At 41.3% G+C, this 144,179-nt stretch overlaps 3 protein-coding genes, 1 long non-coding RNA gene and 4 other non-coding genes across 9 annotated transcripts in view; 2 read left to right on the top strand and 6 right to left on the bottom strand.

Moving 5' to 3' along the window:
• ssh2b (slingshot protein phosphatase 2b) overlaps window positions 1–53,693 on the bottom strand; it is a 71,612-nt gene extending 17,919 nt beyond the window's left edge. The window contains 7 exon segments of the mRNA XM_034178195.1: window positions 4,495–4,560; window positions 4,662–4,727; window positions 4,810–4,931; window positions 5,009–5,073; window positions 6,475–6,587; window positions 30,617–30,660; window positions 53,328–53,693. Of these exon segments, the coding sequence (XP_034034086.1) occupies window positions 4,495–4,560; window positions 4,662–4,727; window positions 4,810–4,931; window positions 5,009–5,073; window positions 6,475–6,587; window positions 30,617–30,660; window positions 53,328–53,390 (539 nt within the window). The 5' untranslated portion in view covers window positions 53,391–53,693.
• A 13,667-nt stretch (window positions 53,694–67,360) lies between these two features.
• Window positions 67,361–106,662, top strand: nsrp1 (nuclear speckle splicing regulatory protein 1). Of its 2 annotated transcripts, none has more exons than XM_034178194.1 (7): window positions 67,361–67,378; window positions 100,269–100,359; window positions 101,717–101,773; window positions 101,892–102,020; window positions 102,391–102,598; window positions 105,002–105,104; window positions 105,572–106,662. In XM_034178194.1, exons 3-7 carry the CDS (start codon window positions 101,765–101,767, stop codon window positions 106,281–106,283), a joined length of 1,161 nt encoding a protein of 386 aa, XP_034034085.1. In that variant the 5' UTR covers window positions 67,361–67,378; window positions 100,269–100,359; window positions 101,717–101,764; the 3' UTR covers window positions 106,284–106,662. The 2 variants fall into 2 exon arrangements, with proteins under 2 accessions (XP_034034085.1, XP_034034084.1); XM_034178193.1 differs by lacking the exon at window positions 67,361–67,378 and adding an exon at window positions 98,818–98,852.
• Window positions 106,663–107,249: 587 nt separating this feature from the next.
• On the bottom strand, window positions 107,250–116,829 carry LOC117517249. The gene is made up of 6 exons (XR_004562685.1): window positions 116,596–116,829; window positions 114,719–115,035; window positions 114,480–114,528; window positions 114,203–114,285; window positions 112,809–112,862; window positions 107,250–110,011 (listed from the first exon to the last, which is right to left on the bottom strand). It is a non-coding gene; the product is annotated as an uncharacterized LOC117517249 (long non-coding RNA).
• Window positions 110,087–110,160, bottom strand: LOC117518025. Its single transcript, XR_004562896.1, has one exon. It is a non-coding gene; the product is annotated as a small nucleolar RNA SNORD65 (small nucleolar RNA).
• Window positions 114,363–114,436, bottom strand: LOC117518027. The gene has a single exon (XR_004562897.1). It is a non-coding gene; the product is annotated as a small nucleolar RNA SNORD65 (small nucleolar RNA).
• Window positions 114,602–114,676, bottom strand: LOC117518023. Its single transcript, XR_004562894.1, has one exon. It is a non-coding gene; the product is annotated as a small nucleolar RNA SNORD49 (small nucleolar RNA).
• On the bottom strand, window positions 115,227–115,298 carry LOC117518022. Its single transcript, XR_004562893.1, has one exon. It is a non-coding gene; the product is annotated as a small nucleolar RNA SNORD49 (small nucleolar RNA).
• A 4,405-nt stretch (window positions 116,830–121,234) lies between the features above and the next one.
• On the top strand, window positions 121,235–142,456 carry LOC117516552 (ras-related protein Rab-34-like). Its single transcript, XM_034177425.1, has 10 exons — window positions 121,235–121,369; window positions 124,458–124,549; window positions 135,989–136,054; window positions 136,512–136,613; window positions 136,744–136,808; window positions 136,930–136,981; window positions 137,569–137,650; window positions 140,192–140,282; window positions 140,363–140,470; window positions 142,383–142,456. The coding sequence occupies exons 1-10, from the start codon at window positions 121,322–121,324 to the stop codon at window positions 142,436–142,438; spliced, it is 762 nt and encodes a 253-aa protein (XP_034033316.1). The 5' UTR covers window positions 121,235–121,321; the 3' UTR covers window positions 142,439–142,456.
• The last annotated feature ends 1,723 nt before the right edge of the window (window positions 142,457–144,179 follow it).

Raw genomic sequence — 144,179 nt, 5'->3', positions numbered from 1 at the left:
TTGGTTCAACACTAACAAAATTAATGCCTCGCAGATGTGAAGAAATCATGAAAAACTGGTTATACAACTAATACTAGTTCAGTGATTCACAGGATTGCTAAAAAAAGCAGTTTGAACATAATAGTTTTGAGTTTGTAGCGTCAACAGCAGATGCTACTGCTATTGTGAACACCCCCTTTTCTACTTTTTTTACTAATAGCCCAATTTCATAGCCTTAAGAGTGTGCATATCATGAATGCTTGGTCTTGCTGGATTTGTGAGAATCTACTGGTACCTTGTTTCCCATGTAACAATAAGAAATATACTCAAAACCTGGATTAATCTTTTTAGTCACATAGCACTACTATTATTCTGAACACTACTGTACAGCACTTCCGTTAAGCCTTTTTGTGCACACAACACTGCTCAGTATAGCAGTGACACCCAGAGGCTAATGTGAAAACTGTCACAAACGCATCATGATAGTCATCTGCTACAACCATGGCCAAAAGCGAAGGAAGCTCTCCTTTTGGAGGAATACGAGCTATGTAGGGGTGCTCTTGAGTGTTCCATCAAGTGGTGCTACATGATAGCAGCCACTGAGGTAAGACACTGAAGTTTTGTCGACTATAATAAGATTAGCCTCCTCTGTGCCAGGCTAAAAACTTTATTCGGGGAACACAAAACTTTATCCGACTAAGCACTTAGTGCAACAATTAACATAAAAAAATCAGCTAAGTGAGTTTTTTTTCGACTAAACAAGATTGGACTGCTTTATGAAACGGGCCCTGATGGCAGTCATTTGGCAAAAATAATTTGTGGGCTGACAGACAAGCTATTTTGAACAGACTATTTTGGCTCCGCCCTCTCGTGCACTTTGTCATGACAATCCCACCTGCTTTGTGCACCAGACGCTGTATATAAAATAATTATTTTGTAGTGGATTAATCATTTTCTGGTAGAGTTTGGATGTTGAAAACACCTAGAGCTCGAGCTTTTTTTTCTTTTCTTTTTTCCTCTCTCTCCCGCTCCATGAGCTGGAGGACGGATTTGGAACAGCCTAAAAGGTAATTATTTGTAATAGTTATACTGTAATTGCTTGGTAAAACAGTTACATGTTCATTCCTTCTTTATAAGCAGCTGTAAAAGTATGTTTATGACAGATTTAACATCTTGTTATAATGGATCAGATGAGCTCTGCTGTGTGCGCACTGACACTATCACTCGCACTCAAGACGAGCATTTACGCAGAATGCCAGCGCGCAAAGAGTGATTTTGCAGACAATGTACAAGCACAAAGTTAAAAGTTGGATCACGGTGTCAAAATGAAGATAAGCATTTACGCAGAACGTGAGCACGCAAAATGGTGATTTTGCAGACAATAACGGACAAACACAGTTAAAAGTTGGATCAACGGTGTCTAAATGATGAAGCCGCGGAAGAAATAAAGCCAGGGTTGGGCCAAACCCAATGCATAAACGTGCACCAACGTCGCATCACATGGCGCTACATGGATCATATGTGGCTTGACGTGGATCATATGCAGCAACACGACCCATTCAATGCTGGACGGAGTGGCTGATTAGAGGCTGATACCTGGCACATGCGAGGTGCTTAGAGGCACATAGAAGCTTCCTCATAGCAGATATGTGATGGACTTATACAACCCCTGGCAAAAATTATGGAATCACCGGCCTCGGAGGATGTTCATTCTGTTTAATTTTGTAGAAAAAAAGCAGATCACAGACATGACACAAAACTGAAGTCATTTCAAATGGCAACTTTCTGGCTTTAAGAAACACTATAAGAAATCAAGAAAAAAAAGATTGTGGCAGTCAGTAACGGTTACTTTTTTAGACCAAGCAGAGGAAAAAAAAATATGGACTCACTCAATTCTGAGGAATAAATTATGGAATCACCCTGTAAATTTCCATCCCCAAAACTAACACCTGCATCAAATCACATCTGCTCGTTGACATTGACCCTATGTCATGAAATTGACCCTATGTGTCTTTTTGCAAGGAATGTTTTCACAGTTTTTGCTCTATGGCAAGATGCATTATCTTGAAAAATTATTTCATCATCCTTAAACATCAGAAAAGTGTCCAAAATATCAACGTAAACTTGTGCATTTATTGATGATGTAATGACAGCCATCTCCCCAGTGCCTTTACATGACATGCAGCCCCATATCAATGACTGTGGAAATTTACATGTTGTCTTCAGGCAGTCATCTTTATAAATCTTATTGGAACGGCACCAAACAAAAGTTCCAGCATCATCACCTTGCCCAATGCAGATTCATCACTGAATATGACTTTCATCCAGTTATCCACAGTCCACGATTGCTTTTCTTTAGCCCATTGTAACCTTGTTTTTTTCTGTTTAGGTGTTAATGATGGCTTTCGTTTAGCTTTTCTGTATGTAAATCCCATTTCCTTTAGGCGGTTTCTTACAGTTCGGTCACAGACGTTGACTCCAGTTTCCTCCCATTCGTTCCTCATTTGTTTTGTTGTGCATTTTCGATTTTTGAGACATATTGCTTTAAGTTTTCTGTCTTGACGCTTTGATGTCTTCCTTGGTCTACCAGTATGTTTGCCTTTAACAACCTTCCCATGTTATTTGTATTTGGTCCAGAGTTTAGACACAGCTGACTGTGAACAACCAACATCTTTTGCAACATTGCGTGATGATTTACCCTCTTAAGAGTTTGATAATCCTCTCCTTTGTTTCAACTGACATTTCTCCTGTTGGAGCCATGATTCATGTCAGTCCACTTGGTGCAACAGCTCTCCAAGGTGTGATCACTCCTTTTTAGATGCAGATTAACAAGCAGATGTGATTTGATGCAGGTGTTAGTTTTGGGGATGAAAATTTACAGGGTGATTCCATAATTTATTCCTCAGAATTGAGTGAGTCCATATTTTTTTCCTCTGCTTGGTCTAAAAAAGTAACCATTACTGACTGCCACAATCTTTTTTTTCTTGATTTCTTATAGTGTTTCTTAAAGCCAGAAAGTTGCCATTTGAAATTACCTTAGTTTTGTGTCATGTCTGTGATCTGCTTTTTTTCTACAAAATTAAACAACTGAATGAACATCCTCCGAGGCCGGTGATTCCATAATTTTTACCAGGGGTTGTACGTTGCTCATTATTCAAATAATCACTGAAATTTCTGACAAATACATATGTGGCTCATTATTCATGGCTTTATTATTTTGTGGAACCAAGGATTTAGTTTATAATTAAAGTTGTACACTGTCACCGTATCTTTCTTCTGCATTACACTGTCTGTGATACAGCAGTATTGCATGTTATCACTGTATCATGTATAGCCCGTTTAACTATTCTTCCTCGCATAAGGTCTGAACTTCATCTTCTGCCATGCTTTTTCTATATGAAAGCTGCCTACCTGTGGCACATATGGAAACACATCAAATATAAAGTCTATGAAAGGACACTGGACATCCCTACCAGAAGCTCACAGTCTAGAACTGTGACAAGCCGGCATGTGAAGATCAGTTTATCACGAATGTGATCTAGCATGAAGTTTGATGACACAACAAGGTGGACTTGTACCATATAACACAACAACCATAACACACCTGTAATAATACTTTATCAATTCCACATTCTTTATCACAATATCCTTCCAAAAACTGTCCAGTGATATCACGGCATATACGTTATCTCTACAGAAAGGCAAGAGAATAACCAAGTATGCCAAAGTTCACAATGGAAAAAAATAAATTATATAACACCTTGAAAACTATCACAGTTGAAACAAGATCTCAACACAGTGACGATCTTGTATCATAAAAGACACCCTATCTGACCCTTTTTACCCCAATTTATTGGAGGTGGTGGCCAAGTGGTTAAGGCGCTTGGTTTCAGTTCAGGAGGCTCCAGGTTCAAATCCCACCCCTGCCACATTTCTCCATGTAATGTGGAGTTGTGTCAGGAAGGGCATCCAGCGTAAAACCTGTGCCGATTCAACATGCAGATCCACCTTGGATTTGCTGTGGCGACCCTGAGTGCAAACAAGGGAGCAGCCAAAGGGACTTACTACTGGCAAGGTTTCTAATCATGACCTTCAGGGATGCATATCTGTTAAAGTGAGAATGGAGCAGCCTTCACAAATGCATTTTACAGTGTGCATCACTTAATGCTGAAAATGACATATGATCACTTGAAGCAAGTAACCCATTAAGCAGAACTGCAAAAGTACTTTTCAGCTTCTTTAAAAAAAAGTTGTGGTTTACTGCTTTTTGCACCTATGTTCTTGTCCATGGAGAAATTGGCAGGGGTGGGGTTTGAACCAAGAACCTTCCACTGCTTTGTTTTGAACTGTTACTTGGATATAACAAATGATCAAAAACATTTTGAAAGATTACTTGCTTTCTTGCTACAGTCCATTAAACTCTGCATCTCTCATGGAGCAGCAAAGCAACACTGAAAGCACTTTCAAATAAAACACCGTGGATAAGGAGAGAGTGATTAATATATAATAACTCACCACATGGCCTGCACTGAAACAGGCTTAAACACATGCACTCGGTTATCAGTTGACACACTAAAACCCCTAGGAGCAAGAATAAAGAGGCAACAGTTAAATTAAGTAGAGGTTACTGTCTGTCTTTGCAATAACAGCCATGTGTTGATTGACATTGTAAATGTTCTTACCCATCTCCATCCAAATGTATCCGAGCGTCACTCCATAAGGGTAAAACCAGCCCTACAGAGCAGGAGCTGGCAGGGAAAAATCCATGCTATTAAGTTACACACATTAACACAGGCAAGTGTAAACAGTATGTGCAAGTTTCTCTCTTACCTGTCTACAGGACTGAAGTCCATACCCAGTACCACACTTTCTTCTGTATCCTGACGACCATTGGTTGAGACCACCACCATGTAGCGGGTGATCTGAGACTGGGCACTCTCCAAACGAACCGCCTGGAATAGGAAATGAGAATTAGTGTTAACAATGGATCAATTCCCTGAGTTTTGTTTGTACATGTTCAAACACCCACCAGTTTGATGTTGTCCTCTGGCCTGAGGAGTGTAAACATGGTCTGTAGATGCTGCTGAATGTCTCCTGGTAGGACCACCATAATAAGAGATTTCATCAATATTAAGACTTGTACATTCCGAAAAAATGTGGCAAGTTTTAAGTAAAAGGACTGACATTTTTCAGATCAAATTATTTTTTTCTTTTACTGAAAAAGGAATGAGCTTGATGCTCAACCATCAGCAAATTTGAACAGGGAAACAATAACACCCAAACAGTAAATGCCCACATGTTGGTTACGTCACAAATGCAGGCATCCAAAAAAACAAACAACAACAAAAAACAAACAAACAAGCACTCCGTGGATTCAAGGACATATCAAAGACTGAGATTAGACTTGTATTAGCCATAACAAATAAATAAAATGAATGGAACTAAGGAGTGATTCATATTGCGCAGACATAATACTGCGCTGTATGATATTGTTGGACTCGTTATCATGTCATTTATACCATTTGATTACACTTCATTTACTAACTCTCTAGTCTTATTGGTCAACAGTGATTGATGACTAAGTAACAAGTTACTCTAATCTAACCGCTTTTTTCAGTAACACGTTAATCTTTCCAAATCAGTAATCCGATTAAAGTTACTTCTCCAAGTTATTGTGTGTTGCTATTATTTTTGTATTGCGGGTTGATTGCAGCAGCCCATGGGTAGGCGGAGGTTGCAGTTTGACTGAACTGCCCACGTAGCCCACGAAGTGTTTGTTGTCAATTCTTCCTGCTCAGATGTCCATCCAGGGGCAAATCCAGGCTGAAATATTAAAGGCTAGATTAAAAGGTCCACTTTTGAAGACAATTTATCATACTACTACTACTAACAATAATAATAATTTTAACAATTAAATGTTAAGAATGAATTTAAATGCTAGAAAATTAATAGTTACATTTAGAAACAATGAAGATTATAAATTTTAAGTTTTCTGTTACAGTGCTGTCAACAGTTCAATATGAGGTCAAGAAAGATGGCATTTTTTTTTTTTATTAAAAAAGTATTTATGTTCACTGAAGTCAAGAAGGGTGACTAAATTGAGTACTGGCAAAACGGATTATCATTTTCATGTTGAGGTGGCTGGGGGTGTTGTCAGCAGCTGCTGAAAGTAAGTAAAGTAACTAGTAATCTAACAGTTACATTTAAAATTGAGTAATCAATAAAGTAACCAAGTTACTTTTTAAAGGAGTGATCAGTAATAAATAACTGGATTTCTTTTTCAAAGTAACTGTGGCAACACTGTTGGTCAGACTATATTTTTTGACAACCTTGACTTCTGACCAACCTGCTCCAAAAGCCGACCATCTCAACACACTCACCCAAGAAATATTCCAGTGCAGTGTGTCCTGGCCTGCTTGTGATTATAATTTATCAATATCCAAATACAAGTCTAATCTCTCTTACTTTAATATGGAAGAAGACCTGCTACCTCACCTGCATGTTTGTTGCGGAGCTGTGAGAAGCGGGATGCAGAAGAAGGGGAGGAGCCATTTCCTCTAGGTAAGAAGACTGCAGCTCCTTTGACTGTCAGGAAACTTTCACTGATGCTGGGCACAGAGAAGAGAAAAAAAAATAAACATAAAATCAAGGCTAAAATAAAGAACAGAATATCTCTCAGCTCTCTGCACACCTTCCAGATTATGTGGATATGCAGTTGTGACTGTCCTGTTAATGACAACGTGCACATACTCTTATGTCTTTATACGTAGAGAGGTGTGTCTTTCCAAATCATGTCCAGTCAAGTGAATTACCCCATGTGGACTCCAATAAAACTGAAAAAACATCTCAAGGATGATCAGTGGAAACAGGATGCACCTGAGCTCAATCTTGAGCTTCATGACAAAAGCTGTGAATACTTACGTACATGTGATTTCTTAGTTGTTGTTGTTGTTTTTTTTAAATAAATCTGCAAAAATCTCAACCAAAAAAAAAAAAAAAACTTCACTTTGTCGTTATGGGGTATTATGTTTAGAATTTGGAAGAAAAAAAAAATCATCCATTACGGAATAAGGCTGCAACATAAAATGTGGAAAAAGTGAAGTGCCGTGAATACTTTCCAGATGCACTGAATAATGGTTGGACACTGAAGAAACCAGAGGGTCTATTTTTTTTTAACTTTAGAATATTTTATTTACAAAAGCAGAATATCCATGTAAAAGTTTAACTGCAAAAAAATTATCTGCCTTAAAGCAATGCAAATTAACCTGCCTTGTATCTTATTAAGTGTGACTGCAATCACAAATTATGAGTGACAACAATAAATAGCTATTATCTTATGTGTACACCGATAAAACCACTCACCCTCAGCAAGAACAGCATCTGTTCAATTTGCTATTACAGATTAGATTTCTATTGTGACAGAGTTTGTGTGACAAATCAACCGAATGCAGACTATTGGCAAAAATAAGCTTCTCCTTCTGTTAATGTGACAAGTTTTCCTCCATCTGATAACTTGCATGAAAAGGTGCTGCAGTGACGGTACAGCACCGATCTACAACGTTAACTGATTTTCAAGTTACAGCACTCATAACGGCTGCACAAAAGGTGAAAAGGTTTCTCTTCCTTTCTTCTCAATTGCACATCTGATCAATCTGCACAGCAGAAGTGGCAGAAATGTATTTTCCAGTATTGCACATGCATAATTACAAACTCAGTGCAATGTAATCAATCAATCAATTTTTTTATATAGCGCCAAATCACAACAAACAGTTGCCCCAAGGCGCTTTTGTGAGACACCGTTTTACAAAATCTACACCTTATGGTAACCTGAAACCAATTAAGGTAAAATAATACACAAAGTTACTCAGCACCTCAGAATGGTTTAGACATGAGAAGTGCTTCCAGATATGGAAGGAGCAAAAATAAATAAAAAGTTTCCTTTTGCACTGCATGGAACATATACACACACACTATTTGTGCATCACACAAATGTAAGCAAAGAAGAAACCTCTTTTTGCAGTAACTGATTACTACTCCTGGGATGTCACTCTGCAATTAAAAAATCCTTTAACCATACCTGATCAATACAACCAACCAACCCTCCCTCTGACTACAGGGCAACGACAGACCATCAAATGTGTCCATCCAAACTGCATCCAATTTCAACAGCGAGTAAACATTCCAGAGGGGTGGAAAGCTCCTCTAATAATGTGAACTCTGTTTATTTTTGTAACTTACAGCTGATATATTTCCCCCCTGACGACAGAGTTGTAGATGAAGAATGGTCTCGTGCTGCAGCGGCAGCAGCACGCGGAGCTCCGTGGAGCGGTCACCACACCGGGAGGCATCGCTGCTCCGTGGCGGGAGGAGAGCGCACACAGGCGGGATGCGCCGGGGAGTCACCGACGTGAGGTGAACACAGGAGAAGAGAGGGAAGAAAAACAAAACAAAACAAAACACGGCGGGTCCACGAAGCTGTCTTCAACGAGCGTCACCGTGTCCGCGAGCGTGAAATTAATAACACGATTTTGCGCGCGGTAGATATCAAGAGGCAGACCCGGGCTGACGCGTTCGGAGCGCGTCGTGCTTTCTAACGTGCGGCAGTAAACCGGTGTGTTTGGTCTGCAGCAAACTGCGGTAAATCCTGCAGCTGGAGGGGAGGAGTCCCACCGCCAACCAATAGGCGAAAACAGCGTCTTTCCAATCAATCAATCAATTTAAATCAATCAATTTTTTTTATATAGCGCCAAATCACAACAAACAGTTGCCCCAAGGCGCTTTATATTGTAAGGCAAGGCCATACAATAATTATGTAAAACCCCAATGGTCAAAACGACCCCCTATGAGCAAGCACTTGGCTACAGTGGGAAGGAAAAACTCCCTTTTAACAGGAAGAAACCTCCAGCAGAACCAGGCTCAGGGAGGGGCAGTCTTCTGCTGGGACTGGTTGGGGCTGAGGGAGAGAACCAGGAAAAAGACATGCTGTGGAGGGGAGCAGAGATCGATCACTAATGATTAAATGCAGAGTGGTGCATTTAATTTCCAACCCTGTATGAGGGGTTATTAATGCCACAGTGAAGCGGGACAGCAAACACCATGACGCAATCCAGACGGAAAATTTTACTTGGTATATATAAACCATGTTTCAGCCCCTGCCGTTAGGGCGGTGGGACCTATAGGGGTACATTTTCGAAAAAACCCCAAAAACAAACATGCTTATTTAGGGTCTGCTGTTTTCTCTGCTCCTGACCAAGGCACGGAGGTGTAAAACTCCAGCTTCAGGAAGTAAAAACCCTCCCATGTGTTGCTTCTACCTGTGCACCTAAAACAGGTGATCTCAATAATTAGCTCATCCACTTGCCCAAAGAACTGAACTATTTACAATCAACTGGTTATTAGGACGATGGAACAAATATGTGGCTAGACTTTTACTTTCTGAAGCCGGAGTTTTGCACCTCTGTCAAGCCAGAGTCTCTACATCTGGAGTCGGCCCGGACTGTGGCTGCCCAACTGCTCCTGGTGTCTAACATAGTAGACTGTAAACATTTGTACAAACTTGAAACTATCTTATCACATTTACTTTGAGTTTTTTTTTTTTTCTAATAGTACCTAGGGCCTTTTGGGTGCATTTCATCCATACATTTGTAATCTTATACTTGTTCCATATCTCCTTGGAAGCAAATGCAAGGGCCTTGCAGAGGGAATTTGGGGCATGAGCTTTGCTCTAAGCTCACCCATGTTGTTTCTTTACTTTGTTTTAGCCATTCCACCACCCCACGTAGTTGTGCCGCCCAGTAGTACAGTTTCAAATTTGGTAGGTTAAGGCCTCCAGAAGCCTTACTACTGGTTAGCTGTGTGTTTGATCCTGGCCCTTTTTTCTGCCAAATAAAAATTGAAATCATTTTATGCATTTTTACAAAGTTGGATGCTGGGATCCAAACAGAGACATAAATAAATACAGCAATCCGGGAAGAATATTCATTCTGACTGTTTCAATTCTCCCAAAAAGGGATAATGGTAATATTTCCCACCTTTCTAAATCTTTCTGAATTTGAACCAATAGTTTCCCATAATTTGCTTTATACAGTTGAGAAATATCTTTTGTGATAATGATTCCCAAATATCTAAATCTGTTAGGTGATCAATTAAATTTGACTTTTTCGGACAGTTCTGCAGGCCAATTCCCCTTTATCATCATAGTTTCAGATTTTGATTCATTTTCTTTATATCCCGACACAACACTAATATCTTGCAGACACTTCAAAAGTTTGGGTAAAGTAATTATTGGGTCCCCAATATATAATATGACATCGTCAGCGTATATAATGACAATTTGTGTGTCCTAATGTTGTCCGATATACCTAAAATTAATGGATCATTCCTGATAAATTCTGCTAAAGGTTCTATGCTGATAGCAAATAAAATTGGTGACAAGCAACATCCTTGGCATGTGTCCCTTTTCTGACAACCATTCACACGTACTCTGGATGTTGGGTTGCAATATAACATCAAACCAGTCGATAAAACTGTTATCAAAACCCATATTCTCTAGGACATGCTTAAGGAACATCCAGTCCTCCCGATAGAATGCTTTCTCAGCGTCAAGCCCGAGAAAGCATTCTCTTCTTGAGATCGTCTTGTTTGGCAGTTAGCTTTGCATCTTTAAGTAAGTATGCTAACACTCTCTGTTGCGTATGCCTCAGTCTTCAGTGTTGCTCACACTGGTTTCTGAGGTGACCAGTCTCTCCTCGAGCGAGTCAATTCTTCTCTTAATTTCCCCAATTGAAGCCTCCAAACGTGTCTAAATCAATTATACCTTGTTGTGCATTTCCAGATTCTTCTCACAACTTACAGAGCTCCGTTAGCATTAGCATCTCACTCCCGGTGTCACTTTGAGCTAAGTTAGCATCTAGCGTTAGCTGTTTTTTAACAGTCTCCATATCATTGCCTTTCCCCGCTTTCGTGTCTCTTCTGGTTGTCTTCTGTGAGGAGATCATTATCATGATCTCTACTATGCATGTACGTGGAGTGTTATTATTAAAAGCAATTTTAGATAAGTTGGTCAGAGCGCACTTTCCAAGCGTCTTTACTCAGGCATACCGGAAGCGGAAGTCCCCTACTGCACGGATTTTGATGAAATTTTAACTACAGATAAGTATTAGGCCATGGAAGACTCCATAAAATTTTGCAGGTGATCCAGATATGGATTCTGGATCAAGATTGCAGTTTATAGAGGCTTTGAAGGATTACGTCAAAATTACTACACGGATTCTCACCATATATGTACCACAGATGGATATTAGAGCATGGAAGACTGCACTGAATTTTGGAGGTGATCCGGATCCGGATTGTGGCTCAGGATTTCACTTATAAGCTTTTAAGGATTACGTCGTCAAAACTACTTCACAGATTTTTTTTTTAACCAAATTTGCACCACAGATAGATATTAGGCCATGGAAGACTCCATAAAATTTTGAAGTGGATCAGGATCAAGATTTTGGATCATTTCTTAAATTTCCACCATTTCGAGGATCATCTCAAATCTGCTTGCTGGATCTTGACAAAATGTAAATCACATGTGCTTATGGTACAAAGGAAGATCCTGTTGGTGTTGGATGTTGGGAGTGATCCAGATTAAGAAGAGACTATTTTGTTTCAGCTTGTGAATTAAATATCACATTGCAACATCTTGATCAGTCTGACCATTCTGGATCAGTATGCAATTATTGCATTGTGCTGTGGAATCCAGTTCCAGGTAAAGTCCAGGTCATGATGTGAATCACATATCTTTTATTTTTAAAATTTTACATTTCAGCAGACCCAAGATTCTTGGAATATAAGGTTACCTCACAACTCTATCATGAGGAGGTCACAAACCTTGACCTACCTTTATCTGAGTGAAAACAGGGAGGTATCACATGTCAAGGAATTCCTAAATATCTGTCCCACTACTCCACAGTACAATTCAGCAGAAACTACCCCTAGCAGGAATATTTGTTATTAAAAGTCATACTGTTGCCAGTATATACGGGTGAATGAGACACCCTTTCATCACAGGTTACTTCCCTAGCCAACCCATTTTTACCTGGGTGGACTGCAACAAAGTAGATGAAATGTCTTCACAAGCCACCTCTGTCCTGCATAATATGACCTCTTTAATAACTATCCTATTTGAGCAATAGCATCATAGCACAATGGACAGAGGTGGCAAAGACAATTATACATCAACTTCGTAGATTCTCAAAAAACATTTGACAACATACACAGAGACCATTTATGACACATTCTTAGATCTTATGTCATACCAATGGAAATGGTTGAAGTAATTAAGAGTTTTTCCACCTTCAACTGTAGTGTAATAAATAGAACATCTTTGAAATAAAAACTGGCATTGGGTTTGTGGCCAAGAATCATCTCATTTTCATTTCATTTATATAGCGCCAAATCACAACAAAGTTGCCTCAAGGCGCTTCACACAAGTAAGGTCTAACCTTACCAACCCCTAGAGCAAGCACACAGGTGAGAGTGGTAAGGAAAAACGCCCTCTGATGATACTGAGGAAGAAACCTGAAGCATATTCATCTCCAATGAAGACCAGCTCAGACAATCCAACCAAGAAAGCATGAGCAAAGACGCTACAAATGGCTTTGTCATGTCAGAGGAGAAAGAAAAGGCATAATCAGAACAGCACTTCATTGGACACCAGAGGGAAAACAAAGAAGGTAGACCAAAAAAAAAAAATGTGGAGACAGACTGTGGGAGCAGAACTACAAAAAATAGGCTATACCTGAGGTATAATTGAAACGATTATTAAAGATCATCTAAGATAGAAGACCTGTGTTGCTGCCCTACAAGACAATGACAATAAAAGGCATCAAGCAAGTTATTTTCATTTGAGCAAGAGTGGACTACTTTGGCAGTACTAGCAAATTGTGAACTGAATGTAAACTTCAAACTGGAAGGTTTACTAGTTATGTTGCTTAACCATGATCTGACATGTTGATTAAATAATTTGATCCCAGAGGTAAAGTTCACTCGCTCTGACCTTTGAACTTTTATGAAAGTCTGATGATGCAGATGGACCAGTACAGCTTAACTTAAACAATGTTCATCCTTGGTCTGTACCAATCAACCCAGGATTAGGCAGGCATGAGAACCACAGATTAATTGCAAAGTTCACATAAGTGTGATTTTATGTCATGGTAACTTGTTTTTAAAGTTATAATGGTGTTGATTTCAAAGTCAAGGAGTTGAGGACAAAGTATCCGTCGTCTTGGTACACTCTTAAACTGGCTAAACAGAGCATTGCACTCAAAGCGCATAACGTGGAAAAAGCTGAGGTGGAAAAAGGCTACAGCTCTGCAAAATAACCAGTATCCCAGACTTTCTCGAAGCATCTTCTCGGCAACACCACTGATCTGGATGAATTGGGATGCACTTATCCTGAAAGGTTCGCAAATAAAATTATTATTGTTCCCCTCTCACCAGACAATGTAGAGATTCTCAGCATTTTCAAAAAGAATTTGAAATTATGAACTCAGATTAGCTTTGCTCAATTCACAGATACTGTTCATCTTGTAATTTAATACATGAATTAAAGTACTTTTCTTTAAAATATTACGCAAAACATTTGACACAGTTTTCATTCAGTTTTTTAAATGGAAAGCAAAGACTTTTTTCTGATCCGAAAAATGACCAAATTCGTAACTTAAAAAACAAAACAAAAACATATGATCCAAACTGTGGCTTTTGTGATCTGTGACACCTCAAGTTTCTGTTTCTGTGTATTGGGCAGCACAGTCTTGTCTGAGGGCGGGTGATAAAGGGGTAAAATATCATGCAATTTCTCTACTTCCGGGGACAGAAACACAACACTTTCTCTGAGATTTTGGGCAAATTACCGCAAAGAAAGTGAAAATACAAAGAAAAAGTGACAATGCGGTGGAAAGTGGACATGTGTTGTGGTTTGTTTATGACCGGGAGCTCAAACGTGTCGAGGCAGTTTTGTAGGCCAGAGAATGTAGCTACTTTGGTTAGCTGTGTAGGCCAACACTTGCCAACAAAACCACTCCCATTTGCCTCGTCTTCCCTTCTCCACTGGGAACCGAAAAACCCTGCACTTTTCGCGACTGCTTCGGCGATTGCAGCCGAAAACAAAACAGTGCACCATTTTTCCGTGTGAAGTGATGCTGTGTATATATTGTGCAACGGGAACACCTGTCCCCAAAATTGGTCAAATCCTGCGATATCATGCAGGGTTAAAACGAGACTGCACCACCCTATTGATGTAGTTGTATCTTTTACTTTAAGATCAATTTCCAAAGCCCAGTTTGGGAATCATTGTGTTATTATAATCACCTGTACATGACAAAATTTATATTTATTTATTTTACACGATTTGGGGAGAGGCATGAAGTTATAATTCTTTTTTTTTTTTTTTTTTTAACTGTCAGCAGCTTTAAAATTCTGGTATATAAAACACAACACTCATCCCAGTCGTGGCCCCCCTTATTGACACCTCATAGTGATAAGGGAGGTCCATTGAACACTGTGGGCTACAGACTGATAGCAGCCACCTGAATCCTGATCCTTAAAGCAGAGTTGCTATGTTGCGTAAGTGACCCCAGATCTGTGGTCTTTAGGGAAATTTCTACCCAGAGTTGGAGACACTTAACACCTAAGGTGCTGTTACTTCCAGTAACAGGTGAGTAGCAACAACAACAACAACACAACAAAGAAACAAGGATTGAGAAATCAACAAGGGGACAGAAAACCGTCATCATACTGAGGAGAAACTCAACCTCACACTGGGTTACACTGTTTGTTGATCTCAAGGTTCCAACTTGAAGGATAGATTACAACCTGGGGGCTAAATATGTTGCCACACATGACCTGATTGCCAATTCATATCAAAAGACAACAACAAGTGCTTGGTTGTTTTTCTGTTGGCACACATCTGTGGCCTAAATAATCATACACGTGTGTTTGTGTGTAAACATTAAATTTGATGCTTTTGACCCTCCTTGTTCAAGCAGTCAGGTGGCTTATGCCAGTAAACAAGTCTGATTATCAAGTTCAGCCTCAGAAGTGGTGAAGTGGTTTCAGAGAGTGTTTAAAAGGCTTCGAGAGCAGTCAAACTGCTACTGATATACATTTTCATTACTGTTTAATATGTCTGTCTATTTGTACAATTACATTTTTATTGTATACTGGCATGACACAAATTACTAAAATTACCATTTAATAATTCAATTTATTAAAGTAATTGTTAGCAGAAAGAATGATTCTTCAAATTCTGAAGGATTCTAAAATATCCTTCGGGATGAATAACGTATCTATCTAAATGATCTTTTTCTATGTCTGTTTCATCACCTAATATCTATGGTGAATTAAGATCCATTTAAATTTTTTTAAAATAAAAGTTTATCTTTTGTGTCATACTCTTTACAACCAAGTCAAAACAGATTTTTGTATTGATTCAGTTAAAGAGCCAATATACAATGTTTTTTAGTTGCTTTAAGCTTATTTAAAGCAAGATAACACCAAAAAACCCAAATAAACAAACAAACAAAAACAAACAAACAATTTGAACCTGCCCGTCAGCAATTAAAGGATTGTGCAGTTGGCACAGAACCTAGAAGCAGGAGCCTGTTCTCACTGATATAATCTGGCAGTATTCACATGGCTCTTGCTCAAATCTGTGCTTTACCCCATGGTGATTTGTTTTCACTAGGAGATTAGAGAGAATATTTTTTAATACTGTCTAAAGAAGCTTGAGTCCCTTTATTTGTTTGAATGCCAGAAAACAGTTTAAACAAAGTAAAATCCCGAGCAGGATCAACCTTATAAAACTCCTTTATGTCAACACCATGAACTTGTGCTCAATCATATTTTAGACATACTGTAAGTTAGTGGTGTGAACATTCACTAACCTTACGACTGGATTCAGTTATATTTAACTGATCAACAGTTGAAAATAAACAACTATCCTTGATGCATGGTTGTTCTAAATGTGTGCATTGTTGAGTGACATCTGTAGTCATTTGTGCACAAAATCAGTTTCAGCAATTTGTAATTTTGCGTCTGTACAATGGAGTTGAAATGAATCACTAAATATGAGTTTGTAGTGTAAACGTTCAACTTTAATTCAAGGAGTTTAACAAATGTTTTACATAACCGTTCAGGAATTATGCCCATTTTATAAATATATTACCTTATTTTTCAGCAATCATAAGCAATTATACCAACTAAATATAAGCATTACTGTTGATAAGTTGTCACTTTTACAGTCCATTGTCTTGAGACAAGTCAGGGGACAGATATATGAACACGTCACTGAAGATATCTTGGATGCCATTTACTTCATTACTTCATTAAGAAATAGAAACAGAATGGTACTTCTGTCTGGAGTTGACAGTTTGCAAAAACTGAGTGAGTGTGAAATAAGGAAAGTGGTAGTGAGGGAAGCCACCAACGGACCCATGACAACACTGAAAGATTTAAAGGTTTCTGTGGCTGTCACTGGAGAAACTGTATATTGTAACTTTTGCATTCAGTCATACAGCTTCATGGTGGATTCAGACAGAGAAAGATTTTCCATTAAAAAAAGTTGTGAAATTTCAGCTAAAGTTTGCTGTTTGCCAGAAGGCACATGAGAGATTCAAACTTAGATTTGATGTTTCTTTTTTCTCAGTGCATTCTAGAATGATGAAATCCCCACACCTCCAATAAACACGACCACATAACACTGTAACTCAGTCTGTATGGGTCACACAGTCCCAGAGGTCTCAGCAGCCGACATGCTGATGTGTGTGATGTCTCAGCTTACTCTTCTCTCATTTGACTGCTGAAAGTTACACCATCCAATGAGAAAAGGTGAAGCCCAGGATGTGACTGCTGTCCAGGCATACACCAGACAATGTTTCCTACACATCAGCTTCACACACACACACACACACACACACACACACACACACACACACACACACACACACACACACACACACACACACACACACACACACACACACACACACACACACACAGAGAGAGTCACCTTAGTGATCACACATCACATACACAACACAATGTATCCAAAACTGTGAAGTATTTGCCTAAAACAAACACTATAGCTCAGTATTAGACTTATCAGTGGTTCAATGTCTACTTAATTATACTTGTGCACAATGATTGGTATACTGTTGTTTAGCTGCAAGATAACTGTTACGGCATGTTCTGTCATTTTTGTAATGTGCCTCAAGTTTTGTGAGATGAGTTTCACGAGGAAACATCAATTACATAATTTAGGACATGTGGCGCCTTTCTTTGTGCATGATTCAGCATAGAGGTGCCTGGGTGTCGAGGGCTTTAGCGGCTGGACAAGGCCAAGGTGATGCCAACATATCACCTAGCTGCAGCAGACAAATGGTTACTTTTGAGGCAGAAATGGAAAAGTTGTGGTTTTGCCATTCAGGACCCGGGGCAGATCCATATTGTGGTGGATGTATCGATGTGTGGCACCAGTACATGCTCCCAGACCTCACTTAAATTTTGAATAAGAGGAAAGAAAAACAAAAACAAAACACATTCGGGAGTTTTTCCTTTCCATTGTTGCCAGTGTGGTTGTTCATGGGTAGGAAAGGTCTAGTCTAGACCTTATTTGTATATAACACTTTGATGTGACTCATGTTTTGAAAGGGCAGAGTATAAATGAAGTGAAAACTGCAGAAAAAGAAACCTTCCTTTTTAGACAAAACTGACTTCCACTTACATCTTTAAGAGAAATATAGAATATAATAGCACATAACACTGTGGTCCAAGTAGTTACCATGCTTGCTGGTTGAAGGTCACCTGTGGTCAATTCTCATTGTATATCTGAAGGTTCATCAGGAAGGGCAGTGTAAAAGTTGTGACAAAAATCAATACCTAGATCCTTACTAGATCTATGCTTACTAGATCTGCTGGGGTAACCCCGAACAAACTGTGACAAGCCAAAAGAAACTAGAAATCTGTGAGCAAGATCACAAAATGATACCACCTATCACCACCACTATGCATAATTAGTTTTAGTATACAGATTATAACTAGGGATGGGTATCAAGAACCGGTTCCTTTCGGGTATCGTTAAGAAATGATTCGATCCACCGACATCAATAAGCTTTGTGCTTAACGATTCTGTTATCAGTCCTTCAGAGTGACCGTTGTTTTGGGGGGTGTTTGTCAGGAAAATGATCATTTCTCTACATTGATTACAGACCCTGCAGCGGGTCCGTGATCAACTTTTCTGCAGCGCGGCTTTGCTCTGAACCTTGAACCAATCGAAGCAGTGGTTTGCAGATTGAAGCAATGCTTCGATCTGTTGCTTCGTTTATACTTTCTTTCTTTCGCTTAATTTTTCCCCGCTAAAACCCTAAAGAGCATACGTCTGGTGAGTATTCTTTACCTTTTCTATGTTAAACCGACCTGTTATGGTCTTCTGAAACAGTTGATAGATGTATTTTATAAGTTAAAAACGGGAGCGATGCTAACGCATTAGCATGTCTATGGCATTTTCAATGTTAAGTTAGCATTACGCATTTGCAGCTCTCATCACGTTCGGGTGCATTTGTTTTCAAATTGTAATATTTCTTAAATTTATTTTTGTTTATATATTAATAATCTAATGCTTATTATATACAATTTTAGAGAAAGAGACAAAAAGAACCTGAATAGAAACACAACAGAAAATATAAAAGCAACTAACAATGAACATACATAAATAAATAAATAAATACATACATACATACAGAAATAAATACATGTTTCCTGTGAACACCTAGTGACTCTTACACCTCCATTTCATCCCTGTCTTATTTAAGTTTAATGACAGTTTGTTTCGGTCAAACCATATTCTCAATTTGTTAATTTCTTCAGTGATTTCCTCCAGAACTATCTGCCAAGCTAGAAAACTGCTGCATGCTAATAAGAGCAGAATACTACTGGAATGAATTTGAATAAGTTGTTTTTTTTTCTCACCTAAATGGATGCTGCACTCACTCCAGTTTATTGTCTGGAATAGTCCGAGACTGCATTTCAGAGCTTCTAGAATTCAAACATTTTCATGCAGGTGGTGTTGGGGGATAAGTTTGGGTTTCAGCTTTTTTTTTGTTTTTCACCACTTTCATCCCTGAATATGTCAATCGTGGGTCACGTTTGTGCAGATTAAAGTTACTAACTGGGACTCTTGTCTTGTTGCGAGAAAGAAACGAGAATCGTCCTCCGTTCTGTTCACACAGCTCCAAACGCTGCGTGGCTCTCTGATGAGTCAAGTTAGAACGACAGAGTCCAGTCTGAATTAATAACTTCAAAGTGAAACACCGTTTTGTTTATTTTTATTTATGTCCAGAGATCAAGGGTACAGTGAACAATTTCATATTTATTTACTTTAAGACTCAATGAAATACATAGAAATCCTGTAAAGCCTACTTTTAGTACAAAATTCACGAGGTATCGATAAGGGAATCGATAAGGAATCGGATCGATAATGGCATTGACAGATAAAATCTTATCAATACTCATCCCTAATTATAACAGTGGGACTTGGAAAAGGTGTAAGGCTGGGTCCCCTGAGGTATCCTTGGGGGGGGGGGGGCAGTAGGGTACTGTGGGAGCATGGGGTACCTGGGACCACTGCAACACATGATCTGGTCTCTATATAACTATTTGAAGAACTGTGTTCCCACTTTCTGCATTGCATCATGCATGTTTCCAGTGAATGCTGGACTTTGCCCTTTGTCACAAATTCTCTTTGTGATTTTCATGAACAGGTTTTCAAGGTGCAATCAAGGACTGGAGGGTGTTCAGTTCACTGACCTCAGAATTGCATCTCTGCTTTTTTCAGATGATGTTGTTCTGTTGGCTTCATCAGAATGTGACCTCTGATGTGTATTGGGCAGGTATGAGGCAGAGTGTGAAGCGAATGGGATGAGGATCAGCACCTCCAAATCTGAGACAATATGCTCTGTCAGAAAAGGGTGGATTGTCTCCTTTGTGTCAGGGGACAGTTATTTCTCCAAGTGGAGGAGTTTTGGTATCTCTGGGTCTTGTTCATGAGTGTGGCTAAGATGGAATGTGACAGATGGACTGCGGACCACTGTGGCTAAGGAAGAACTGCAGTAGAAGGTAAGGCTCTTGATTCACTCGTCGATTTACGCTCCAATCCTCAGCTATGGTCATAAGATATGGGTAATGCCTGAAAGAACAAGATGGAGAATACAAGTGGCAGAAATGAAGTTCCTCCGTTATGGAACCCAACAAGCCGGAAAATCCGGGAGCGACACAGAGTAGAGCTGCCGCTTCTTTGCACTGAAAGGAGCCAGGTGAGGTGGTGCAAGCCTCTTGTGAGGATGCCCCCTGGTCGGCATCAAGAAGAGACAGAGAACCTGACCATGGATATGAAAGTGTGGGATAAGCTGCTTGGTCTACTGCCACTGCGACCCACAATCAGATAAGCGACAAAAAATGAAAGAATTAATATAAAGCTATTAAACTGGAGCTTCAACTTCTAATTCCCCACTATCACCTCTCTAGGTCCTCTGGTGACGTTGCTGCTCGACTGACGTCAGCATCAGGCTTTACTCAGCATCACTGCAGCACTCCTTTCTTATGCACACACTCGCAGCATGACCACAGCACTGCAACCTGACTGAGTCACCACCTGTGTCAGCGATGAGCTGTGCAGCAGCTCTTATCCAACTCGTCAAGATGTTCAGTTCTGCAGGCATTTTGCGAACAACACAGAAAATTGCCTGTTTTAGCACAAAACCCAAACCTCATTTCCAAATACTCAGTATTAAAGTAGTAAAGTCACAACTGAAAATTAAAATAAAAGCTTTAATATCTGAGGACAGAAATAACAGTAGCATTATATTAATAGGTCTATTTATTGACTTAAAAAAGGCTTTTGACACAATCAATTATAACATATTTTTTCAAAAGTTGGAACTATATGGGATTAGAGGAGTGGCTCTGAATTGGATTAAAGGTTATTTGCAAAAATCGGAAGCAGTTTGTTAAAATCGGGGACTGCTGTTCTGCATATCTGGACATCGTTTTGAGGGGTTCCCCAGGGCTGGGACCAAAATTATTTATTTAATATATTAATGATTTATGTAACGTTTCCAATGTGTTTAAAGCAGTTCCCTTTGCTGATGACACAAACCTGTTTTGTTCTGGAAAGAATTTGCAGCAATTATTGTTTCATTTGAGAACTGAAATGACAAAGTTGAAGAGTCGGTTTGATATGAACAAACTGTCATTAAATTGGTCTAAAACTAAAATGATGTTATTTGGAAATTATAAACAGGATGTACAAATACAGTTCAATATACTTGGGGTAAATATCGATTGTGTCAAGGAGAATAAGTTGTTATGTGTGTTTATTGATGACACAATTAACTGGAAAGCGCACATTCAACATATCCAAAAGAAAGTTTCTAAAAGTATTGCAGTATTAAATAAGGTAAAGTACATTCTAGATGGTAATTCACTACATACTTTGTATTGTGCATTGATTGCACCTTACTTGACTTACTGTGCTGAAGTTTGGGGTAATAACTATAAAACTACATTACAATCATTATTCATCCTTCAAAAAAGAGCATTAAGAATAATTCACAATTGACTGTTCAGTTGATTCATAAAGCGAGAAATAAGCAATTACCTTTCAGAATTCAAGAATATTTTACAAAGAGAAGGAATGTATAATTTAGGGGTTTGTTTTATTTTAAAATTGCTGGCGCTACGATGACTAGGAGGTGCTTCTGTGTCTCCATTTGTGGTCCAAAAAAATTGAATAATTTACCGTAGAAACTTAAGCAATGTCCAGATATTAACTGGCTCAAATATTTATACAGAGAAATAGTATTTTCTAGCTATGTATTAGATGAATATGGTTGAGTTGTGTTATATGTAGATGCTGTTATACTGGAACCTTTGTTTTTTTTGTTTGTTTGTTTGTTTGGGGGGTGGGGGGAGAAATATTTGACTTCTTTTATCTGTAGCTATGTGCTGCTGTTGTTCAGATTGTGTTGGATATAAATGTCTATGTACAGGCATATATGCCTGGTTTGATTTGATTTTATACAGGGGGGTAGGCATATGCGTTGCTTCTGCCTACGCCTTTAGGCACCAGGTATTTTGTTTATTTTCTTATATTTCTTTTCGCATTTGACTTTTCTGTTATGAATTTGGTTGTTTGTATATGAGTGAATTCTGTTATGCATGGGTGTCTAATAAATTCAATTCAACACTAGTGCTGATTTGTACTTGAGCTCCTATGCTAATGTGAGCTTCACAGATAGACAACTTACAGAGAAATGGATTCAGGGCTTAAAATAGTAATCAGTGTATAAATGTGGAAGATTCATATGCCTTTTTTTAATACATAAGCTGTCATTTAGGTCACAAACCTACATCTCCATCAGCCAACAGCAGGTGGCATATGGAACATAAGGTCTGGTTTAAATTTCACACAAATATGAGTTTGACAGTTCATGTGTCTGGGAAATTATAGTTCATGCATTTTTCCATGACGACCGTGCACAAAGGCGGCACTTCAATGCCACAACTAAAAAGTACGTCATTCTTTTCTAATCTTGTACCAGTCACTCATCCAAGTGCAACGTAATTTTTGTTTTTCTGTCCATCTGTCAGATAAACCTGTTCTCAATCACTCACAAACAAAAATGTTTTCGGTGTGCATGCTGGTGAATGTAAATTGATCTGTGGGAATGACCAATTTAATTACCATAGCGTTCCAAGTACAAGATAACCCCTATCCCCTTGGAAAAAATTAAAAAATACATTTTTGAAAAAACACTAAGATACAAATAATCTTTTTTTTATTGTTTTGAAAATAATTCCAATGAAAGCACACTTTATGGGCAGCCCCTTTCTTGTTCAACAAGTACTGACTGCCTCTTTTATGGCCACAGTAACCTTTTTTCTGTGAGCATTTTTAAAAGATATTTTTGGGTGTGCATATACTAACATTTTCACACCATATTTATTGGATGCTTAATAACTGTTTGATGACTGCTGCATTTATGACTTTCAGAATGTTTTTATCATAACGTCTCACTTTCTGGTCACTGTCTCTCAGCCATGCAGCACTGTAAGGTAGGTAGAAATGTATTTTGTTTCAATCCTGGCAAGCAGACTTGTTTCACTGTATTGGCCATCACCAATTGTTGTGAATGTATATGACATGTAAAAGTTTAGACCCCGAATATAAAGTTACCTTTTTATTTAATTAATAACTAATTTTGCAAGTGTATTTCCAAAAAGAAAAGAAAGATATTTGCAGTACAACACAGTATTTAAATAATTATCCCCCCGATCAAGTGGGGTAATAATAGCGGAACTGTAATTTGCATTTCTAAAAAAATAAAAATAAAAAAAATAAAATACTGGGACATGTCTAAAAGCGCAAATCAGTCCACAGTTAAACCAAAGTGATTATAGATCTTAACAAGCTGTTGGACTTGACTAGTTGAAAGTAAATGTGGTTGCAACAAGAAAATTCACAAAACAATGGAAAAGATCTTACAATAAAACTTGAAACTAATGCACAGCAAAATAAATTTAAAAAAGAAAAAGGCAGACAAAAAGACAATGTTTGTAGCAGTAATGTAATAAAGTATCTGAATGAAGTGGGATTATAGCTCAAATCAAAACCAGCACCAACAAACAAAGTTACAGTGCTGTAAAGAGAAGAACTCATGGATATAAAGCTGCACTGTTCAAGAATGTTTGAACCAGTCTGACAGCGAATATTGTTTTGCATTAGTGCAGTTCACGATGAAGGATTCTTTGTGCAGAAAGACAAAACACAAATAACTAAATACAAATTGTAATTTATTTTGTCAAATGTTACATAATTGCTTGTTTAACCTTTGGTGATTTCAGATTTTTAGAAATTCCACATTTTTTCGCTTCAACTTGATATATATCAATCAATCAATTTTTTTATATAGCGCCAAATCACAACAAACAGTTGCCCCAAGGCACTTTATATTGTAAGGCAAGGCCATACAATAATTATGTAAAACCCCAACGGTCAAAACGACCCCCTGTGAGCAAGCACTTGGCTACAGTGGGAAGGAAAAACTCCCTTTTAACAGGAAGAAACCTCCAGCAGAACCAGGCTCAGGGAGGGGCAGTCTTCTGCTGGGACTGGTTGGAGATCACTACACATATATATATATATATATACATATACATATACATACACACACACACACACAACACTATACATTTATACACTAAAATAACTATCAACAAAACACTAAATAATATGTGTTTACCTATTGAGCATAACAAAATATTTTTCCGTTTTTATGTGATAGTGTTACTTTTGACATAGCCTATTTAGGTCTCAACTAAAGTGACATTTAGTTTTGGTCATCTGAATTGTTTTTGTCTAGTGTAAGTAAACCAGTCAACTAAAGCTGTCAAACTAAAGTTAACAATGTCAGACTCTGTAGTTTTCTCTGGGCCCCTCCCCAATCAGACCGGGAGTGACATGTTTAGCCGCATGTTCTCCTTGAATTGCTGGCTGTCTGAGTGGTGTCCAAAAAATGAGGTGGGCTTCATAGATAATTGGCAAAGCTTCTGGGGAAAACCTGGTCTTGTTAGGAGAGACGGCATCCATCCCACTTTGGATGGAGCAGCTCTCATTTCTAGAAATCTGGCCAATTTTCTTAAATCCTCCAAACCGTGACTATCCAGGGTTGGGACCAGGAAGCAGAGTTGTAGTCTTACACACCTCTCTGCAGCTTCTCTCCCCCTGCCATCCCCTCATTACCCCATCCCCGTAGAGACGGTGCCTGCTCCCAGACTACCAATAACCAGCAAAAATCTATTTAAGCATAAAAATTCAAAAAGAAAAAATAATATAGCACCTTCAACTGCACCACAGACTAAAACAGTTAAATGTGGTCTATTAAACATTAGGTCTCTCTCTTCTAAGTCCCTGTTGGTAAATGATATAATAATTGATCAACATATTGATTTATTCTGCCTTACAGAAACCTGGTTACAGCAGGATGAATATGTTAGTTTAAATGAGTCAACACCCCCGAGTCACACTAACTGTCAGAATGCTCGTAGCACGGGCAGGGGCAGAGGATTAGCAGCAATCTTCCATTCCATCTTATTAATTAATCAAAAACCCAGACAGAGCTTTAATTCATTTGAAAGCTTGACTCTTAGTCTTGTCCATCCAAATTGGAAGTCCCAAAAACCAGTTTTATTTGTTATTATCTATCGTCCACCTGGTCGTTACTGTGAGTTTCTCTGTGAATTTTCAGACCTTTTGTCTGACTTAGTGCTTAGCTCAGATAAGATAATTATAGTGGGCGATTTTAACATCCACACAGATGCTGAGAATGACAGCCTCAACACTGCATTTAATCTATTATTAGACTCTATTGGCTTTGCTCAAAAAGTAAATGAGTCCACCCACCACTTTAATCATATCTTAGATCTTGTTCTGACTTATGGTATGGAAATAGAAGACTTAACAGTATTCCCTGAAAACTCCCTTCTGTCTGATCATTTCTTAATAACATTTACATTTACTCTGATGGACTACCCAGCAGTGGGGAATAAGTTTCATTACACTAGAAGTCTTTCAGAAAGCGCTGTAACTAGGTTTAAGGATATGATTCCTTCTTTATGTTCTCTAATGCCATATACCAACACAGTGCAGAGTAGCTACCTAAACTCTGTAAGTGAGATAGAGTATCTCATCAATAGTTTTACATCCTCATTGAAGACAACTTTGGATGCTGTAGCTCCTCTAAAAAAGAGAGCTTTAAATCAGAAGTGCCTGACTCCGTGGTATAACTCACAAACTCGTAGCTTAAAGCAGATAACCCGTAAGTTGGAGAGGAAATGGCGTCTCACTAATTTAGAAGATCTTCACTTAGCCTGGAAAAAGAGTCTGTTGCTCTATAAAAAAGCCCTCCGTAAAGCTAGGACATCTTTCTACTCATCACTAATTGAAGAAAATAAGAACAATCCCAGGTTTCTTTTCAGCACTGTAGCCAGGCTGACAAAGAGTCAGAGCTCTATTGAGTATTCCATTAACTTTAACTAGTAATGACTTCATGACTTTCTTTGCTAACAAAATTTTAACTATTAGAGAAAAAATTACTCATAACCATCCCAAAGACGTATCGTTATCTTTGGCTGCTTTCAGTGATGCCGGTATTTGGTTAGACTCTTTCTCTCCGATTGTTCTGTCTGAGTTATTTTCATTAGTTACTTCATCCAAACCATCAACATGTTTATTAGACCACATTCCTACCAGGCTGCTCAAGGAAGCCCTACCATTATTTAATGCTTCGATCTTAAATATGATCAATCTATCTTTGTTAGTTGGCTATGTACCACAGGCTTTTAAGGTGGCAGTAATTAAACCATTACTTAAAAAGCCATCACTTGACCCAGCTATCTTAGCTAATTATAGGCCAATCTCCAACCTTCCTTTTCTCTCAAAAATTCTTGAAAGGGTAGTTGTAAAACAGCTAACTGATCATCTGCAGAGGAATGGTCTATTTGAAGAGTTTCAGTCAGGTTTTAGAATTCATCATAGTACAGAAACAGCATTAGTGAAGGTTACAAATGATCTTCTTATGGCCTCGGACAGTGGACTCATCTCTGTGCTTGTTCTGTTAGACCTCAGTGCTGCTTTTGATACTGTTGACCATAAAATTTTATTACAGAGATTAGAGCATGCCATAGGTATTAAAGGCACTGCGCTGCGGTGGTTTGAATCATATTTGTCTAATATATTACAATTTGTTCATGTAAATGGGGAATCTTCTTCACAGACTAAAGTTAATTATGGAGTTCCACAAGGTTCTGTGCTAGGACCAATTTTCTTCACTTTATACATGCTTCCCTTAGGCAATATTATTAGACGGTATTGCTTAAATTTTCATTGTTACGCAGATGATACCCAGCTTTATCTATCCATGAAGCCAGAGGACACACACCAATTAGCTAAACTGCAGGATTGTCTTACAGACATAAAGACATGGATGACCTCTAATTTCCTGCTTTTAAACTCAGATAAAACTGAAGTTATTGTACTTGGCCCCACAAATCTTAGAAACATGGTGTCTAACCAGATCCTTACTCTGGATGGCATTACCCTGACCTCTAGTAATACTGTGAGAAATCTTGGAGTCATTTTTGATCAGGATATGTCATTCAAAGCGTATATTAAACAAATATTCAGGTGACCCTGAACCATCCCTTAGTTATGCTGCTATAGACGTAGACTGCTGGGGGGTTCCCATGATGCACTGTTTCTTTCTCTTTTTGCTCTGTATGCACCACTCTGCATTTAATCATTAGTGATCGATCTCTGCTCCCCTCCACAGCATGTCTTTTTCCTGGTTCTCTCCCTCAGCCCCAACCAGTCCCAGCAGAAGACTGCCCCTCCCTGAGCCTGGTTCTGCTGGAGGTTTCTTCCTGTTAAAAGGGAGTTTTTCCTTCCCACTGTAGCCAAGTGCTTGCTCACAGGGGGTCGTTTTGACCGTTGGGGTTTTACATAATTATTGTATGGCCTTGCCTTACAATATAAAGCGCCTTGGGGCAACTGTTTGTTGTGATTTGGCGCTATATAAAAAAATTGATTGATTGAACTAAAATCTTATGATATTTAGTAGACTGAAACTTGACTAAAAACATTTTGATGACAAAATTATGACTACAATTAAGTCATATTAAAACTAAATCTGAACATGCTGTGAAAATGAACAGTTTCATATCTGGGATTTGTTTAATGAACAATTTAAAAGCCAGGTGAACATCCTCTACATGTGGGTATTCCATAATTTTTTTTGGCAGGGCTTTTACAACCCCTGTGTTTGAATATAGATTTTACTCCTAGCTGCACAAATACATACAGTTCTGTCGGCTGGATGGCACAAAGCTCCAGTAACCACACAGACACAGAAGCTTTGGGAGTGGCTACAAATCTGCCCCTAAATCAACAGTACACCTCCACTGATCCACATACCAGCGCTAATGCAGGTGGAGCCTGCTGCCCTCTAATGGACATCCAGTGAATCACAGTTAATCAGATCCCACATGAAAGGATTTCAGTTTGTTTTATTTGGCCTGTTGATTAAAAAAAAACTAATGCCAATGAGTGAGTACTACTGTAGCCAACAACCTCAAGAATCAAACTTGTCTGGAACAACAAACCCAGGAGCAAGTGGATGAAAATTACTTATAGCTGAGAGGCTTGAATTGGTTGCAAAAGTGTTTTAAACAGGAATAACTGCATTCCTGAATTCAGTTCACCACCTCGGGCAACAAGGTACAGCACACCGGCAAGATATGACACCAACAACAAAGAAAGAGTCCTGCAGGATCACTAACATGAAACAATTAATTACCAATTTTCAATTCAATTTAATTCCATTTATCTAGTTTATATAGTTAGTACCAAATCACAATAAAGCTGCCTCAAGGCCCTTCACACAAGTAAGGTCTATCTTTACCAACCCCTAGAGCAAGTACACAGGCAACAGTGGTACGGAAAGACTCCCTCTGATGATACTGATGAAGAAACCTCAAGCAGACCAGACTCAAATTGGTGACCCACTGCTGAGGCCATTCTACCAAAAAGGTTTACAATACAGAACATAACACAACAATTGATGAGAGTCCATGCAGGCATGCCGGCATGCAGCCACCATTACCAAGGAAACTTGACAAACTCATTATTTTAGGGCTCAGGGGTCAACAAAAACAAATTGGTTACCTTGTAAAAAAAAAAATCACTTCAGGACCATGAGACGTTTCTCCCAGCCACTGTATTTATAGAGAATGTTGTATATCTCTCCAACAAATTAACATACTGTAAGTCAGTAAATTAAAGTCAAACCACTGTACAATAATGAGCCACACAAACCATGTCACGGTCAACCTCCAGAAACCAGCACAGTTTCTGATCAGCTCATCTTAAAAATAAATTAACAAACTTTAATCAAGTGCACAAAAAAATGAAATGAAATAAAATAAAAATTAAACTCCATTTTTGTATTATTTTTGCCATATTTTGTTTTGAACAAAATCCAGAGATGATGATGGTGATGATAATAATAATAGTTTTATATAGCACTATAACAAAATACAAAGTGCTTCACAACAACTTTAATTATAGACCGTCAATTAGCATATGCAGTCATGAACAGCTGCACATTTTCAATCTGGACTTGAAGACCTGAACCAGACTCGACCTTTACTTTTACTGCCAGAAAGGAGTAAAGAAACGAGTAAAATTAGACCTTACTCGTATGAAGCGCCTCAAGGCAGCTTTGCTGTGATTCGGCACTGTATAAATGAAATTGAAAACAAGCAAAAAGTGCTCACATTTAAAAAGCAGAATTCAGAGAATTTGGATTGTTTTAAATTACTCAAAACAATTCATCAATTATCAAAACAGTTGTCGATTAACTTAAAAGTCAATTAATCAATCTGGCTTTTGTGCCGTGATATAACTGACTATAAAGCTTCCACAGCTATGAGGCTACCCCACCCTCCAGATAAGGGATATAGTACATGATGTTTTCATTACTGATTAAAATGGCAATTATTTTCTCAATTAATCAATTCATTCTTTGGTCCATAAAATGTCAGGAAATAGTTAAAGAAACACTGAATAGTGTTTCCCAAAGCCCAAGATGAAGAGCTCAAAAGGTCTGTTTTGTCCACAACTCAAAGATTTATATTTTATATTCAGAGAGAAATAAAGACATCAGAAATAAAAATATTCACATCTATGTAGTTGAAGTAACAGAATTCTAACCAAAACAAAAGACTCAACATTGATAATTTGATTATCAAAACAGCTGCCATCGAGTAATATAATCATCCAACTTCAGTCCTGTAGCTCAGTAGTCATCAACCCTGCTCCTGGAGGTCACCTGTCCTGCATTTAGCATTTACAAGCAAACATGGTAATATACTTTATACGTATACTTAGTCACCTTTCTTTAATGTAAATTTTTTTTCTTCTTTTTTCTTTACTACTGTACGACTTTGTGCTGCTGCAACAAGTGATTTTCCCCGTTGTGGGATCAAAAAAGTTTATCTTATCTTATTTCAATTCCAAAGTTGAATACCCCTGAGAATTAAAAGTTCATTGCTCTTAGGAAGGTTATAGTTTGCATTTTTTATGCTATATTATCATTATATAAAGTGCCATAAAATGGTCTTAAAATGATGTAGATAAATGATATTATCGACTATTGTGATATTTTATGAAGCAATATATTGTATAGCAAAATTAGTTCTTGTGACAGGCCTAATCAGGATCTGTTCTTTCCCGTTATACATCAAGGATCTCATTTGATCACACTCACAAGCTAAGATCTGAGGGTATACATTATTCACAAATGAACTGTAATTTACATACTGTTTAAAAATAACACAGAATAACACAGAGAAAACATTATTAAAATATGGAAATGTTCATGAGAATCGACCATTTGGATTTTACAGCTGCAGTCAAAAAAGGGGAAGATGATGATGCTGAGACGGACTAGGTGATAAGTAGCTGCATATTATGTCTTACCTCCTTGGGTGAGAACGGCGGTCATCCTCCCCACTACCGGACTCCTGAGGACATACAGCGAGACAAAATATCAACTCAGTGCAACGGGACTTCAAAGGAATACATCTACATTTAACAAAGACACAATAAATATAACATGAAAAAATACATACATTACCAATCAAAGGTTTGGACACACTCTCATTCTTTTGACTGGTATTGTGTGTACATATAGAATTCCAGTTCCATTATCAAACTGTTCTTCCTCTCAATTAACAAAAACTAATTTATTACAAAAAAGAAAAAGAAAGAAAAAAGGGTTTTAGATGGTTAATGATGCCAGCAGATGTTGATTAGCTCCATCTGTGTATGCATACATTACTGCACATCTACAAACAACTAAACTTTTTAGATGGTAGTCCAAACAGAAGGATTACCACGCCACCAACTAATTTTCTTTGCACAGCTCATGGCCTCCGCAAGTGTCATTCTGGGAGTGTGCTTTACTAAGTGCTATTGATATTGTTGAATTTAAGACGCAATAGGGCAGTGCAGTCTCGTTTGAACCCCTGCGTGATATCGCGGGATTTGACCACATCTGGGGACAGCCGACTCGAACATGGGAGAGAATCCCCAGGCAGAGTGTGGGAGTTTCAGCACAAACCATTCAGCCCGGCTCAGTAAACTTAAAAGCATACTTGCTGTCACCTAGTGCCGGTGTCGCCAACTGAACGGTCCCCTCTAAAAACTGGCCCACCCTGCATTCACTATGTCTTCACTGCGCATGTGCCTGAGGCCAATTCTGAGTCTGACTCTCTACACCCAAAGCGATCAAAGGGAATAATGTGATTATTAACCATCAGATGACAAATTAAAACCTCTTAAATCATTCTTAAGCAGAAACGAGGCGATAATTGGTGAATCGGTAATGATCCTCTGAAATGACGTAGCTGCAGTGAAGGCAGGGCAGATCATTCGGCCAACGACACCAGTTTAAGATGTTCCGGTGAAACCCCCATCCTCCGAATGGTTTGTGCTGACTCTCCCATACTCCGCCCAGGTATTAGTCTCTTCCCACAAACAGCGTCACTTATAATGGAAAAATGGTGTGCTGTTTTGTTTTCGGCTGCAATCACCAAAGCAGTCACAAAAAGTGAAGGGTTTTTTTTTCGTTCCCAGTGGAGAAGGGAAGACGAGGCAAATGGGAGACGTCGTGCCGGTTAAGTGTTAGCCTACACAGCTAACCAGAATAGCTGTGTTCTCTCGACTGTTTGAGCTCCGGATCATAAACAAACCGCAACACGTCAAGTTTTTTCTCTTTTTGCAGATTCTTCTTCAAAATTGTAAAATTATTAGACTTAACTTTTGATATTATAAATATCTGAAACCAAGGAGTGTTTTTGTGTTCACCCTGTATAAGCATGCTTCAACGGGCACTTAACTTGTAACAAACTTGCCCATAAGTTATTAGACATACGCCCGTGTAATTTAACCAGCATGTGCTGGTTAAATTGTCAAGGTGTGACAGGAGTGTTAGTGGTGTATTTATTTTTTCATTAAAGTTGCAATTTTTCTTTCTTTTTTTTTGAGCACATAATACATGCTCCATGTAATATAATAACAAAGTTTAAGTGAAATGATATACAGTCCAGAAAATACAAATATATTCTGAGACGCACACACTAAATGTGCACCAAACATGCCACAAAGAGTACAGAAACCAGTTAAGCACTGAAAGCACAGCAGCGGCAGTGTGAAGGGACCAGAGATCAGCTCAAACTCAGTTTGCACACTCTCCAGGAAAATGATCTCAGTCTGTTTTTAAGGTGTGGTCAGTCACAGAGTAGAAAACAAGTGGGAGACAGCAGAGAAAAATCAATATATCACATCACCAAAGTGTGGGTCATTTTGCAGCTCCAGGACCTGAAGTAGCACATATTCTTGCAATGCCTGGCGCCCACCTTATTGACACTATGTTCTTGGAACAAAATTACAGAATCATTAAGTTTCAGAACAAGATGTGTACAACACATTAAGGGCGGCTCACGGTAACACGCGCAGGCCTCAAAATAATTCATCCACAATATGGATGAACATTCACAATCACATTAACACAAAAACAACATTTGACAGAGTCGAAACCAGCTGTTGAAAGCGCATTTGTGCATTTAACTGCAGTGTTAGTGTAGGGTGTTGAAACTGCAGGTGCATTTTAACAGGGGGTTTAAGCACCTCCAGTTTGAAAGGTCTGCTGCTACGATGATTGGAAAAGGATCAATGTTTCTGCTGGTGCAGATGAGTTTACAATGCCAAGCACAACCACTTGTTTAAAAAGAAAAGAAAAAAAGCTATATAATAGAAATTCCAGACTGGCTTCTAGCTAAAAAAAAAAACCTTTAACTAGCAGTAGCCTATATGGCTGATTTAGCAGTTAGGTGATTTATCTACGTATGAGGTGCATTATGCAGAAAAATGTGAGGTGCTTTGACACTCAATGCTAAGGGTCCCTTCACACATAGTGCCAATATGTACAACTCAGGGCGACTCACATCATAACGGCTCGTGTGAGTGAACCACGCCATGTGAGCGGTGTTAGATGTTCATGCGTGTCACCTGGAATTTGGCCGACACATGCTGCAAGAGGGTTCGATGGACTCGCACAGTGCACACTCTGTTTTTCAGCTGCTGGTGTGCGAATAATTCTAGCAACAGGTGTACAAGGCGTTGGAGGCAGCTACGATTTTACACATTTTGCATACAATTCCTGCTTAATGTGCTCTTTATGCACAATTAACCAAATTCGCACTATGTGTGAATGGGCCCTAACATTAAATGATATGCTCATTATTTATGTAACACAATGACAGTCCTACAAAGCTTGATCAGTGGTTAAAAAATGTACATATACTTTCCACAACAAAAACATATGCTGTATTGTGCGGCGTATACATTTCTCTAGAGTACAAGATGTAATGTATGAAAAAATACATTCTGAAGAGAGAAAAAAAACAAACAAGTCACACCGGAGTATAAGTCATACCTTTTTACTGTATGTGGAACTTCCCCAGAGGCAAGTTGAACAATGAAAAGGAACTCAGCGTAGCACGTGCACACACCACAGCCTGTGCTGTTTCTTAACATAAGGATGTTTAAATTCCAAAAATAAGCAAGATGGACAAATAAATGCATGTTGGACAACATACTGAATGCTATTTGACACTGTTTAGACAAAATAAAGCAGATGGACATGGATCGCTCTAATACACTTTTATGCAATTTATTTTATGCATGCATTGTTGTAGTGAGCTTTTATGGTAAATGGACTGCATTTATATAGCGCTTTTCCATCTGAATCAGATGCTCAAAGCACTTTACAATTATGCCTCACATTCATCCCGATGTCAGGGTGCTGCCATACAAGACGCTCACTACACACCGGGAGCAATAGGGGATTAAAGGCCTTGCCCAAGGGCCCTTAGTGATTTTCCAGTCAGGTGGGGATTTGAACCCATGATCTTCTGGACTCAAGCCCAACACCTTAGCCACTAGACCATCACCTCCCCTTTCCGGGAGTCCACTTTTACTATTGGACTCCCGGAAAAACCCTATATACCAAGAAGTATTATTAATAACTAATGCGATTTTATTATTTATTTATTTATTGTATATGAGGCCTGGGGCCTGTACTACGAAGCGGGGTTAACTTACTCAGATGTAACCCAGGGTCAACCTCTTAAACCGGGGTTGACAAAACCTGGTTTTCTCAAGTGGTGTTAATCGGTACTACGACGCTGAATAAGATATTTATTTGTTGAACCTCTGTTAACCTAATTGGAGTTTGTGCACGTTCACATAAAAGGTGCAGGTTGCAGCACACGTCACCATTTTTCAATGATGGCGCGGTCACCTTACTTTACCGAAGGAGAACGCACGATTATTATGCAGAACTACGAGGAATTTGAATTAACGTTAAGGGGGAAATCGAACACATCGTCTGCCAATAAAGCAAGACAGGCTTGTTGGCAACGTATTGCTGATCGGGTAAATGCATAATTGTTCTCCAAATCTGTTACAGATGATTAACCTGTGGAATGTCTAATATGTGTAAAAAAAAATGACCTCCTTTCATTAATTACGCCCAGATGCAACACGATTCAGAAGTGGGCATAGGCCTACTAATAGATGTAAGGTTAATTTAATGTTTCCTAAATAGGCTACCTTGACTGTATGATTGCTATTCCTAATCCTGTCAATATGTCAGATGCAACAGCAGTGCCAAACGCACCTGGCAGCAGGTGAAGATGAAATATAAAAACATCCTTCAGAACGGTAGGTTTATATTCATAGCTTGATAAGCCCCACTTCGCCTAATTAATGGAAATGCATTAGACCTATTTTGATATTAGTAATTACCCGCGATTGCATAAAACCCTTCTTTGATTTGCATTGCGGATAAAAGGCCAGAGAAAACGACAAATGCATCCAACAGTTTAGATAGAGCAAGTACCACCTTGCGAATCATACGACATACAGTATTCTTGCTCAGATGTTCAGCATCACCGATGGAATACATAAATTGTCCATTGGCAAAATAGGCACAAGGCACATTATCTGCTCGATCGTCGGGGCATTGCTACACTGTAAAAATTGACTTGTTTTTACAGGAAAATGCTGGCAGCTGTGGTTACCAGGGAATTCCTGTAAAACATACAGCACCACAGTAGATAACATTACAGACATAATATGTATATGGATTTACAGTGAATGAACCACGGCTGACACATTAAAAGAACTGTTAAATCTACAAACAAGAGCTCTCTTTTTTTGTACATTTAACTGCTGTATTTTTTACAGGAATTCACTGGTAACCACAGCTGCCAGTGTTTTCCTGTAAAAACAACAGTCTTTTTTTAAAGTGTACGATGGGTGATGTTACAGACTTCTGGCCCGATCAGCTGACAAAGATAACGAATTCCCTCGGCTGAGAATCTATATCTTTCATAGAGAATATCGTCCGGGTATGTCAGCGGATTCTGGCGGTCTTTAAAAACCCTCGCCCTGCGAAGAGAGCCCCTCACAATTTGTGCCCCAATATCAAATGGATCATCCAGGTAGGCAGGCATTGTCTTCGGAGTGATTGAAGGTGGATGGACGGTACTTATAAAGGGAGCGGTTAAGCGAAAACCTCAAGCTAACCGAGAACATAACCTGCTCGGAGCAGGTTTGGCACACAGCTTAAATTGCCATGGCAGCATACCTCGATCAAAACCTATCCACCTTTCGTAGTACGGGTTAACTGGAAGTTACTCCACACGTCATCAACTTACTCCCGAAGTTACCCTGATAAGCCAGTAACCCCGCTTCGTAGTACAGGCCCCTGGTGTATAAATTGCTGGACATCCAAAACAATTTAGCAGAAAAAAAAAAACAAAAAAATGTGACGTATACTCTGGAAAGTACACTAGGTATTTTTCATAGTAACGGATACCCAAAGACCAGGATCGCAGCTTCAGAATCACTAATGTGGGGGAAAACAATATATTTGAGGAAATAAATGAGGAAAAATTTGAGAGAATGGCCACTGACATCACCATTCTTTAGCAGATGATAAAACAGATTTTTCAGGCTGAGAGATTTTTGCATGTATGGAAATATTGAAGTATTGTTCAAAAACTTATGGAAATGTGTATTCAGAACATTGTGGTTGGACAACACAAGAATGGACAGATTGCAGTGGAGTGTATGTGCATTTTCTAAATAACATACCACTAGTAGGAAGCTGAGGCCAGTCAAGCTTGACATGGATTGGCGACCCCGAGTGCAAACAAGGGAGCAGCCGAAGGGATTTACTATGTCGGAAGAAAAACAGATAGCAGCCATCTCGTGACAGACTTTACATGTCAGATGACAGCAAGACAAAAGGTAAGCAGTCATTTCATTGTGTGCATTGCAACTTGAAAGCACATTTTCACCCCCCCACACACTTCATTCACATCATTCCCCCATCCTGCCTTGCTCAATCACACTCCAACTCTTCTTCCTCTACTTTTAAAGCTTGCACTCCCGTCATGAAAGAAACGCCATGCACATCTTTATTCTCTGCCTCAATAGCACATCTGTATGATAGTCGTATTTGCCACAATGACTAATTTACACCTTGCAAGGCATAAAAATTATTGCTTCTATAACAAACTAAAAACGTCATGCTGTGTAGACCCTATAATTTTTTATGATTCAAATCAAAAGAATTTAGTCACTATGATCATTTTCTTCCATAGTATTCAAATAGAGGATTCGCAATCTTGTATTGCACATGGCTAACACACAGGAAAAAAAAAAACAAAAAAAAACAAAAGACACAACAAATTTGCCACATGGGTAAAAACACAGAAAAGACACTGGGATCCTCAGTTTCCCAGCATGCTGTTTGAGAAGTCAAAGTGCATGCTAGATACATGTTTATCTCAGCTTCATAATACCGCAAACAGGAAGGCATCGACAGGTACAGTTAATGAACACAAGCCAATTGACATCCCATTGGGAAGAACGCCAAATAAAACCTGATCGTGGTGAATTTGCTGGAATATAAATCACATCGGTATATAACTTTTTCTGTAATATCAGTTCTTTAAATTGGGATTTTTGTGCACTGTTGTAGTGTAGTTTTACTAGTGGTTTTATTTTGCTTAGTGGTTTGATTCCTCGGTCACTCGGGAGGAGCTCGGAGTTGAGCCGCTGCTCCTCCACGTCGAAAGGAGTCAGTTGAGGTGGCTTGGGTATCTTTTCTGGATGCCCCCTGGACGCCTCGCTGGAGAGGTGTTCCGGGCACGTCCCACTGGGAGGAAGCCCCGGGGAAGACCCAGGACAAGCTGGAGGGACTACATCTCTCGGCTGGCTTGGGAACGCCTTGGGGTTCCCCCGGAGGAGCTGGAGGAGGTGTGTGTGGATCGGGAGGTCTGGGCGGCTTTGCTTGAGCTGCTGCCCCCGGCGATCCGACTCCGGATAAAGCGGAAGAAAATGGATGGATGGGTTTGATTCCTGAGAAAGTCCAATATAAATAGTCATTGTTATTATTATTATTATTATTAAGAATAATGAGCATGATTTTTCAGTATGCACCTACCATACACTCACACTCACTGATCTTCAACCGCTTAGTCCAATTAAGGGTCACGGGGGGCTGGAGCCTATCCAAGCAGTCAAAGAGCGTGAGGCAGGGTACACCCTGGACAGGACGCCAGTCTGTCGCAGGGCCACATATAAACAAACAAACACATCCACACCCACACCTACGGACAATTTAAAGTTTCCAATACTTTTGTTGTGTGGGCCGCTGAAGAGGAGGTACTGCTGGCCCACTACCAAAGGGCGCCCTGCCTGAAGTGCGGGCTTCAGGCACGAGAGGGCGCTGCCTCCTCACAGGAACAGCCGGGGTGACAGCTGTCACTCATCAACTATGACAGCTGTCACCAATCACCAGGTCTTCAACCACGCACACAAAAGCCGGACGACATCTCCACCTCGTCGCCGAGATATCGTTTACCTCTATGGTAAATTCTCAGCCGTTTTGACTGTGCCGTTACGCACGTAATTCCTTTCTGAGTGTTTGCAGGAGTTGCTGTAGCTGCTGTCTGCTGGGTGCAGCGTTTTGTGGTTCCGTGAAAGTGACGTTCTTCACCCTCACGCCAAAACGCTAAGTAGCTCTTTGGCTCTGCTTACCTGTGTTCTGTGTTAAAGGTGGAGGTGTTGTTTCCCACCTGGAATATCGAATTGCTGACTGTTTACTGAGTGTATTGTCACACACTCATCACATCTGTTCTTCTGCCAGCAGTACCAGATCCGACAGTCGGAGACAGTGACCACCTGGGGACTCGGGACTTGGCGGCTCCAGTATCCTTCGGGTTCGGTGGCAGTGGAAATCGTGTGGGATCCGGTTCTTCTCGGGACAGACGTCTTCTATCCTCGAGCCTACCCACACATCACCTTGTACAGTTTGATTGTGATCCAAATTCTGCATTTGTCTGTATTCTCATGTGCATTTTTCACAACAGTAAAGTGTTGTATTTTTGGCTCATCTATTGTCCACTAATTTACGCCCCCTGTTGTGGGTCGGTGTCACTACACTTTCCCAACAACTTTACCAGCATTAAAATACAGTCATTTTGAGATATACCACAGAAATAAAGGTACTTTATACAACCCCTGGCAAAAATTATGGAATCACCGGCCTCAGAGGATGTTCATTCAGTTGTTTAATTTTGTAGAAAAAAGCAGATCACAGACATGACACAAAACTAAAGTCATTTCAAATGGCAACTTTCTGGCTTTCAGAAACACTATAAGAAATCAGGAAAAATAATTGTGGCAGTCAGTAACGGTTACTTTTTTAGACCAAGCAGAGGGAAAAAAATATGGAATCATGAAAAACAAAAGAATGCTCCAACACATCACTAGTATTTTGTTGCACCACCTCTGGCTTTTATAACAGCTTGCAGTCTCTGAGGCATGGACTTAATGAGTGACAAACAGTACTCTTCATCAATCTGGCTTGACGCTTTGATGTCTTCCTTGGTCTACCAATATGTTTGCCTTTAACAACCTTCCCATGTTGTTTGTATTTGGTCCACAGTTTAGACACAGCTGACTGTGAACAACCAACATCTTTTGCAACACTGCGTGATGATTTACCCTCTTTTAAGAGTTTGATAATCCTCTCCTTTGTTTCAATTGACATCTCTCGTGTTGGAGCCATGATTCATGTCAGTCCACTTGGTGCAACAGCTCTCCAAGGTGTGATCACTCCTTTTTAGATGCAGACTAACGAGCAGGTCTGATTTGATGCAGGTGTTAGTTTTGGGGATGAAAATTTACAGGGTGATTACATAATTTATTCCTCAGAAATGAGTGAGTCCATATTTTTTTCCCTCTGCTTGGTCTAAAAAAGTAACCGTTACTGACTGCCACAATTATTTTTCCCGATTTCTTATAGTGTTTCTTAAAGCCAGAAAGTTGCCATTTGAAATGACTTTAGTTTTGTGTCATGTCTGTGATCTGCTTTTTTTCTACAAAATTAAACAACTGAATGAACATCCTCCGAGGCCGGTGATTCCATAATTATTGCCAGGGGTTGTATATACATATAGACATATACATACATACATACATATATATACACTCAACAAAAATATAAACGCAACACTTTTGGTTTTGCTCCCATTTTGTATGAGATGAACTCAAAGATCTAAAACTTTTTCCACATACACAATATCACCATTTCCCTCAAATATTGTTCACAAACCAGTCTAAATCTGTGATAGTGAGCACTTCTCCTTTGCTGAGATAATCCATCCCACCTCACAGGTGTGCCATATCAAGATGCTGATTAGACACCATGATTAGTGCACAGGTGTGCCTTAGACTGCCCACAATAAAAGGCCACTCTGAAAGGTGCAGTTTTATCACACAGCACAATGCCACAGATGTCACAAGATTTGAGGGAGCGTGCAATTGGCATGCTGACAGCAGGAATGTCAACCAGAGCTGTTGCTCGTGTATTGAATGTTCATTTCTCTACCATAAGCCGTCTCCAAAGGCGTTTCAGAGAATTTGGCAGTACATCCAACCAGCCTCACAACCGCAGACCACGTGTAACCACACCAGCTCAGGACCTCCACATCCAGCATGTTCACCTCCAAGATCGTCTGAGACCAGCCACTCGGACAGCTGCTGAAACAATCGGTTTGCATAACCAAAGAATTTCTGCACAAACTGTCAGAAACCGTCTCAGGGAAGCTCATCTGCATGCTCGTCGTCCTCATCGGGGTCTCGACCTGACTCCAGTTCGTCATCGTAACCGACGTGAGTGGGCAAATGCTCACATTCGCTGGCGTTTGGCACGTTGGAGAGGTGTTCTCTTCACGGATGAATCCCGGTTCACACTGTCCAGGGCAGATGGCAGACAGCGTGTGTGGTGTCGTGTGGGTGAGCGGTTTTCTGATGTCAATGTTGTGGATTGAGTGGCCCATGGTGGCGGTGGGGTTATGGTATGGGCAGGCGTCTGTTATGGATGAAGAACACAGGTGCATTTTATTGATGGCATTTTGAATGCACAGAGATACCGTGATGAGATCCTGAGGCCCATTGTTGTGCCATACATCCAAGAACATCACCTCATGTTGCAGCAGGATAATGCACGGCCCCATGTTGCAAGGATCTGTACACAATTTTTGGAAGCTGAAAATGTCCCAGTTCTTGCATGGCCGGCATACTCACCGGACATGTCACCCATTGAGCATGTTTGGGATGCTCTGGACCTGGGTATATGACAGCATGTACCAGTTCCTGCCAATATCCAGCAACTTTGCACAGCCATTGAAGAGGAGTGGACCAACATTCCACAGGCCACAATTGACAACCTGATCAACTCTATGCGAAGGAGATGTGTTGCACTGCATGAGGCAAATGGTGGTCACACCAGATACTGACTGGTATCCCCCCCCCCCAATAAAACAAAACTGCATCTTTCAGAGTGGCCTTTTATTGTGGACAGTCTAAGGCACACCTGTGCACTAATCATGGTGTCTAATCAGCATCTTGGTATGGCACACCTGTGAGGTGGGATGGATTATCTCAGCAAAGGAGAAGTGCTCACTATCACAGATTTCAGACTGGTTTGTGAACAATATTTGAGGGAAATGGTGATATTGTGTATGTGGAAAAAGTTTTAGATCTTTGAGTTCATCTCATACAAAATGGGAGCAAAACCAAAAGTGTTGCGTTTATATTTTTGTTGAGTATATATGTGACTAAAAAGATTAATCCAGGTTTTGAGTATATTTCTTATTGTTACATGGGAAACAAGGTACCAGTAGATTCAGTAGATTCTCACAAATCCAACAAGACCAAGCATTCATAATATGCACACTCTTAAGGCTATGAAATTGGGCTATTAGTAAAAAACAAAAAAACAAAAACATAATACTAGTGCCTGACCGAGATGGACTTTTTGGGAGCAGATACATTAACGATATTCGGAAGCGAAAAATTTATGTAATTCCTAGGGATGGGTATCGAGAACTGGTTCCTTTCAGGTATCGTTAAGAAATGATTCGATCCACTGACATCAATAACCTTTTTACTTAACGATTCCCTTATCGGTCCTTCAGAGTGGACGTTGTTTTTGGGGGTGTTTGTCAGGAAAATTATAATTTCTCTACATTGATTACAGACCCTGCAGCGGGTCTGTAATCAACTTTTCTGCAGCGCGGCTTTGCTTTGAACCTTGAACCAATCGAAGCAGTGATTCGCAGATCGAAGCAGTGCTTCGATCATTGCTTCGTTTTCTTTCGCTTTATCTTAATTTTCCCCCGCTAAAACCCGAAAGAGCATATGGCTGTGAGTATTATTTACCTTTTTTATGTTAAACTAACCTGTTATGGTCTTCTGAAACAGTTGATAGATGTATTTTATAACTTAAAAACGGGACCAATGCTAACACATTAGCATGTCTATGGCATTTTCAATGTTAAAGTTAGCATTAAGCAGTTGCAGCTGTCAAGCGTTTGTTGGCGTAAGAGTCAAATGTATTACAAATTGTAATTTTTTAATTTATTTTTGTTTATATATTAATAATAATAGCAACCACAACAATAATAGTAATAATAACTAATCTAATGATTATATACAATTTTAGAGAAAGAGACAAAAAGAACCTGAATAAAAACAACAAAAAATATAAAACCAATTAACAATGAACACAAATAAATAAATACATAAATAAATAAATACATACAGAAAAAAATAAGTGTTTCCTGTGAACACCTAGTGACTCTTACACCTCCATTTCATCCCTGTCTTATTTAAGTTTAATGACAGTTTGTTTCGGTCAAACCATATTTTCAATGAGTTAATTTCTTCAGTGATTTCCTCCAGAACTATCTGCCAAGCTTAAAAACTGCTGCATCCTAGTAAGAGCAGAATACTACCGGAATTAATTTGAATAAGGAAAGTTGTTTTTTTTTTTCTCACCTAAATTGATGCTGCACTCACTGCAGTTTATTGTCTGGAATAGTCCCAGATTGCATTTCAGAGCTTCTAGAATCCAAACACTTTCGTGCAGGTGGTGTTGGGGGGTAAGTTTGGGTTTCAGCTTTTTTTGTTTTTTACCACTTTCATCCCTGAATATGTGAAATCGTGAGTCACTTTTGTACGGATTAAAGTCACTAACTGGGACTCCTATCTTGTTGCGAGAAAAAAACAAGAATCATCCTCCGTTATGTTCACACAGCTCCAAACGCTGCGTGGCTCTCTGCCGAGTCAAGTTAGAACGATAGAATCCAGTCAGAATTAATAACTTCAAAGCGAAACACCGTTTTGTTTATTTTTATTTATGTCCAGAGATCAAGGATACAGTGACCAATTTCATATTTATTTACTTTAAGACTCAATGAAATACATAGAAAACCTGTAAAGCCTACTAGCCTAGTACAAAATTCAGAAGAGGTATCGATAAGGGAATCGATAAGGAATCGGATCGATAAGCAGAATCGATAATGGCATCGATATCGATAAAATCTTTTTTGTTATCAAACCCTTATGACAAGAAATGTAATTGAGGGTTGATGATTTACATTACTTTATTATAAATAACTAGAAATACATCCAGCAACCAGCCAGTGTACATCATGCTATTTTCACGCTGCCTTTACTCAGCGCCATAATAGCTGTTCCATTCTGTCCAAAGACAACAGAGGATATGCTGTCACTCTGGTCAAGTTTGAAACGACAACAGAAGAGAGAAAAGTGTGTGGTTAACTCATTGGCTTACAGGGGTTCCAGCCCAGGGCCCAAAAGTTTTGGAGGGCCCTAACAACAATGATAATGCAGCGTCAATGGCTTTTTGTCTGTCCTCCTCTGTGGCTCCTGAATGTATGGTGCAGTTGTTAGTAATGTTGAGATAGTTCTTGTTTAACAGCTAAAAATATGCATTAGTGACTGGTCTGACAAGTCAAACATTAGTATGACAAACTGATAACAGTTCACTTGCCAGCATGTTTGTACATGCTCTAACGTGCAAGTTCCTCTATGGCAAACTGGTCACAGTATATACACCATATGTTGGTACAGTCACTGACCCAATGAGTAAATCACCAGTGTGTGAGGTCACTAGTAAACAAAAATTTGTCCTGAAGTGAAATTTTGCAGGCAAAATGTTTGGAAAAGAAGCTTTGTCGCAAAAACACCCCTCAAATGCAATTTTCAGTTTTTTTCCCCCCACTGGAAGATTTTCTTTTTAAGTTGAAATCACATCGGGCTTCATTCACAAATGGTGCATACAGACAAATCTGTCCTAAACCACATGTATGAAAGTTTGACACACAAATCTGGGATTCTTCCATATTTGTTCATACAAATTTAGAAGTTCCTCAGACCATGTGTATGTACAAATGATGGAGGCCCAGTTGTCCTCATTAAATTTTATATTGGTATATAATCGATTGGTCCCTCCCAGCAATTTCTATTGACATTAAATTGTGCGTCCAAACTTAACAAGACCAATATGAGATTTCTGACATCCGCCAATCTGGATCTGGATCACCGCCAAAATTCAGCGGCGTCTTCCATGCTCTAATATCTATCTGTGGTGCAAATTTGATGAGAATCCATGAAGCAGTTTTGACGTAATTCTTCAAAGCCTATATAAAGTGAAATCTTGATCCAGAATCCAGATCAGAATCAACTCGAAAATTCAGTGGAGTCTTTCATGCTCTAATAACTATCTGTCGTGAAAATATCATCAAAATCTGTGAAGTAGTTTTGATGTAAGCCTGCTAACAGACAAACAAATAAATAAACACAGATGATTTTATTACATCCTTGGCAGACGTAATAAACATTGTCGCTCCGGACAATCAAATATACTTTATTGTCCCCACAGCCAGGGGCGTAGGTTTGCATATGGACCATAGGGACAAGTCACAACCAATATTTTGGGATGGCAAAATAGTCCCTACCAATATTTAGCATTTTTGTTTATATAACAAAATCATTCACTATTTTTTTGCGAACTCGATACTATAATTTTAGTCGTCATGTTTTGTGTTTTCGACGTGCCAGAGTGACAGGGTTACCCATGTTGCAATTTCATTAGCTCACGTTCTTCTCACATGGACGTAAACAAAGTGCATCTCGTGGCAGGCAGTGCTTCATTTGTAAAGTGGGAGGTCCCGGAGCAGAGAGGATGGGTGGCTCCGGTGCAGTGTTGCCAAATGTACGATAATTATCGTATTTGTACGATAGTTGTGCCCTCTGTACGATGTACGATCAATAATGGGAAAAAATCCAATATGTACGATAATTTCAGTTGGTTGGCCAAACACACATCTCTCTCTGATACCCAAGAATCATTTTGCAGGCGTTGCACTCAGTCGGCATCAAAGACACACCACACACAGGGCTGCTGCTGGCTTTCGGCGACCGTCATTTGAAAGCCCACCCCCTCTCATACAGAGTAATGAGTTCCATCCAATCTCTGCCGTGACAGGAAGATTCCCCAACCATCTTTTTTTTTCGAAACTTTATTTCAACAAATGCAATAACAAACACAAGAGCAAAGAGATATACAAGAAAAATTAAAAAAAGTTCCAAGTTCCTTATGGAGGTGTCAACATTTTTTCTGTGTTCAACAAAATCTGCACAAGTGGCCATGGCATCGGATGACGACAGCGACCTCGAGGTTGAATTCGACTCTTTCTAGTCTGGTAATTAACACGTTTGTGTCCCTTCACAGAAAAAAAAAATGTTTCTAGTCTGGTAGTGCATTTGCGTTGTTTTTGTGCCATAGTTTCCCCATTACTATAATTACTGTTTAAAAATGTGACATAAAATTCTTTGTAAATTTAAAAAAAAAAATGCTAAAATAGCTACGTTGTATGCGTTTTGTTTGTGTACGATAATTTCTCCCAAAATACGATCATTTTGAGGTTTTGGTACGATAGTTTCATATTTCATATCTGGCAACACTGCTCCGGTGCAGAAAAACAAGAAGGGCGGGGTGGAGGGCTTGCGAACAATGCTGTGCGCCACACTTACAATAAACTGCACACCCACACAAACACGCACACACACCTTCACAAATGACACTAACATCCTGCCTTTTCCTCAAAAATTACTACATTTATGTTTGCTGTCTGTCTCTGTACTTTTCTGTCACTTTTGCGCTCTTTTTCATACTTTCCCTTGTTTCAAAAGTCACCGAACGCACTGTTGGAAAGAACGGGTTCTTGGCTTGCTGTCAAATTTTTCAGAGTGAGGGCTTATATGAGAACTTACGGTAATGAGAATCAGCGGCGCACTAGTTTTTTGTTTTTTTTTCAGCGGCGCACTAGTGTGAAACTTCCGTGTTTTTCCTTTGCGTTATGACATCACAGGCTTACGTTTACCGTAATACACCATATATATCATTGGAAATCTTTTTTTTTTTTTTTTTTTTTTGGCAAATTAGGTTGCCAGATACCTACAACTGCATTATTGATGAAGAGAATAGATTATACATCTTGGTTGCAAAAACTTTTTTTTTTTTTTTTTTTGTTAGCTCCACAAGTATTTTTTTGTTGTCTTGTTCTCTCAGGTGTAGGCCTATAGAATAGATTAGTGATTTTGGGTGCAATTTTGTTATTTAAGCTATTTGTTTGTTTGCCTACACACTTAATAATGTAAATAAAGTGTTAAATTATTCAGCATTATGTCGTCATATGTTATGTATTATGCTGTACTTGTGCGTCTAATGGTATGAGTGGGTTAGGGGGTGGTGGTGGTGGGCAGGGGGGCCAGGGGGGGTATTGTCCCTACCAAAGCTGAGACCAAACCTACGCCCTTGCCCACAGCAGTATTTTTCTTGGGCATAACCCACAACAGAAAGCTGTGCCTTTTCTGGCTTCTGCCTTCGGCACAATTATTTCAAGGGGAGGTGATGGTGTAGTGGTTAAGCGTTGGGCTCAAGACCGAACGATCCTCAGTTCAAATCCCAGCCTGACCAGAAAATCACTAAGGGCCCTAGTTGCTCCCAGTGTGTAGTAAGTACCTTGTATGGCAGCACCCTCACATCGGGGTGAATGTGAGGCATTATTTGTAAAGTGCTTTGAACATCTGATGCAGATGGAAAAGTGCTATATAAATGCAGCCCATTTAATGTCCACTATTGTGAATTTCATCTGTTTTTGTTTGTTTGTTTTATTTTGAGGACATCTCTTATTTATATCTCAAAGTATTTCATCTGCTCTGTTCAGCGCACCTATTGTCCTGAAACACCAAACAGGCGTCCTTGTATAGAGAAATAGAGGTGTGGCAACTGGCAGATTGCAGCTCGCGGACACGCGCCTGTTAGATTAGAATGGATCTGACTCACAGACATACACAAGATGGTGACAACAAAATTGGCCAGTAAACACCTGTTAAGAATCCAATGGTGACTTTACACAGGCACTTATTTTGTGTGGAGAGTAAAGCCCTATTCACACCGGCGCAAACGAAGAATTGCGTATTGTGGCGTACCGTCTACACTGAGTTAAGTAGCTCTACGCCCAGTTTAAGCAGCTCTACGGAGAGTTTTTGCTCGCTACGCAGCAGTATGCTGAGGTCTATGTACGTAGAACACAAAAAAATGAAACCTGTTTCATTTTTTTTCTGTGTAGAGCGCTGGACGCAGAAAGCACACAGTTTTAAGCAGGTCTGCACAACACGGCACTACTGCATGCAAGTCTGTGCGACAAGGCGCTACTGTTCAGATCCAAAAACTGAGTGCGTGCATCCAGAGTGAATCAACTGGAGAAGATGTGTAGCTTGAGTGTGTGGCTGCATGAGCCCGCAGCGCCTCTGTGTGCTCACAACACGTGTGTGTGCTCACAATAGGTAATCGAAACAGCAGGCTTTGGGGGAGTCTCTCTCTCTCTCTCTCTCTCTCTCTCTCTCTCTCTCTCTCTCTCTCTCTCTCTCTCTCTCTCTCTCTCTCTCTCTCTCTCTCTCTCTCTCTCTCTCTCTCTCTCTCTCTCTCTCTCTCTCTCTCTCTCTCTCTCTCTCTCTCTCTCTCTCTCTCTCTCTGTGTGTGTGAGTGAGTTGAAATGGCAATATTATCTTTTATGGGCTGTGACCGTTGCAATCTGTTTCATGCAGACAGAGTGTTTCATTCACACACAGATTAAATATTAGCTGCTCGCTTCAGTCCAATCCATCATCACAGTCTGATGGACTCATATCCATTAAAGCTCCTAATTTTGGAAAACAACGTCTGAAAATACTTTTAATTCCCTTCGTGGCTGGAAATACAGCATTTTAAAACAAGTCCCTCTGTGGTTTTTCTGCTCCAAGTGTGTTTTCTCAGAGGATGCCGGTGTCGTGCTCTGATCACATCTGACCAGACAGAACTGCTGAGATGATTTAAATATTTAAAGCGGCCGTCAACCGTGATCAGGTCCTGAAGCGCTGTGATGACTTTTAAAGCGTGGTTGCTGTCAGTGTGATCAGACACCTGATTGCGGTCAACTGGCGCTTCAATATTCAGGTCATCACAGACCTGATCAGATCAACAGACCTGATCAGGAAGCAACCAGCGCTTTAAAACTTTTTAAGAGTCACAGCACTTCATTCATGGCAGCGTTTACCACAGCCAGACTCTTCAGCATTCTGTACACAATGATAGTGATCCACCAACACACACACACAAAAAAAAAATCAATAAAATAAAATAATGTTAAATTACTCTGTTTCTGACCTGCACCACACCGTGCAGTACTGACCTGAACCACTCGGTGGAAACGGTGCTGTCGGCATACACTGGTCATCAAGGTGTGACAGCTGCATTAATTTATGCCAGCGTTTTTAACAAATGGTTTGACAGAACAACCATACGCTACTATAAGCAAGTCTAGGAATGCAATCATGCGCCATCACACACCAGCCTGCACAGGGAACAGACTCTGAGCTTTGTGATCTGATGTTACAAGCCATAACGAGACAGCAGTGTGTCCCGCTGTACGTCGGAAAACATGAGTGCCGTTTGCTTTTCATGAACCGTTTTTAGAACAGAGCGCACTTCCACAGAGGCACAAAACAGCAGCTATGGCTACATAATGTAACGCAACTGTAAAAACCTCATGATACAGTCCACTGTTTTCCAAGCGCGCAACGTGTTCTGCACAGCTGGCAGGAGTGAACTGAAAAAGAGTTGAATAGCGGCAAGGGCTGCACGCATACATTAAAAGCAAACATATACAGCTGCGAGTAAATCCACGAACGCAACAACACGCAGGAAAAACGCAGAGTACGCGTGCATTTTGGGCGTACTCTAAATGCAACACAACGCAACTCTACGTTTGCGCCAGTGTGAAAGCGGCTTTAGAACATTTCTGCCTACATATTATTAAATGAGGTCCATTGTTTTCATTAAAAAATAAAATATTCTGCCAACAGAACAAGTGAAAATTCACTTAAAATTTCTAGAAATAAGGCTTTGAAATTGCCTGAGAAAAATCATTTGGACCCTTATTTTACTAGAATTAGAAAGTAAGTGAGTCCCTTTGGCTGCTCCCTTGTTTGCACTCAGGGTCGCCACAGCAAATCCAAGGTGGATCTGCATGTTGAATTGGCACAGGTTTTACGCTGGATGCCCTTCCTGACGCAACTCCACATTACATGGAGAAATGTAGCAGGGATGGGATTTGAACCCAGAACCTTCTGCACTGAAACCAAGCGCATTAACCACTTGGAAAGTATTACATCTTTTACAAACAATCTTATGATGAGTCAAACCTTTTTGTTTTATCTCAGATGTACACAAAACAAAATGTTTGAGACCATCGCTTAAGATTTTTAAGATTTATTTATCTAAAGACAAGTCATTAAATCTTACTGAAATTTTACTTAAGTTATTGTCTTCCATCAAGTATAGATTAGATGTTGTTGTTGTTCAATCCGGCTAGATTAATAACTCAAGACAACTAGCACTGCATGCATGCAAATTATGAAGTCTATTAGAAAATATTACAAAAGACAGACTGAGACAAAAACTGAACTTTCAGAAATTTCAGCAGAAATGGTAAACACTTTGGAGGACATGGGCAAGGAAGTAAAATGAAGTCAATCCCCTGGCAGAGACACCAGTTTATCCTCCACTGCCAGTAGGAAATACAATTTTAGCCTGCAGTGGCAGAGAACATTCCCATGACTCATTTTCAAGGACAACATAAAGTACTGCACATCCTGCAACAGGCAAAAGCAAGTGGGGAAACTTGCCATTTGTTATAGGGAACTCTCACATTAAACGCAAGACAGAAACAGTAAATTGGTGAGGCATGCACTGTGCAGAGGTGCATTTGTGGCTGGAGAGGAGAGGGGGAGAAGCCAGAATATAAAATAATATTGCATATGGTCTTCTTAAAGAATTGTTGGTGTGTGTCCACTTATTACCTTACATAAGAAAAATGGAGTGGAAATAAATCCAACATATGACAACAAAAGGTACGCAGAAATGATCACACAAATTACAGACACAATAAAATAAAGATCTGAAAGCAGCACGACATCTGTCCAGTTTGATAGACTGAGACAACGATATCTCAAACACAGACCGTGGAACTGCGTACGTTCTTGGAGAACAGAGAGCCAATGGACCTTCTGGTTGGACAACAGAGCCATGAACATTTTTATGCCCTTAAACAGAACATTGTTCCTTTTTCAGCACAATTTATTTTAGCGCAACATTTTAAAGTCCAAAACAATATTTGTAATTAATGCTGCGTTTACACATAGGCAAGACGCGTTACGAATGTCATATTTGCGTCATTCTTGGCACATTCCTGACATTCTTAATGTGACTTAAAGCATCTGAATAGGTTTCTTAATAGTGCGTGTTGGTGCGTGATATTCGTGGAGCATGTTTTTGGCTGTTAAAAAAACTTCCACGAATATCACGCACCACCCTCATTTCGCCTCATGTCGTGGAGGTCGCAACTGAGCGTGTTGATCCGTCTTGATTAGTGGTGATCCTTAACAGAGTGCGACAGCCTTCTTCTCTGACGTGCGCACAATTAAACCCTGCTGCACCGCATTGTTTCATTGCTGCGGTATGCTGAAGAAGGACAGAGACGCCAAGTTGGCTAAAAGTCTTGTTCAAATGCTCCTCAGCATGCTCCTGCAGGTGTTCCACCTGCTGCATGTGCCTGATGTTTGGGAAAACGAGTGAGACGAGAGCTGCGTGAAGCCACGCATCTGATTCTCTCCGTCTCCTCCTCCTCTGTGCGCCACTCCATGGCACAGAGTCCAACTAAGCACGCAGTCACAAAGTTCTTCAGCTGGGGATTTTGAGGAGCAAACTGGAGAGATCTGAACTGTTCAGCAACTGACGGTTGGATGAATATGGTTGTGTGTGGAGACAATTTGCTTCATTCACAACACGACAGAACTTCACGATGCACTGAACAGCTCATATTATTCTTGACCTTGCATAATGGTTCCTGATAATTCTCCCAGCAACACATGCCATTAATCATAACGCGTGGTAACAGGTTGCAGCAGTTCCAGAGGACACCTGACGCCTCTGCCTCGAATCATCTCATTCGTGATCAGCGGCCAAGAATATATACTTCGTGGCATTCGTAACTTGCCACTGTTATGTGTAAACGCAGCTTTAGAGAATGGAGTGTTAATCTGGTTTTGCTCATTAAAGATTTTATGTTTTCTTTCAAAGGGTACCAAACAGTCACCAAGGCCGCCTATGATGCATTCTGTCCAGGGGATGGTGCACATGGGGCCTCTATCACCACGGGCACCTGTGAGCGTGTGATTTTCCACCTGCAGAGTGAGGCAGGAAGTAATATAATCCCAATCCACTGAACGCCTATAGGGGTTTGTAATCACAGTGAATTATTAGCATCACTGAATTATAAGTGCAAAAATGTTCAGAAATAAATGCTATATGAGAAAACTAGCTAAAGCTTGAAAATCACCTGTGGAGGTCATCTTGAATTTCTAAGTGAGCGCCAGGATTCATCAGGACTTTTGGTATGTTGTTTAGGATGGGTTGGGGCACCATTAAGCTTCAGTTTGTATAGTGTTATATAGCAGAAAATACCAAAGTCTCAATGCTTTTGAGCTACCTGTAAAAATTTATTTATACAAACATATTTTACACAGCATTTTTTTTATCAATTCAGGGGGTCAGAGTATTAAAGTTCAAAACTTTGCAAAATAAGAACCACCCTAATCTTAGTCTACCATTTGTCAGCAGCTGTTGAGTTCAGTTCAGTGTGATGTTACACATCCTGAGGGCATGGGTTCTGACATCCAGACAAGCTCATGAGTAAGAGGGCCCCTGTTGACCATCTCCAGCCAGCCTGATGGGGATTACTGTGCAGGATAGCTGGGTTCGATGTTTAGGAGGGAGACAGATGACATGGTCATACCATCTGACTCTTAGAGTGTGGTGCTACTACTGGATGCCTTCAGTCATAATGAGGACATAGATATATGGACTCTGGAATCTATCAGAGTGGGACTCACTCAATATTAAATTAATCAAATGGTGATCTGGGGAAATTTATCGGGACATCCATAATTGCTTTCCTGTTGCTTAACGCTGATAAATTATACCGTGGATGTAGTTTTTCTGGCCGACTGATTATGTTTTTTTCCCCACTCTGTCCAAGGTGCAGATGACATCACGACGTCATGGACTAGATTTGCTGCCTGCATAGTTTCTGAAATGGCCATGGAACGTGGAATGGACTCTGCCGCAGGAACAGGCCCACTGAATGGCATGAGCACTACTGGATGACCCCTGCCTGGACGCCTGCATGGACTTCGTGTCAAATGCATCTTCTTTTGTTGTGTTATGTTGTGCTTTGTAAAACTTTGCAAAAATCTTGTAACTGTTAGAATGACCTAAGCAGAGGGTCACCCATCTGAGTCTGGTCTGCTTACGGTTTCTTCCTCAATATCATCAGAGGGAGTTTTTCCTCACAACTGTGTTGCCTGTGTGCTTTCTCTAGAGGTTGGGAAGGTTAGACCTTACTTGTGTGAAGCGGCTTGAGGCAGCTTTGATGTGATTTGGCGCTATATGAACAAAATAAACTGAATTGAATTCATAGTTCTAAGGGCTACAGTTTACAGTGAAATCCAGGAGTGTACTTCCAGGTCAGTGTACTTCCTGGTCCTGAGGTGCAGGCTCCCTTATAGAGAAGCAGAAAAAAAGAAGCACCTGCTTTTCTGCTTTGCATGAACGCACAAACAGGGACAGGAAGAGAGAGAAACAGACAGGTAGACAGACACGCTGAGACAGGAAGACACACGTCCACAAGTTCTTTTACATACCGACACAGCTCATAACACGCCAGTAAATACACACATCCGTACCGGTAACAAGGCGCTTATTACACGACATATTCCACCCCCACTGTCATAAAAAGCAACATTTCAACTTTCATTACTTCCGGCTGAATGAAAACACAAGCAGAAACTGCGTCGTATTGCCACAAAATCAACGGTATAAAGAAAACATGTCAATGTATGTAAGCGAGCAGGATACATCAAAAAAGATGAGCGGATATATTTCACGCATGCGCAAGAGCACAAAGGCAAGGCACTTTATCGCAGACAGCAGCCGATAAAAATAACTAAGACAGCGGAAATCCAGCCTGGCAGGTCTATAGAGGTTGTGTGATGAAATAAGAGCGGCTCTCACCGACACACAGGGGCTGGAGCTGGTGCTGGGGGTCGGTGAACGCTGCACGGTAACCAGCGCCATTCAGCGACCGGGAAGCGGACACCTGAGCGGAAGCGACGACTCCAGCATACTTGTCGGTGGAGACAGAAAAAGCCAAACGAACCCGAGCTGGGTTTATTTCTTTTTTTAATTTTCCCTTTCTGTTTCTATCCTTGGCTTTTGCTCTCTCGACTCCGTCTCTTTCCGATCGTGGATAATTTGACTACTCCCCGGCTGTTTCCTCCATCGGTGCGCACTGCGCATGCGCAGGTGCTCATCGTTTGTCAGACCCGATTAACCGTGTGAGTGCTGGATGTAAACAAAGAGCATCATCTGTGTCACAAAGTCTAACAAATGTAAACAGGATTCACACCATACAAAAACGTGTTAAGGAATTTTTTATGTCTAAACTTTTAGTTGATAGTCATCAGGATTTTGTTTGCTATTAATTCATTTTTTTTGTTTGTTTTTATTTTACGAGGACCACAGTGAAATAAGTGTTTATGCTTTTTTGTGTTATCCTCTGCAATTTTATATCTTGTATGTATGTATTTTATGTACTTGTATTTTATTGCCAAATAAATCAAATAAAAAAACAGTAAGTCTCTTAGGCTTCCCCCTTGGTTTCACTGCGGGGGGGGGGGGGGGGGGGGTCGCCACAGCAGATCCGAGGTGGATCTGCATGTTGATTTGGCACAAATTTTACACTGGATGCCTTCCTGGCGCAACGCCACATTACATGTAGAGAGTGCAGGGGGAGCCTGACAACCGGAGGCTATGAACTGGGCTGGATATTGGCCTCCATTTTGGAGTGAGATTTCCCCCTCCCAAATGACCAATAGAAGAGCAGCGCTTGCACCCCATCAAAGTGAGGCTGACGTCAGCGTCTCAGCTGCCAACCAATCACAGGCTAGGAGAGAGAGGCCAGTATCTGGCTCAATTATAGGGCCGGTTGTCGGGCTAGGGGAGGGGTGGGGTTTGAATTGGGAACCTTCCACACCTGAAACAAGCACACTAATCGCTTGGCCACGCCCCTACTCACATAACATAACATAACACAATTTAATCTAATATAACATAATACAGGCAGGGGTGGTGGCCAAGTGGATTGTGTGTTTGGTTTCAGTGCAGAAAGTACCCAGTTCAAACCCCACACCTGCCACATTTCTCTCTAAAAATATTAGTCCTATCAACCTTACGTTTTCATGGCGTTCATCCTTGACCTAAAATATATAAGCATACCTAACGGCAAATGTCAGCTCTCCCAGTTTCCCTGTGATCGCAGCCATACACACGCATGCACGCATATGCATACACAGAGGCCACTTGGCTTTTAATATATAACATAATATATTATATTACAACAAAAAATTGCCCTATACTCATAAACCAGCCCTCATGAGATACAAGAAAAAATAGGGCTGATAAATCATACACTTGTCCTATCAATTTTACTGCCCTGGAAAGAACAGAGCACTGGTGGTTGGCTCTCACTGCGGTATTGTATCACTTCCTGTTCCGGAGCACAGCGGTGTTTTGCTGTATCTGTTAGCTGTTTAATCTGCGCAGTTAGATTGATCTAGTTAACTAGATAATGATTTGTTTCACGGTGTAATCTTCATGTGCCTTAACTAAAGCACTCCCTCTGCTGAATCACCTCTAAATTATTTACACATTATTCACTTTGTGTGTTTGTAGGAATCCGCTAGCTTAGCGCAGCTACTAGCTCTTAGCCGGTTTAGCATGGCGGCTTCTCCTGTCTCTCCTGCACTTTTCTGCTCTGGGTGTGAAATGTTTAGTTATTCCTCGGCCTCCTTTAGCAGTAATGGTACTTGTAATAAGTGTAGCTTATTCATAGCTTTGGAGGCCAGGCTGGGCGAATTGGAGACTCGGTTCCGCACCGTGGAAAATTCTACAGCTAGCCAGGCCCCTGTAGTCGGTGCAGACCAAGGTAGCTTAGCCGCCGTTAGTTTCCCTCTGGCAGATCCCGAGCAGCCGGGAAAGCAGGCCGACTGGGTGACTGTGAGGAGGAAGCGTAGTTCTAAACAGAAGCCCCGTGTACACCGCCAACCCGTTCACATTTCTAACCGTTTTTCCCCACTCGACGACACACCCGCCGAGGATCAAACTCTGGTTATTGGCGACTCTGTTTTGAGAAATGTGAAGTTAGCGACACCAGCAACCATAGTCAATTGTCTTCCGGGGGCCAGAGCAGGCGACATTGAAGGAAATTTGAAACTGCTGGCTAAGGCTAAGCGTAAATTTGGTAAGATTGTAATTCACGTCGGCAGTAATGACACCCGGTTACGCCAATCGGAGGTCACTAAAATTAACTTTGAATCGGTGTGTAACTTTGCAAAAACAATGTTGGACTCTGTAGTTTTCTCTGGGCCCCTCCACAATCGGACCGGGAGTGACATGTTTAGCCGCATGTTCTCCTTGAATTGCTGGCTGTCTGAGTGGTGTCCAAAAAATGAGGTGGGCTTCATAGATAATTGGCAAAGCTTCTGGGGAAAACCTGGTCTTGTTAGGAGAGACGGCATCCATCCCACTTTAGATGGAGCAGCTCTCATTTCTAGAAATCTGGCCAATTTTCTTAAATCCTCCAAACCGTGACTATCCAGGGTTGGGACCAGGAAGCAGAGTTGTAGTCTTACACACGTCTCTGCAGCTTCTCTCCCCCTGCCATCCCCTCATTACCCCATCCCCGTAGAGACGGTGCCTGCTCCCAGACCACCAATAACCAGCAAAAATCTATTTAAGCATAAAAATTCAAAAAGAAAAAATAATATAGCACCTTCAACTGCACCACAGACTAAAACAGTTAAATGTGGTCTATTAAACATTAGGTCTCTCTCTTCTAAGTCCCTGTTAGTAAATGATATAATAATTGATCAACATATTGATTTATTCTGCCTTACAGAAACCTAGTTACAGCAGGATGAATATGTTAGTTTAAATGAGTCAACACCCCGAGTCACACTAACTGCCACAATGCTCGTAGCACGGGCCGAGGCGGAGGATTAGCAGCAATCTTCCATTCCAGCTTATTAATTAATCAAAAACCCAGACAGAGCTTTAATTCATTTGAAAGCTTGACTCTTAGTCTTGTCCATCCAAATTGGAAGTCCCAAAAACCAGTTTTATTTGTTATTATCTATCGTCCACCTGGTCGTTACTGTGAGTTTCTCTGTGAATTTTCAGACCTTTTGTCTGACTTAGTGCTTAGCTCAGATAAGATAATTATAGTGGGCGATTTTAACATCCACACAGATGCTGAGAATGACAGCCTCAACACTGCATTTAATCTATTATTAGACTCAATTGGCTTTGCTCAAAATGTAAATGAGTCCACCCACCACTTTAATCATATCTTAGATCTTGTTCTGACTTATGGTATGGAAATTGAAGACTTAACAGTATTCCCTGAAAACTCCCTTCTGTCTGATCATTTCTTAATAACATTTACATTTACTCTGATGGACTACCCAGCAGTGGGGAATAAGTTTCATTACACTAGAAGTCTTTCAGAAAGCACTGTAACTAGGTTTAAGGATATGATTCCTTCTTTATGTTCGCTAATGCCATATACCAACACAGTGCAGAGTAGCTACCTAAACTCTGTAAGTGAGATAGAGTATCTCGTCAATAGTTTTACATCCTCATTGAAGACAACTTTGGATGCTGTAGCTCCTCTGAAAAAGAGAGCTTTAAATCAGAAGTGCCTGACTCCGTGGTATAACTCACAAACTCGCAGCTTAAAGCAGATAACCCGTAAGTTGGAGAGGAAATGGCGTCTCACTAATTTAGAAGATCTTCACTTAGCCTGGAAAAAGAGTCTGTTGCTCTATAAAAAAAAGCCCTCTGTAAAGCTAGGACATCTTACTACTCATCACTAATTGAAGAAAATAAGAACAACCCCAGGTTTCTTTTCAGCACTGTAGCCAGGCTGACAAAGAGTCAGAGCTCTATTGAGCCGAGTATGCCTTTAACTAGTAATGACTTCATGACTTTCTTTGCTAATAAAATTTTAACTATTAGAGAAAAAATTACTCATAACCATCCCAAAGACGTATCGTTATCTTTGGCTGCTTTCAGTGATGCCGGTATTTGGTTAGACTCTTTCTCTCCGATTGTTCTGTCTGAGTTATTTTCATTAGTTACTTCATCCAAACCATCAACATGTCTATTAGACCCCATTCCTACCAGGCTGCTCAAGGAAGCCCTACCATTATTTAATGCTTCGATCTTAAATATGATCAATCTATCTTTATTAGTTGGCTATGTACCACAGGCTTTTAAGGTGGCAGTAATTAAACCATTACTTAAAAAGCCATCACTTGACCCAGCTATCTTAGCTAATTATAGGCCAATCTCCAACCTTCCTTTTCTCTCAAAAATTCTTGAAAGGGTAGTTGTAAAACAGCTAACTGATCATCTGCAGAGGAATGGTCTATTTGAAGAGTTTCAGTCAGGTTTTAGAATTCATCATAATACAGAAACAGCATTAGTGAAGGTTACAAATGATCTTCTTATGGCCTCAGACAGTGGACTCATCTCTGTCTTGCATTTACGTAATATCTCTAAAATTAGAAAGGTCTTGTCTCAGAGTGATGCTGAAAAACTAATTCATGCATTTATTTCCTCTAGGCTGGACTATTGTAATTCATTATTATCAGGTTGTCCTGAAAGTTCCCTGAAAAGCCTTCAGTTAATTCAAAATGCTGCAGCTAGAGTACTAGCGGGGTCTAGAAGGAGAGAGCATATCTCACCCATATTGGCCTCTCTTCATTGGCTTCCTGTTAATTCTAGAATAGAATTTAAAATTCTTCTTCTTACTTATAAGGTTTTGAATAATCAGGTCCCATCTTATCTTAGGGACCTCATAGTACCATATCACCCCAATAGAGCGCTTCGCTCTCAGACTGCAGGCTTACTTGTAGTTCCTAGGGTTTGTAAGAGTAGAATGGGAGGCAGAGCCTTCAGCTTTCAGGCTCCTCTCCTGTGGAACCAGCTCCCAATTCAGATCAGGGAGACAGACACCCTCTCTACTTTTAAGATTAGGCTTAAAACTTTCCTTTTTGCTAAAGCTTATAGTTAGGGCTGGATCAGGTGACCCTGAACCATCCCTTAGTTATGCTGCTATAGACTTAGACTGCTGGGGGGTTCCCATGATGCACTGAGTGTTTCTTTCTCTTTTTGCTCTGTATGCACCACTCTGCATTTAATCATTAGTGATTGATCTCTGCTCCCCTCCACAGCATGTCTTTTTCCTGGTTCTCTCCCTCAGCCCCAACCAGTCCCAGCAGAAGACTGCCCCTCCCTGAGCCTGGTTCTGCTGGAGGTTTCTTCCTGTTAAAAGGGAGTTTTTCCTTCCCACTGTCACCAAGTGCTTGCTCACAGGGGGTCGTTTTGACCTTTGGGGTTTTTACGTAATTATTGTATGGCCTTGCCTTACAATATAAAGCGCCTTGGGGTAACTGTCTTTTGTGATTTGGCGCTATATAAATAAAATTGAATGAATGAATATCTATGCATCCCTGCGGTAGACCGACATCCTGTCCAGGGTGTACCCTGCCTCATGTCCTGTGGTTGCTGGGATAGGCTCCAGCCCCCCGTGAACCTTAATTGGAGTAGGCGGGTATAGAAGATGGATGTATGGATAATATCTATATACAGTGCATCCAGAAAGTATTCACAGCGATTCATTTTTTCCACATTTTGTTATGTTACAGCATTATTCCAAAACGGATGAATTTTTTTCTCAAAACTCTACAGACAACACCCCATAATAACAATGTTAAAAAGGGGGGGGGGGGGTAGATTTTTCCAAATTTATTAAAAATAATAAAACTAAGAAATCACATGTACATAAGTATTCCAACCCTTTGCCATGAACCTCAAAATTGAGCTCAGGTGCATCCTGTTTCTACTGATCATCCTTGAGATGTTTCTACAGCATAATTGGAGTCCATCTGGGGTAAATTCAGTTGATTGGACATGATTTGGAAAGGCACACACCTGTGTACATATAAGGTCCCACAGTTGACAGTGCATGTCAGAGCACAAACCAAGCCTGAAGTCAAAGGAATTATCTGTAGACCTCAGAGGCAGGATTGTCTCACCTGGAGTTTGCCAAAAGGCACCTGAAGGACTCTCAGACCATGAGAAACAAAATTCTCTGGTCTGTTGAGACAAAGCTTGAAGTCTTTGGCTTGAATGCCAGGCATCATGTTTGGAGGAAACCAGGCACCATCCCTACAGTGAAGCATGGTGGTGGCAGCATCATGCTGTGAACATGTTTTTCAGTGGCAGGAACTGGGAGACTAGTCAGGATGAGGGGAAGATGAACACAGCAATGTGTGGAGACATCCTGGATGAAAACCTGCTCCAGAGGGCTCTTGACCTCAGACTGGGGTGACGGGTCATCTTTCAGCAGGACAATGACCCTAAGCACTCAGCCAAGATATCAAAGCAGTGGCTTTAGGACAACTCTGTGAATGTCCTTGAGTGGCCCAGCCAGAGCCCAGACCTAAATCTGTTTGAACATTGCTGGAGAGATATCAAAATGGCTGTGCACCAATACTCCCCATCCAACCTGATGGAGCTTGAGAGGTGCTGCAAAGAGGAATGGGCAAAACTGCCCAAAGATAGGTGCACCAAGGTTGTGGCATCATATTCAAGAAGATTTGAGGCTGTAATTGATGTCAAAGGTGCATCGCTGTGAATACTTTCTGGATGCACCGTACTAAGAGACAACTGTGTGTGTGTGTGTGTGTGTGTGTGTGTGTGTGTGTGTGTGTGTGTGTGTGTGTGTGTGTGTGTGTGTGTGTGTGTGTGTGTGTGTGTGTGTGTGTGTGTGTGTGTGTGTGTGTGTGTCCCTCTCCTGTCCAATTGGCACTTCAGAATTGAGCCAAACTTGGCATATACTTTGACAGGGAATGACATAGGCTATTTAGCACTTTAGTAATAGCAGTTAAGGGGTAAGACACTTTTGTGCTGCATCACCATCGGCAAGTGTGCTAAAAGGTTGGTGTCATACTTTTCTGTTCTCTTCTTATTCCTTTGAATTTTTTACCTCTTCATTTTTGCAAGTAATAGCAGCAGTAATGGTAGTAGTCATAGTAGCATTAGTAATAGCAGCTGTCTCTGCTTTAGGCAGTCTTAGGCAGTCTTCCATAACAGTTCTCTGGTATCCAGGATAATTGGGAGGTGATAGCTTTGTTGCTGGATAGGAAGTTTTCATTTCAGTCTCTGAATCAAACTGGCCCTAGGGCTGGTAATCAGCTAGAAATATAATTTAATATGTATGTAAATTACTGCATTCATATAGTGCTTTCATGTTCAAAACGCTTGTCAATGATGCCTCACATTCATCCATTCTCACACACACATCAGTGTCAGGATGCTACCATACAAAGCGCTCATCTGCACGTCTGGGAGCACCTTGGCCCAGAGAGCTCATCACAATGCAACTTGGGAAAATGCATGCAAATAGACAAAACACGTGCAAATAAACAACACAGCGTCATCAGTTTAACCATACATACACTGCAAATTCTCACAACCAAATTAAAAAGAAAAAACTGCAAATTCTAAAAACACAGCAAAATTGAGAATTTTATTTGGTTGTATTGTGAGAATTTGCACGTGTTGTCAAACTGATGAAGATGTAAGTAAATAAGTAAAGTTTATTTGTATAGCACCTTTCAAGATGAAATCACAAAGTGCTTTACAGTGAAAAAATAAAATAGAAATACAGAAATTAAAAATAGCACTAACATGAAACTAGTTAAAGCAAGTCTGTAGAAGTTGGTCTTGAGCTTCTCTTTAAAAGTTCCAACAGAGTCCACAGAATGTAGATGCAGTGATAGTGCGTTCCACAGTTTGGAAGCCACAACCACAAAGTCTCCTTTGGTCTTCAGCCTTGAACAAGGAACAACCAACAGGTTCTGGTCCGAGGACCTCAGAGACCTGCTTATCACATAAATGTGCAAGAATTCACTGATGTAGAGCGGCATTTGACCGTGCAGAACTCGAAAAGCCATTGCCAATATTTTAAATTGCAGTCTGAACTGAATGGGGTGCCAATGCAAAGAGGACATAGTGGGTGTTACATGAGACCTCCTACATGACCTTGTAAGAAGCCTTGCAGCTGCATTCTGCACCGTTTGAAAGCAATCCAGAGAAGACTTACTAAGGCTAGGGAACAGCAAATTACAATAGTCAATAGGTGATGAAATAAAAGCATGGATGATCATTTCCAGCTCACCTTGAGACACAATGTTTCGAAGGTGGGCAATGGTCCTTAAATGGAAGAAGCAAGACTGCATAAGATGGGTAACGTTTCAGAATTGTTCCCTGTCTTGTTTGTTGGCTTTATTTGCTGATGTTTTCTTTATTTGTATGTGTTGTGTCTATTTGCATGCATTTTCCCAAGTTGCAGCATGATGAGCTCTCTGGGCCACCACACCTTGGGGATTAAGGACCTTACCCATAGGCCCTTAGTGATTTTTCTGTCTGATAGGGATAGAAACTGAGAAATAGAATGAAACAGAATTTTAAAATAAATCAAATTCAGTATGTTTCAATTTATGTTCTCTTTAACTAAAATGCCTAAGTGAATAATATTTTGTGCGGTATGAGAAGGTGGACAAACATGGAAGGTTTGTGCTCCAAAAACTGAGCATCACTTCCAGGAGGATGCTACACACCTCTGGATTCAGAAAAAAAGTTCTAAGCTGTATGGTCCAAGAGCCAGAAGCCGATTTTGATCAATTCGCTAGCATTTAAGGGGACTAAGCAAAACTTACCAGGTTTAGTGTACCATGGCCTACACAAAAATGTACAGCGGCCATCCGAGGGTGGCAGCTGTAGGGGTCAAAGAAGGATCACACGGGGTCAACATTTAGAAATGCTCCATTCATAGTGAGCGGTATACCACATTATATAACGGCTGAGTGGATCCTTGTCATTTGATTGGTGCTTTGTATGTCACATGACATGGATTAATTCATCCCATTTGTGTTGCATTGCACTTAGAGTGCAAATTCGGTTCCATACGTTTGGTACCATTGCACTCTGCACACACACGGACGCGCGCACATGTCCTCGCACACGTGCTTGCGCACGCACAGGTATGCGCACACGTGCTCGTGCATGCGCATGTACGCGCGCCCACACATTCATGTGCACCAGCACATGCGCGCTTGCACACACAACACGCGTGCACACGCACACACAAAACAAATCCATTGTGCTGTCTGGAGGCTGTTGGCAGGAAGTTAGAATGAAAAGCTGGACTAATTTCTGATGTGATTTTTTTTTTCGCTGCACTGAGGACTTACACAGTCTTTTTGTGGTAGTACACGCACAAGCGCCAATTAGGTTGCGTGTGTGTGCGCACACAGGGGACAGCGACTCTCCCGAGACATAATTTGATTAAGCTAACTGACGCTGCTAATTCTTGTAAGACACACACACACACACACACACACACACATAAAACAAATCCACTGTGCTGTCTGGAGGCTGTTGGCAGGAAGTTGAAATGAAAAGCTGGACTAATTTCTGATGTGATTTTTTTTTTTTTTTTCACTGCACTGAGGACGTACACAGTCTTTTTTTGGTAGTACATGCACAAGCGCTGACCAGGTTGCGTGTGTGTGCGCACGCAGGGGACAACAACTCTCCCGAGACATAATTTGATTGAACTAACTGACGCTGCTAATTCTTGTAAGACACACACACACACCAAACAAATCCACTGTGCTGTCTGGAGGCTGTTAGCAGGAAGAAAGACTGAAAAGCTGGACTCATTTCTGACATGATTTTTTTTTTCGCTGCACTGAGGACGTACACAGTCGACCGACCCAGTTGTGTGTGTGTGTGTGTGCGCGCACGCGGGGGACAACGACATGATGATTTGATTGAGCTAAATGACACTGCTAATTCTGTAACATACACACACAAAATCCACTCCACTGTAAGCCGTCTGGATGCACAAAGACCTGTTCACATGAAACGCTGACATGATTTTTGGCTGGACTGAGGAACTACACAAAGTCTTTTTTTAATGGAAGTCCAAAGTCAGTGCACAGTATCACTGGACTACATGTTACAATTTGGACTTTAGCAGCAGTGGAACACCAAAATGTAAGTCCCTTTTCTGTTGTTTATAAATTAATAAAATATCAAATGACAAGGATCTATTTTAGCCGTTATATAAAACAAATAATGAATGTTTTTACCTTCTTTCAATGGAACAAATATTTGCTGGAACATACCATACCATTCAGCTTGGCTTCGCCTCGTTGAATGGTATGTTCCAGCTTTCACCTCATGAAATATTCTTACCATTGAACTCATAAACATTCATTATTTGTATATTATTTGGCTGATCATAGCGATCCAAAAATGTCTAGGAATGAATGTTATGGAGTTATTGGATAAAAACAGCAACAATGGTGACAAAGGTTAATTTGGGTTTGTACAGGCGTCAGAGGATAAAGTTGCTCCAATTTTTGGTAGAAAATTAAGCAAATTATCGGTTGACTTAATAGGAATAATAAATAAATTAATACATTAATTACTAAATGGATTAATGGATTCTTAAATGGAATACTTTTGACTGTGTTGAATTCTTTGTCTCTAAAGTAAAGGTCAAAAAAGGTCAATGCCCATTGGATTCCGTGACACATGACATGTTACGGCATAACATGATAACTAAGTTAAATAGATGGTGCAAGCTATTCCTTTTTAAGATTCATTCTTGCTGCCTCCTTCTTCTGGTCTTTTCTCTTCTGTCTTTTATTAGAACCCCTTAAGTGTTTGAATGATATGACTGCTCACTGGCTTGTCTTGCAGGTGGGCTGAGCATGTCAGTCTTGACATATTTTGAGCCCAAATTAGCCAAAATGTTGTTGTCTCCTTATGCCATATGATCACTGGATAACATCATACATATTACCCAGCGATCACCATTGCATATAACACAAATGCCAAAGAAATTTAGACAATATTCATACAACTGAATAGATTTACAGTTTGTTTGTAGATTTTATTTAGCATAATTAATGATTTAAAAATCACACAATGTAATTGTATGATTGTTTTTTATTAACTGTTTGATTCTTCTTTTTTTTTTTTCTTTTTTTTTTCTGTCTCTCACAGTTGCAGTCTACCGATATAAATTACAGACATCTCCATTCTTTGTAGGGGGGAAAACTTGCAAAATTGACAGTGGATCAAATACTTTTTTGCCTCACTGTACATACAGATTCATATTGATTCTGCTGTGACGACCCTGAATGTTAAAAGGGAAAAGCTGAAAAAAATATACTTTTTTGTTGCAGAAAGGCTTGTTGGCATTTCTTTCACATGATACATGTATTAGTTTCAGTTAAGTGTTGTCATGTAATATTTATTAAAACAAACAAACACTATCCATATCACCATTGCAGCTGCTTTTGCTACTGTTTACTTAAAGCCACAGTATGTAGGATATAGTGTCATCTAGTGGTGAGGTTGCAGATTGCATTACAATGGTGCCAGTCAGGATTTTGTTTCATATTTTTGCTTCTTTGGCAATTCTCTTTTGATAAGCAAGATATGTATGATCCTCCGTGTCACAGAACTGAGGGTTCTCAAACTTGTTAACCCACAGTAGCAACCAGTAGACAGTGTATAGACTCTTTCAGAGTCCCATCACCCCCTGCACACTTGGAATGGTTCGGGCTCGATTCGTCGGTTGTAAATAACGAATATGGCTTCACTGCTCGTCACGCATTAGGAAATGCAATGCAAACCAGCATGAAATGCGGCCACCGAAGGTATTCCAAAGTAAATTAATGTATATAAAGATTTTTTTAAATTTTCAAATCCCAGCATGAATCACACAGGTTACGTGCCATCGATATTCACGTTCCAGAAGGTTTCCCGATAAATGCCAGGAAACAACGACTCTCCATGTGACACCATGCTAGCGTGCGACTAGAACCACTCGACGTGCACAAAGGATCATGGGACCCTGAAGTCATCTATAGGGAAGCGACCACTGACTTCTCTTGTGTTTTCTTCAGTCTTTGGGCTGTGCTGCAAAATGTAAAATTTAGAGTATGTATATTACTTTTGGGCTTTTGTATCAACATAGAGGTGCAATATGGCTGTCTCATGAGGGAGCATGCTTCCATGTACTGTATTTTCTGGAGTAAGTTATTTTTTTGTTTAATAGTTTGGATGTCCTGCAATTTATACTGCAGTGCAACTTATATACTGAAAAAAAAATCACACATTCATTATTATTTATACTAATTAGAATGAGCATTTATACAGGACTTTACCAGGAATGAAACAAAATACTCTAATAATATACAAATAATGAATGTTCATAAGTGCAATGGTAAGAATGTTTCATGAGGTGAAAGATGGAACATTTCATCTTTCACCAAATGAAACATACTTTCCATTGCACAAATGAAAAACATTATTTGTTTTATGTAACACCTAAAACAGATCCTTGTCATTTGATATTTTATTAAACAAGAGAAAAGCGACTTACACTTTGTTGTGCGCTGCTGACTCGCTGGTCCTTTGAGGTCAAGGTTCCAAACAGTCCAACACAATCTTTAAATAGAAGTCCAGTCCAATCAAAAATTGTTCTCAGTCAACCTGCAAAAACAGTCAGATAGTTCAAAAACAATCCTGACGTATATCTGACGCCATGCATCGACTTCTTTGTGTACAGACTGCCGTCTGCTGTCCTCAGTCCAGCGAAAAATCGCAACAGAAATTTGTTGAGCTCTTTATCTGACAACATTTCTACTTCAGCTAGAGTCATCCCAGTGAATACTGCAAATGCCTCTAGATGGCCAGCCCAGTCTCACGTTCTTTTTTTTTTCGTGCTCCGAGTCAAATTTTCGTGACGGGGTGTTTTTTTAACTCACTAACCCTAAGCTTAACCATAACCTAATCTTACTCTTTCCCCCCACCCTAACCATAACCCCCCCCCCCCCCCCCCCCCCCGCCGCTTCACTTTTAATTTTGTGCAGCCATCACAGAATGAATTAGAATGAATTTGTGCTGCCGTGACGAAAACGAGGCACTTTTCGTCACAATATCATGAACCATTAGGTTAATGATATGGTTTATGTCATGCTGCTGGATCACAACTTGCCGTGAGACTGGGTTGAGATGGCTTACGGCATAGTGGATTTGTTTTTTGTGTTAGAAGAATGAGTACCGTCAATAAGCTCATTCAGTTCATTGTCTGTTACCAAACCAAACCCCGCTATGTTTGTTTTTAGCTAAGCGCCATCACCGCTATTGTGAGCATGCGGTGGTCACAGCGTGCAATGGTACAAAACGTATGGAACTAAAATTGCACAGTAAATGGAACAAAATGGCAAATGGGATGAATGATCAATATCACGTTACATACAAACCACAAATCAAATGACAAGGATCTATAGAGTTGTTATATGATAAAAGAATAAATATCAATAATAAAACATGCACCACTGCAACAATGTAGAAAGCTCCCAAATGAAAGAACTCATAATACCATTTATATTCTGGTAGTAGATATGAAAGGCTCATTCTAAGATTATGAAAGCACATTGATTTGTCATTGCAGGTAATAATACACTCAGGAGCAAATGGCTATGAGTGCTATATTGCATTTATGCTAATAAACGCGCCTAAATCCGATACATTGTAGCTTCAAGTCACTGCTATGAGTAAAGGAAGCGCACCAACATTTTCCTCTTCTGTCATCTCATCTTTTTCATCTTTGCCACCTATAATGTCTATCCATCAATTTGATATCTGTTTATCCACACATCCCTTCTCCATTCTGTCAGCATCATCTACACTCTCTATCCATCCAGTCTGGTGTTTCCGTTGGTGCCAGAGGGATTAGTGGGGAGGACAGAGAGGAGATGAGACTGAGATTATGGCCAAGATAATGGTGTTTGGATTTAGAGTCGCTCAGAGCAGGCTGCAGGGGTTCAAAGCTGCAGTTTTAATCACAGGTGATGAACCACGCTCCCAGTGATCTGATTAAACAGAATGAATCAGCACACACTGAGAACGTAGGCTGGCATTAACAAAATGAACCCACACAAATGGCATTCACATGAAACTGGTGAGGCACTTAAAGAGTGAAGACCTCTGTCAAGAAAGAACATTATATTTTACACTAGAATCGGATCAAGGGGCAGAGCCAGGAATTTTCTTTTGCATTTGGTTGAGTGTGTGTGTTCATTAAATTAGGACAGATAAATGAAGAATAATATAATTTAAATGCCACAGGGCAATAGGGCAGCGCATTCTCATTTGAGGGCAGGCGCTAAAGGGGCAAATTACATGGCAAACAAAGTGAAAATGCAAAGAAAAAGTGATGCAGTGGAAAATAGACGTGTTGCGGTTTGGTTATAACCCGACGCTCAACGTGTCGAGGCAGTTGTGCAGGCAAGAGAACGGAGCAACTCTGGTTAGCTATGTAGGCTAACATTTACCGACACAACCTCTCCCATTTGCCTGGTCTTCCCTTCTCTGAAAAAAACTGCACTTTTCATGACTGTTTTGGTGGTTGCAGCCAAAAACAAACCAGTACACCATATTTCCGTGTAGGTAGTAATGCTGTGTTTGTATTGCGCAACAGGAACGGCTGTCCACGTTAGTGGTCAAATCCTGCGATATCACGCAGAGGTTTAAATGCGACTGCCCTGCCCTATTCCACAGTGAGTGATGTTACATTCAGAGAGAACGCAGGCCTTTTGACCAGGACTTAAAACATACAACCCTGATCTGCTCGGTAGGGGAAGGAAACTTTGTTGGTGCTTAATACAAGTTGGTGGTACTCAATACTATGGGTGTAACTGACGTTACAAAAAAACAGCCATTAAAAAATCCATAAACTTTATTGCAAATTTGCAGAGGTGGGACAAAGTCACCATCAAGTCACTCTCAAGTCATGAATCAGCAAGTCCGAAGTCATGTCTCAAGTCATAATGACCACCAATTGTTTGCAAGCTGACTTGAGACTTGACTTAGGACTTGCAGATTGGTGACTTGAGAATGACTTGACAGTGACTTTGTCCCACCTCTGCAAATTTGTCTTCAAACTAAATGGGGTTATCAACTGTTTTTATTCTAGGATATAAGGTTGCAAGCAACTGTCATTCTGCTGAAAACTGAAATGATGGTTCTTGGTCCAGTGAGACATCAGTATCAATTTGACCAGCTAACGCTTAGCCTAGGCTCATGTGACATACATCACACTGACAGAGGAACCCTGGGGTAATTTTTGATCCTACCTTGTCCTTTGACCTCCACTTCCTTTTCTCTCAAAAATTCTTGAAAGGGTAGTTGTAAAACAGCTAACTGATCATCTGCAGAGGAATGGTCTATTTGAAGAGTTTCAGTCAGGTTTTAGAATTCATCATAGTACAGAAACAGCATTAGTGAAGGTTACAAATGATCTTCTTATGGCCTCAGACAGTGGACTCGTCTCTGTGCTTGTTCTGTTGGACCTCAGTGCTGCTTTTGATACTGTTGACCATAAAATTTTATTACAGAGATTAGAGCATGCCATAGGTATTAAAGGCACTGCGCTGCGGTGGTTTGAATCATATTTGTCTAATAGATTACAATTTGTTCATGTAAATGGGGAATCTTCTTCACAGACTAAAGTTAATTATGGAGTTCCACAAGGTTCTGTGCTAGGACCAATTTTATTCACTTTATACATGCTTCCCTTAGGCAGTATTATTAGACGGTATTGCTTAAATTTTCATTGTTACGCAGATGATACCCAGCTTTATCTATCCATGAAGCCAGAGGACACACACCAATTAGCTAAACTGCAGGATTGTCTTACAGACATAAAGACATGGATGACCTCTAATTTCCTGCTTTTAAACTCAGATAAAACTGAAGTTATTGTACTTGCCCCCACAAATCTTAGAAACATGGTGTCTAACCAGATCCTTACTCTGGATGGCATTACCCTGACCTCTAGTAATACTGTGAGAAATCTTGGAGTCATTTTTGATCAGGATATGTCATTCAAAGCGCATATTAAACAAATATGTAGGACTGCTTTTTTGCATTTACGCAATATCTCTAAAATCAGAAAGGTCTTGTCTCAGAGTGATGCTGAAAAACTAATTCATGCATTTATTTCCTCTAGGCTGGACTATTGTAATTCATTATTATCAGGTTGTCCTAAAAGTTCCCTAAAAAGCCTTCAGTTAATTCAAAATGCTGCAGCTAAAGTACTGATGGGGACTAGAAGGAGAGAGCATATCTCACCCATATTGGCCTCTCTTCATTGGCTTCCTGTTAATTCTAGAATAGAATTTAAAATTCTTCTTCTTACTTATAAGGTTTTGAATAATCAGGTCCCATCTTATCTTAGGGACCTCGTAGTACCATATCACCCCAATAGAGCGCTTCGCTCTCAGACTGCAGGCTTACTTGTAGTTCCTAGGGTTTGTAAGAGTAGAATGGGAGGCAGAGCCTTCAGCTTTCAGGCTCCTCTCCTGTGGAACCAGCTCCCAATTCAGATCAGGGAGACAGACACCCTCTCTACTTTTAAGATTAGGCTTAAAACTTTCCTTTTTGCTAAAGCTTATAGTTAGGGCTGGATCAGGTGACCCTGGACCATCCCTTAGTTATGCTGCTATAGACGTAGACTGCTGGGGGGTTCCCATGATGCACTGTTTCTTTCTCTTTTTGCTCTGTATGCACCACTCTGCATTTAATCATTAGTGATCGATCTCTGCTCCCCTCCACAGCATGTCTTTTTCCTGGTTCTCTCCCTCAGCCCCAACCAGTCCCAGCAGAAGACTGCCCCTCCCTGAGCCTGGTTCTGCTGGAGGTTTCTTCCTGTTAAAAGGGAGTTTTTCCTTCCCACTGTAGCCAAGTGCTTGCTCACAGGGGGTCGTTTTGACCGTTGGGGTTTTACATAATTATTGTATGGCCTTGCCTGACAATATAAAGCGCCTTGGGGCAACTGTTTGTAGTGATTTGGCGCTATATAAAAAAATTGATTGATTGATTGATTAGAGATGTTATGAGGACTGCTTTCTTCCACCTGCGAAATATAGCGAAGATTCGTCCCATCCTGTCTATGGCTGATGCTGAGACCCTGATTCATGTGTTTGTTACTTCTAGATGGACTACTGCAATGTTCTATTTTCTGGTTTACCGCAGTGCAGCATTAGGGGTCTCCAATTGGTTCAAAATGCTGCTGCCAGACTTTTGACAGGAAGCAAAAGGTTTGGCCACATTACACCCATTTTGGCATCTCTTCACTGGCTTCCTGTCCCTGTGAGATCAGATTTTAAGGTTCTGCTGTTAACCTATAAAATTATTCATGGACTGGCACTTCCCTACTTAGGTGACCTACGTAACCTTATGTACCAGCCTGGGCTCTGCGTTCTCAGGGCGCAGGACTACTTTGTGTCCAGGGTGAATAAAAAGTCTGCAGGTCATAGAGCTTTCTCTTATCATGCCCCTGTTCTGTGGAATGATCTCCCTGCATCAATAAAACAGTCAGATTCTGTAGAGACTTTCAAGTCCAGACTTAAGACGCACTTATTTTCCCTTTCATATGGCTAGCATACTGGTATAGTATGTTACTATGCTTTCTACCCTTTTAAATTCATTTTATTAGTAAAGAGTAGAGGTGGGCGGCTCGATCCTAATATCGATAATATCGATGCCAATGCTGGTATTGATATTGAACGATCCTCGTGTAAAAAGATCGATACTCAAGCTTTTTTCTCTCCCGCACGCACTCACTGCTGCGCACGCAGATTCATCAAAGTCTACTCTCTGTAAGAGCAGCGCTGCGCTGTGTCACACAACACGGAGCAGCAGACCCTTGTATTGTGGTTTGTCAGCCCTCTACCTCAGGAGATTTTGTTTTAAGTTGTGTTGAGTGATTTTTTTTTTTAACAAAAATGTTGATTGTGATAATAAAGTATTATGTTGTCACATACAATGTTTGGCAAAATTCTATCCTAGGTCTTTTGGATCCTTTGGATCTATGAAGCTTATATATGAAAAAGTATCAGTATCAGTATCAATATCGGTGATACTGGGCCTGTATTTACTTGGTATCAGATCAATACCAAAATTCCCAGTATCGCCCACCTCTACTAAACAGAGCGGGTCGCAGCCTCAACTTTATCTAAAGTCTGGGTCTTTTAGTGAAGCTTAGGGCTAGTGGCCGCCGATCACCTTGATATTGCTTCTGTTTTTTGTGTTGCTTAATGCTGACAAATTATACTGTATTTGTTGTCTTTCTGCCGCCTGATTCTGTTTTTTTTTTTAATCTCTGTTTGAGGTGCACCTCCATCCAGAAGTGGGAGTGCAGAGCAAGCACACAGGTGACAGTGGTAAGGAACAACTCCCTCTGATAATTTGAGGAAGAAGCCTCAAGCAGACCAGACTCAAAGGGGTGACCCTCTGCTTGGGCCATGCTACCGACACAATTGACAATACAAATATACAAGAAATGTTGGGAGTCCATGTTGGTGTACAAGACGGGAGGCTTGCAGAAGAAGACACCATATGGCAAAGGTCTCAAACTCATTCCAAAAAGGATCGAGAGGGTGCAGGCTTTCTTTGCAAACACCCACTCCACCAGGTAATTTAATTTATTAACTGATTCCACCTGTTGTGAAAAGTGTAGGAACACGGACCCACAACAGGGGGCGCAAATGAACGGACAATGGAATAAGCCAAATATAACAATTTAATGTTGTGAATGTGCACAACAGAGCAACAGACAACACAATTGAGATCAACAGTCAAATAAGTTACGATGATGTGTGAGCAGGCTCAAGGATAGAAGACGCCCGTCCAGAAAAGAGCCGGATCCCACACGCCTTCCACTCCACCGGACCTGAAGCAATCCTGGAGCCACCAAGCGCTGGGTCCCCAGGTGGCCACTGCCCCCGGCTGTCAGATCGGGTACTGCTGGCAGGAAGAACAGACGTGATGGTGGGTGTGTGAACACCCAGTAAACAGTTCAACATAAAGGTGGAAAGCACCTCCACCTCTCAATCACGATGCACACGGAGCTCGTACAGATCCTGAAGTCACACTAACAGAGTCTGCAAACTCAGAATTATGTCAGTCAGCGCAGAAGTAAAGACGTTACCACTGTATGATACCAAAAAGGCTGAGACGTTTACTTGTCGGTAGACGATTTCTCGGCAGTGAGGTGAAGATGCTGCCTGGCTCTTATGGAGGTGTGGCGTTGGTGATGAGTGACAGCTGGCGTTGTTGATGAGTGATAGCTGCCACTCCCGGTTGCTCCGGCGCCCTCACGTGCCTGAAGCCCGCACTTCAGGCAGGACGCCCTGTGGTGGTGGGCCAGCAGTACCTCCTCTTCAGCGGCCCACACAACAGGACCCCCCCTCAACGGGCGCCTCCTGGCGCCCGACCAGGCTTGTCCGGGTGACGGGTGTAGAAGTCGGCCAGGAGGGCCGGGTCCAGGATGAAGCTCCTCTTCACCCAGGAGAGCTCTTCGGGTCCATAACCCTCCCAGTCCACTAGATACTGGAACCCCCGGCCCTTACGACGGACGTCCAGGAGCCGGCGAACTGTCCACTCAGGCTCCCCGTCGATGATACCGGCAGAAGGCGGCGCCGGTCCGGGGGCACAGAGGGATGAGGTGTGGTGCGGCTTGATCCGGGAGACATGAAAGACTCGATGTATCCGCAGTGAAGCTGGCAGCCTCAGCTTCACCGCAGCAGGACTGAGGACCTTAATGATGGGGAAGGGGCCGATGTACCGATCCTTCAGTTTTTGTGAGTCCACCTGTAACGGAATGTCTTTAGTCGACAGCCAAACCTCCTGCCCGGGCTGGTATGCAGGGGCCGGGGATCGGCAGCGGTCTACATGGGCCTTGGCCCTCGTCCGGGCTTTGAGCAGGGCAGAGCGGGCAGAGCTCCACACCTGACGGCACCGCCTCAGATGGGCCTGGACCGAGGGCACCCCGACCTCTCCCTCCATAAGTGGAAACAGTGGGGGCTGGTACCACAAACACACCTCAAACGGGGAGAGGCCGGTGGCAGACGAGACTTGACTGTTGTGTGCGTACTCGATCCAGGCCAGATGGTTGCTCCAGGCCGTCGGATGCGCTGAAGTCACATAGCGAAGGGCCTGTTCCAATTCTTGGTTGGCCCACTCTACCTGTCCGTTGGTCTGGGGATGGTACCCGGACGAGAGACTCACGGTGGCACCCCAGTTCCCTACAGAAACTCCTCCAGACTTGCGAGGAGAACTGGGGACCACGGTCAGAGACGACATCGGATGGAATCCCATGCAGACGTACGACGTGGTGGACCAGGAGGTCTGCAGTCTCCTGGGCCGTCAGGAGCTTCGGGAGGGCCACGAAGTGGGCCGCCTTGGAGAACCGGTCCACTATCGTAAGGATGGTGGTCATGCCCTGGGATGGCGGGAGGCCCGTGACGAAGTCCAGGCCAATGTGGGACCAGGGGCGGTGGGGCACAGGTAACGGCTGGAGGAGACCCTGTGCCCGTTGGTGGTCTGCTTTTCCCCTGGCGCAGGTGGTGCAGGCCTGGACATACTCCCGGACGTCGGCTTCCATAGACACCCACCAGAAGCGCTGCCTGACCACTGCCACGGTTCTTCGCACCCCTGGGTGACAGGAGAGCTTGGACCCATGACAGAAGTCCAGGACAGCACCTCTGGCTTCCGGTGGGACATAGAGTCTGTTCCTTGGGCCGGTCCCCGGGTCCGGGTTCCGTGCCAGGGCCTCCTGGACGGTCTTCCTCCACGTCCCAGGTGAGGGCTGCCACGATAGTGGACTCGGGGATGATAGGTTCCGGTGGATCTGACAGCTCGACTTTGACCTCCTCTTCATGGACCCGGGACAGGGCGTCAGATCACTGGTTCTTAGTCCCGGGCGGTAGGTAATCCGGAAGTCAAATCGCCCGAAGAACAGTGACCAGCGGGCTTGCCTGGGGTTCAGACGCTTGGCGGTCCGAATGTACTCCAAGTTCCGATGGTCCGTGAAAACCGTAAATGGTAGCACAGCTCCCTCCAACAGGTGTCTCCACTCCTCAAGAGCCTCTTTCACCGCCAGAAGTTCCCGATTGCCGACGTCATAGTTCCGCTCCGCCGGGGTCAACCTGCGGGAAAAATAGGCACATGGATGGAGAACCTTGTCGGACTCTCCGCTATGGGACAGCACGGCTCCTATCCCTGAGTCAGAGGCATCCACTTCAGCAACAAACTGGCGATTGGGATCGGGCTGCACCAGAACGGGTGCAGACGAGAACCGACGTTTCAACTCCCTAAACGCGGCTTCGCACCGATCCGACCAGGTGAAGGGGACTTTAGTGGAGGTCAGGGCCGTCAGGGGGCTAACTACCTGGCTATAACCCTTAATAAACCTCTGGTAGAAATTCGCGAAGCCGAGGAACTGTTGCAGCTTCCTACGGCTTGTCGGTTGAGGCCAATCCCTCACCGCCGCAACCTTGGCCGGATCGGGTGCGACGGAGTTGGAGGAGATGATGAACCCCAGGAAGGACAAAGAAGTGCGGTGGAACTCGCACTTCTCGCCCTTCACAAACAGCCGGTTCTCCAATAACCGCTGCAGGACCTGACGTACATGCTGGACATGGGTCTCAGGATCCGGGGAGAAGATGAGGATGTCGTCCAGGTATATGAAGACAAACCGGTGCAGGAAGTCCCGCAAGACGTCATTAACCAATGCCTGGAACGTCACGGGCGCATTGGTGAGGCCGAACGGCATGACCAGGTACTCAAAGTGACCTAACGGGGTTTTAAATGCCGTCTTCCATTCGTCTCCCTTCCAGATCCGAACCAGGTGGTACGCATTTCTAAGATCCAATTTGGTGAAATTTTGGGCTCCATGCAGGGGCGTGAACACAGAATCTAACAGAGGCAGCGGGTATCGATTACGAACCGTGACTTCGTTCAGCCCTCTGTAGTCTATGCATGGACGGAGTCCGCCGTCTTTCTTGCCCGCAAAAAAGAAACCTGCACCCATCGGGGAGGTGGAGTTCCGGATCAACCCGGCAGCTAAGGAGGCCCGGATGTAGGTCTCCATTGATTCGCGCTCAGGACGAGAGAGGTTGTACAGCCTGCTGGACGGTTACTCAGCGCCTGGGATCAAATTAATGGCACAATCGTACGGACGGTGCGGGGGAAGAGCGAGTGCCAGATCTTTGCTGAAGACGTCAGCAAGATCATGGTACTCCTCAGGCACCGCTGACAGATTGGGGGGGACTTTAACCTCCTCATTAGCTGTCACACCGGGTGGAACCGAGGATCCTAAACATTCCCGGTGGCAGGTGTCGCTCCACTGCGTCACTACCCCAGACGGCCAATCAATCCGGGGATTGTGCTTTAATATCCATGGAAACCCCTAAATCACTCGGGAGGTAGAAGGTGTTATATAAAACACAACCTCCTCCCTGTGATTTCCAGACACCACCAATGTCACTGGCTGTGTCTGGTGTGTGATTAATGGGAGAAGGGTGCCATCTAGTGCCTGTACCTTCAATGGGGAAGGTAGTGCCACTAGAGGGAGCCCTACCTCCCTGGCCCATCTGCTCTCCAGCAGATTCCCTTCAGACCCCGTGTCCACCAGTGCTGGGGCGTGAAGGGTAAGATCCCCACAAAGGATTGTCACTGGGATGCATGCTGATCTATGGGCTTTTCCCGCGTGGATGTTATGGCCCACCCTTAACCCAGTCTTTAAGGGCGGGCATTGTAGTTTAACCATTTGGGGCAGTTTCTTTGTATGTGCTCATCAGAGCCACAGAAAAAACACTCCCCGCGAGCCAGTCTCCGTTGTCTGTCATGTGATTTTACTTTGGCCCTGCTCGTGTCCATAGCTTCGTCAGCAGGGGGAGCTGTGGCTCCACGGAGCTCTCTGACTGTGGAGCGTGGAGACGGCGGCACCCTTTCGGACCCGGAAAGAAGAGGGACGGCTCGTGCCCGGCCACGCCCTTCGCCCCACTCCCGACGTTGTTCTTCTAACCGGTTGTCCAACCGTATAACCAGGTCGACAAGCCCGTCAAAATCCCGCGGCTCATCCTTAGCCAGCAGGTGCTCCTTCAGGACCGGAGACAGTCCATTTACGAAGGCGGCGCGGAGTGCAACGTTATTCCAGCCGGACCTCGCAGCCGCGATGCGGAAGTCGACTGCGTACTCGGCTGCACTCCGACATCCCTGTCTCATAGACAGCAGCACAGTCGAAGCGGTCTCGCCTCTATTGGGATGATCAAACACTTGTTTAAACTCCCTCACAAACCCAGTATATGTCGTTAGGAGCCGTGAGTTTTGCTCCCAGAGCGCCGTAGCCCAGGCGCATGCCTCTCCTCGAAGCAAATTGATGACATAAGCCACCCGGCTAGCATCTGACGCGTACATGACGGGACGTTGTGCAAAGACGAGCGAACACTGCATTAAGAAGTCCGTGCATGTCTCGACACAACCTCCGTACGGTTCAGATGGGCTTATGTATGCTTCAGGGGATGGGGGGGGGGTTCATTGAATCACCACTGGAATGTCTGTATTTTGTGCTCGGTCGGCTGGAGGAGGTGCTGCAGCAGCGCCTGGAGTGCGCGCTTCCACCTGGGCGGTGAAAGCCTCCATCCTCCGACTGAGTATGACGTTCTGCTCGGTTACTAAATCCAAACGAGCAGTGAAGGCGGTTAAGATTTGCTGCAGCTCTCCTAACACGCCTCCTGCCGACGCCTGTGCACCCTGTGTTTCCATTGGTGGTTCAAGCGATGGTTGACGCCCCTCGGGATCGATGACAGTGGCCGAGAAATCCTGTTGTGAAAAGTGTAGGAACACAGACCCACAACAGGGGGCGCAAATGAACGGACAATGGAATAAGCCAAATATAACAATTTAATGTTGTGAATGTGCACAACAGAGCAACAGACAACACAATTGAGATCAACAGTCAAATAAGTTACGGTGATGTGTGAGCAGGCTCGAGGATAGAAGACGCCCGTCCAGAAAAGAGCCGGATCACACACGCCTTCCACTCCACCGGACCTGAAGCAATCCTGGAGCCACCAAGCACTGGGTCCCCAGGTGGCCACTGCCTCCGGCTGTCAGATCGGGTACTGCTGGCAGGAAGAACAGACAGGTGATGGTGGGTGTGTGAACACCCAGTAAACAGTTCAACATAAAGGTGGAAAGCACCTCCACATCTCAATCACAATGCACACGGAGCTCGTACAGATCCTGAAGTCACACTAACTCCCTAACTAACATCCACTCCCGGTTGCTCCGGCGCCCTCACGTGCCTGAAGCCCGCACTTCAGGCAGGACGCCCTCTGGTGGTGGGCCAGCAGTACCTCCTCTTCAGCGGCCCACACAACACCACCTGCTCAAAGTGATGTTACCAACCTTACCAAACTCTACGGGGTTAGTAAGGTTAGACCGTACTTGTGTGAAGTGCCTTGAGGCAGCTTTGTTGTGATTTGGGGCTATATAAATGAAATACAACCCAGATTCTAATGAAGTTGGAACGTTGTGTAAAATGTAAATAAAAACAGAATACAATGATTTGCAAATCTTCTTCAACCTATATTCAATTGAATTCACCACAAAGACAAGATATTTAATGTTCATATGTTATGTTAATAATGTTAAACTTTATTGTTTTATGTGCAAATATTTGCTCATTTTGAAATGGATGCCTGCAACACGTTTCAAAAAAGCTGGGACAGCGGTATGTTTACTACTGTCTTACAGCACCTTTCCTTCGAACAACACTCAATAAGCGTTTGGGAACTGAGGGCACTAATTGGTGACGCTTTGTAGGTGGAATTCTTTCCCATTCTTGCTTGATGTACAAGTTGTACATCAACAGTCCAGGGTCTCCATTGTCGTATTTTGCACTTCATAATACGCCACACATTTTCAATGGGTGACAGGCCTGGACTGCAGGCAGGCCAGTCTAGTACCCGCACTCTATTACTACGAAGCCACGCTGTTGTAACACGTGCAGAATGTGGCTTTGGCATTATCTTGCTGAAATAAGCAGGGACGTCCCTGAAAAAGACGTTGCTAGGATGGCAGCATGTGTTGCTCCAAAACCTGGATGTACCTTTCAACATTGATGGTGCCATCACAGATGTGTAAGTTGCCCATGTCATGGGCACTAACACACCCCCATACCAACACAGATGCTGGTTTTTGAACTTTGCGCTGATAACAATCTGGATGGTCTTTTTCCTCTTTTGCCCAGAGGACATGACGTCCATGATTTCCAAAAACAATTTGAAATGTGGACTCATCAGACCTCAGCACACTTTTCCACTTTGCGTCTGTCCATTTCAAATGAGCTCGGCCCCAGAGAAGGCGGTGGCGTTTCTGGATGTTGTTGATATATGCTTTGCAAGGTAGAGTTTTAACTTGCACTTGTAGATGTAGCGACGAACTGTGTTTCTGAAGTGTTCCTGAGCCTACGTGGTAAGATCCTTTATACAATGATGTTGTTTTTTAATGCAGTACTGCCTGAGGGATCGAAGGTCACGGGCACTCAATGTTGGCTTTTGGCCTTGCTGCTTACGTGTAGAAAGTTCTCCAGATTCTCTGAATCTTCTGATTATATTATGGACTGTAGATGATGGAATCCCTAAATTCCTTGCAATTGAACATTGAGAAACATTGTTCTTAAACTGTTGGACTATTTTTTCACGCAGTCGTTCACAAAGTGATGATCCTTGCCCCATCTTTGCTTGTGAACAGCTAAGCCTTTTGGGGATGCTCCTTTTATACCTATATATATATATATATATATATATATATATATATATATATCTATATATATATATATATATATATATATATATAACTATAGTGTCCTCAGTTCCCAAACGCTTACTGAGTGTTGTTAGAAGGAAAGGTGATGTAAAACAGTGGTAAACATACCACTGTCCCAGCTTTTGTGAAATGTGTTGCAGTCATCCATTTCAAAATGAGCAAATATTTGCACAAAAACAATAGCGTTTATCAGTTTGAACATTAAATATCTTGTCTTTGTTGTGTATTCAATTGAATATAGGTTGAAGAGGATTTGCAAATCATTGTGTTTTTATTTACATTTCACACAATGTCCCAAATTCATTGGAATTGGGGTTGTAATTTGGTTGTATTGTGAGAATTTGCACCTGTTGTCAACCTGATGAAGATGTAAGTAAATAAGTAAAGTTTATTTGTATAGCACCTTTCAAGATAAAAATCACAGTGCTTTACAGTGAAAAAATCAAATAGAAACACTGAAATTAAAAACAGCAGTAACATGAAACTAGTTAAAGCAAGTCTGTGGAAGTGGGTCTTGAGCTTCTCTTTAAAAGTTCCAACAGAGTCCACAGAATGTAGATGCAGTGACACTGATGTAGAGCGGCATTTGACCGTGCAGTGCTCTAAAAGTCATCACCAATATTTTAAATTGCAGTCTGAACTGAATGGGGAGCCAATGCAGAGAGGACATAGTGGGTGTTACATGAGACCTCCTACATGACCTTGTAAGAAGCCTTGCAGCTGCATTCTGCACCGTTTGACAGCGATCCAGAGAAGACTTACTGACGCTAGGGAACAGCAAATTACAATAGTCAATAGGTGATGAAATAAAAGCATGGATGATCATTTCCAGCTCAGCTTGAGACACAATGTTTCGAAGGTGGGCAATGGTCCTTAAATGGAAGAAGCAAGACTGCATAAGATGGGTAACATGTCATATTTGTTACCTATCTTGTTTGTTGGCTTTATTTGCTGATGTTTTCTTTATTTGCATGTGTTGTGTTTATTTGCATGCATTTTCCAGAGTTGCGGCATGATGAGCTCTCTGGGCCACCACACCTTGGGGATTAAGGACCTTACCCATAGGCCCATAGTGATTTTTTGGTCTGATAGGGATATTAACTGAGAAATAGAATGGAACAGAATTAAAAACTAAATTAAATTCAGTGCTTTTAATTTTAAAATGCCTAAGTGAATAATATTTTGTGCGGTATGAGAAGGTGGACAAACATGGAAGGTTTGTGCTCCAAAAACTGACCACCACTTCCAGGAGGATGTTGCACACCCCTGGATTCAGAAAAAAGTTCTAAGCTGTATGGTCCAAGAGCCAGAAGCCGATTTTGACCAATTCACTAACATTTAAGGGGACTAAGCAAAACTTACCAGGTTTAGTTTGGATTATCTGGGAATGAATGTTATGGAGTTATTGGGTAAAAACAGCAAAAATGGTGAAAAAGGTTTATTTGAGTTTGTACAGGCGTCAAAGGTTAAAGTTGCTCCAATTTTGGTAGAAAATGAAACAAATTATTGGTTGACTTAATTAATAAATAAATTAATTAATGGATTAATAAATTATTTAATACATGGATTCATAAATGGAATGCTTTTGACTGTGTTGAATTCTTGGTCTCCAAATTAAAGGTCAAACAAGGTCAACGCCATTGGATTCCATGACACATGACATATTACTGCATAACATAACTAAGTTAAATAGATGGTGGATGGTGCAAGCTATTCCTTTTTAAGATTCCTTTTTGCTGCTATGGAGCTAAATCCAGGCCAAAAGTTTTGTAATCTCAAAATAAAAAAAGATTGAAAAAATAAATTTTGAAATTGAAAATTCAATGTGTGGTCTTGAATTTTATAATCATTTAAAAAGTATTATCAAAATAAAAATAAGTGTAAGATATATATTTTTCAGTTTAAATAAATTTTTGATTCACCTCTTTAATTATTTTGATCAAGTAATTTATATTCATTCATATTTCTTTTTTCACCTTCAGATTATTTTTTCACTTTCAGATCTTATTTTTTCAATTTCAAACTTTTGGCCCGTTCTGGCATGGGAGGGCGTGGCTTCGATTGAGAGGGGCGTGGAATTGTGAGTGACAGGAGAGCAATCAGTCCTCACATGATGTTGCTTTCAGGAAACGTGGGTACTCTGATAGATAATGACTTAATACTTTCTCTCCACTGTATTGTCTTGATACCTGTAAATAAAGTGATGCTCAGGACAAAGATGTCTATTACAAGTAATTCTAGAACACTCTTGGTCATTTTTGATGTTTAAAAACTGGAAAATATGCAAGATTGTAAAGTTTAACACCTATACCTAAAAACCCGATGTGTCCCAAATCCACACAAGACCATGAACGCAACATCGCCACATAAAAATGAGGCAGGTCGCTCATTTTACAGGCTGCAGTGGAGTGTTACGAGCTTTCTAAGTGACACACAGAGAGACCTGGCTCAACAGATCTGAAGGAAGCTGTAATATGGACAGAACCAAACAGACCGCCTGTAAATCCAAATCCAAAGCTGCCCGGAAGAGCGCTCCGGCTACCGGCGGTGTGAAGGAGCCTCGCCGTTACAGGCCTGGCACTGTGGCACTCTGCTGCTACCAGAAATCCATCGAGCTGCTGCTCCACAAGCTGCCCTTCCAGCACCTGGTGAGAGAAATCGCTCAGGACTTCAAGACCGACCTCCGCTTTCAGAGCTCCGCTGTGATGCTCTGCAGGAGGCCAGCGAGGCTGACCTGGTCGGCAGCTTGTGGATCAACAGCTCGGTGGATTTCTGGTAGCGGCGGATCTCTCTCAGCGCCTCAGTGCCGGGCCTGTAACGGTGAGGCTTCTTCACACTGCCGGTAGCCGGAGCGCTCTTCGGCTTTGGATTTACGGGCGGTCTGCTTGGTTCTGGTCATATTAAGATCACGCTGTGAAACTGTCAACCACTTTGTTACATCGTCATTAAATTCACTATCCGATACAACATACGGATCCACTGAACCAACTGCTACACATCGATCACAATGAACAGCTTTATCTCGAGGGTTTAAAGCCTCGTAATAAGTTTTCATTCTCTCTATTTTCGTTCACGCACCAGCCGCGTAGTAATCCACGATGGAGACGGGAGCAGAGTCTTTATCTATCAAAGTACCCACGTTTCCTGAAAGCAACATCATGTGAGGACTGATTGCTCTGCTGTCACTCACAATTCCACGCCCCCTAATCGAAGTCACGCCCTCCCATGCCAGAACAGAGCCAAAAGTTTGAAAGTGAAAAAATAAGATCTGAAAGTGAAAAAAAGATCTGAAGGTGAAAAAAAGAAATATAGATATATACTTTATTGATCTCACAGTGGAGAAATTATGTTTACACTCCAGTTACCTCAGACAGCAATTAGTCCACAATTATTACTTGTTTACCGTAATAATGGCACACATCAGAATTAAAAACAGCACATACACATTTGATATTGTTTATGTGCACTAATATATGAATGAAAATAAATTTTATCAAAAAAATTACAGAGCTGAATCAAAAATATATTTAAACTAAAAATATATATCTTACTTTTTTATTTTAATAATACTTTTTAAATGATTATAAAATTCAAGAACAAACATTGGATTTTCAATTTCAAAATGTATTTTTTCAATCTTTTTTTATTTTCAGATTACAACACTTTTGGCCTGGATTTAGCTCCATACCTATGCCATATGATCAATGGATAACATCATACATATTACCCAGCAATCACCATTGCATATCTGTATATAACACAAATGTCAAAGAAATTCAGAAAATATTCATACAACTGAATAGATTTATAGTTTGTTTGTAGATTTTATTTAGCATAATTAATGATTTAAAAATCACACAGTGTAATTGTATGATTGTTTTTTATTAATTGTTTGATTCTTTTTTTTTTCCTTTTTTTTTAATTCTGTCTCTCACAGTTGAAGTGTACCGATATAAATTACAGACATCTCCATTCTTTGTAGGGGGGAAAACTTGCAAAATCGACAGTGGATCAAATACTTATTTGCCTCACTGTACATACAGATCTATATTGATTCTGCTGTGGCAACCCTGAGTGTTAAAAGGGAGAAGGTGAAAAAAATGTACTTTTTAAAAAATATATATTATATGTATGTTGCAGAAAGGCTTGTTGGCATTTCTTTCACATGATACATGCATTAGTTTCAGTTAAGTGTTGTCTGCCTGTCTGAATCTGCATCGCTATACAGTTACCTTCAATGCCTATGGACACACACTAACTGAAAGAGGGCACCGCAGTCTCGTTTGAACCCTGCTTGATATTGCAGGATTTAACTGCTTACGGGGACCTCCGCTGCTGCTGTGCAATATATACACAGCATAACTTCACATGGACAAATGGTGTCCTGTTTTGTTTTTGGCTGCATTCACCAAAGCAGTCGTAAAAACTGTTTTTTTCGGCTCCCAGTGGAGAATAGAAGAAAAAGTGAGTGGGAGACTTTGTTTCGGTAAGTGTTAGCCTACACAGCTAACCAGAGTAGCTCTGTTCTCTCACCAGCAAAACCGCCTCGACATGTTTGAGCTCCGGATCATAAACAAACCGCAACATATGTCCACTTTCCCACCACATCGTCACTTTGTCTTTGCATTTTCACTTTGCATGTAATTTGCCCAAAAACCTATTGAAAATGTTGTGGTTTTTCCACCGGAAGTAGAGAAATTACATCATATGCGTCATATTTTACCCCTTTAATCATTTTAATCAAAACAATTGTCCAACATTTGTTTTTGTAATGCTGATGTCTTATAAATATAATAGTTAATGGGCTAAAGTTTGCCCAACAGAACTACAAGAGGTGGACTCCCCAATCTAAGTGGCAATACTTGGTTAAAAGACAAACACATTTGAAATCCTTCATGCAGACTTTGTTTTGCAATAAAATTTATAACAAAATTACACACAAAAGGTAGGTAAGGGTAAATGTAAATATCAATGAATCAAAATTGAGGTAATGGTGTATTTCACTGTTTTTACATTGCAATTTTACAAACATAAAATGAATGTATTCAGACAGGAAGGCAAACTGGGTTGTACAGGACAGTCAGGTGCTTAACAGTTGAGAACATAAAGTAGCTGAAGAAAGGGATTAAATAAACAGGGATGGCCAACACATATGCAGGGCTGGAAATTTGAATCTGTCTGGTCATACCCACAGCCTCAACCTAAGCATGTTGTTGTTTTGCCGAGTGTGCTGTGGCTGTGCTGTGCTGAGTGTGCTGTAGAAAGAGATTAAATAAACAGAGATGGCCAACGCATATACAGGGCTAGAAATTTGAATCTGGCTGGTCATAGCCATAGCCGGCTATTTTGGGGGTAATTTTCAGTTCATCTTTTTAAAAAATGGTACCAGTTTGTTCCCCATGTCAAGAGGATTCAGAATATATATAGTTTTTAGGGCTACATATTATAGTTTGGGAGTTTAACCTGGACAGACAGAAAGACAGACAGAAGTGGCAGCATGAAAAGCACATGGTACAACACTGTATGGTCTTATAAATGGCTACTTTGGGGGTAATTTTCAGTTCACCTTTTTAAAAAATGGGACCAGTTTTTTTCCCATGTCATGAGGATTCAGAATATATATAGTTTTTAGGGCTACATATTATAGTTTGGGAGTTTATTGCACATGGAACAACACTGTATGGACTTACATAAATGGCTATTTTGGGGGTAATTTTCCGTTCAACTTTAAAAAAAAATGGTACCAGTTTGTTCGCCATGTCATGATTCAGAATACATATATAGTTTTTAAGGCTACATATTATAGTTTGGGAGTTTATCCCGGACAGCCAGACAGCCAGACGTAGCCCTTTATATATATACGAGGTCTATTAGAAAAGTATCCGACCTTTTTATTTTTTTCAAAAACTATATGGATTTGAATCACGTGCGATTACATCAGTCAACCTTGAACCCTCGTGCGCATGCGTGAGTTTTTTCACGCCTGTCGGTTGCGTCATTCGCCTGTGGGCAGGCTTTGAGTGAGGAGTGGTCCACCCCTCCCGTCGGATTTCTTTTGTCTGGGAACTTCCTGAGAGACTGGCGCTTTGCTTGATCAAAATTTTTTCAGAACCTGTGAGGCACATCGAAGTGGACACCATTCGAGAAATTCAGCTGGTTTTCGGTGAAAATTTTAACGGCTGATGAGAGATTATGGAGTGTTACTGTCGCTTTAAGGACTTCCCACGGAGCGGGACGTCACAGAGCGGGACGTCACGGAGCGGGACGTTGCGCAGCGCTCCGAGGCGCCGTCATCAGCCTGTTTCGAGCTGAAAACCTCCAAATTTAAGCCTCTGTTGACCCAGGACATCGTGAGAGAACAGAGAACTTTCAGAAGAGGTCGGGATCAGCAGTTTATCCGGACATTCCACTGTTAAAGGAGATTTTGTAATGAAAGACGTGCAGACGGATTGGCGCGTCGGCAGGCAGCCGGCGCGGTGCGCCGCCACAGGAAAAACACCTCCGTTGGAAGCCTTAAGGACAAGTTGGTCTGACTTAAGGAATTTGGTTTGACTGAAAAAAATTGGGCTACAATGGCAAATTTGGCTGAAATTGTGAATATCTGTCTGGATATCTGTCCAGACACTTATTCAGTTACCAGTTACTTATTCAGACACTTATTCAGCAATTTTTTTAATTAGTATTTTTGGTATGAAAGACATCCAGTAGATCCACAGAGATGCATAATATAGGAAATCGACCTGAAATTCTGAATAGCTGTCTGAATTTCTGTGCAGTCCACTCCATACACTTATTTGGCCAAAAAAACCAACTTTATTTTTTTGGTCAGAATGCCATTCATTTGGTCCAAGGGGATAATTAATATAGGTTTGAATGAAAAAATTGGGCTACAACTGCAAATCCTGCTGAAATTGCGAATATCTGTTTGAATATCTGTCCAGACACTTATATACAATCACCAGCTCTGCCCCTACAGCTCTGACCTGTGAGTTATGGAAGGGGAAGCAAGTGTAATGAGGACAAATGAGGTCCAGGGACAGAAACTTGGGGTATGCTACTGGACAAAATAACAGACTTAAATGTACCAGCAGCAATGGGAAAGCGACACGGCGGAACTTTTTAAAAAGTGTCTGAACAACAAAATGTTTCAAACAAGATGTTATAAATGGACAATTCCCTCTACCACCTTTTGATAAGGTTCTGAACTGGATGACCTCATGATGACATACATAGATAGCAAGGTCATCTGGTGTCTAGTGGGTGCCTTGAAGTCAGTTGCAGGCTGTGACAAAATTTTGGCTCCCAAGCTCAAGTAACATACAGTCTCAATCATGATTTTGCATCCACTGACTCCAGAGCCTAATTAATATGCAAAGCAGATCAGTGCTGCCATGGTAATCACACTCCCTGCTGGGACTACCCATGTGCAATTCTTGGTTAGTTTGGGCACAAGAAGTTTGAGATATAATTGCAAATATTCAGACAGATGGATGGACGGCGCTTTTTTCCCCTGCCAATATTTTGTTCTGGTGCCCAGGGACAATAAACTGGATTACAGCCAGAAACCAAAGAGCTGTTTTTTTAAGTGAATACATAATTTTTTATTTTATTCTTTTATTCCCATATTTGCTTGTTTTGTGTCACACTTGGTTTGGCAATGTAAACGTATATATTTCCCATGGCAATAGGGCATTTTTTTTAATTGAACTGAATGAGAATGGTATTGATTTGATTTTTTTTTAAGTGAATGCATAATTTTTATTTTATTCTTTTATTCCCATATTTACTTGTTTTGTGTCACACTTGCTTTGGTAATGTAAACGTATATTTCCCATGCCAATAGGCCATTTTTCAGTTAAATTGAATGAGAATCATATTGATTTGAGTTCGTGTGGCTGTTGGTGGAGCTGTCCAGGGTGCTGACCTGCTCTTTCTATTCTCGTGCACAGAAGCGCACAGAGATTCTGTCTCACAGTTGGTTATTATACGACAGAGCTCAGTTTGGGAAAATGTCATAGTGAAAAACTTTGGAGAATTTTTAATTTTTTTTTTTTAATTTTCAATAGTATCAATGTTATAAGGTAAGATGTAATCAAAGTCCAACCTTCTTGGAGTCTCTGGGAGGGGTACTAGATAGTGCTCCGACCGGGGACTCCATTGTTCTCCTGGGGGACTTCAACACCCACATGGGCGGTGACAGTGAGACCTGGAGGGATGTGATTGGGAAGCACGGCCTCCCTGATCTAAACCTGAGTGGTGTTCAGTTGTTGGACTTCTGTGCTAGTCACAGTTTGTCCATCATGAACACCATGCTCGAGCACAGGGGTGTCCATAAGTGCACGTGGCACCAGGACACCCTGAGCCAGAGGTCGATGATCGACTTTGTAGTCGTATCATCTGACCTTCAGCCACGTGTCTCGGACACTCGGGTAAAGAGAGGGGCTGAGCTGTCAACTGATCACCACCTGGTGGTGAGTTGGATCCGCTGGGAGGAGAGGAAGCCGGTCAGACCTGGCAGGCCCAAACGTATCGTGAGGGTCTGCTGGGAACGACTGGTGGAACCCTCTGTCAGCGAGGTCTTCAACTCCAACCTCCGGGACAGCTTCTCCCAGATCCCGGGGGAGGTTGGAGACATGGAGTCCGAGTGGACCATGTTCTCCACCTCCGTTGTCGATGCGGCCACCTGCAGCTGTGGTCGCAAGGTCTCTGGTGCCTTTCGCAGTGGCAATCCCCGAACCCGGTGGTGGACACCGGGAGTAAGGGATGCCATCAAGCTGAAGAAGGAGTCTTACTTGTCTTTATTGGTAGGTGGGACCCCGGAGGCAGCTGACAGGTACCGGCAAGCCAAGCGTGCTGCAGCCTGTGCGGTCGCAGAGGCAAAAACTCGGGTCTGGGCGGAGTTCAGAGAGGCCATGGAGGAGGATTATCGGTCGGCCTCGAAGAAATTCTGGCAAACCGTCCGACGCCTCAGGAGGCGGAAGCAGCTCTCCGCCAACACTGTATATAGTGCGGGTGGGGAGCTGTTGACCCTGACTGGGGATGTTGTTGGGCGGTGGAAGGAATACTTCGAGGATCTCCTCAATCCCATCGTCAGATCTTTCAAAAAGGAAGCAGAGACTCAGAGGTGGACTCGTCCATCACCCAGGCCGAAGTCACCAAGGTGGTCAGAAAGGTCCTTGGTGGCAAGGATCCTGGGGTGGACGAAATCTGTCCCGAGTACCTTAAGTCTCTAGATGTTGTGGGACTGTCCTGGTTGACACGTCTCTGCAACATCACGTGGCGGTCGGGGACAGTACCCCTGGATTGGCAGACCGGGGTGGTGGTCCCTCTGTTTAAGAAGTTGGAACCGGAGGGTGTGTTCCAACTACAGGGGGATCACACTCCTCAGCCTCCCCGGTAAGGTCTATTCCAGGGTGCTGGAGAGGAGAATTCGACTGATAGTCGAACCTCGGATTCAGGAGGAGCAGTGTGGTTTTCGTCCTGGTCATGGCACACTGGACCAGCTCTACACCCTCCCAGTCCACATGTGCTTTATGGATCTGGAGAAGGCGTTTGACTGTGTCCCTCGAGGCACGCTGTGGGGGGGGGTGCTCCGGGAGTATGGGGTCCGGGGTCCTTTGCTAAGGGCTATCCAGTCCCTGTACGACCGTAGCAGGAGCTTGGTTCACATTGCCGGTAGTAAGTCAAACCTGTTTCCAGTGCACGTTGGCCTCCGCCAGGGCTGCCCTTTGTCACTGGTTCTGTTCATTACCTTTATGGACAGATTTTCTAGGTGCAGCCAGGGTGTAGAGGGGGTCCAGTTTGGGAACCACAGAATCTCATCTCTGCTGTTTGCGGAATTTCTAGGTGCAGCCAGGGTGTAGAGGAGGTCCAGTTTGGGAACCACAGAATCTCATCTCTGCTGTTTGCGGATGATGTGGTCCTGTTGGCTTCGTCAAACCAGGACCTTCAGCGTGCACTGGGGTGGTTTGCAGCCGAGTGTGAAGCGTCCGGGATGAAGATCAGCACCTCCAAATCCGAGGCCATGGTTCTCCGTGCCTTGCCCTCTTCAGGTCGGTGGGGTGTCCTTGCCTCAGGTGGAGGAGTTTAAGTATCTCTGGGTCTTGTTCACAAGTGAGGGACGGATGGAGCATGAGATCGACAAACGGATCGGTGCAGCGTCTGCAGTGATGCGGTCACTGTATCGGACCGTCGTGGTGAAGAGAGAGCTGAGTAGGGGGGCAAAGCTCTTGATTTACCGATTGATCTACGTTCCGACCCTCACCTATGGTCATGAGATTTGGCTCATGACCGAAAGAACAAGAGTGTGAGTACAAGCAGCCGAGATAAGTTTCCTCCGCAGGGTGGCTGGGCGCTCCCTTAGAGATAGGGTGAGGAGCTCTGTCACTCGGGAGGAGCTCGGAGTCAAGCCGCTGCTCCTCCACGTCGAAAGGAGCCAGCTGAGGTGGCTCGGGCATCTTTTCCGGATGCCCCCCGGACGCCTCGCTGGAGAGGTGTTCCAGGCATGTCCCATCGGGAGGAGGCCCTGGGGAAGACCCAGATCACACAGATCTTCCCAGATCACACCTCCCCCAGCTCCCCGGCGTTCCCCCGGAGGAACTGGGGGAGGTGTGTGTGGATCGGGAGGTCTGGGTGGCTTTGCTTGAGCTGCTGCCCTCGCGACCCGACCTAGGATAAGCGGAAGAAAATGGATGTAATCAAAGTCACTGCACACAACAGTGGGGTCACAGCACTCGGTTTGGAAAAAAGGTAATTGAAATTTTTTTGATGTACTTTATAACTGTTCATTTTACAAGAAACAGAACACAACACACACACATATCCTATTTGATATCCTGAAGAAGGCCATGCTGGGCCGAAACGCGTTGCTGCGTATTTTAATTATATAGCCATGCCACAATAAAGGCTTTTTAATTCATTTTCACAGAGTGCCTTGGAGCTTTGTTTTTGGTCTTCCTGAGGTTTTCACACAAAAGAGCTCTTTTTTGTTTTTTCATTTTTTCACCATTTGAAGATACAAACGCCTGTTTTCTAAGTATTGAATAGCATCCCTTGAGCATCTGTGCATAAAGATTTTTTTTTTTTAACTTTTGGATTCACAATTTGTGGACCCACGCAGCACTCCTTTTTCGATTTTATCTTTAAAAAAACACACACATATCCTTCTGTTCCCCCCACCCACAAAGCCCTCCCACCCCAAAGCAAGACAAATAGACTGAAGGGGGGGATTTTTTTTTTTTTTTGTTTAATTTTTCAGTAGCATCAATGTCATAAGGTGTGGTGTCACCAAATTCACTGCACACAACAGCGGTGTCCTGGTGATTATACTACAGCACTCACTTTGGAAAAAGTAATTAAAAAAAACATTTGGAAAATTTTTCATTGTTTAAATTTTCAATACCATCAATGTCATAAGGTGTAGTGACACAAAATTTACTGCACACAACAATGGTGTCCTACTGAGTATACTACAGATCTAATTTTGGAAAAAGTAAATTTAAAAAATTTTGAAGAATTTTTTATTGATTAAATTCTCAATAATATCAATGTCATAAGGTACTGACACCAAATTCATTGCTCAAAACAGTGGTCCCCTGCTCCTCAAACTACAGTACGAAGTGTGGAAAAAAGAAATTTTAAAAAATTTTGGAGAATTTTTTTTTTTTTTTAATTTTCAATAGCATCAATGTCATAAGGTGTAATGACACAAAATTTGCTGCACACATCGGTGTTCCCCTGCTGGTTATACTACAGCACTCAGTTTAGAAAAATGTCAGTTTAAAATTTGAGAATTTTTTTGTTGTTTAAATTTACAATAGTGTCAGTGTTATAAGGTGTAATAACACAAAATTTACTGCACACATCAGATTAGATTAGATTAGATTTGATAGAACTTTGTTGATCCCTTGGGAAAACTCCCTCAGGGAAACCATTTCCATTTTTTTATTACTTTTTTCCAATGTGAGTACTGTCGTATAACCAGCAGCACTACACTGTTGTGTGCAGTAAATTTTGTATCACAATGCCTTATTACTTTGATGCTATTCAAAATTTAATCAATAAAAAAATTCTCCAAAATTTTTTAAAATTACTTTTTTCCAAACTGAGTTCTGTAGGATAATCAGCAGGACATCACTGATGTGTGCAGTAAATTTTGTGTCACTATACCTTATGACTGTGATGCTATTAAAAATTTAAACAATAAAAAAAATTCTCCAATTTTTTTTTTTAATTACATTTTTTCAAAACTTAGTGCTGTCATATGACCAACAGGGGACCACTGATGTGTGCAGTGAATTTGGTGTCACTATACCTTATGACATTGATGCTATTGAAAATTTAAAAAGATGAAACATTTGGGAATTTTTTTTCTAAATTACTTTTTTTTCCAAACTGAGTTCTGTAGCAATATGCATATGTCGTGGACTTGAATCTATGAAGCTAGTCAGCATCTCACCATGTCATTTAGGTCCTTCAGACATTATTTTGAGTAAATTCTTCAGGGGAGCATTAGCGTGGCAAAAACCTTTCAGCTTCCCCCCAGAACCCCCACCTTTTTAAGCCTTTTTCTTTATTTGCCTGGCAAACGGGCAGTGAAAAACCAGAGGAGAAATACTGCTAGAGGGCCGAGGCTTTACACTCTTTAACCACCCATGTGGCCTCCCACCATCTAAAAGTTGAACCACAACAGGCATAGAGGGTCTCTAGTCATGTCTGCAATAACAAAATCTACAGGCCCTGATGGTTTGCCTACCACTGTTCTTTAGAACTGTGCATCAGAACTTCCTGCTGCTTGGTGTCCAATTTTTCAACAGTCCTTAGACAGACACACTGTTCCAGCTCTTTGGAACAAATCTATAATTTGTCCTGCGCCTAAGGTCTTCTCTCAAGCTGTTCATAATGATTTAAGACTAGTAGCTCTAGTCATTAGGAAATGTTTTGAAAGGACTATTGTGAACTTGCTCATGAGGGATGTTGTACCATGTTTGGACCCCTTTCAGTTTGCTTATAAGCTTATGCTCACAATCTATTTGCAGATTTTAGTTCAGTGTTATGTGGGCCGCTGAAGAGGATGTACTGCTGGCCCACCACCACCAGAGGGCGCCCTGCTTGGAGTGCGGGCTCCAAGCACGAGAGGGCGCCAGACCCAGAAGAAGTGACAGCTGTCACTCATCCTCAGCACCAGCTGTCACTCATTCATCACCATCACCATAAAGGCCGGACTGCAACTCCACCTCCTCGCCGAGAAATCAACTACCGAAGAGGTAATTTTCTCTGCTGACTCGAACGTTAAGTAATAATCTGAACTTCTTTTGCAGCCGTTATCCTGTGGTGTTTGTCCTTATCTGTGGGATTGGCGTTTGGTGTGATCAGCGACGGCTTCGCCTCACACCCCAAACCAGATAAGTGGTTAATCAGGAGCTGCATGAGTGTGTGATTGGAGGTGGAGGTGCTCCCTCCTAACTGAGTGCAGACTGTGGATTACTGAGTGTGCGAATTCACACTCATCCATCCTGTCTTTGTTTTCTGCCAGCAGTACCAGGGTCGACAGCCGAAGACAGAGGCCACCTGGGGACTCGGGACTTGGCGGCTCCGGTGTTCTTCAGACCGTTGGTGGTGGAAGCCGTGTGGGACGCGGCTCATCTCTCGTCGGGGGTCTTCTATCTTCGAGCCTGCCCACACATCACCTGGTGTTAATTGACTTTACAGATCTTGTGTGTTTAGTTGTGTGTTGTCACAACATTAAATTGTTACTATTTGGCTTATTCATTGTCCGTTCCTTTGCGCCCCCTGTTGTGGGTCCGTGCTACGACACCTTCCCAACAGGATTTCTCGGCCATTCGTCATGGATTCCGAGGGGCGTCAACCCCGCAAATCTGCACGAATCCCAGTAACGATCCTTTGTGGGGATCTAACCCTTCACGCCCCAGCACTGGTAGACACAGGGTCAGAAGGGAATCTGCTGGATAGCAGATGGGCAAAGGAAGTAGGGCTCCCCCTGGTGGCTCTGCCGGCACCATTGCAGGTGCGAGCACTAGATGGCACCCTGCTTCCATTAATCACACATCAGACACAGCCTGTGACCTTGGTTGTGTCTGGAAATGACAGGGAGGAGATCGTGTTCCATGTAACACCTTCTACCTCCCGAGTGATTTTGGGATTTCCGTGGATGGTGAAGCACAATCCCCGGATAGATTCTTCTTTGTCCTTCTTGGGGTTCATCATCTCCTCCAACTCCGTCGCCCCTGATCCGGCCAAGGTTGCGGCGGTGAGAGATTGGCCCCAACCAACAAGCCGCAGGAAACTGCAGCAGTTCCTCGGCTTTGCAAATTTCTACAGGAGGTTCATTAAAGGTTACAGTCAGGTAGTTAGCCCCCTGACTGCCCTGACCTCCACCAAGGTCCCCTTCACCTGGTCGGATCGGTGCGAAGCCGCGTTCAAGGAGTTGAAATGCCGGTTCTCGACTGCACCAGTTCTGGTGCAGCCTGATCCTGATCGCCAGTACATAGTGGAAGTGGACGCCTCTGACTCAGGGATAGGAGCCGTGCTGTCCCAGAGCGTGGAGGCTGATAAGGTTCTCCATCCTTGTGCCTATTTTTCCCGCAGGTTGACCCCAGCTGAACAGAACTATGACGTCGGCAATCGGGAGCTCCTCGCGGTGAAGGAGGCTCTTGAAGAGTGGAGACACCTGCTGGAGGGGGCGTCATTGCCTTTCACGGTTTTCACGGACCATCGGAACCTGGAGTACATCCGGACCGCCAAGCGGCTGAACCCCAGGCAAGCCCGCTGGTCTCTGTTCTTCGGGCGCTTTGACTTCCGGATCACGTACCGCCCCGGGACCAAAAACCAAAAATCGGATGCGTTGTCCCGGGTGCATGAAGAAGAAGCCAAGGCGGGGCTGTCGAACCCCACCGAGACCATCATCCCCGAGCCCACTGTCATGGCCTCCCTCACCTGGGACGTGGAGAAGACCGTCTGGGAGGCCCTGGCAAGGAGCCCGGACCCGGGGACCGGCCCCAAGAACAGAATGTACGTCCCACCAGAGGCCAGAGCTGCCGTATTGGACTTCTGTCACGGATCCAAGCTCTCCTGTCATCCCGGAGTGCGTAGGACCATGGCAGTGGTCCAGCAGCGCTTCTGGTGGGCGTCCCTGGAAACCGACGTTTGGGACTACGTCCAGGCCTGTACCATCTGCACCAGGGGCAAGGCAGACCATCGGAGGACCTCGGGACTCCTCCAACCCCTGCCGGTGCCTCACCGCCCCTGGTCTCACATCGGCCTGGACTTCATCACGGGCCTCCCGCCGTCCCAGGGCAACACCATCATTCTCACGATAGTGGACCGGTTCTCCAAGGCGGCCCACTTCGTGGCCCTCCCGAAGCTCCCGACGGCCCAGGAGACGGCAGACCTCCTGGTCCACCACGTCATGCGGCTGCATGGGATACCATCGGACATCGTATCAGATCGTGGTCCCCAGTTCTCTTCGCAGGTTTGGAGGAGTTTCTGTAAGGAGCTGGGGGCCACCGTGAGTCTCTCGTCCGGGTACCACCCCCAGACAAACGGCCAGGCAGAGCGCGCTAACCAAGAGTTGGAGCAGGCCCTTCGCTGCGTCACCTCCGCGCACCCGGCGGCCTGGAGTCACCATCTGGCCTGGATCGAGTATGCCCATAACAGCCAAGTCTCATCTGCTACCGGCCTCTCCCCTTTTGAGGCATGTTTGGGGTACCAGCCCCCATTGTTCCCGCTGGTGGAGGGAGAGGTCGGTGTGCCCTCGGTCCAGGCCCACCTCAGGAGGTGCCGCCGGGTGTGGCGGACCACCCGCTCTGCCCTGTTAAAGGCCCGGACGAGGGCCAAGACCCATGCGGACCGCCGGCGTTCCCCGGCCCCCACATACCAGCCCGGGCAGGAGGTGTGGCTCTCGACAAAGGACATCCCTCTCTGTGTGGACTCCCCAAAATTGAAGGACAGATTCATAGGACCCTTCCGAATCCTCAAAATCATCAACCCGGCCGCAGTGAAGCTCCAACTCCCAGCTTCACTGCGGATCCACCCTGTGTTACATGTGTCCCACTTCAAGCCACACCACACCTCGCCCCTCTGTGCTCCTGGACCTACGCCGCCTCCTGCCCGGCTCATTGACGGGGAGCCTGCTTGGACAGTCCGCAGGCTTCTGGACGTCCGTCGTAAGGGCCGGGGGTTCCAATATCTGGTGGACTGGGAGGGGTATGGACCTGAAGAACGCTCCTGGGTGAAGAGGAGCTTCATCCTGGACCCGGCCCTCCTGGCCGATTTTTACAAGAGACACCCGGACAAGCCTGGTCGGACGCCAGGAGGCGCCCGTTGAGGGGGGGGTCCTGTTATGTGGGCCGCTGAAGAGGAGGTACTGCTGGCCCACCACCACCAGAGGGCGCCCTGCTTGGAGTGCGGGCTCCAAGCACGAGAGGGCGCCAGACCCAGAAGAAGTGACAGCTGTCACTCATCCTCAGCACCAGCTGTCACTCATTCATCATCATCACCATCACCATAAAGGCCGGACTGCAACTCCACCTCCTCGCCGAGAAATCAACTACCGAAGAGGTCATTTTCTCTGCTGACTCAAACGTTAAGTAATAATCTGAACTTCTTTTGCAGCCGTTATCCTGTGGTGTTTGTCCTTATCTGTGGGATTGGCGTTTGGTGTGATCAGCGACGGCTTCGCCTCACACCCCAAACCAGATAAGTGGTTAATCAGGAGCTGCACGAGTGTGTGATTGGAGGTGGAGGTGCTCCCTCCTAACTGAGTGCAGACTGTGGATTACTGAGTGTGCGAATTCACACTCATCCATCCTGTCTTTGTTTTCTGCCAGCAGTACCAGGGTCGACAGCCGAAGACAGAGGCCACCTGGGGACTTGGGACTTGGCGGCTCCGGTGTTCTTCAGACCGTTGGTGGTGGAAGCCGTGTGGGACGCGGCTCATCTCTCGTCGGGGCTCTTCTATCTTTGAGCCTGCCCACACGTCACCTGGTGTTAATTGACTTTACAGATCTTGTGTGTTTAGTTGTGTGTTGTCACAACATTAAATTGTTACTATTTGGCTTATTCATTGTCCGTTCCTTTGCGCCCCCTGTTGTGGGTCCGTGCTACGACACCTTCCCAACATTCAGCTTCTAATACTGTCAAACCACATCTACTGGTCCATATGTTAAACAATATGCATGTGAATCCTTTTATTTATAGCCCTTTAATATCCTTACTTTTTTCAGTAGAATGTAGTAGATATCAATTGCTCCACCAAACGGTTGAGTTGACCACTAAAGGGTTCATGGTTAGCACTGATGCCTTACAGCTAGAAGGTCATGGGACTGCTTCCCGCCTGGGCCTTTCTTTGTGGCATTTGGATGTTCTCCCCATGTTCATGTGGATTTCCTCCGGGTGCACCGACTTCCTCCCACTTTCTAAGACATGCAAGGTTATATGGGAACTTTGACACTGACCGTAGGTGTGAATGCATTTGCCTGTTTATATGTGGCCCTGTGATAGATACCCAATGAATGATGGGAACTGGAGTAAGCAGGTACAGAAAATGGGTGGATGGTTACAAGCACAAAAATCTGACTGTGTATACCTTTTGGTACATATTGTAGAAAAATAACTTTAGCCATTTGAATTTTCAATAGGGGGCCAAGTAGGGGTCATTTGAAGAATTGCACAGGGGTCAAAATTTAAAAATGTTCCAATCATATTGAAAGTGATACTACATTATGTGTCTGGTGATAATGATTCCAAAAAGGTATAGTTTGGACTATCTGTGACTGAATGTTCTGGAGTTATGGGGTAAAAACAACAAGAATGGTGACAAAGGTCAGTACAGGGGTCAAAAGTTAAAGTTGCTCCAGTTTTGGTAAAATGTGGTGCAAATTATTGGTTGAACTAATAGGATTAACAAATGGAATAGTTCTGAATGTGCTGAATGTTTGGTCTCCAAAGTAAAGGTCAAACAATGTCAACGTCCATTGGATTCTATGACATGTGACATATGTTACCCCATAACATCATAACTAAGCATGACACATGGTGCAAACTATTCCTTTTTAAGAACCTATTAACTCAACCAATAATTTGCATCATGTTTTACCATAATTGGAGCAACTTTAACTTTTATCCCCTGTACAAACTGAAACTGACCTTTGTCGCCATGCTTGCTGTTTTTACCCCATAACTCCATAACATTCAGTCACAGATAGTCCAAACTATACCTTTTTGGAATCTTTGTGATCAGACACATAATGTGGTATAGCTTTCAATATGATAAGGAACTTTTTTTTTACCCCTATGCAATTCTTCAATTGACCCCTACTTTGCCCCCTATTGAAAATTCAAACGGCTAACATTATTTTTCTAAAATATGTACCAAAAGGTATACACAGTCAAACTTTGGTGCTTGTAACCGGATTTGAAGGATTCCTCTGCAAATATTCTGTTATCTGCTGCACTATGAGAGAGAAAACTAACAAACAAAAATACTCGTACAAGATCCTGACACCACATCATTTTTTTTTAATCTGTTACAGCACTGGAGAAGTTATCTTAACAAGCTAACAATGTTTTCCCTCAAAAATCACATATCTCAATGTCTAAAATCAAGGTCATTTTGAAGGTCAAGGTCCAAATGAAATGTGAGGTGCAAAACTCCGGACCGTATCTCATATCCATATCTAACCATGTCGCATTTGCATCTCTAACCATTTGGGGTGGTGGAGGGACCCCAGTCTTATTGCTCCCAACAGAAACTACAAAGAAAAGCAACAACCAGCCGCCTGCCCCATAGCCCGACAACCGGCCCTGAATTGGACCAGATACTGGCCTCTCTTTCCTAGCCTGTGATTGGTTGACGGCCGAGACGCTGATGTCAGCCCATGCATCTGCCACACGTTGATATGGCGAGCGCTTTAGACCATTTAGAAGTGGGAAATCTCACTCCAAAATGGAGGCCATAGCCGGCCGGTTGCCGGGCTACCTGCCCCACTGTTTGAGTTAGCACTTCCTGTTAATAAAGCATATTTAATTTTGAAGAAAAAAAAATCAAAATGTACCAGAAATACATCTTAAAGTATGAAAATACATCTGTAAATGTCCAGTCAACGGACATCAAATCATTATTTGTGATTATTGTGGAAGAAATTTTCTAATTTGCACCAGTTGTACCAAATTTGCACCAGTAAACAAAAAAAAGGATACAAATTATATACTTTTTTTTATTGTGACTTGCATTGCGACTTGTAAAAATAGTGTGTAACCTATCTAAAAAGCCTTTATTAACTCATGGCTATTTTAGTAGTTAATCACTTTTTTAATCAAGTTTAAACTCTGGATCTCTTAAAGAGCACCAGAACACATTTTCCCCATGATTTTTGGATTTTTCACATACGTGCATCACTTCATGCTAATTGTTTTGCTACTAAATGTTAATTCCTGCGGCCATAAAATCCAAAATGACTGGAGTCACTGAATAGTATTCTTCCTCATTGCATTATTATTATTGGATTATAAATGACACTAGAGAATAAAATAATTAAAAACTGGTTAAAGTTAAATGCTTGTTTTAAAATGTATCTGGCAACGCAGCAGCGAGTAGGAAAACAAGATGGCTTTCCCCGCAAAGCAGTAAGATGCTAACGTGCTAACTTATTGTGACAGTGACACCGTTTAGTTAACAAAGGACTGCTTCGTTTATTTAATGTTATCGCTATGGTTAAAGAAACTGTTAAGCTGCAGCAAATGTAATTTATAAACGTGGTCCGGAAATTAGTTAGTATTATTATGCTAGGTTAGCGTCATTCGTGCTAAGCTTGTTTGCTAACTTGACATTTTTAAGTTAATTTTTCCCCCTGGCGGTTTTTTTGTGTGTGAGTTTGCTAACGTCATATTTTTAAGTTATTTTTTGTTCCCCTGGCGTTTTTGTGTTTTATAGTTTAGCTCCTGTATGGTTGTGAAATGTCAACTTTATTTTATTTGGTACAGAGCATATAGTCACATCTGTTTTTTGTTTGCTTGTTTTAATGATTCAAGAATGTTTAAGAATGCTTATTGCTTTGATTGGCTGCCTTTAGATGCAATTGTTTATGAGAACAGTCTACACACACTTCTGTATTAGTCAACCATTCATTCATTTTCTATACCTGCTTACACCAGTCACAAGGGTCACATCCCAGCAGTCATAGGGCATTTTGTGGGGTACACCCTGGACGGGACGCCAGCCTATCGCAGGTCCATATATAGAAAGACAATATTCACACCTACGGTCAGTTTAAAGTTTCCAGTTCACCTTACATGCATGTCTTTAGAAGGGGGATGAAGCTGGAGCACCCCAAGGGAACCCATACAAACTCCACACAGAAAGGACCTGATGGGAAGCGATCCCACAACCTTATCGCTGTTAGGCAACCATGCTAATCACTAAGTCACTTTGCCACCCTTAGCCAACCAACTGACAATGAAAGAAAACAAAATGGAGGAAGTGATTATGATGACATTTCTGGCATTTTATCGTCAAGATTAATCAAGGAAAATATCAACACATTAATTGATTATGAAAATAATTTTTAGTTGTGGCTCCATTTAGTGCAAATGATAAGATTTACGCGGAGGGAGTGTGCCATGGGTGCTGCAATTAAACACTGATGCAGAGAAGCACAATGTCAGGGAAGATATAGTTCTCCTGGGCTTCAACATGCCTGAGCCTCAAAAGAATCACACACAATGTTTTAATTTGTAGCTTTTGGAATTGTACTGGCTAGAGCAATGTGCTTGATGCAGTTTTGTGTTTTCCTTACAATATGATTTTTACAAGCCAACACAACGATACATTACAGATGACTACTGGTGGGTAATCTCCCCACCTGGTATCAGAGCTGGAAGTTCTTTGAACTGAACAGCAACTCAGGATCCTCATAAAACCAAGTCTAGCAGAGTGTGGCGCACAATTTTAAGCCCACTATACTGTGAAATGGATGTAGAGCCGAAATGAAGAAATGTTCAGGTTTCTGTTTAAGGAATGCTTTATTTTCTCATTGTCCACAGATATGGGCTGCTCTTACCACAGAAGAAAGGGCTGATTAAAACAACAAACCTGCAAAAACCTTCTGTGTTTGCTGATGACTCGGACAATGAGGTGTGTGCATATTTGTAACTTTCATAACTAGCGCAGCATTGTGTGTATCTTGTCAATCACCAGTGCATAGGTCAGGATGATATGCAAAATATAGACATTTCTGTAAAAGATTTACAGTAATACTTGCCTAAACCAGATAAAAGCAAAAGTCAGTGCTTTTGAATGGTTTTCCATGTAATAAACACTGTATATACCAGATTTTATATAAGGGATTTTTGCTCACATTGGATAAAACATCCTGTCCATTCGCAATGCATTTTCATTAATAACCCCTCACATACACCGGACAGAACATTCTGAACGTGTCCAGTAACAGAGGTATGAAATGAGGTTCAGCACTGACACCCGCCAATTCGAGGACAGTGATATTTCCGTGATTAAAAGATTGGCTGTTTATTTTTTCAAACTCTGCTCAGACCCGGTGCCTAAACGAGGCAGGGCGTAATTCAAGGCCGGTGATTATTAACAAAATATTGCTTGTTGCCTGCACTGTAATGTGTTAAATTTCATACATATACCTGGGTGTGGCAAACCAAGGAGCTTTAAATCACAGCCTGTCTGTGGGGCTATGAACCTGGGCACCTGCTAAATGACAGACAGCAAAAGGCTGTGATTTTCTGGTGTCACTCCTTCCTCTCCTGTCATATTTTAAACATCTTTGCAGTGAGTACACTGATTTAATTTAGATCATGGATCAAATACTTTTGGCAGAAAAGTCTGCAAAATATGACCAGCTTTACAACATGGACCTGTTAAAAGATGCTCAAATGACCTGCAATTCATGGAGGAAACTGTACACCTTATAGTTGGTTTGGAGGTTGATGATTGTCTAAAGTATTGAGGGACAAATTAATCCAGAAAAAGCCACCGTTCCTTGTGGCAAATTGCATAGAAACGCAACGGAGAGCTCTAAAAGATTAACATGCATGTCAACTTCATTGCACGGCCACAGAATTACAGAGCTACAGAAGCATAAATCAGGCTTTATGATTTTAAGGTACCACTCCACAGCAGACTTAGAAAAAAGGGTGACTTGTCCAAATGTAATCTTTTTATTGCACATAATGTATGGCGCTTATTTAAAGCAGGCATTTATCTTCTTTCAGATGAAGTTTGACCCAGTCATTAAATGAGGCAAGTCCTGATTCAGAATTCCCCGTAGATTGTTCCTGACTGTAACTAATGCGTTACATGCGTATAATGGATTTTGTCCGTTTTATACATATAACGGATTTCGATTATAATGGACAAAATTTGCTGGTCCACCTGAATCCCTTATATGGGAGTTTTACTGTATTTTCATGTTTTTAGTGGCAGCATGTCACCAAATCCACTGAAGTCATTTTATGTTCCACAGTCTCCATTTGGGGAAGTTCTGCAAAGAGAATCCCTCAAAAAGAGAACAATGAAGCAGGTAGGAGATGGAAAACACTTTGTGACATCAATCCATTTCATATGTTGGTGTTATTTTTTGAAAGCTACTGTTTGAATTTCTCTGCTTTTTGTCTTTCTGTCTGTTTGTGGGTGTAAAGACTCAACTGGAGATGCAGAAAGCCCTCGAACAGGACAGCACTGTGTATGACTATGATGCTGTCTATGATGACATCGTAAAACAGAGACATGAGAGCAACAGGAAAGTCCTGGGAGGAGCTGAGAAAAAGGTAACCTCGTATATGTTGCGCTTGTGTTAACAGTTTGATTTCTGATTCTGCAAATGTGGAAAAGCTCATCTCTTTAAATGTGTCAGCCTTACAGGCCTTTCCCAAAGCTGAGTCTAACATCTCAAAATGAGAAAGAATGTGCTCTCCACCTCACCTGTTATGAGCTAACCTGTTTATTTATTTTTCATTTTAAAACCCCTTGTTTTTTGTATCTTGGGCTGTATTCCAGCAACTTGGAATCATAAAAGCAGTGGCTGCAGTAATTTCACGTCACTGTTAGACAATGTCATCTCATTGGCTACCATCCATTGTGGTGAGAAAAACACAAATTTAAACCTCTCTCAGAAATGTGTTTTCCTGTATGTTACAGTCGAAATACATCCCTCACTTGATGAAAGCAGCAGAGGACCGAAAAAAAGAACAAGAACGAAGAGATGACCGCAAAATTCAGAAGGAAAGGGAGGCAGAGGGAGAGAAATTTGCAGATAAGGAGGCTTACGTCACTTCTGCCTACAAACAGAAACTGCAGGAGCGGATGGAGGCAGAGGAGAGGGAGAGACGAGAGGCGGCGCTTGAAGGTCAGTTATTTTACATTAGTGGTCATGGAACTTTTCTAAGATGAGCAAAGATCTGTCATTTGGACAGCAGCAGAATCAGTTTCCACAGAGGAAGTCATCAAATATTTTCTGAACCCGCTTATTCCAGTTAAGCCTCACAGGGCTGGAACCTATCCCAGCAGTAACTGGGCGAGAGGCAGGGAATACCATGGACAGGCCACCCCTCTACCAGCCTGTCCCAGGGCCACATGTAGACAGACAAAATACACATTCACACCCCTGTCACTGTAAAGATTCCAATTCACCTAACTTGCATGTCTTCAGAAGTGGGAGGAAGCTGGGGGAATCCATGCAGACATGGGGAGAACATGCAAACTCTACACAGAAAGGACAAAGTGGGAAGCGATCACAACCTTCTTGTTATGAGGCAACAGTGTTAACCACTCATTCACCATGCTCCCATGCTGGAAGTAAGGAGGTAATCAATGTAGCAGCAGAAGCTAGAACTTTATATAGCGGCACACAGAGTAAAGTCTTTTAATCGACTTGTTGCGTCTTTTCAGCCGGATTCATCATCACAGCCTATCAAACTTTTTTCCACATAAGTCACCCTTGTTTTGGAAGACGACGTCTGGAAATACTTTAATTTCGCTGAAATTGCTTGTGATTAAACACCGTGTTTTTAAAGAAGGGCGTCAGTGTTTGTCTGCTCCGGGTGCATTTCTCAGTTTGAGCTGGAGGAAGCTGCTGCTTTGTCCCGCCACCAACAAGAAGAAAAAATAACTTATTTTAAAAGCAGTCTTTTCTGCAATTATATTAGTGTCACAACGGTCCCAGTGTTCATCAGATGCATTCTTTGTCTCTTCAGCGTTCACATCTACCTTTTTATAAAAACCCTTTTGTGATTTGTGTCCTAGGGTTTAAGGTAAAACAAGGTGGAGACAGCTAAAAAAAAAAAATCAACAGGAAAATTTTTTTGAAAATGAGGTACCAAATACAGCATTTTGAGCACAATTTTAAGGATGAGTAGAGCAAATAATCCATATTTATTTTATACATTTACACAGTGAAAGTCATGGTAGCAGGAAAAAAATTGTACTCATTTCCATTACAACTTTTCATTCATGACAGAAGTCAAGCCACAGTGAGGACAAAATTACGCAACATTTAAAACTGCACTGCAATTCATGGTTAATTTATTGAGCAATATTCAATTAAACTTATTTGAACTGATATTCAATAGCAGAATAAATCTGTCACTCATTGCTGTGTAGATCCAAAACAATGAGGTTCTAGATGTTGAGAGGTAAAATAATCCATTTTAAAAATTGCATGTCAGTGCTGCTTTAACATGTATAAGTAACAATGAAACAGCTTGAATTGAACTAAGCTGTTATTGAGCCACTGCAACACCTAAACCACTTGGGTCAGAATTGAACTGTTTCATTGTCATTTTAAGTAATTCAGTCATTTCCAGGTTGCTCACAGTAAAATCCAGACACTTTAAGCGAGTGGGTGATCAGCTTTTTAAGCATTGTCAACACGTGAAAAACACATGATCGTGTTTAAGCAAAAACCTAGAATCAATGGGACAACCATCACTTCATGTACACAATAAATTCAGGAAATAATAGTGGGAACCATGAAGAAGGTTGGTGTTCAAAGACTACTTATGCCCCTTTTTTTTTGTGCATATGGGGTTTTGTCTGGAGGACCAGCCAGCATAAATGTGCCAAATCAAAGTGAAGATCCACATCGGGTCTGCTGTGGTGACTCAATGGGAGCAGCTAAAACAGTCACACAGAGAAGATCAAATTCAGAATAATGTCTTTTACCTGCCTGGGCATTTTGATTGTAAAAGTAACATGTCACGTTAATGCTCTGAAATTAGTTTCATAGTTGGAGACGCTGAGTCTCAGTCAGAAAGGTGTCAGTCAGGTGATTGCTGTGCTTCAATTAGGGATGGACACTCCAATCATTTACTCATCTGATACTAAAATATTTACACTTCATTGAGTTTTAGTAATGACCTGGATTAGGGTTAACAGACGATTAGTATCATACTTCTTTTAATGAAGCATGATGCTCTCATGACAAATCAAGTGGAATCCTATGCAGTAATTAGACATGTTGGGTGTGTTCACAATGTATGTACACTCTGCTTGTTTAGACAAGAAAATTAAGTTGGAAACAACCATTAAATGTAATGAAAGTAACCACACATGGAAAAAATACAGAACGTCACTGTACTGCTTCACCTCATAGAGTCACAGCATGAGAGATAAGTCAATTTGGAATGTGATAAAGATCAATGAATGACATGTAGACAAACTTATGTTTTTTTTTTTCAGATTACAGGACAGGATGAAGACTTTGTGGAATCCAAAATTTGATGAATACTTATGTGATTTTGTTTTTATGCAGCTGCTTTGGACGTTAAGAAACAGAGAGATCTGAGCGGCTTTTACAGACACCTGCTAAATCAGACTGTAGGCGAAGAAGCAATACCAGATCGGACAGCAAACAAGTCAGTAATGCATCCACATTTATCCCTCACTCATAAAACACACACCTATCTTCAACCACTTACTCCAGTTAAGGGTCACGGTGGTGCTGGAACTATCCCAGCAGTCACAGGGCATGAGAGGGGGTACACCCCAGACAGGACGCCAGTTTGTCACAGGGTCACATAGACAAACACGTTCACATCTGCACACACACTTATGGACAATTTAAAGTTTCCAATTCACCTAACCTGCATGTCTTTGGATGTGGGAGGAAGCTGGAGCACCCACGCAAACACGAGGACAGCATGCAAACTCCACACAGAAAGGCCACAGGTGGGAATCGATCCCATGACCTTCTTGCTGTGAGGCTACAGTGCTAACCACTAAGCTACCATGCTGCTCCATAAAAAAGGAACATGCTTTAAAAAAAAAAAAAAAAACCCTATTGGGATAATGTGACTGATTGTGTCTCCTCCTGTTTTCACAGAACCCAGGATTCAACCATTTCAAAACCCACAGAGAGGACATCACCTGTTCTCTCACCTGCAGCCCGTGACAACGTAGCTAGTTCAGGAAGTGACAGTGAAGAAGCGCCTGAGCAAAAGTGTGAGTTTAGCAAGCCTGGAGGAGGCTCCGCCCACAGCAAACGGCAATACAGACAGCGGTCACCTTCATCGAGCAGTGAAGACGGTGACAAAAGGAGGGAGAGAGACAGGAAAAGCCACAAAGATCGTGAGAGAGACAGAGTGAGGGACCGAAGGAGAGACAGGGAAAGGGATGAGAGGCATGGGGGAAGAAGAGATGACAGGGACAGAAGGAAAGACAGAGGAAGAGAGGACAAGCATAAAAAGAGGGAGAGGAGTTCCAAAGAGAGAGAGAGGGACAAGGATGGGGAAAGAGAGAAGAGGAGGAATTCAGAGGAAGAAAAGCGTAAAGATAAAGGTCAGGTTGAAGAGAAGAGATTAAAGGACAAGGAGAAGGAAAAGGCAACACAGAATGAAGAAAATCACACAGAAAAGGAAGGAGGCAGAAAGAAAACAAAGGAGAAAGGAGGTGTAGAGAGAACAGTAGCAGAGAACATAACTAAGTTTGCCAAGCGGAGCACGGATCAGACTGTGACTTCAGCCAGAGATCGATACCTTGCCCGGCAAATGGCCCGCTCTTCCTCTAAGAGCTACATCGAAAAGGAGGAGGACTGAGACCCAAACAAACCACACAAGTCTCCAAAAAGCACACAGGTTTTAAGAGGAACCCTAGTGTTTTTTCATCTTCGTCTTTTATTTTTTGTTTTTAGATGTTTTTGGGTACATTTCATTCGGGACAAAGAGTTTTAATCAGTCCACTATATACAGCGAAAGCAAAAACCCTCAAAGTAAACCACTTCTGGTTGTCATTGATTTGGCGAAAATGTCATTTGAAGTGCCTGTTAGCATGTTTATCTCAGTAAGTGTAAATAAACTTCAGAATGACTGATTATACAGTCAGGGCCTGATTTACTAAAGGTATGCTTGTGTAAAAATGTGCACAAGCATCATTGCACGCACAAATACACCTGCATGCTGATTTACTAACTGCACAGAGTTGCATCTGTCAAATGTGTGAAATGGACCGTATTGTCAACTTAGCACGTCTGCCGTCATGAATATGCACTTTGGGGTTAATCCACCCAAGTGCAGAAAATTAAGACACAGCGCTTCACTTTTTCCACATTTTGTTGTATTACAGCCTCATTCCAAAATGGATGAAATTCATTTTTGTTCCTCAAAATTTTTAGATTTTTGCAAATTTAAAAAAAAAATAAAAATTTTGAGTTGTGCTCATGCGACAGACTGTCCTCCTACAGGCTGCACCCCACCTCATGTCCTATGACTGCTGGGATAGACTCCAGCACCTTCCAGAAGGACAACAATCTCTTTAGTAATCCATCAATGAGGCCTGTATGGTAGAGTGGCCACACAAGAAGCCATTCCTAAGTAAAAGGTACATGGCAGCCCACCTGGAGTTTGCCAAAATGCACCTGAGGTACTCTCAGACCATAAGAAACAAAGTTCTCTGCTCTAATGAGACACAGATTGAACTCTTTAGGGTGAACGCCAGGTATCATCCCTACAGTGAAGCGTGGTGGCAGCATCATGCTGTGGGGATGGTTTTTTGTCATTATGGGGTGTTGCGAGTAAATTTTTGAAGAGGGAGGAATTAATTTTCTACTTTTTGGAATAAGGCTGTAATACAAAATGTGAAACAAGTGAAGCACTGCATACGTTGCAGATGCACTCTAAACATGCACACAATTATGTTCATATGGATTCTCTGCATCCTACCAAACCATAGTGGTAGTGGTGACAAGAAGCAGTTTTAGGACATTGGCTCACTCCTACTGTTATGTAGCTGGTTAGCCTGTGATGGTGTCAAAAGTTGTAACTTAATACTGGACAGATTAAAATTGTTTTGTCCTGAAGGAAATGAACAGAAAAACATCTTTAAACTGGAACTGTGCTCAGATAGTGCATGGACCTCTGCCAACATAATTACTTTTGACGTCAAACTATGAAATAAATGTTGACTGGAACTTCAAAATGGCAAAATTCAAGTTAGATCAAATGTTTGAGTTCTGGCATGAAGCCAACAATATCCAGCAAGTGGGTCCATTTAAAAATCAGAACGGCAAAATTCAAGTTGGATGAAACATTTTCTGAAAGGTTTTGGTGTGATGCCAACAATCTCCCGCAAGTGGTTTTACTTGAAGATTTCAAGTCATTATTGACCAAAATGGCACTTCCAGAATGGTGAAATTCAAGTTGGATCTTAATTGATTATGCATTTTTCATGTTTTGTTTAACCTTGAAATTTGAACTGTGACCATAAAATGTTAACTGTGTTCTAGGACCAATATGCCACTTCCATGCATCAGATTTAAATACAGAATACTAATTTTTCTGGTCAACTTTGACCTTGACTGAACGTTTGAAGACCAAGGTCAATCATAAAGAATCTCCCTAAGATGAACAATGAGCCTAATTGGACGTTTCTGTGGTGGGTCATTAAGTTATGGCTGATTATATGATTTTAACAGTTTAATGGAAACTGGCAAGTGATTTGTAAATGAGTGAGTTTTTATCATATCCAGTAATTAATGTGGACATGAAGACATTCAATTGGAATGGATGGGGACTTTGTTGTATGTAGTAATTATTAAAGAAGACTGTCTTCTGTTATTTGTCATGTAGTTCAGAACTAGTGATTCAGAAGTCACTTAAAATGATTGACAATGCAGGGAAATTTTGCAGAGCTTATGTGCAAATCTGATTTAATGGGTGACCTCTTTCAGTTGTTGACATTTGGAGGTTTTCCCATTGTCTTTCTGAATCAGTAACATGTCACTCATTGCCATTTGAATTTAAGCTTTAAATTCAGTCTGACTGCAATATGCTCTTAACTCAGTCTAAAGTGCAATCATTTCATACCCCCAAAGGACTAAATTCTACTTACCTACTGTATGTGTTGTACAATGTAAATATGACATGCTAAAATACCCTTGGCCATATGAGCATGTAATCAATGAAAGTGTGTCGAAAGAATATGACCTTGTAACCCCTTAGTATAGGTCAAGGTTAGCCATCTTTGAATTTGTCTGGTCTGTGTCTCAAGAATGCTCCCTGTAAATTTGAAGACCCTGGCAATAATAGGACTGGACTTGTGCTGAGCACAGACAGATGGATGGACGCAAGGTCTTCGCAATACCCAATGCCCATGTTTTGGCCTTGGCTAAAAATGGACATTTGTCAGTTAGTCCCATGTCCTGTCATGGTAACAGTTCAGGATATACAGTGTAAAACCTGTTTTGACTGAATTTGATTTTATACAAGTTAGTACAGTGTGATGGAAACCACCGACTTTCCACAAGTTTCACTTCTTATTGACCGCAAATAGAAACTGCACCAACCAAGAAAACCTAGAACTAGATTTTTGCAGGAACTCAAATAGCCGTTCTCTAGTGGATACCAAGCAAATGTAAAAAGTAAGTCCCTTCGGCCGCTCCCTTATTTGCACTCCTGGTCACCACAGCAAATCCAAGGTGGATCTGCATGTTGAATTGGCACAGGTTTTACGCTGGATGCCATTCCTGATGCAACTCCACATTACATGGAGAAATGTGGCAGGGGTGGGATTTGAACCCGGAACCTTCTGCACTGAAACCAAGCACATTAACCACTTGGCCACGAAGCCAATGTATGACTATAAAATATAAGTACTCAAATGGGACAAATTTTTGCTTGCATTAATTTACCATGCATAGAAGAGTCTGTCTTGTGCTCGAGTTACCAGTTCATATAAATCTATTTCATCATACCCTCCCAACCCAACAAAAACCTTCAAAGGACTTCTGCAAGACAACCTTTTATTTTCAAACAGCTCAGCATTCATACAAATAACTTCTATAATTACAAGACATTTGTCTGAAGACTGTCAACACATCTAATTTAAACACTCCCAAGTGGAATTCAGCTGTTTCCATCCCCAAAATGGTAAATCATTAACCATCTTACTGAGCATTTCCAAGTGATCCGTCCCGGAAGAAACAGACAACTTTAGCCAGAAGACGATCTGTAAGCCATGGTATGGCACTTCTCTATATAGAAGTGTTGACTCAGTCACATAGGATTTTGACCACACAAACTTTTACCTTGGATAATTTAATATAGTATAAGCTAGTTTATGTATATATTTGATCTTTTTCTTCAAATCAAGTGCCACTTTTTCATCTGACGCCAAAAATGCCATGGTAGTTCCATGCTTCACCGAAGAATGAAGACTGGTGCTTTCAGCAACAACGCTGCAGAGTTCTGTCAAAAAGGTGTCGGGCAACAGAGGTCTCACCATGTAAACTGTTGAGCACTGACCGAGCACATCCCGGTCACCTGAACATCTGTTGGAGAAATAGAAATAGAGTGTCAGCAAACTTTTTTTTTTTTAAGCATACAACGCATTGCTGCGGAGTAACGTTCAGAAAACCAAGCATCACCACTGAACAATCTGCCGGTAATTCCAGCTATTTCAGTTTAGGTTTCATCACAACAGTGCAGCTTTTTAAACAAGGATCAGACCAAAATCATCCTGACAGGTTATTAAAGTAGAACCCAGGTTGAAAATAATTCCAGCATTTTCCTTTAATGTGTTTTGCAAAGCTTTGCAGATGCAAAACCCTCAAGGAAACTGTCATATCAATACATTTTTACAGTAATGAAAGTGAGCAATGGGGGGTGGGTGGGGACCTAAAAATTTTTTTGTCAAGTCCCTGACTGGGGATCCCCTCCAAGAAAAAAAAAAAAAATTGAAGTCTCAGATGCATTCTGGTGTGTTTTCAGGTCTATTTACCCACCTCAAAATTTAAATTTTTGTTTGTCAGGTCAATCTTTCCACCCCAAGGAAACTGTCTTCACACAACTCATATTGTGATGATACCATATTGGCAAGATGACAAAACTACAATACACTCACTCTCAATGGATTAGAATAGTGTCATTACTATTTGATAAGACCACATAGTGACATTGGACTGTTCCTGTTCTCTTTGTACATTTATCTAAAAATCTGACTTCAGCATTTTGTGCTTTTATAAAAACTGATGTCTTAAAATAAACAAAATTTGAGAGAAGTAAAGCTGCATCTACTGGTTCATTAACTCACCAATATCACTTTAAGTTTGCAGGAACAATTTGGGTTCAAATTACATTACTGGGATACTCGCAACTTTGTATTATGCAAAACGGCGCACAAATGCTCACATCAATATCTGATTTCTATGAGCATGTTAAATATGTATCATTTTCCTCTACATGAATATGTCACCCATGTAACAAAAGAAACCATAAAATGCAGATTTAGCAGGCAAACATCACATTTGCATGGAGACAGTTTGAAGTAAATTCATCCCAAAAAAACATTTGATTTGTGTGAAATAACTAATATCAACAGACAAATTCCATCAAAAACATAAGTTCAAAGACTTGCTGATTTAGTGCAACACGACGCAAAATCTTTAAAATCTGTTAACAGCACCTCTCATTCGCTGCTGTGTGGACAAGCGGCGGCACATTATCTTTCAGTCTCAGACCAGGAAATGAAGAGGTTGAGACATATACTCAACAAAAATATAAACGCAACACTTTTGGTTTTGCTCCCATTTTGTATGAGATGAACTCAAAGATCTAAAACTTTTTCCACATACACAATATCACCATTTCCCTCAAATATTGTTCACAAACCAGTTGAAATCTGTGATAGTGAGCACTTCTCCTTTGCTGAGATAATCCATCCCACCTCACAGGTGTGCCATACCAAGATGCTGATTAGACACCATGATTAGTGCACAGGTGTGCCTTAGACTGTCCACAATAAAAGGCCACTCTGAAAGGTGCAGTTTTGTTTTACTGGGGGGGGATACCAGCAGTATCTGGTGGGACCACCATTTGCCTCATGCAGTGCAACACATCTCCTTCGCATCATCCGTGAAGAGAACACCTCTCCAACGTGCCAAACGCCAGCGAATGTGAGCATTTGCCCACTCAAGTCGGTTACGACAACGAACTGGAGTCAGGTCGAGACCCCGATGAGGACGACGAGCATGCAGATGAGCTTCCCTGAGACGGTTTCTGACAGTTTGTGCAGAAATTCTTTGGTTATGCAAACCGATTGTTCCAGCAGCTGTCCGAGTGGCTGGTCTCAGACGATCTTGGAGGTGAACATGCTGGATGTGGAGGTCCTGGGCTGGTGTGGTTACACGTGGTCTGCGGTTGTGAGGCTGGTTGGATGTACTGCCAAATTCTCTGAAACGCCTTTGGAGACAGCTTATGGTAGAGACATGAACATTCAATACACGAGCAACAGCTCTGGTTGACATTCCTGCTGTCAGCATGCCAATTGCACGCTCCCTCAAATCTTGCAACATCTGTGGCATTGTGCTGTGTGATAAAACTGCATCTTTCAGAGTGGCCTTTTATTGTGGGCACTCTAAGGCACACATGTGCACTAATCATGGTGTCTAATCAGCATCTTGGTATGGCACACCTGTGAGGTGGGATGGATTATCTCAGCAAAGGAGAAGTGCTCACTATCACAGATTTCAACTGGTTTGTGAACAATATTTGAGGGAAATGGTGATATTGTGTATGTGGAAAAAGTTTTAGATCTTTGAGTTCATCTCATACAAAATGGGAGCAAAACCAAAAGTGTTGCGTTTATATTTTTGTTGAGTGTAATATCCATTGTGATGTCTGACATTTACAAACCATTTTACAAATACAAACGTGAAGACAGACCACAGACAATCTGACACAGGCAAGGAAAAAAAATAAATCACCCTTTTGCAAACCAACATGCTGCATTACCGCCACCAACTGTTTAGTTATGGAGCATTAATGGATTCTGACATACTGTCAAAAATAACCCAGACATGTTAGCCATGTAAGTAAAGACCCAGAAAACTTCCATCACTGTTCTGCCTACTGATTCATTGTGCTACAACCTACAATGACTTAAGAATTTATCACCCGCGCTCCCAACAGTCGTCATTCAGGTTCTACAAGAAGGTTTTGATCAAGTAGCACTGATGACAATATAAGCTGTCAACCAACTGTCAAAACTAGTCTTGCGTAGTCTGATCCTGGCATTGAAGACCACATGTTACAATAACTAAACTCATAAGAACAGCAGCTGCAAGTTACCTGTATAAAGTCCTCAACAGCAGACATCAAAACAGACTGATGACCGAGTCAAACCTGTAATTAAATGGGTGAAAATGAAATATTAGGTACAGCTTCAAAATCAAATTCTACAAACTGAAACTAAAGACCAACAAAACTATTACAGAACTTGTCAAATCTGAAGGCACTTCCTACAGTCTTGGCCAAAATTATTAATACTCATTTTGAAGTACACACACCAGATTATCTTCAGAAATAAATTCAAATGAATCAGTTTAGTATCATCGGAACATTCAACAAAATCTCACATACTAGGTCACGACTGCAAAAAAGGCAGCACGCTGTACAAGTTGTAAGCACGCTTGCTTTCAAAAGAGAAGGCTTCAGATTCAAGGCCACCTGTGTCTGTACATCTGGGGTTACATGGCGAAGGGAAACTGGTATAAAACCAGTCAAGTTAACATGTGGATCCACACCAAACCTGCTGCACTGACTTCAAGAAGCCCAACAAAAGCCCCATTTCCGTTGCGAAAAGACCCTTGTGTTATGTTAGTTGGTGTATTATGCGGCTGAAATTTCATATTAGTTGCTCCTTAACAAAGGCTAATGTTTTCCACATAATTTGAGCTGTTAGTAAATTTCCTGTCTCACACTAGTTCAGAGAAAGTGTACAATAGAGCCAAAGTAAAATATGAGTTGGCTGATATGAGGCTTTTACAAACATCTATATTGCTGTAACTTTTGCCGTTATGAAAACTACCAAACAATGCAGATAACACCTTGGCTGTTGGAAGTGTATCATTACATAGTCTGTCCAACAGAGGGAACTCTAACAGCACCCCCCCCCCCCCCCCCAAACCTAAATCACTCCTTGATCACATTAGCTACCATAGAGGGAGCCAAAGCAATCATCTGCCACTGGTGTTCATTGTGGCCATTTTACAGCGACACAAGACAACTTGCCGCTATACTGCCACATGGGGCTTAAATGGGCAAGAAGTCTATTTTATGGCAATGCTGAACTATGCACAATGGCAATTACCAATCCAAATGAAGGTAACTAGACGGCAGCATGATACACGTTTAATGGCTGCTCTAACAAAAATGTCAAATATGCTCCCAGACAGCTGTATAAATCTGATGTTTGGCTTTTTCTCTGAGGTCTACTTGTCCTCCACTCAAATGATAAGTGAATAGGTGACCTCCAGCAACCCCATCCTGAATTATATTTTTTAGACACATTTTCACTTGTCCCCGCCTTCTTAATAATGTCTGTAAGGGTTGTGTTGCAATGTCACTTTCATGTGAAGGCAGAAGCCAGTGTGCAAGTTTGAAATTACTGATTTGGTGTTAAGGTATACCGCTGCTCTAATGTGAAGGGCTTCTTCCTTGAACAAAGACTTAAAATAACTTACAGTAGGTGAGGGGACCTGTAGCAGCAGATGCCCAGTAAGAAGAGTTGCACTCTTTCCAGAGGATGCCATCATATCAGCTCATCCTTCAGAAAGAACAAAGGTCAGGTCAAAAAAGTAGCCATGATCCTGTTCCTTTGCACCATGCCATCAGTCACTGCATACTCAGAATTCTACAATTCACCACTGAACAATCTGCCGGTAATTCCAGCTATTTCAGTTTGGGTTTCATCACAACAGAAACAACTTTCCATTCTTAGACTAAATGGTGTCATTGTACCTGTGTAAACTAAGTCTTCAGTCGAGCTTTAGTCCACAGCAGCATTCACCTGTAGCAGAACACAAACGGAAAATGTTAATGTGCCGAAAGGGGATAGCAAGTCAAAAGCTAGGATTTTAAAGACTCAGAAATGTGGATCAACCATCATCAGTTGTCGCATCTGACGGCACTTCCTACTCCAAATTTTCATCATTGCACAAAATCCACCTGTGCACACTTTCAATTATAGCATAACTGACCTGTCAGCCAAACACCAGGTCTCCACTGGTAACTTCATGGCATCACACCTTATTTTGTTGTCCAGTCTGCCACTTCCTTTTCTTTGGGGCCACCACAGCAGATGCAGCCAGATATGCATTGGTATTTGCCACATGTTTTATGCCAGATGCCCTTCCTGATGCAACTTCAGTTACACCCAGAGAAACACACAGAGGACCTGGTGTTGCGACAAGGTATCACATCCAGGTACTAACCAGGCCCCACACTGCTTAGCTTCTGTGATCTGACAGAATCAGTCTTACAGAGCAGACTGTCATGGGATTACATTTTACATCATCTGAAAAAGAATATGAGAGATTAACAATTCAATCAGAGGTAATAGGAAAACAAAAGCAAATCACTTTCAATCACAATCTTGACAAAGCAACATCTGTCACAGATAAACAAAAACATCAAAGTTTGTGTTGACAGCATGTACCAGTTTTTGCCCCACTAACTATGAGACAATCCAGCAGTCCTGCAGACTCAGAACAGTGAGAAAGAAACGTCGTCAGTTGTCGCATCAGACGGCACTTCCTATTCACACTTTTCATCATGGCTACAGCAGCACAAATGCCAGACACGCAAAATCTTAGGTATAGTGTAGGCACATTTGTCTTGAAAGAAAATTATTTTTTTTTTTGGTAAAAGCAAACTCACCTGATTCTGTTAGAATATGATTTAAACATAAAAATTGGGTGTCATTTTGGCTGCAATAAAATGCAAATTATTTTAAAAACATGCGATGTGATTTTTTTTTTTTTTTTAATTCTGCCTCTCAGTTGCAGTGTACCTATAACAAATTTTAAAGATCTCTCCATTCCTTGTAGGTGGGAAAATCTGCAAGATCAGTGGATCAAATACTTATTTGCCTCACTGTATATTAACCAACATGGCAGAGTCTTCATCTAACAAGTCAAAAACTGGATTTCAGATTTTGCGTTGTCAGATGAGCAGTACAACAGATTATCCAACTACTAGCGCATTGCCTGGGGGATCCACGGGCTCTAGATTGGGTAGTGTTTGTAAAGTAGATAGCTGTCATTTTTCAAGGTGATAAATTATGCAGTTTCTATGAGTTGGAATGGCGTGAGTCCAGTATGTTTTTAAAACCTTAGACTTCAACAGTTTTAAAACAAGAAACTCAACCCTTTCATATACTGTTACTTTATGTAATTACGTAATTTGATGAATCCACTGGTTTCCTTGTGTTACAAAACATATATTAAGATACTCTGCAATTATATCTTGTGTGTTAAAGATAATGCATTATTGCTAAATGGAGGACATTTTGGATGCCATCTTGGATTTTGGATCCTTAGAATATGAAGAAAAAAAATGGCAATTTTTTTTTAAAACCTTGTGATATCTTTCAAAATCAAGTGAGTTTTTGTTTTTTACCAAAAAACTCCACAAAATTACAAGTGATCCTACACTAGTACATCAAAATTGTGATTAAAAAGTAGCTTTGCTGCTCCCTCCCCTCCTTTCTTCCATAATAACAAAATAAGGGCCTGATGCACCTGGCCTAAAAATAAATATTAAAAAAATATTACCAATAACAGCCATTATTTAAATTTATCTTAACTATTTAACAGATGAAAAACTGCACTTTTGACAAAAGTTTATACTGTCCTTGATACCAAACATATATTTAATACAAATGTATGTTGTGATGGGAAGACCAATCCCCTGAATAATCAAGCTTATGATGGAAATACAACAAAGATCAAAGATAAAGTTTTACTATTTTATGGCTTGTTTATTGTTTGACAGTGTTATCGGGTTTTATAGAAATAATTGTTAAAAACGGAAGAGAGTACCACAATCTGAACGGCGAAACTAAATTAAAACTCACCAAAAATCAGGGTTTTTTTTCTCTCTATTCATTCTTCTTACTTCTCGCCACGTGCTCGAGGCGCCGAGAAGACGCGGTTTGCGGTTTAAAAACGTCACAAACTTGCAAAAGGAACATTTCAGCAAACACAAACTGCAAGTAAACTTTAAAAAAATTGCACATGGAACAGTCTGTACAAAAATCTAATTAGTACACAAAACAATTACAGCTCCACACCAAACAACTCCGTCGACACACGGAGACCAAAAGAAAGCGCGACGGAAACACAAACCTATTTAAAGCCTCAGCGTCGCCACAATATGACGTCACTTCTTTTTTTTTTTAATACATTTGTTTTAACGTTAAAAATGTCTAAACCCAGTCTGTTTTTCCTCATAATGACCGTTACTTGTTTTTTTACGACTCAAATAAACACAACAACATGATGTAATTTCCCCTTGGGATTAAAGGTATTCTGATCTGATTTATCATTAATTAGTTATTTTATACTTTACTTCACACTTTACTTACTTTACTTTACTTTACTTCTACTTACTTCTCTTATAACTACAAATAAAAAGAAACAACTTTATATGAATAGATGCAAATTATTAGAAAAATCCATAAAATCCAGAGTTAGTAAATCGTTATTTTAAATTAAAACAATGACAACTGACAAAGTTTAGCTATTCTGAGTTAGAATTCCAAGATTAAAATTTGAGTTTCTAAAGTATCTCTAAATGATTAAAGCACTGTTGCCTCACAGCGAGAAGGTCACGGGATTGATTCCCACCTGTGGCCTTTCTGTGTGGAGCTTGTGTGTTCTCCCCGTGTTTGCATGGGGTCTCTCCAGGTGGGCGATACCGGGAATTTTGGTATTGATCCGATACCAAGTAAATACAGGCCCAGTATCGCCGATATTGATACCGATACTTTTTCATATCTAAGCTTCATAGATCCAAAGGATCCAAAAGACCTAGGATAGAATTTCACCAAACGTACGTGACAACAAAATACTTTATTATCACAATCAACATTTTTGTTTAAAAAATATCACTCAACACAACTTAAAACAAAATCTCCTGAGGTAGAGGGCCGACAAACCACAATACAAGGCTGCGCTGCTCCGTGTTGTGTGACACAGCGCAGCACTGCTCTTATAGACAGAGAGTAGACTTTGATGAATTTGCATGCGCAGCAGTCAGTGCCTGCGGGGGAGGAAAAAAAAAAGCTTGAGTATCGATCTTTTTACACGAGGATCATTCAATATCAATACCAGTGTTGGTATTGATATTGAATGATCCAGTGTTGGTATTGATATTATTATATTAGGATCAATCAGCCCACCTCTACCAGGTGCTTCGGCTTCTTCCCACATCAAAAGACATGCAGGTTAGGTGGATTGGAACACACATGCATATGCATATATACATATACATACATACATACACATGCATGCAAAATAATTGCACACATATTGCACAGTTTTGTTTTAGAACAGGAAGACAAACTGATTTTTTTTTTTTTTTTTTTTTTTGCTTTCACTTTTGATGCTCTGTGTGCTTCTTACCCTGTGTGCTATTCAAAGCTGCTGGAACCTCAGTTTCCCTGAGGGAGTCTTCCCAAGGGATTAATAAAGTTCTATCTAATCTAATCTAATCTTTAGATGGCTGTATTTACAGTTTTATGCTGTTCAATAATCTGATTGCAGTTGGAATGAAACTGTAAGAGAACTGCGCAGACCTGCAGCCCAGGTTGGGGTTCCGTCTGGAGAGAGAAGAGGTTGTGACAGGGGTGTTCTGATTCCCTAAAGATTTTTTTTTTTTGCCCCAACGTAGAGTAAATATGCTCTATGTCTGGTGTTATTTGGCCAGATCCCCAATAGGTGGCAGCATGACCCCAAAAGTCCTCTCACCTGACCTCACCAGCCTCCTCGGGGACCTTTTTCATAAGGTGCTGCTGCTCTCATGCCAAAGACAGATGCCGCTTCTTAATACACTTTCGATGGTTCTTCCCCTGTAGAAGGTGGTGAGGACTGATGGACTGAAGTGGAGCTTTTTCAGTATCCTCAAAAGATGTAGGCATTGGTAGGCGTTTTTAATGAGGAAGAAAGTATGCAGGGACCAGGTCAGGCTATCAGTCCCGTGAACCCCCAGAGATTTGATGCTGCACAGCTTCCACCATATCTGAATATCAGCAATTCTGTCATCTTAGATGTGACTATAATGTCCAAAACATTTTGGGAAAGGATGAATGTTGGCTCCACCAACTGCTTCAACCTTAGAGATATAAAACACTCATAAAATCGATGGCCATTGTTGATAGTATGATTAGAGGAAGGGAGACTTCAAGGCCCGATCAATAGACGGGAGATTAAAGTCACCCAATAAAATAAGTTAATAGGATAATAATATACTTGCTAATCATCATATCAGTATCCATTTAGAAATGAGACTGACTGATAGAAATCAGAATTACTTATGTGATAAAATGCATTTTGTGTTTAATTAAGCTTTTTTGCTTATCACAAAGTCCTGGTGGCCACTGCTGCTTCTTACCTATTATAATTCATTCATTCATTCATTCATCTTCTACCACTTAGTCCAATTAAGGGTCGCGGGGGGCTGGAGCCTATCCCAGCAGTTATAGGGCGCAAGGTGGGGTACACCCAGGACAGGACGCCAGTCTGTCACAGGGCCACAAACAGACAAACAAACACAGACACACCCACACACACACCTAAGGACAATTTTAAAGATTCCAATCCACCTAACCCGCATGTCTTTGGATGTGGGAGGAAACCGGAGCACCCGGAGGAAACCCACGCAAACACGGGGAGAACATGCAAACTCCACACAGAAAGGCCATGGGAATTGAACCTACGACCTTCTCGCTGCGAGGCAACAGTGCTAACCACAATCCCACCGTGATGCCCTATTATAATTTATTCATTTCTTAAATTTAACAGATACAGTGGCGGCGCCAGGAAATTTTTGGGGTAAAAGTTGGAGGGGCTCCACAAAATGTCGTTGAAATGAACAATATATAGTAAATTGCTTTATAAATACCAAGGTATATGCTTTAGTCACCCGTGCTTCTCTAAAATGTGGTATCAATGCACACACACTTCACTTAGAATGATTGCCGAACAATGATATACAGCTTCTGTATATTCTGTGTTAGTGCGCGGCTGCGGCCGACGTGCTTGTTGAATTCCTGTGCAAAAGTAGTTCCCAGATAATTGTGATATATTCCTGTGAGATAATAAGTATATCTTATCTAAATCAATTCTCAAATTTACTAGTAATAAAATTATAAAGATAAGTGAAGTTTTAAGAGTGGCCATAATAAATATTTAGGAAACCTAAATTTTTGGAGTATGGAGTTAAATTTGTCTCGTTAATACTTGCAAATGCACAGAGGGTGATTTACAAATATCCTTTGATTTGTACATGTGCATTGTGATCCACAAACACAAATTTCTGATTTGAAACTTGTGTGTGGATTTTTACAAATAAATGTTTATTTACAAAACTGAAAATTCTATTTGTGAAGAGTGATTCAGCTTTGGTGGATCACCGAACACACACATTCATCACTTTGCTCAGTTACGCAATATTGAGACATTCTCAGCACAAAACTGCAGTTGAGATCCACAAATATGTCAGTCGCTATTCACATTATTGGCAGAATTATTGGGGGGGGGGGGGGGGGCTTGGCTCATTATTGGGGGGCTTAAGCTCCCCAAGCCCCCCTTGGCGCCGCCACTGAACAGATAAGATTTCAAACCTTTAGCACATAGCACACTCCTCACTCAGAGGGAGGAAGAGTAACAGGAAGACACAGATCGGGAACGAGAGGAACAGTAGTAGCCAGTAAACCAGTATGTCTGGTATTTATATTGTGTATTTGTATTTATATTTATATTCGCAAACTGTTTTTTTTTTTTTTTTTACTTTCACTTTTGATACTCTGTGTGCTTCTTACCCTTTGTGCTGATATACAATGCTGCTGGAACCTCAATTTCCCTCAAGGAGTCTTCCCAAGGGATCAATAAAATTCTGTCCAATCTAATCCAATCTAATATATTCGTATTTTGTTGTAGTGTGGACTTTGATGGCTGGCTGTATCTGTGCAGGTGACATATCAAACGCAGGGTGGCGCTGTTGGACAAATTACTTCTCTTTAATTAACTGCATGAGAATCTCATTAAAGGTCATCTGCTGGAAAATCAAGTTTGCTGCTATGCCAGTGTGATCGAGATTTGTTTTCTCGGTGGACTCCATTTGTCTCAGCAGCTTATTTCCTTCGATATTTTTACTTTCAGGTAAAGTTACTGAGTTTATTCACCAACTTCACACTGTTTTACAGTCAGTTCCTGCTCTTTGAAGGAACTTTCAGCATAACAACTCAGTTATATGGAAAAATGTCACTTCAGAAAAGCAAACAGTTTTAGGTGTTATTATGCAGTTATTTTCCAGTAATCTTCTCGTCGTAGGTTACAATATGTGTGTAAGCAGTTGTGGTAAATTGAAATTGTAATTTAATAAAAATGTTACATAAATAACAATCATGTTTTAGCATTTTGTCTTTCAGGAAAATCTATGACATTATTCATCCCTGTTTGTTTGTTTGTTTGTTTTGAAGGGGCACTGGCTGAATACAGAGCTATTTGTTCTTTATATGGGAGGGAGTGGTGAGGAGGACAAAAGAGGCCAAATTGAGTGCTGTCAGACACAGAGGCAGCATGCTGCATCCTGTGAAGAAGGACCGGATCATTACTCAGTTCCCAAAGGTTGGTAACTCTCTTTGCCAAGATAATGCATATTTAAGGTCTGTCACGAATGCACACTTTGGATGTTGCTCTTCATACTGGCAAAGTTCTATACCTGCTGATTAGTAGAGTTTTATTCGTAAATTATTGAAGGTTTTACCAATTGTGGTTTTACTTTCCTGTTCTGTTTTATATTTTGCCCCATACTTGGGGAGGTAATGGCCGTCATGATTGGTTTGTTCATGTGATCGCAAGATTAAGCTGTTAGTGTGCCTCATGGTGGATGCCACTCCAGCAGGGGGCAGACACGTATATGGGTCATTTTATGAAAAGGGGTCACCAATATGTGACATGAGGGTCAATTTTTAAATTTCCTAGCAAGGTGCTATAGACTGTAAGATATGACTATACAGAGCATGGGGAATACATAAAATCCACTATCGAGCTAAGTCATGTTACACTTTTTTGGATGGGCTTGCGGGAAAGCCTAGAGTGCTATTTTTGGCGGCTATATTCGGACTCGAGCACGAAACAAACATAAACAGAATAATTGATGACTGTTACTTTGTTGATCAACTAAATTTGGTCTCCCCAGGGGTTTAAGGCTCTCAAGAGTGGTGCTTTCAAACAACACACATGGAGTTTTAATTATTGACTAAATTAGCAGTTTAGGAACATGGGTTTTAAATGTAACAGATCGGGACACTACGGGTTACATTCAACACCACATTTTTGGCATGCTCTCTGCAGCTGTACCGAGTGATTAAGACACTAGTCTATGGGGGGAAATTAATTTGACCATGTGTCCATGAAATCAGAAGTAAATTCAGATAAATTAGTTAAAATGATTTCTCTTTATTTTTGCCAAAATAATACTTAGGTGCTGTGTGTCACAAATTTGGTAGGGTTTGGTGTCCCCCTTTTCAGATAAAAACTCAAAAAAGAAAAATTCCAAGATAATTATGTCCTCTACGTTATCACAGTTATTTAGAGAACAGCACATAGGGCTGTTGTGTTTTTACTGACCAAAAATGTTGGCTTGTGTAATGGTGACCCCTTTTCCTGAAGTGACCTATATGGGATATTACATTGGTTAACCAAATTTGCTTTTTTTAATCTGGTGGATCAGAGGTCCCCAGATTTTAAGCAGTGTGTTCTCATTACAGTATGCTCTTTTAAGTTGGAGATGTACAAGATAATAAGTTTTGTTTTGTTTTTTACGTTATTGTCTTCCCAAGGAGGCTGAGATGGACTCACTCAACCACTCGTCTACATTTTTGCTGTCCAAATAGCACAGGAAATATGTGACTTCACCAGCTTTTGTTGTTTAAAAGTCACAATAATCAAATGCAAATTTGGGAGGCTTACAGGCAGAAGAATAGAAAAGCAACACAGCTAACAAATGACATAGTCAGGCTCAAGGCTGCTTTAGTTTAAGTGGAGCTTATCATCACTCTTTTTGAACATTAGAGTGACATCCTACCATTTCACAATGTCATGTGATTTTATTTTTATTTAGGAACAATCTGTTTGTAAGAATGCCAGCATTCCAGACAAAACAGAATAATAAAATAATTAATGAATTGGTAAATATAACTTATGTGAGTAGGGTGAACTTGTTCATTTGAATGCAGTTTATTTAAGCATTTGCATGTGCCTACTATAGTAATAGGGGATGCTGTAGGACCACATCAGTCAGATAAAAGTGGTAGTGAGAAACTGAGGCTGAAAACAGAATTTAAAATCGAAAATGTCTATTTTTTTTGATGGGATTAGTGGGGCTATGTTGGAGCGGAACCTTTTACAACAGTCTCACAACTGTAAACCCAAAACATCAACATGAAATTGTTTAACACTTTACCTCGGTCACACCCCGCATGTACGTTGATGAGAGAGGGAAAGATGACCAGGACTCAGTCCAGTTCTCAGACTGACCTCGCCTTTAATACAGAGAATGAGCCAAAGTAACAATAACACGGGTTCACGCTTAGTTTGCCCTAGCAATCAGTTTCTGAGCAGGAACCTCATCTACCTCTCACTGAACCCATATATACTATCTTTGTTTCTGTCTAAACATTGCGTCACTACACTAAGATGTTGTATTCTTTCTTGATTCGTACACTTCTCGTCCTACGCGCAGTGCAGTCTTCTGTGCTTGACATGCAGTGTCCTTCAGGATAATTACCTAAAAGGAGTTGTTTTCTGCATTCAACCATATCTCATTCTAGCTGCGGAATGTCTGACCCATTTATCAGTTTCCCACAGTCTGTCTACGCAGTTTCTTGTTTTTTTTTCACATACACTCAGCAGGTGCACAGTAGTTACACAATAACAGCATTTACTGGCAGTTACAAAAGATTACTTTAGGTTATGCTAATATAATGCAAATACAGTGCAAACCACTTAATACACAACAAACAGTGGATGCTACAAGAAAACAGTACACCTTATTAATAAAATGCATAAGTAGTTGACACATAAACTAGAAATATAGCACAATCAATAAACACGTGTTCTTTTGCATAATATTTTCTTTAGCTTCTGAAATTCTTTGTTGGCGTCTACAGTCCCATCAAACTCCACTGTGGCGCCATCTATGATCACAGAGCATAACACTCTGCACATAATCATGCATATAAATTCTATATAATGTATGAATTATTAAATGTTTTACCAATTGTGGCTACAATCATTTATATAAATTCTGTGTATTCACCACAAACCTTTGCATCGTTCTACTCCAAATCATCACAATTACCCAACCTTTACATCAATATCCAACTGTATGTTTTATTTAATTTTAGTTTTAGTTTTATACACTTTATTAGGCTTTATGTCATAATATTTATGTCAGCACCTTTGTCTCTGGCAGTAAAAAACAAACAAATAAACGACAACAAAAAAACAGAAGTTATTGCATTTTCCTTTTGTGTTTCCATATGTAGCCATTTCCATTGTAGATTTTTCAGTGTCAAACAGGTGTTTGTGTCTGTGTGAAACTCATCCACAGAATGCAGACAACATATCTGTTGGTTTTGGTTCAGTGTGTCTTTTTCTTTTGTTTCTGATACTGATAGTCTCCCTGTTTCTTCTTTTATGTGTGATAAAGTGTTTTAGTCCAAATGCAGCACTGCAAACCAAAGACAGTTTCCATCCTCAGGTGAAGGCCGTCTGTGAGACACAGAAGACAGCTGCAGGGAGGTACGATGAACAGAACACCCTCCCCACTAACACACACTACATTTACCTGGCTTTATTTCAAATAAATTATTATTACTTTAAATAAAGTTACCACTCAGTCAGCTGATCACACCAATATCCAATTACCAATATTAAAAGTGGAGGTGAGAGAACTCCTGCCAACAGTAACAAGTTTTATACGAGGTCTGTCAATAAAGTAACGGTCCTTTTTATTTTTTTCAAAAACTATATGGATTTCATTCATATGGTTTACGCATAGTTTGATGTACAAGGAGTGACACAGACTATTGAGCACTTTAATAGTAATAGTAGTAGTAATCGTCGTTCAGGGGAGAGACTCGTTTGTGCTGCATCATCATCGACAAGTGTGCTAAAAGGTTGGTGTCATACTTTTCCATACACTTCTTTTTCCTTTGAACCTTTTACCTCTTCATTTTTGCAGAAAGCACTAGCATAGTAGCAGTAGTAGCGTTGTTTCATGTCAAGCCGTGCTTTGCCATGACCATCAACAAGGCTCAAGGATTTTCAAAGTCATTGGCGTGGATTTCTCTGAGCGTTCGTTTTCACATGGCATGCTCTACTTGGCAGCCACATGAACTGGAACCCCTCAGAAAGTTTTCCACATCACACCGAATGGACGACAAGGTGTACCACAAGGTGCTGTAACTGGGCTCTCTCTTCTTGAGGCAGCTTTAGTCGCTCCCTAACAGTTCTCCATAATCCAGGATAGGTGGGAGGTGATAGCTTTGTTGGTAAAGCTAAAGTTTTCATTTCAGTCTCTGAAACAAACTGGCCCTGGGCCCAGTATTAGGCTAGTCAATCATAATATAAAAGATAACTATTTTAATCTTAAATATATGCAATATAAAAAAATGTGATGTGAAACACAGAGAAATAAAAAAATTTAATCAGAAATAGCTGGGGTGTTTAAAACATTTGGACAGTACTGTACATGCCTTGATTTTTAGATGTGTGATCACTGCTGACAGAAGAAGTGGGATGAATACTTAAAAAATGTACTACGGTGACAACAAATTTGGTTAAATGGAATGGATCAAAGTCATAATTTACGGTTTCAGAAAAGATACAAAAATAATAAAGTGGGATGATGTAAAAGAAGTACTGAAGAGAATGAAACAGCTTTTTTTTTTACTTTTTAAATAGGGCACTCTGTCTTAATGTTTTGTCTATATATGGTTTTATTTCAGTATTTTGACCCCTTGAAACTGAGATGAAACCTCTCAACAGTGGTGGGCACAGTTCCACTGATCCGCTAACTGCTAATTATCGAAGCTAATGTTTTTATTATTGGATTAGTTTTTCAGATAACTTTGAAAACCATCATCGGGTTGATTTACAAGCTTAGTCAACAAAGCTTTAACAGTTAAACATTTTTAAAGTCTGATATCAGACTTTTTGCTGTGATTTGGCGCATTATACTGGTGGTTGGCTCTCACTGCGGTATTGTATCACTTCCTGTTCCGGAGCACAGCGGTGTTTTTCTGTATCTGTTAGCTGTTTAATCTGCGCAGTTAGATTGATCTAGTTATCTAGATTACGATTTGTTTCCCAGTGTAATCTTTACGTGCCTTAACTAAAGCACTCCTTCTGCTGAATCACCTCTAAATTATTTACACATTATTCACTTTGCGTGTTTTTAGGAATCCGCTAGCTTAGCGTAGCTACTAGCTCTTAGCCGATTTAGCATGGCGGCTTCTCCTGTCTCTCCCGCACTTTTCTGCTCTGGGTGTGAAATGTTTAGTTATTCCTCGGCCTCCTTTAGCAGTAACGGTACTTGTAATAAGTGTAGCTTATTCGTAGCTTTGGAGGCCAGGCTGGGCGAATTGGAGACTCGGCTCCGCACCGTGGAAAATTCTACAGCTAGCCAGGCCCCTGTAGTCGGTGCGGACCAAGGTAGCTTAGCCGCCGTTAGTTTCCCTCTGGCAGATCCCGAGCAGCCGGGAAAGCAGGCCGACTGGGTGACTGTGAGGAGGAAGCGTAGCCCTAACAGAAGCCCCGTGTACACCGCCAACCCGTTCACATCTCTAACCGTTTTTCCCCACTCGACGACACACCAGCCGAGGATCAAACTCTGGTTATTAGCGACTCTGTTTTGAGAAATGTGAAGTTAGCGACACCAGCAACCATAGTCAATTGTCTTCCGGGGGCCAGAGCAGGCGACATTGAAGGAAATTTGAAACTGCTGGCTAAGGCTAAGCGTAAATTTGGTAAGATTGTAATTCACGTCGGCAGTAATGACACCCGGTTACGCCAATCGGAGGTCACTAAAATTAACATTAAATCGGTGTGTAACTTTGCAAAAACAATGTCGGACTCTGTAGTTTTCAGACCGGGAGTGACATGTTTAGCCGCATGTTCTCCTTGAATTGCTGGCTGTCTGAGTGGTGTCCAAAAAATGAGGTGGGCTTCATAGATAATTGGCAAAGCTTCTGGGGAAAACCTGGTCCTGTTAGGAGAGACGGCATCCATCCCACTTTGGATGGAGCAGCTCTCATTTCTAGAAATCTGGCCAATTTTCTTAAATCCTCCAAACCGTGACTATCCAGGGTTGGGACCAGGAAGCAGAGTTGTAGTCTTACACACCTCTCTGCAGCTTCTCTCCCCCTGCCATCCCCTCATTACCCATCCCCGTAGAGACGGTGCCTGCTCCCAGACTACGAATAACCAGCAAAAATCTATTTAAGCATAAAATTCAAAAAGAAAAAATAATATAGCACCTTCAACTGCACCACAGACTAAAACAGTTAAATGTGGTCTATTAAACATTAGGTCTCTCTCTTCTAAGTCCCTGTTGGTAAATGATATAATAATTGATCAACATATTGATTTATTCTGCCTTACAGAAACCTGGTTACAGCAGGATGAATATGTTAGTTTAAATGAGTCAACACCCCCGAGTCACACTAACTGTCAGAATGCTCGTAGCACGGGCCGGGGCGGAGGATTAGCAGCAATCTTCCATTCCAGCTTATTAATTAATCAAAAACCCAGACAGAGCTTTAATTCATTTGAAAGCTTGACTCTTAGTCTTGTCCATCCAAATTGGAAGTCCCAAAAACCAGTTTTATTTGTTATTATCTATCGTCCACCTGGTCGTTACTGTGAGTTTCTCTGTGAATTTTCAGACCTTTTGTCTGACTTAGTGCTTAGCTCAGATAAGATCATTATAGTGGGCGATTTTAACATCCACACAGATGCTGAGAATGACAGCCTCAACACTGCATTAATCTATTATTAGACTCTATTGGCTTTGCTCAAAAAGTAAATGAGTCCACCCACCACTTAATCATATCTTAGATCTTGTTCTGACTTATGGTATGGAAATAGAAGACTTAACAGTATTCCCTGAAAACTCCCTTCTGTCTGATCATTTCTTAATAACATTTACATTACTCTGATGGACTACCCAGCAGTGGGGAATAAGTTTCATTACACTAGAAGTCTTTCAGAAAGCGCTGTAACTAGGTTTAAGGATATGATTCCTTCTTTATGTTCTCTAATGCCATATACCAACACAGTGCAGAGTAGCTACCTAAACTCTGTAAGTGAGATAGAGTATCTCATCAATAGTTTTACATCCTCATTGAAGACAACTTTGGATGCTGTAGCTCCTCTAAAAAAGAGAGCTTTAAATCAGAAGTGCCTGACTCCGTGGTATAACTCACAACTCGTAGCTTAAAGCAGATAACCCGTAAGTTGGAGAGGAAATGGCGTCTCACTAATTTAGAAGATCTTCACTTAGCCTGGAAAAAGAGTCTGTTGCTCTATAAAAAAAGCCTCCGTAAAGCTAGGACATCTTTCTACTCATCACTAATTGAAGAAATAAGAACAACCCCAGGTTTCTTTTCAGCACTGTAGCCAGGCTGACAAAGAGTCAGAGCTCTATTGAGCTGAGTATTCCATTAACTTTAACTAGTAATGACTTCATGACTTTCTTTGCTAACAAAATTTTAACTATTAGAGAAAAAAATTACTCATAACCATCCCAAGACGTATCGTATCTTGGCTGCTTTTCAGTGATGCCGGTATTTGGTTAGACTCTTTCTCTCCGATTGTTCTGTCTGAGTTATTTTCATTAGTTACTTCATCCAAACCATCAACATGTTTATAGACCCCATTCTACCAGGCTGCTCAAGGAAGCCCTACCATTATTTAATGCTTTGATCTTAAATATGATCAATCTATCTTTGTTAGTTGGCTATGTACCACAGGCTTTTAAGGTGGCAGTAATTAACCATTACTTAAAAAGCCATCACTTGACCCAGCTATCTAGCTAATTATAGGCCAATCTCCAACCTTCCTTTTCTCTCAAAATTCTTGAAAGGGTAGTTGTAAAACAGCTAACTGATCATCTGCAGAGGAATGGTCTATTTGAAGAGTTTCAGTCAGGTTTTAGAATTCATCATAGTACAGAAACAGCATTAGTGAAGGTTACAAATGATCTTCTTATGGCCTCGGACAGTGGACTCATCTCTGTGCTTGTTCTGTTAGACCTCAGTGCTGCTTTTGATACTGTTGACCATAAAATTTTATTACAGAGATTAGAGCATGCCATAGGTATTAAAGGCACTGCGCTGCGGTGGTTTGAATCATATTTGTCTAATAGATTACAATTTGTTCATGTAAATGGGGAATCTTCTTCACAGACTAAAGTTAATTATGGAGTTCCACAAGTTCTGTGCTAGGACCAATTTTATTCACTTTATACATGCTTCCCTTAGGCAGTATTATTAGAAGGTATTGCTTAAATTTTCATTGTTACGCAGATGATACCCAGCTTTATCTATCCATGAAGCCAGAGGACACACACCAATTAGCTAAACTGCAGGATGTCTTACAGACATAAAGACATGGATGACCTCTAATTTCCTGCTTTTTAAACTCAGATAAAACTGAAGTTATTGTACTTGGCCCCACAAATCTTAGAAACATGGTGTCTAACCAGATCCTTACTCTGGATGGCATTACCCTGACCTCTAGTAATACTGTGAAAAACCTTGGAGTCATTTTTGATCAGGATATGTCATTCAAAGCGCATATTAAACAAATATGTAGGACTGCTTTTTTGCATTTACGCAATATCTCTAAAATCAGAAAGGTCTTGTCTCAGAGTGATGCTGAAAAACTAATTCATGCATTTATTTCCTCTAGGCTGGACTATTGTAATTCATTATTATCAGGTTGTCCTAAAAGTTCCCTAAAAAGCCTTCAGTTAATTCAAAATGCTGCAGCTAGAGTACTGACGGGGACTAGAAGGAGAGAGCATATCTCACCCATATTGGCCTCTCTTCATTGGCTTCCTGTTAATTCTAGAATAGAATTTAAAATTCTTCTTCTTACTTATAAGGTTTTGAATAATCAGGTCCCATCTTATCTTAGGGACCTCGTAGTACCATATCACCCCAATAGAGCGCTTCGCTCTCAGACTGCAGGCTTACTTGTAGTTCCTAGGGTTTGTAAGAGTAGAATGGGAGCTTCAGCTTTCAGGCTCCTCTCCTGTGGAACCAGCTCCCAATTCAGATCAGGGAGACAGACACCCTCTCTACTTTTAAGATTAGGCTTAAAACTTTCCTTTTTGCTAAAGCTTATAGTTAGGGCTGGATCAGGTGACCCTGAACCATCCCTTAGTTATGCTGCTATAGACGTAGACTGCTGGGGGGTTCTACCATGATGCACTGTTTCTTTCTCTTTTTTGCTCTATATGCACCACTCTGCATTTAATCATTAGTGATCGATCTCTGCTCCCCTCCACAGTATGTCTTTTTCCTGGTTCTCTCCCTCAGCCCAACCAGTCCCAGCAGAAGACTGCCCTCCCTGAGCCTGGCTCTGCTGGAGGTTTCTTCCTGTTAAAGGGAGTTTTTCCCTTCCCACTGTAGCCAAGTGCTTGCTCACAGGGGGGTCGTTTTGACCGTGGGGTTTTACATAATTATTGTATGGCCTTGCCTTACAATATAAAGCGCCTTGGGGCAACTGTTTGTTGTGATTTGGCGCTATATAAAAAATTGATGATTGATGATTGATTGATATCAATCTACTAACTAGCCGGCAATATCACCCAAGTCATCCAGAGACATACAGTTTTAACTTATGGTTAAAATTTTTAAGCAAACTAATTTTGGACAATTTATTTATTATACGTCATGTCTGAAGTTATATAAAGTGAAAATATCAGTTATATGTTTTAGTTTTAAAGTACTGCACTAATTTTGAAGGTTTTAGTGTGGACATGCCTCGGCAGTGCATTATGGGTAATAATTCACGACAGGAGAAATGCATTTGAGACGCTCTGATCAGGCTCCACATGGACAACAGCATTAAACCCTTTGTATATTGTGCCTAAAAGTTTTGTGAATATATTCTCTGGGTTATAGATGTTGTATTGTGTTTGTTTATGTAAAAATGCCAGATGACGCTCAGGTTGCATCTCCATTATTTTCAATTGGAATCACTGTGCGCTGCACTCGCTTGCTGTTTGCTCTGTCTATAATGTCCTGATTATTGTCCTTTACAACACTGTTGTCGTTCTTTGTTCCAGAGTAATATATATATATATATATTATTATATATATATATATATATCTACACACACACACACACAAGGTCTGTGATAAAAGTAACGGACCTTATTTTTTCAAAAACCATATGGATTTGAATCACGTGTGATACATCAGACATGCTTGAACCCTCATGGGCAGCAAGAGTTTTTTCACGCCTGTCAGTTACGTCATTCGCCTGTGGGCAGTCTTTGAGTGAGGAGTGGCCCACCCTTCTGTCGTTTTTTCATTGTTTAGGAATGGCTCAGAGACTTGCCTGCTTTGTTTGATCAAATTTTTTCAAAAACTGTAAGGCACAACTGAGTGGACACCATTCGATAAATTCAGCTGGTTTTCGGTAAAAAGTTTAACGGCTGATGAGAGATTTTGGTCTGGTAGTGTCGCTTTAAGGATGGCCCACGGCGCCTGACGGCGATCTGCGCTTTGAGGCGGCAGCGTCTCGCCGTTTCAAGTTGAAAACTTCCACATTTCAGGCTCTGTTGACCCAGTAAGTCGTCAGAGAACAGAGAACTTTCAGAAGAAGTCGGCATGAGGAGTTTATTCGGACATTCCATTGTTAATGGACATTTTGTAATGAAAGAACGTGCGGGCAGAGTCGCATGTCGGGCCGGACCCGACCGCGGGGGGGTCGCGACAGGAAAAACACCTCCGTTGAAAACCTTAACGGGCAAGTTGGAACATGCCCAAGCTGTTAAACAATTTCTCAGTTACTCACTTGTGGAAAGCCATCAAAAGCCGCCTGAGTTTTACAAATGGTTTTCAACACGGAGGTGTTTTCCTGTCGCGGCGCACACAGAAAGACGTGCATGCAAATTCGCCGAGTCGTCACGGAAACAACTCGGCGAATTTGCGCGCACCGTCTTTCATTACAAAATGTCCTTAAACAGTGGAATGTCCGCATAAAGTCCTCATGCCGGCCTTTTCTGAATCTTCTCTGTTCTCTCACGACGTCCTGGGTGAATTAAGCCTTAAATTAGAATGTTTTCAGGTCAGAAACAGGCCGACGACGGTGCCTGGAAGCGCTGCGCGATGTCCCGCTCCGTGGGAAGTCCTTACAGCGACAGAAACACCCCATAATCTCTGCATCAGCTGTTAAACTTTTTCACCGAAAACCAGCTTAATTTCTCGAATCGTGTCCACCCTTCGGATATCCCTCAAAGGTCCAGAAAAATGTTGATAAAGCAACGCGCGCTGTCCACAGCGGCTATTCAGACAAAGAGATTCCGACGGGCGGGGTGGAGCACTCCTCACTCAAGGCCTGCCCACAGTGTGAATGACGTCACCGACACACATGAAAAAAACTCACGCATGCGCATGAGGGTTCAAGCTTGTCTGACATAAAAACATATGAATCAATCCATTTAAAAAAAATAAAAAATAAAAGGACCGCTTTTTTCATCACAGACCTCGTATTATATATATATATATATAATATATATATATATATATATATGATGTCTGAAATTCGGTTTGTGTTCATAAATTCCACACAGATTAATGTAGCAGACACGGATTATTTGGAATATTTGTTTTGGCAAGTTTTCACGGTCTCTACTGCCATCTACTGGTCAGTAGTGTTCATGGCAGTACTCACCCTAAGCGTCTGGGTGCCAGTAGATGACAGTGTTCTATGCATTTTGACCGTGGTTATATCAGATGGTTGTCTGATCACAACTTGACTTTTGGCTTTTGCAAGTGCCTTTTTTACATATGAAAAAAATGGCATATTTTACAAAAGCACATTTATACGTAAACACCAACACACACACCTCACATTAACGTGTTTGTTTTACATAGAATGAATGAGTCAACCAATCAGTGTGAGGCACATTTTACCCATAATCCCTTTGGCATCTGTGTGTTTGTTACAAAACTTCAGAATTAGTGCATTATTTAAAATTAAAAGATACGTGTTATGTTTTAGCTTTGTACAAATGACAGAATTGTCATTAATGTAGTTAGTCTATCCAGAATAATTTGATTTATAAATCAAAACCATAAGTAAAAACTGCTTTATTTTCCAAGACCTCTGCCTCACCACGGAACTACTGTATGCAGTTAAGGAATAATGACTTTTTTTGTGTGACAACCTGATAGTCAGGCTCCTTTTGCTGTGGTAGAGTAAAATATGTTGTAAACAGGAGCTTCCAGCAAGTGGCACAAATTCATTGATTCAGTGTTTGGGTTTGTGATTGTGGTGTTAAGACTCAATTTTGAAGGTTATTGGTTAGCTGTAGCTTCCGATAAAGTTTTGGGTGGTTTTTTGGTTTAGCTTTATAAAAGATAACTTTTCAGTTAGCTGATTAGCTGTTATCAAAGCTAACTTTTTGGTTAGCTGTGCTCACCACTGCCTCTCAAAGCATTTAATGTAATCATAACTTTAAATTAAGAGGGTTGCAGCTGCATGAGGAAGAGATGAGTACAAGAAAAGATTGTACGGTTGCGGGTTCAAAGCCAGATCATAGATACAAGATTTCAGTTACAGTAGTGTTAACCTGGATCTTAAATAGTGCTGTCCTGAATAGAAAAAAAAACTCTGTAAGTACAAAAGATACAGTTTATTTAAATTTCATGTGAAGTCAGACAGATCTGGGTTCTCAACAAACAGAGCTCATGCAGGCTCTCATTCAAAATGAACCCTGAACACAGACTACAATAATGTTTTATAGACTGTCAGAGACAGTTCCTGTTACAATGGGTGGACCTGTTTTCGCAACCGATTTCTATTGGCTCGCAGCAACCGAGAGGCGGTCTCCCATGTCATGTGCTTAGCGTGTGATCAAAAAGGTTATGTTATGTTAGGCCATGTGTAAAAAGCAAGTTTAAACTGGAACCCTTGAAATCAGGACCTTCACATGTCAATAAAAGAGATAGAGACTTGTTGTCTTTGCTCTCTTAGATAAAAGAGTAGTGGCAGTCACAGTTTGTACTTTCTTGAGCAGATAAAAATCTTAACAAGCGCACAGATAGGAGATTTTAGCAAGGAATGCAATGACCTAGTACAGACTTATGTACTTCAGGAATGCGTGCCTGAAACTTATAATTAATAGCAAAATAGAAAATCATGTCTATGGTCCTCATTAACAGTAGGTCTCCACTGGGGATCTTTTTTAAGCTCCTATCTTTTTGACCTGCTGCTTGCAGGTGACATTGTGGTATGCAGGACAAGTGGGGGAATAGAGGAGAAGCTAGAAGAAAAGGCCTTTGCAAGAAGATTAATAAAAATACCATGCAATTTAAAAGACGGTCAGGTTTCAGAAGTTAGCAGGCAGATTATCACATTTAAAAGAATGAAGGCATTTAAATAGCAAAGATCAGCACAGTCTGGATGGATCAAGGGAGTGTTGTGTGACTGAACAATTATGGCTAGAATTACAGGTCAGGTCTATAAGACAGTAAGACCAGCTGACACATAACCTTTCACAGTCAAGGGGCTTTATAGTGATGCCTCACATTCACACATACACAAGGTTGCTGCCATGCAAGACACTCAACTGCACATTGGGTGCAACATGGGGATTAAGGACCTTGCCCAAGGGCCCTTGATGATTTCCACCCTGATTGGGATTTGAACTGAGGCTCTTCTGGTCCCAAACCTGCCTCTTTACCCACTTAACCATCACCTCCCCAATAAAAACAGAGTCATAACCATATGATCCACACAAGAAGGAACATTTGATAGTTCACAAACAGTATATATCAATAGTCAAGTATATATTCTGGATGAGCACCAAACTGAGTCACTTATTTCCTATAACATATTTGTATTGTTATTTGAATCTGTTTATTACTGTTTGAGTTATCCTGCTAAAAGACAAACAGACACATGCTGGTGAAAATATTCCCTAATGGGTGGAGGTAAAAAAAAATATATATATATATATATATATATATATATATATATATATATAAAGAAATCACAACTTATTTTTCTCATCTGGGCTGGACTATTGTAATTCATTATTATCAGGTGTCCTAAAAGTTCCCTAAAAAGCCTTCAGTTGATTCAAAATGCTGCAGCTAGAGTACTGACGGGGACTAGAAGGAGAGAGCATATCTCACCCATATTGGCCTCTCTTCATTGGCTTCCTGTTAATTCTAGAATGGAATTTAAATTCTTCTTCTTACTTATAAGGTTTTGAATAATCAGGTCCCATCTTATCTTAGGGACCTCGTAGTACCATATCACCCCAATAGAGCGCTTCGCTCTCAGACTGCAGGCTTACTTGTAGTTCCTAGGGTTGTAAGAGTAGAATGGGAAGCAGAGCCTTCAGCTTTCAGGCTCCTCTCCTGTGGAACCAGCTCCCAATTCAGATCAGAGAGACAGACACCCTCTCTACTTTAAGATTAGGCTTAAAACTTTCCTTTTTGCTAAAGCTTATAGTTAGGGCTGGATCAGGTGACCCTGAACCATCCCTTAGTTATGCTGCTATAGATGTAGACTGCTGGGGGGTTCCCATGATGCACTGTTTCTTTCTCTTTTTGCTCTGTATGCACCACTCTGCATTTAATCATTAGTGATCGATCTCTGCTCCCCTCCACAGCATGTCTTTTTCCTGGTTCTCTCCCTCAGCCCCAACCAGTCCCAGCAGAGGACTGCCCCTCCCTGAGCCTGGTTCTCGCTGGAGGTTTCTTCCTGTTAAAAGGGAGTTTTTCCTTCCCACTGTAGCCAAGTGCTTGCTCACAGGGGTCGTTTTGACCGTTGGGGTTTTACATAATTATGTATGGCCTTGCCTTACAATATTAAAGCGCCTTGGGGCAACTGTTTGTTGTGATTTGGCGCTATATTAAAAAATTGATTGATTGATTGATTCTGTGTTGCTATGAGTGATTGTTGACCGGAGCTTTGTTTTTTTGTTTCCAGTATTAACATGGCCAAAGTTATCGTCGTGGGTGATGTTGCTGTTGGGAAAACGTGTCTTGTGAGCAGGTAAGAAGTGCTCATTAGAACAGGTAGTTTTATGACGTATGCTGGCTGAGACCAACATTTTACAAACCATGAAATATGATTATTGAATGGATTTTATTTGGTGTGTCTCATAGTGCAGTCTTCAAACTTCAGTACCCCAAAGAAATTCTTTGTGCTGAATGTTGTCCACATTACTGATAGTTTTAAGAAAGGTACATTTAAATTATAGTTTTCTAATTCACTCTTAAAATTGTGAAATAATATTAATAATAATAAACCCGTACTTTGGATGCTTTTAACCCTTTAATGGCCTCATATTTTTTCAATAGAGTGTAACAGATATCAACACAGGGTTTATAGACAGGGTTTTGTTTTGTTTTTTTTTATTTCAAAGATAAAAACAGTTAACTGGTCAGTTAACAGATAATAAACAGACTTGCTGTTGCCGTTTCTCTTGGTTATTCTTGGTTCCTGTTAGGTTCTGTAAGGGTGAGTTTTATAAGAATTACAAGGCCACGGTTGGGGTGGATTTTGAGTTGGAGCGATTTGAGGTGCTCGGAGTTCCCTTCAATTTACAGCTGTAAGTGCTGTCTTGACTCTGTCTTTCTGTTCTATACATCACAGCCACATATTTAGTGAATAAAAACCCAAACATGATTTTCTGTCTTGAGTCATCTTCTGTACATCTTAGAAATGATTATTTGTTTTAGGTGGGATACAGCAGGTCAGGAGCGCTTCAAGTGCATCGCCTCTACATATTACAGAGGAGCACAAGGTGGATTCATTTATTTAGCGCAACATTATACTTGGGCCAAAATAAATATATAAGCCTTGTTTTCTTCTTTGAATGTGGACAGATCTCGATAAACAGGTATGTGTGTTTGTTGTTCCTCCAGCCATCATAGTGGTGTTTGACTTAAGCAGCGTTACCTCTCTGACACACGCCAGGTAAGACTGATTACATAGTTTAGTTATTCTTTACTGGGTGACAGACCCACGTGGAAACTATTAAAGCTGTTCATGACCGTGTGTCTGTCTGTTTTAATAAAGGTGATTCTCAGAAACATTTCATAACTGATTTAAAAATACTGTACGTTTAGTGGCCCCTACTGGCAGTAGTCTGTGTATGGCATGTGAATATCTTTGTGAGGTGCTTTGAGTGCCTGCTTCAGATAAAATAAAGTGCTCTATAAATGCAGTTTACCAGGTGCTTCTGTGTGGAAGTCTAATGCCATCATCTTTTCCTTAAATTGCACCTTAAACATTACTTCCCACATCTTTTGGGACGCAAGGTGTTCCAACGTATATAGCTGAGATATAATAATTACTACAGTAAACTGAATGAAACACCCAGTGATTGTATTTGTTAAACAATTAATTATTATTAACTGTCTGATAACTCTCAGTCTTGCTGTGTGTGTGTGTGTGTGTGTGTGTGTGTGTGTGTGTGTGTGTGTGTGTGTGTGTGGTGTGTGTGTGTGTGTGTGTGTGTGTGTGTGTGTGTGTGTGTGTGGTGTGTGTGTGTGTGCTTGTAGGCAGTGGCTCGGGGATGCTATGAAGGAAAATGACCCATCCAGCGTTTTACTATTTCTTGTTGGTACCAAGAAGGACCTCAGTGTAAGTTTTGTATCTTACAAATATACATATTTTGCGATTTTGCAAGTTCTCCCACTTAGAAATCATGGAGGGGTCTGAAATTTTCATCTTAGGTGCATGTCCACTGTGAGAGACATAATCTAAAAAAAAAAAAAAAATACGGAAAACACAATGTATGATTTTTTTAATAATTTATTTGTGTGTTACTGCTGCAAATAAGTATTTGAACACCTATGAAAATCAATGTTAATATTTGGTACAGTAGCCTTTGTTTGCAATTCACCAGGTTTGCACACACTGTAGCAGGGATTTTGGCCCACTCCTCCATACAGAGCTTCTCTAGATCTTTCAGGTTTGGAGTTTCAGCTCCCTCCAAAGATTTTCTATTGAGTTCAGGTCTGGAGACTGGCCAGGCCACTCCAGGACCTTGAAATGCTTCTTACAGAGCCCCTCCTTAGTTGCCCTGGCTGTGTGTTTGGGGTCATTGTCATCCTGGAAGACCCAGCCATGACCCATCTTCAATGCTCTTACTGAGGGAAGGAGGTTGTTTGCCAAAATCTCACAATAAATGACCCCATCCATCCTCCCTTCAATGCGGTGCAGTCGTCCTGTCCCCTTTGCAGAAGAGCAACCCCAGAGTATGATGTTTCCACCCCCATGCATCATAGTTGGGATGGTTTTCTTGGGGTTGTTCTCATCCTCTAAACATGGTAAGTGGAGTTGACTCCAAAAAGCTCTATTCTGGTCTCATCTGACCACATGACCTTCTCCCCTGCCTCCTCTGGATCATCCAGATGGTCACTGGTGAACTTCAAACAGGCCTGGACATGTGCTGGCTTGAGCAGGGGGACCTTGCTGCCCTGCAGGATTTTAAACCATGACAGCTTCATGTGTTACTAATGTAATCTTTGTGACTGTGGTCCCAGCTCTCTTCAGGTCACTGACCAGGTCCTCCTGTGTAGTTCTGAGCTTTCTCAGAATCATCCTTACCCCACAAAGTGAGATCTTGCATGGAATCCCAGACCGAGGGAGATTGACAGTCATCTTGTGTTTCTTCCACTTTCTAATAAATAATCATAACAGTTGTTGTCTTCTACCAAGCTGCTTGCCTGTTGTCCTGTAGTCCATCCCAGCCTTGTGCAGGTCTACAGTTTTGTCCCTGGTGTCCTTAGACAGCTCTTTGGTCTTGGCTGTGGTGGACAGGTTGGAGTGTGATTGACTGAGTGTGTGAACAGGTGTCTTTTATACAGATAAGTTCAAACAGGTGCAATTAATACAGGTAAAGAGTGCAAAATAAGAGGGCTTCTTAAAGAAAAATTAACAGGTCTGTGTGAGCCAGAATTCTTGCTGGTTGGTAGGTGTTCAAATATTTATTTGCAGCAGTAACATACAAATAAATTATTAAAAAAAATCATACATTGTGATTTCCGGATTTTTTTAGATTATGTCTCTCACAGTGGACATGCACCTCAGATGAAAATTTCAGACCCCTCCATGATTTCTAAGTGGGAGAACTTGCAAAACAGCAGGGTGTTCAAATACTTATTTTCCTCACTGTATGTATATATATATATATATATATATATATATATATATATATATATATATACACATACATACACACACACACACACACACACACACATAAAATGAGAATATTAACAGCTAATACGTTTACATCAGTCTTCCAAGAAAAGTTTAGATTTTGATTTGATATTAATATTGATATTGAATACTTTCTTGCTGTGATAGACTGGCAGGCATGTCCAGGGACCGTGCCTCTCACCCAAAACGCTCCAGTCCTCTGTGACCATGAACTGGAATATATGGGTTTTAAAAATGGATGGATGGATGCTAAACAGTTTTAACTACTGCATTTTCATTTGACTTGACTTCAGGTAGTGGTAGAATTTTTAGTAGAATTTATAGTCTTTTTCTATGTGTAAATCCTCTTTCTACAAAAATGATTTTCCAAAAATAGCCTTTTTTTAAAACTCCATGTTTATGTTGTCATATTTTCACTTCTATTTATTTATTTATTGATAATGGGATTACTTAAAGCATAATGAACTAGCTTTTGCATAAATTGGTGAACTGTTTTAAACATTTTGCAACTGCAATTGGGGCTGCATGTGGCAAAAATTTATGTATCACAATTCTTTTGCCCAAAACGTAAATCATAATTGTTTAACTTGATTACTCATTGAAGCAGTCTGCATTCATTGGGTACCTAACCTTGGACAAAGTAGCACAAGTAAGTTTGAAATTAAAGAGTTACAACTGAAAAATAAATAAATAGATTAGCAATACTTTTATCTTTACTGCATTATTTTTATGATCATTGGAAACAAAAATCTGAATTGAAATCATAATTTGATTAATTGCTCTTTTTTTTTTACTATTATATGACAAGACATTTTTGGCCTCAGCTTGGTGGATTCATGCACTATGAAGATTACTCTTCTACTCAGAAAATCTGTTTCATTTAGTCGGTTATTGCCACAGTGGCTGGCATGCGGTCTTTGCCGGATCTTATTATCTTTCACCTCTCTGTGTGTCCAGTCTCCTGATCGTCTGGCTCAGATTGAGCAGGAGGCCATCAAACTGTCAGAGGAAATCAGAGCAGAGTACTGGGCTGTGTCTGCCAAGTCAGGTAGCAGTCAGACACACACTTTAACTTTCTTATTCTTGTGTCTCGATGAAGTGCTGCCTCTGTCATGTTTACTTTACCAGGACATGGTGTCAGGGATTTATTCTTCCGCATGGCTGCACTGACATTTGAGGCCAGCGTTCTGTCTGAGGTTGAGAAAAGTGGGTCACGGCGTGTCGAGGACATTATCAGTGAGTCAGTTTGCTGGAGGGTGGCAGGAAATTTTCAGCTGTTCACATTTTTTCTTTATTAATAGTCATATTGTTGAAATGTACTGTATGAAATCAACATGTTAGAGTCAGACAAGTCTTGTTTTTAAACAGATTGTACAGTTTCAGCTGATGTTTCATTTGAAATTACTTTAAAAATGCTTAGGAATCTGTTACGCTTTTTTTTTTAATCTAGATTGTTGAAGGAACAGCTTGACTTCATGTGTATGTCTGTGCTTATGCGTACATGATATCTTGGCAAAGACTTCGTGTATCAAGGTGAAACTTGTTACACATGGTCCCTCTCTAATAAATTAGATGTTCGATAATGACAGTATTTCAGTGCTTATTGTGGCCACCAGGGGCAGAGTCTCTGAAACATTGCCTACGTGATGTCTTGACAAAGACTTCATGTATCGAGGTGAAACCTGGTACAAAAGTGGCCTCGCCAAGACCTCAGATAAGTTCAATGTTGGGTGTATTTGTTATGATTGTGGCCAACAGGGGGCAGAGAGTCTGAAACCTTGCGTACGTGATATCTTGACAGACTTTATGTATCAAGGCGAAACTTGGGACCAAAGTCATCTCACCAAGACCTTGAATAAATTTGATGTTGGGTATATTTGAATCCTAACTGGGACCAGCAGGGGGTTAGAGTGTCTGAAACCTTGGGTATGTGACATCTTTATGAAGACTTTATGTATCAAGTTGAAACATGGTACAAAAGTGACCCCATCAAGACTTTGAATAAGTTTGATGTTGGGTAGTCAGAGAGATGAAGAAAGTAGACAGGAGTACAAGGCGATGCAGCGTAAGGCGAAAACAGAAGTGGCAAAGACTAATGAAAAAGCATTTTAGCGAGCTGTACAAGAAGTTGAATAGTAAGGAAGGAGAAAAGGACTTGTACTGACAAAGGGACAGAGCTGGAAAGGATATGCAGCAGGTTAGGGTGGTAAAAGAGTGTGTTGAGAAGGTGGAGGGAATATTTTGAGGAGCTGATGAATGCTGCAAATAAGAGAGAGAAAAGGCTGGATGATGTGGTGAGAGTAAATCAGGAAGTACAAGAGATAAGTAAGGATGACGTGAGGGCAACTATGAAAAAGATGAAGAGTTGAAAGGCAGTTGGTCCAGATGACATTCCAGTGGAGGCATGGAAATGTCTTGGACAGTAATGATACCAGCTATGTTGTATGGCTTAGAAACAGTGGCACTAACAAAAAGACAGGAGGCAGAGTTGGAGGTGCGAGAGCTGAAGATATTGTGATTCTCATTGGGAGTGATGAGAATGGACAGAATCAGAAATGAACATACCAGAGGGACAGCTCAGGTGGGACAGCTTGGAGACAAAGTCAGAGAGGCGAGACAGGGATGGTTTGGACATGTGCAGAGGAGGGGCCCAAGGTGCTGAGGATGGAGCCACCAAGCAGGAGGAGACGAGGGAGGCCAAAGAGGAGGTTTATGGATGTGGTGAGGGAGGACATGCAGGTGGTTGGTGTGACAGAGGAAGATACAGAGGACAGGGTGAGGTGGAAACGATTGATCTGTTGTGGTGCTCCCTAACGGGAGCAGCCGAAAGACGAAGAAGAAGAAGGGGGCAGAGCGTCTGAAACCTTGTATACTCAATATCTTGTCAAAGACTTTGTGTCAAAGTTATCACCTTTCAAGACCTTGGACAACTTCAGTGTGACCAACAGTCCTAGTCCCAGAACCCTTGTGTACATAACATCGTAACAAAGACTTTGTGTTTCAAGGTGAAAGTTAACCCATAAGGTCATCTCATTAAGACCTTGAGTTTTATGACTTCAGAATTTTAGTCTCCGTAATGTAGCTAACATTGTTGCTTTTGGTAATGTCCACCAAATTCCAAAAATGTAACATATTGGGTGTTCCACAGGGATTACAGAGGAGACTCAACACAAACGAAACAAGAAGAAGCCTACCTGTTGCTGACAGAGAAAGACCATCTGGAAACAGCATACGCAGAAAAACTACATGGCATTCCAGACCCTCTAGTCCTGTTCTGGATGTCAGAGGCCAACACTGATTGTTGAGAGGCAGGTACACCTTGAATGAGATGCCACCAACCATTAGAGTCATAAATTAACCTGCTTGCCTGAGAATCCAGAGAGATCCCACACAAATATGAGGATAACATTCCATCTTCAAACAGAGAAGAAGATGGATAACAAATCAGTAGCACATGAACACCAGTAGCACTTATATTTGTATTCAGTATTCAATATGGATGCAAATGTTTGGCTGGATACTTTGATCCAGGTGTACAAGGAGACTGGGACAGGTTTCTGTGAACACATGCCTGTTATACACATTGTGAATATAATGTGTATCATAAAGCACTCTTGCATAATAACTGTTAGAAGTAAACCCCTCATAGCTGTTAATATGCAAATATATGCACCAAACAACTGCAAAATGTAATCAGCTACTTTAGTTTCCACTGGTTACTTGTTATGTAAGTATCTATTGTGTACCATGTGTTGTTATAAATTTTTTATGGTTACCAGAAGTTACCTCATGTCATTCATACCCAAACACATGAACCAAACACTGCTGACGTGTAATCACCCTATCTATTCCTCAGGAGGTATTTACAGTGTAACTATCAAGTGCCTACTAGTTTTCATGTTCACAAGGAAAAAAATGTTTTCAGCCTCATTAATATGAAAATATAATTACTGAAAAAGAAAATGTAATCTGCTCATCTACTCTCAGGGATACCTATTGTGTTAGCATCAAATGTCTACCATGTATTGTTATAAAGGTGTGTTCACAAGAAAAAGCACCTGGAAAATATTCACAGCACTTCATTTTTTTCCATATTTTGTTATATTACAGCCTTATTCCAAAATGGATGAGCTTCATTTTTTTTCCTCAAAATTCTACATACAGTACCCCATAATGACAATGTGAAATTATTTTTTTTTTTAGATTTTTGTAATTTTTTAACCTAAGAAATCACATGTACATAAGTAGTCACACCCTTTACCATGAAGCTCAAAACTGAGCTCAGGTGCATCCTGTTTCCACTTTCCATTAAGTGGAAGGCACACATCTGTCTACATATAAGGTCCCACATTTGACAGTTCATGTCAGAGCACAAACCAAGCATGAATTCCAAGGAATTGTCTGTAGACCTCTGAGACAGGTTTGTCTCAAGACACAAATCTGGGAAACGTACAGGAACATTTTAAAGGTCCCAATGAGCACAGTGGCCTCCATCACCTAAAAACAGAAGAAGTTCGGCTCCAGCAGGACTCTTCGTAGAGCTGGCTGCCCATCCAAACTGAGCAATCAGGGGAGACGAGCATTAGTCAGGGAGGTGACCAAGAACCCAATGGTCACTCTGTCAGAGCTCCAGCATTCCTCTGTGTAGAGAGGAGAACTTTCCAGTAGGACAACCATCTCTGCAGCAATGCACCAATCAGGCCTGTGTGGTAGAGTGGCCAGACGGAAGCCATTCCTTAGATAACAGCACATGGCAGCCCACCAGAAGTTGGCCAAAAGGCACCTGAAGGACTCTCACACCATGAGAAACAAAATTCTCTGGTCTGATTAGACAAAGCCAGGTGTAATGTTTTGAGGAAATCAGGCACCATCCCTACAGTGAAGCATGGTGGTGGCAGCATCATACTGTGGAAATGTTTTTCAGCAGCAGCATGAAAACCTGCTC

Source organism: Thalassophryne amazonica, chromosome 9 (genome assembly GCF_902500255.1).
Source record: "Thalassophryne amazonica chromosome 9, fThaAma1.1, whole genome shotgun sequence".
NCBI lineage: Eukaryota > Metazoa > Chordata > Actinopteri > Batrachoidiformes > Batrachoididae > Thalassophryne > Thalassophryne amazonica.
Note: the sequence above shows the minus strand (reverse complement) of the source record. Positions and strands in the feature narration are given on the sequence as shown.

Excerpts from the sequence above, each read along its gene's own strand:
- nsrp1 (XM_034178193.1), top strand. The coding sequence starts at position 98,833 with ATGGCTTTCCCCGCAAAGCA. Across the intron at positions 98,853-100,268 it reads ATGGCTTTCCCCGCAAAGCA|ATATGGGCTGCTCTTACCAC; the intron begins GTAAGATGCTAA and ends CATTGTCCACAG. Across the intron at positions 100,360-101,716 it reads CTGATGACTCGGACAATGAG|TCTCCATTTGGGGAAGTTCT; the intron begins GTGTGTGCATAT and ends TATGTTCCACAG.
- LOC117516552 (XM_034177425.1), top strand. The coding sequence starts at position 121,322 with ATGCTGCATCCTGTGAAGAAGGACCGGATCATTACTCAGTTCCCAAAG. Across the intron at positions 136,055-136,511 it reads AAAACGTGTCTTGTGAGCAG|GTTCTGTAAGGGTGAGTTTT; the intron begins GTAAGAAGTGCT and ends GGTTCCTGTTAG. Across the intron at positions 136,614-136,743 it reads GTTCCCTTCAATTTACAGCT|GTGGGATACAGCAGGTCAGG; the intron begins GTAAGTGCTGTC and ends TATTTGTTTTAG.